Source organism: Scleropages formosus, chromosome 5 (genome assembly GCF_900964775.1).
Source record: "Scleropages formosus chromosome 5, fSclFor1.1, whole genome shotgun sequence".
Taxonomy (NCBI): domain Eukaryota; kingdom Metazoa; phylum Chordata; class Actinopteri; order Osteoglossiformes; family Osteoglossidae; genus Scleropages; species Scleropages formosus.
Window position 1 is genome coordinate 16,386,369 of NC_041810.1, and position 144,179 is coordinate 16,530,547.

A 144,179-nucleotide genomic window follows, 5' to 3' on the forward strand; every position below is an offset into this window, starting at 1 on the left:
GAGCAGAACCGGGCCAAACCCGGTGCGCCGCTATTTCACCGTGCTCACCTGTATGTATATATACACATTCAAAGTTCATTTGAACGTTGAAAAAGTTTTGATCCCAATTTTCCAACAATGTTTTGCATGTCTCATTTCCTCCCAAGCACAGCAATCAATAGTCGATATCAGTTTCAATAATCATTGGTTGTATGATTGGTTATAATCATAGTTTTGGTGCATTCAGAGAAAATCTTTGCTGTCGACTCAGTTTTCTGGAACTAGGAATCTCTCCCTTCTATTGATCCTAAGCTCTATCTGAAATGTCTCGCTCCTTCGGGGTATCAGCAGGTTTCATGTGTCCTCCTCACACTGATAGTGTTTCTCTTAAATCTTTTACGTCCCCCGAAATATCTTCCACCGGAGACAAGTTACAAATCACCACATGCCCACACTGACAGACATGCATATCACTGCACTGGCTTGAAAAATTGCATCTGTCCTGTTTTTCGCAGCTGAAAATGTATGATGTGATCTTGTTGGCACTAAAGCATGAAGTTTTTGTCTTTTTTCTTTGTTCTTTTAAATTTTACATAAAAAATATCTACATTGTATTGTATTCATAGAATATACACAGAGAAGACACTGCCACACTGTTTGTTATTAGTTGGTACCACACTCCAGTCCACCCAAAACAAACCATAAGAAATAAATTGAACAGTAAAGTGTGATGTCTTGCGCCTGGCAGCAAGCCTTGCTGTTGATGACTAATGTTCGTAGTGTAATCAATAATCCCTTTTTTTTCCTTTCAGGACTCAAAAGCTTATCCATGCTAAATAACAGCTCAGAGAAAAGCTTTGGAAAATAACAAACCCAGCAGTTTTAAATCCATTCTCACTACCTTCATTGATGAGCACTAATGCAAGAGCAGCTTGCTGGGCGCTCCGCCGATACACTCGAGTCCGTCCAAGTTGTAAAGAATCAATTTTGTTGTCTACATCATTCCTGTTAGCAGAAAATATATAGGAATATCCACGTAATTACCAGCAGATCATCCAAGAGTGACAGGTTATTATTTTGAAACCTTTAACATTTATATTTTATTTATTTATTTACTTAGCAGACGCTTTTCTCCAAAGCGACTTCCAATGAACTCTTTGTAGTGTTATCAGCCCACATACCTTATTCACCGCGCTGATTTACACTGCTAGATACATTACTTACAATGGGTCACTCATCCATACATCAGGGGAACACACTCTTTCTGTCACTCACACACTACAGGTGAACCTGAAGAACAGGTCTTTGGACTGTGGGAGGAAACCAGAGCACCCACAGGAAACCCACGCAGACACGGGGAGAACATACAACTCCAAACAGACTGAGCAGGGATTGAACCCACATCCTTTCACGCCACCCAGGCGCTGCGAGAGAGCAGCCCTACTATATAAATATTGAAAATGAAAGTTCGGGATTCTCTCAAACAGTTTGGTCTTAGAAATCTGATTGTACATGGAAAACAAACTCTTAATCATTATTTGTTTAAATACCTAATGCGTTCCGTAGCCATTTATTCACCGAGCATGGAGAAGAATGACCTGATTACAGAAAATCTCATTCAAAACCAATTACCTAAGAATGCAGTTCTCTCAATGTAATTACTTATAGCGTTTGTAACCCCTCACTGCTGTGCCATTTGTAAAGTATGCATGATGAAGTATACATAATAAACAATAAATAAAAGTCCTTCCTAATAATAATATTATCTTTGAAGAGAAAAGCACTGGCATCGAGTTTTAAACTGATCAGTTTAAAGCTTTTCTTTTCTCTTCTCTTTCGAGCATATACTTCTTTTTTGTTTTTCTTTATATTCTATATACTTGTTTGCACTTAACGGGGGCATGGTGGTGCAGCAGGTTTGGTTGGGGCCTGCTCCGCGGTGGGTCTTGGGTTTGAGTCCTGCTTGGGGTGCCTTGCGGCGGACTGGCGTCCCGTCCAGGGTGTGTCCCTTCCTTCTCCAGCCTTGTGCCCTGTGCTGCCGGGTTAGGGTCCGGTTTGCCGCAACCCCGCTTGGGACAAGCGGTTTCGGACTGTGTTTGTGTTGTGTGTGTTTTTACTTTATGTGTTTAAGCACAGATGTGCAATCCATGAGGCATGTGCTGTTAAACTGTACTTTTTTCTTCGCAGCAGCAGAATCCAGATACAAATGGAAACCTGCGGAAACGAATGAACTACATGAGCCAGTCAAGCTCAAGCAGCGGTCAGAGAACTGAGGCTGGAGGTGGTGCCACAGCAGCTGCTGTTAGGTCTTCAGGGGTGGGCCAGACGTCTTCCTCATCCGTAGCAGCCGCGGGGTCCTCGACGCCCTCCACCGCCCATTCCCTTTCCAGCCCTAACCCTTTCAGCCAGTCTGGTGCCGGTCAGCCGGCGCCGACCTCCAGGAACACACCTCCGGCCCCTCCTTCCACCCCGACGCTGAGCGGGTGCAACGCATCTAGCATCTACGTGGGCTCCACCTCCCTCCAGCACCTCCTGGGACCCAAGCTGGAGCACATTCAAATGGTGGGAAACAAAGTGGACCAAACACAGGCCATGCCTGCTGCGCAGCCCAGCACCGCTTTGGCATCCAATGGGACAAGTAAAATTGACAAGTATGCACGCATTCTTTTCCCAGTGTCCTTTGGCGCTTTTAACATGGTCTACTGGGTTGTGTACCTATCCAAGGACACTATGGAGTCCAGAAACGGCTAAAACATCGATGGTGCCCTCATCGTTTTTTTTTTCCACTGCAAAAAAAAAAAAAAAAACAACTGAAAGCAAGATGTCAGCTTGTTAAGAACTATTAAACATCGCCTGACGCAGAAAGCAAAGAATGCCTAAAAAAGTGAAAAGGGTCACCTCAGGTGTTCTGAGGTTCTGAAATGTAATCCTAGCATCCATTTATATATTGTCAAAAGGTTCAGTGAAAATCAGCATGTATAAACTAATTGCAGAGATGTTAAATTGTATTTATTACAATAGGCTCTATGTAGTTGGTTGTGAGTGTGAAAACAACTCTGTGTAATCCAGCAATATCCCTTCATGTATAGATTTTTTTCCTTATAGAGGGATGGGAACGGGGGATTTGTTTCAATGCAGAAAATCTGAAGAGATGCATTTTCATTTAGCAGTTTGATTTAATGTTTATTGTTAGAAAATAAATGACATGAAGTGACCTGTGTTTATTTTGTAGGACTGGGGAAAAAGAGGGGAAAAAGTTTAGCACTATTATGAGCACTTTATATTTCAAGTTTCCATTGTAGTTTTAAATTCTGCGGGAGTGCAAAGAATTTTTGCAGCAAATACTGACTGCTGCTCATTCGTTTTACGTGGTTTCTTGTTTTCCCACATTTTATTTTGAGTCAGCGTGTGACTTCCTTATTCCCTTGTTGCTTTCATGGTAAACTGTCACATCACTGTGATATGGGAGATTGAAACAAATATTGTCTTCTATCATTATCATCTCTTTTTAAGTATCTTAGCTGTCACTTTAATTCAAAACATGTCAGAACTGCACCCATATATACTTGCATGTCTGTGTCCTTAACCACTGCGCTACCTGCGGCTCTGATTTGTCAGACCGCGATGCCGCAGACCCCGGGGCCAAACACACATGAGGTAGGAAATGATCGTTTTGTTTGGCCCAGGTGTAGTCTGTGATCCTGTTCACTTAGCCTCAAGGTGAGAAAGGAAATCACAAAACCCAGAAATGGACTTTCTCGCAAAGTACCTCTGACCACACCACCCTGCATTTCTTTTTGCTGAGGTCATGCCCTTGGACAGCATCCCTCTCACGGAAGTGACTGAAATGCTGACTCTTTATGGGTCCCTATGGAGCACTTTAGAGATTCTAGCGCTCCATTCCTTCCCTTCAGCTGTGCGGTTTATCCACTCCTGCAGACCTTCACCATCATTCCTCCAATCGGATCAAGTCTCGCAGCCGGACTTACGCTGCCATTTAGCTGGTAGGATTTGCGATGCTGCCTTTCGCCACCCATGCGGGAAGTGGCGTGGGCCTCTTAATGAGTGCAGTGACTCGGGATGAGTGCTTCGTCCAGCACTCTACTCTCAGACCCTGAGACACTAACCATGTCCGTAGGGAGTAAGCCATGCTAAACTCACTTCTAAAATTTTTGGGGTGTGTTTATGCGTGCGCACGTGTGTGTGTGTGTGTGAAGGGCAAAAAATAAACAAAATGGCTTTAACCATCTTTACATTTACATTTATTCATTTAGCAGACGCTTTTCTCCAAAGTGAGGTACATCTCATGGAAAGTACAACGTGTGCATTACATTAGGAGAAAGAGAGACATAGTTGCAGACGTGTGATTCTTAAGTAAAGTTAGTTTGCTTCTTTCCACCATGTGCACCAATGTTCATCACACGAGTAGCTGCATAAAATCCAGAATAGACGATTCCTGATCACCTTCCGACAATTTTTTTTTTTTAAGATACACAAACATTTACATACAATACAAGAGTAGCGGCTGTGTAGACGCTTATCGGGGTTATTCATAAAATTATGGTGCATTAACATTTACCCCTTACATGTGCTTAAGAGATCAATGACGGAGTGAGTCCAGAAGAGGTGAGTTTTCAGAGCTTTTTTAAATGTGGACAGAGTTTCAGCAGTTCTGAGTGAGAGGGGGAGGTCATTCCACCGCAACAGAACCAAAACCGAGAACGTCCGCGAGCAGAAGCAGTTGAGTGAAGTGGTCTGGTTGGGGTGTAGCGGTTGATCAAGTCTCGTAAATAGCTGGGAGCAGGATTTGTGGGCAATAACCAGGGTCTTAAATTTGATCCGGGCAACTATAGAAAGCTAGGACCCATATCACAGTAAAAGTCCGAGAGAGAATGTGGACATGTTACCTAACAAATGTTTATGGGTCAAGGTGAATAGTTAGGGTTAGGGTTAATGGTCAGGGTTAAAGTTAAGGTTAATGATTAGGGTCTGGGTGAGTAATTAGGGTTAGAGTTAGTGGTTAGGTTCAGGGTTAAGGGTTAAAGTTAAAACCCTTGCCCTTACCCAGTTTTTTTCAACACCACGTCTCCAATTTAAACGCTCCTTAACAGAATCCTGAAAGTTCTACATCCTGTCACAAGTGTTTTTTCTTGGGAACAGTAATTTAAAAAATGTTCTGATCGGCACTGAAGCTGCCCTGCTGCTTTATTGCTGCCTCTGCTTGCAGTCCCTGAGATCTCATGTTGCTTCACTCAGTCCTAGAGGTGCCTTCAACCATCACGGTCCGCTTGACACGAATGCACTGCTTGGCGAAAGGCAATTTGAACTGCGGGCAGCGAGGGGGCTGAGGGCGGTGGGTAGAGGACCTCCCTTACGGTTAATTGACGGCGCCTTGGCTCTTGTGCAGTCAGTCAGTTTAGGGGGAAGCTTTACCACGCAACACTAATCGTAAGAGCAGCATTAAGTTTAGCACTAGTTTACACCAAGGCCGACTGCTCTACTCCGAATGAAAAATCGCGATGGAGCCTCCCAGGCCTGTATGAAGGTGGAAGGGAGCCTAACGGGCCGATCAAGACGTCCGCAGCACCGCAATCTGGAATGTGCCCATGCGCGAAATTGCTTTTACTTTTTTTGTATTTTTGTCTACACTCCCATCCCCTTCGCCCACTGTCCCGTAGTTAAAGGCTCCTGTTTAACACCGTTGTTTTGTCCGTTCACCGCCCAAACACACAAAGGGGTTCTGCGAGACGCTCGGCTGCCTCGCAGGCCTGGTTTGCTGTCCGTTGGGGAGAAGGGCGGAGACGCAGCGGAGAGGACCTGGTTAACGGTGAGCCAGCGAGGTCCCGCAGAAGGCATTTGTTTCATAGGCGCCCTCCAACGCTGAAGTCCCTCAGGCTGTTTATCCACATTGTAGTATTATTAGCCTTCTGCCAAGCATAGCTTCTTTAAAAGAAATATCAGGAGAGTCAGCTAGCCCTGTGTGAACTGGGAGCTTCTGTTTTTCTTCTTTTTAAAGGAAGATCCTTATTAAAATGAGGCAGTCCCACTCAAATGCTTACATAACACAAGTCTCAGAGCACATAACAAATGTTCATGACATAAGGACTGCGATGCAGTTTTGGTCCCCATGCATGCTATGTATTCTAGTACGTCTTTCCTCACAAGGTTTTTCTGTCCCGTTTGTTTACAGTATGTGAAAATAAGTAGCACGAAACATATGGTAGCCTCAAGGCTAGAGTGCTGCCTTTAGACTCAAAGGTCCTAGGTTTGAATCCCACCTCCAGCTGTAGTACCCTAGAGTACCCTACTCAGCTGTATAATGGGTAAACAATTGTAGGTAAATTGCTTTGGAGAAACCTGTCAAAGAAATGTACATATACTTTTATTACCATTTCACATATAAATTACTTGCATCGCTGCCATAACATTTTACCCATGTATAGAGCTGAGTTTTTCTTTCGGAACCACTTGTCCCATACGGGGTCGCGGGGAACCGGAGCCTACCCGGCGACACAGGGCGTAAGGCCAGAGCGGGAGGGGACACATCCAGGACGGGACACCAGTCCGTCGCAAGGCACCCCAAGCAGAACTCGAACTCCAGACCCACGGGAGAGCAGGACCCGGTCCAACCCACTGCGTCACCGCACCACCTTATAGAGCTGAGTACTTTACAGCAATATTTAAGGAGAGGTACTTTTTCCAATGGATGAGTTGAGCTCAAACCAACACACATTTTTCAAATCACAGGCCTACCTATGGAACTGACAAAGACAGTAATGCGTAAGCTTCACTGAAGGCTTTTATTTTTTGCAGTAGCACGGATGAAGATCTGAGAGCCTCTAAGGTTCTCACACAGAGAACATGTTCAGACCGTCTTGTATGGGGCGTTGGCAATTCATTTTAGCAGAGTCAAGACAGAATGACACTTTTATCGGTATCCCTGGATTTTAAATTAGTTTCACACACCACTGAGACACGCTGGTAATAAGCATACAAGTCCCCCAGACCCCCTGTTAACCTCTAATTCACATGTCTCAGGAGACCACAAAGGAAGGCCAGGGCATTTGTGCCTCGTTATTGCCATTTTTTGGTAAGATTGAACTACATTGAGAGTGAAGAGCAGAATAATGTGTTTTTATCTGGTACCTTTATGTCGCATTGGTGAAAACCAGGCAACTGGGTAAGTGGAATCGGGTAGGAAGGATGACCCAACTAGTGGGGCCTTCAAAGACCAGGTGCGAGGGAAAGGGGTTTAGGTGGGGAGAGAGACCCATCACATGACATCTGCAAAGAAATTAGGAGTTTGTGCTACAGATGAGGTTCCTTGGAGAAAATAGACCAACGTGTGGGGTCTTCAGATGTCTTCCTAGAGGCCATTCATTTGTTTTAGGAAACAGCTCTTGTGTGTATGTTGCTATCACAGCCAGTCTCACAGAAAGGTCTAATGTCAATGTTTGGTCTAAATACCTGAAGAAATACTTGGCATAATAGTAGTAATATGCACTTTTTCATCCTCATGTTGAATTTGAACACCTCCCAGTACAACAGACTTCACAGCACTGACCACAGACATCTCACAATATAGTATTCTTTTTGGTTGCGGGTTATTTTCACCCCTGTGGTTCTCCCCTCAGCTTCCAAGGGTCATTTCTGGATCACGGTGACGCAGCTTGGAAGATGGAAATGAGCAGGTGGATTACAATAGATTATATCCTGATCCCAAAGAATAATGTGTTGTCTCTAAAGCCTTTGAGCAATAGAGTTGAGCACAACCATTTCTAAGAAAACGTAATGATAATAATTTCATGTAAGAAATGCAAATAAACACCAACAATACATTTCGCTCACACTTTTCTTCAAAGCAGTTTACAGTGTTAATCTACATACAATTACTGTATTTACCCATTTCTACAGCAAGGTAATTTTACTGGAGAAATACAGGGTAGGTACCTTACTCAAGGGCACTCTGGCTGGAGATGGGATTCAAACCTGTGACCTTTAGGTCTAAAGGCAGTAGGGAAAGTAGATGTGATCTAATAGAATTCCAATCAGCAAAATATCGACAGAGATGTCAAGTTGTTTTAATGAGAATGAACTCTTCATTTGTTAACATTTACTGTGATTTATTGTTTTATTTACTTCTTTATTTGTTGGCTGCTATTGAGGAAATTAGGAGTATTACAAGCTGTGTGCCGTGCACTGGCACAGTGTGAACAACAGTGCCCCTGGTGGTTAAAACTTTAAACTGCATTACCAGCAGAGAGGAAATAAGTTGCCGAAAGTCAAAATAATTAAAATAATACTGAACATCAGAGGTGGAGTTTCGTTCCTTTCTTTCATTGACAGTGTTTGCTGTTTGAAACCATTGTATTCTCTCTTTATGCTTCTGAAGCATAATATTTTGTGCTAGCTGCTCAGATTTTGCTAATCCTTGAATTCATCTGAGAAGTGGTTGCCACTGACACACCCGCAAAAGACAGATCAAAACAGGGCAGTAAGAGTCATGGATGTGTTCGACATTGACCCTGAGCAAGAGACACGGCTGGTCGCCATGGATACATGGACACGGCACGTTGCATTACAAAACAACGCAAAGCTTGACATGTTCCTCTCTAAACTGCACAGGTCAGGATGAAGCTAAAGCATCTTATTGTGATTCCTGGAACAGTTTAGTCATGAAAACAATCTAGTAATGGTGGACACACATCTGGCCTTTTCTCTGATTTTCTATTTGTCTTCTTTTTTGGGTATCGCACGTTTGTCTTAGAAAAGCAAACAATATTTGCAAAAAAAGAAAAGCAAAGCATGTACTATGTTACCATAACAAGAATTTTCATTCTCAAGATGGGAAGATCAAATTTATGCACAACAAAGCACATCTAATGGGGTCATTATTCTCTGAAACATGTTCACAATATACCTCATGCCAGCCAGCATATACCAGGGTTCAGCTTTATATTTATCTTCACCAAGCATTCTGAAAGACATCATTTACTGTGCATTAAAGTTCACATCACAGTTTGAAACAGGACATGTTCCCATGGTAACCCAAGTCTCAGCACCACACCAATAAGTACTAAGCACCATGACAGCGGCCCCCATTCACCGCAGTCCAGACAGGCACATTTTCATGCCAATTTAAAAAAAAAATAAAATAAAATAAAATGTTAAGAAACTGCTTTGTCTACGGATGGTTAATGTATTTAGTAACTTTCTGTTCAAATCGTTTTCGTATTTTTTTACTGTTCAGTCGTATGTACTCTACCCAACCTTGATTCTGTTTAAAATTGATTTTCTGACAACTTGTTGATGTGTACATGTGCCAAACACCGGAGCTTGATAAAGAAAACTGTTTTATTTTTTCTTCTACAGTCAGCTGCTGTTGATCGACTTCCCGAAAATGGATTTATCAAAATTATTTTTAGAGCAGCGTGTACAAGAAATTCTGTCACCACTGCATTTAATTAACAAATGTTAAATAATCTGATCTCTGCTTCTCTCGGCAGTGGGGAGCCACAATAGGAACCGAGCTTCATCAGGATAATCGCTGTTTATTTTCCACTTACATGCAAATAATAAACTGAACTTAATTGCAAAACACTAAGAGCAACTGAACGTTTCCACTTTTAACTTTGGCGAAAACTTGGCTTTTCAGACTGTCTGCATTTCCATTTCTCATATAAATATTTGATGCGGTATAAGATATGTATCGTTTATAAAATATTGAGGAACCCCCTTTCTCTTTTCGGGGGAACATTTTGAATACTGATGACTTTCATCTGAATGCAAGATTGTATGAACACAGTCATCACTTACAACAGGGTTGTTGGTGAGCCTCATAACAGTCGCTTATTTTTATTGCTTATGGCTGCTTGTATGGATATGACTGCCATTACATAAGAATTATTTTACTGCAGTACAGTCAGCAGATTGATGGACTACTGGGGACATCCGCAGATGTGTGTTCATTACATCAGCATTGCCCGAAGATTACCATGTTATGGGTGAATCTGTTGCAACCGTTCATCTAGCGGCCCCTCAACCACTCTCCCTCTGGGCATCATATGGAATCATATTACAGCTGTTATGACTGTATGCTGCTCACAGCTTCAGCCTCAGTTATCAGACACGCCTGCAACAGGCCTTCGAGTGATGCCTTCTGTTGAGGTTTCCCACAATGCTTTGCACATCTGCTTTGATCTCTAAGAGGACTAAACGAAACACTCACCTCCTTCTCCACAGCCCAGACACACCCCAGGACCTCTAATAAGGGGAACATCTCAGCAGAGTAAAGAATAAAGGTGCTTTTATTTCCTCTTGTTCTCTATTTTGTTTCGGGTCCAGTTCAGCCTCATTACTCCGAACGAGCGCGTCTATTTTTACCAGCAGCACGCCGAGCACCAGCGAGAATGAAAGCTGAGGAAAAGGATCTCGCAAGACTGCGGAGGGTCAAGACATTGTGAGGGAAGTATGGTAATCGGGGGTTTGTAGGTGGTCCTCCACTGCCTTGCAGTTTCTAGTCTCATGTTCTTCTTCTTTGTATCATCATTATACTTTTTTTATTGCTTTCAGCTGCTCAGAACACAGACTGAGATATCATATTAACATTTTTCTGCAGTAAGATGGTTCAATTCCATAGAACGCTTGACTGTATATTTGTGTGTCTTTTCTACATATACGTTACATTTTGAATGTCTTGTATTATTAGTACATTGAAGTTTAATAAAGGTTATATTTAACTGACTCTTATTATTCTTGCTGCTCAGGTACTTCTTCATGCTTACACGTTTCCAGCGTGTTCAACGACTCAAAAGTACTGTAAGTGCATTCATGCTGTCTCCAGAAGCACAGGGAGAAAGCTCACCACCTACTGGAGTGGCAAGGCCAGCGCTAGGAAGCGTGTCTCCGTGGGCAGAAACACGGAGCATAAGGAGGCATCTGAGACACTTCAGAGCGATGGAGAGAGGGACATTTTTATAGAGCAGTTGTCGGGAAAGGAATTAAACACGGAAAGTGACTGAAATGTCCAAAAAGGTCGAAAGGGGTAAACAGAAGACGTAGGGAAACGAGAGGGACGGCGAATGTTCGGTTCAGTCCACTTGTCCACGTGTTGTGCTGAAGATCCAGGGAGAAAACCCTCTGGTGAAGGTCGGTGGGCTTCATGACAGCAGGATGCGCTACCTGGATGTGGAGTAATTCTCATATTCTGGAAAGTTCCTCACCAAGGTTATCACCACCACCCGCGAAAGTTCCTGAGAAGATCAAGAGACAAACGCTGACCAACTGGACAGCTGAGGCTGACAGGTGTCCATGGAACTGAACTTCTTGCTATTTGTCCAGGTTTTGAAAAAGTGGCAGTCTTTGCCATTTTCCTTTGGTACCCCCACACAGTACATCCACTACTAATACTATTACTACTGCTACTACTACTACTACTACTACTACTACTACTAATAATAATAATAATAATAATAATAATAATAATAATAATAATAATAATAATATGCTGATGTCCTGTCCAGGATGTACCCTGCCTTATGGCCTATGTTTCCATTATGACTACTGGACATGTGATTACTGATATTTGATGGATGGATGGATGGACGATAACAACAGAAAGAAGCAGATTTTTGGGCACATTGCTTCTGAGCACATCAATGTTCAGCACACAGTTTTTTCGGTTTTTCAAACTGATGTAATCCAGCTAAAAGAAAAAAAAAGACAGTCCATTCAAGCAGGTTTCCTTGGCAACCATCCGAAATGTTCAGTAAGAAAATGAGCAGCTGAGAGCATTCAGACTGAAGGGAGAGCAGTGTTCTCAAGTTTATATGGTGGGTCCTACAGAGTACAGTATATTTACTGTGGGCATCATGGGCAAAGGACCATTTGTTCCATTCATATCAGATTCTCATCCTTATATGTTGTTGTAGCACAGCATGCAATTAAAGGACCAGGGTTTGAGTCCTAACTCCTACTGTCATAACCCCGACCGAGGTACTTACTACAACTTGTTTCAGTAAAAAAGATAGATAGATAGATAGATAGATAGATAGATAGATAGATAGATAGATAGAAGCTTTCATGGGAATACTTTTCTGCATGATGTGTCTAAAGCAGGGGATCTGGAGTCCAGGTCGTCACCCGTGTGCTGAGACATAATCAGCAGCTTTGCCCGGTAGTCAGTTCCCATTCAGTAAAAGTATAAATACTCTTTCCATGTGAAGTAGCTAGGTATGAGGATGCACTGGAATCAGCTCATGAATTATCTCATGGAAGGAAGGATAAATTATAGTAGAGCTGCATGGATGAAACACGCGCAGTACAGTAATTTAAGCATTAATTATTTACAAGACCTTTGTTACCGCTTTGCAATCCTCTTGTGTGGGTAACATGCACGTTCACTCATGTTGAGGAATGGATTCTTACTCAGCATACACCACGCTACTCTCCTGCTCCTGCCTTGGGGCTCCTGCTCAACACTATTTTTTTTCTGTCGTTAAGCATCTCCTACCAAGCCTCACAACAATCTGTGTTTATATTTTCTAGGTTGAGCCATTTAGCAATAATTCACTCTTCCCATAGTCTGAGGGTTCAGTGTGTCGTAGATGAATGTGTTACGGAAGTGACCGACTGCACGTTGAGGCTGGCGCCCCCCGGTGACAAAGGTCAGCAGCACAGTCTATACCGCCAACCCACCTTCGCTTGACTGGACCTTCTTCCGTTCAGCGCAGTGGCCCAGAACCCATCACTGTTTGTCTTGCACGACCAACCTTAACCCAAAGCCCCCCTCCACCTCCCAGGAAAGAGACATTAAAGTTCACACCAAGTTGGCCAAAAGCCTATAAATAAATGCAACGTGAGTCAAGGAAGGTGGAATCACAATTTTAGGCAGCAGCATCACCATTGATTTTACATTCATTCCTTCACACGTTTTGGAAACTTTTGCTCTAAACTGCAAGAGAAGGAATCTATTATTAATGACCAGTGAAACAGATTTTATAAAGCCATTTGATACTGAATCTTTGTTCAAACCAGAAAATGTGAAGGATGGAGCTTCAAGGCAATGTCCCGGTAGGGTGCCAGATCACAGTCCTACAGCTTGGTGCTTCTTCCACTGATCTAAGGTTCTAAACCTGAAAGCCAAATTCTCCTCCATACCTGCAGAGGCGCTTCCCCCCAATGTCGTGAACTTATTCCAGAGACCTGTACTGCTTAGCAGCAGAGAGAAAAAAATATTGTAACAATTAAATAAACAACAAAACAAATAATTTCAACAAATCTACTAAGATATCAGTACGAAATTACATTTCCTAGTTAATTAAAATAATTCAAAGTATCCAGGAACCAAAAAAGACAGAAGGCAGCAGTAGAACATGTGCCTGTTGTTTGAGATGTTCTAAATATAGTTTCGCAACAACACCATTCAGTATCTAAATGGGAGCTGTCGGCGTATGAACGGAAAGTAAATTGGTCTTTGGAAAGATCATTTTTTTGGGGAAATTATGCAAAGAAGGTTATCTGTTGAGACATTTTTTAATATGCGATATGAATATGAGCTGTCCAAGTGTGGCTAATGGAACGGCATACTGCGTTTTCATGTGTCTCTCATCAGAAATTAGCCCCCCAAAAACTTTCACTGGACATTTAAATACAGTCCACCCGTGCGTTCGAAGGACACGATACATGGATGGTGCTGCCGTGTCCGAGCTGGTCGGATGTTTTTCGGATTTATGTATTTCGTTTATTCATTTCCATTTTGTTCAGCTTTCTGGTTAGAAATTGCTCTCAAGCGTCCCGCTGGCATTTCACCGACGCACTCGTGCTGGAGCCACGGCCCCTTTGTTGAGGAGGTGACCTTGCGAAGCGATATTCAAGCTTGTCAAATTCCCGTCTTCACTCCAACACCAAGTGTTATAGATTTACTAGAGGTGCAGCTCCTTCTTCAGTTAAAAAAAAAAAAAAAAAAATCACGCTCAATATTTCATATTTCATAATATTTCATAGATTCCAGGCATTATGCATGGAACTTTTTGTTATTTAAAAGGCTTTTTTCTTTTGCTCCTTTGATGCTTCACACACTTGAAAAACACATATTCTCCCAGCAGCAGGGCAGGGCGACCCTCAGATCTGATGCTCTCTTTTGTATTAAAGACGTCTCTGATCTGTCGCGCTCTCCAGCTGCTGGCTACTTGAGGCCATGAGCTCTCTTGACAGGAGACTTCTTCTGCAGTCCTCCCAGGTGGCCCAGTTCTCGCACACCTCGGCTGCGGGGGAGCTGATCTTCTCCAAGGCGGTCGATGGAGGCTGGCGTCGAGACGGTCTCCCGCAGTGAAGGCGGTCAAATTTTCCAGTCCTAGCCAAACAGATCAGAAATGTGCGACTGCGCTGCCGAACGCAGGGACGGGAGCAGAAAATGTGATGCACTTTCAAAGTTTTCTTTCTTTTTTTTAATTATTTTTTTTCTGAGAAGGACTGACATCCCATCCAGGGTGTACTCCCCTAGTGATTCCAGGATAGGCTACGGATTGTATCTATCTATCTAGATATCATTTAACTGCAGCTTTTGCCCGAAGTTGGATCACTAAGCTACTAATGCATGCATGCACACACACACACACACACACACACACACACACACACACACACACACACACACATTTTCTGAACCGCTTGTCTCATATGGGGTCACGGAGCCTACCCGGCAACACAGGGCGTAAGGCCGGAGGGGGAGGGGACACACCCAGGACGGGACACCAGTCCATCGCAAGGCACCCCAAGCGGGACTCAAACCACAGACCCACCGGAAAGCAGGACCCAGTCCAACCCACTGCACCACTGCGCCACCGCGCCCCCTAATCTACTGACGTTATTTTGTAAACCGTATTATTTTTGAAAAACAGAAGAGCAGTTTTTACTGTACCTAACACTTTTCTCCAGACTTACAATGCCAGGTTTGTACACTGTTAGTTACAGTGGTTGGTGCATGTGTACAACTAGGTAAGTTTTACTCTTTCTATTGAGGGTGAATACCTTGATCAAGGGTAACTCAGTAGGAGCAAGGATTCAAACCCAGGTCTTTCACTTGTGAGGGAACAGCTCTAACCACTATGCCACTTTCACATTTTTCCAAAGCTAACTTTACATTTAACTCCTCGGTACAGACATTTCTCCCACACTGCTATATTTCCCTAGCAGAGGAATGGAGCATCATGTTACCATGGCGATGTATTAAGTAGCCAATGAAAAGACAATGGCGATATTTTATTATTATTATTATTATTATTATTATTATTCACTGATTGCGTGATACATTTTTCACAGGGCTATGCAACAAACACACAGTCAAATGAATTTTCTCTTTTGAGTCTGAGGGACTCGTTAGTATTTGGGGAGTTTAACTCCGGCCAAAGGCACGGGCCACAGAAGCCCCTGCGGAGACATGGCTGACAGAGCCGCCGCTCTCTCGTTAGCGTGAGTCATGACCTGGCGGGCCCGCAGCGATCACTTGAGTGCCTAACGCCTGCCATAATTAAACAGCGGGCTGTGCCTGGCGCCCCGACGACATTCCCGGTGGCATAGAAACCGCTTGCAGCAGGAGCTCCGATATACAGACCGAGAGGAGCTGCTTCTCGGAGATAGGAGTCTCCAGCAATTAGAGAAACCACTGGGAGAGGGACAGTCCGAGGAGCTCCCTTCTCTCCGCATTCATACACCTATTATACTGGGTACCTGTTGTAATGTGCTGCTGCATCCAGCACTCTGGGTCCTGAGGACCTTCTAGATCCAGGAGGTCTAAAGCATCCACCCTGGGGACACCCTCACTCTGGAAGAGGGCTGGAACTCCACCCATGTCCCAGATGATCTACATTTATTCATGTAGCCTCAACTTTTCTCCTTATTTACAAGGTGACCTTTCTACAGTAAGTTACATACCATTATTTACCCATTTATGCAGCTCGGGTCATTTTTACTGTGTCCATTCAGGGTACATACCTTGATCAAGAGCACTACGGCAGGAGCGGGGATTCAAACCGTGGTCCTAGGGATTGCAACGAGGTGGCAAACCAATTCACCACCGGGTGCTATATTTTATGGAAATGTGCTGTTTAAAGATTTAACACAAGTCTTGTTAAAACGTGCAACAGATGGGATATAAGACGGAACTTTGTTTTAAATGAACATGGAATCACCACAGGCCTTTGTGGTTTGTTCTTGTAGATGAGGGATTCTTAACTAGGGATCCATGGATGGTCTTCAGAAATATTACGTCTGCTGCGATGGTCTAGTGTCCCGTCCGGGGTGTACTGTGCTTGTCTGGTGCCCAGACACTGCGGGAGCGAGCGAGTGAGTGAGTGCGTCTTTCTATCTGTGGTATAATTGTATGTGAACGTAAGCAATTTGCAGTGCAATAAATTGTGTGTGACATTTTCTCCAAATAGGAAGGCTCTTTAGTTTTCTTGTAAGTTTTAAAGAAGACTGTGGAACTGAAACGGTTAAGAATCACAGACATGGAAGGATATGGGTGAAAAGTCATCAATCCGCCATTCGCTGTGCTCCTCTTGGCTGGAACGAGGAGCAGGAGATGAAGGAGGAGCCCTGTGAGACAGAGCATACCACCTCACTCTTACCGATGCATTGTGGGATGTGGTCCTTCGTGGATTCTGCACGACGTCAGCTGCTGTGACAGCCGGACCCTCAACGGAGCTCCTATCAATGGGCGAGGGGGCAACTGCTTCCCATGACTCCGGCGGTGGGAATACGGGAGGCCGAACCAAAATCATCATCAGCACCTACTGCTGCCCTGCTTCAGCATCACGCTAGGCTGAGTGGGGGTGACAAGAATGATCTGTGTCATAACTACCCTAATTTTGTCTCAGCACGTCAATCCGTGTCCCCCGAGGACTCATGAAAAGGACGCACCTCCGCACTGTGATTTCACACGGGGCGAAACGTGATGTCGAACACACCGCCTGCCTTCCGATCGACCCATTGTTTCAGATGAGCCGCAATTTGTGAATATTATGTCACGTCGAAAGTCACATGCAGGTCAATAGCGGAGGCGGAACAACAATGAGATTTCAATGATGCCGCATTTTACAGACGTTCTAAGCATCTCAGTTTGAGATGAGGGACAGAGAATTGGGTGCCGGGTACAAGAAAGGAAAAATGAGCACAAGAGGGGTAATATGCTTTTCCACACACTCCTGTGTGGCTCATGGTGCTCCTTGATTTCATGATATTTGCCACCGTCAGTTACCATCATTACCATCGTTGACCACACTGGTTCGTTTGCCCTCTCCTCCACAAAGCACTGAATGGGCTGCGTTTTATCGACGGCCCGTTGACCAAGAGCAGACTCCCCTTCCACACACAGACGCATGAAATCAGAGAAACTGGTCTATCTGTATCAGTATGTTTATATTTCTATATGATAACAAGAAGGATGATCACTTCAGACAATTGATCTGCATTCTCTGGCAGCTCATTAGATTCAGAGATGTTAAGGCGGTTTTTCTGCATTTCAAATTCATCCCACACCGACACGTGGGAGCGGCTTTCAGACCATATAGCATCTTCAGGAGCACAGAACAGATGCAGCGGAAGGCTTATTTGTGCATATTTTTAATGTGAATGTGCTCAACATTGTAGCAGATATATATATATATATTTATATTACATATACGTGTATATATATATCACCCTGAAAGTGACAAAATCCACCAAAAACAAACCTACATCATGATCACCGTTGTAGCCTGCAATCTCCCATAGCCTCTGACCAGCTGCCTCTTATAGATGTCTTGACTAATTCATTAAAGGCATCTGGTCATCATTATCTGCTCCAGTTGGCCAGAGGTAGGTCCTACAAATATATTAACATATTTTCCAGAACTAAAAAAAAAAAAAAAAAAAAATCAGCAAAGCGGAAAAAATATTGTATTTAAACATGATTCAATATGTGCTTCAATATGTCTTATAATAATTTATTATAATTGATTTCAGAGGGGTGCGGTGGCGCAGCGGGTTGGATGGGGCCTGCTGGGTCTGATGTTCGAGTCCTGCTTGGGGTGCCTTGCGATGGACTGGCGTCCCGTCCTGGGTGTGTCCCCCGCCTCCAGCCTTGCGCCCTGTGTTGCCAGGATAGGCTCGGGCTCGGGCTTGCTACGACCCCGCTTGGGATAGGTGGTTTCAGCCAGTGTGTGTGTGTGTGTGTGTGGGATTTCAGATAAGTAATGACATTCTAAGAATGCATGTCTGTTTTTCGCCTTTTATGTTTCTTTGCATAATATGCTGTTTATTGTTTTTTTTTAAATGAGCCACAAGATGTCCAAAATCATAAGCACAAACGTTTTTCCTTCTGGCTCTGATGTGATGAAATGACCTCCCCCTCTCACTCAGAACTGCTGAATCTCTATCTTCGCTTATGAATGGTCTTAAAACTCACCTCTTTCAGACTCACTTCTCCCCTGAACTCGTTAAAGCATGATAAACGTGTAAATGTTTTGTGTTTCATAATTTTTTAATAATTTGTTGATTAATGGATAAACCTCTATATCCTTACTCGTATGATGTATACTGGTTCATGTGGTGGAATGAGACAGATTGAATGTAGTCCAGAATCATGTGTTTGCATTCAAATCTTTCCTCCTGTTGATGTAATGCACTCTTTGTATTGTTCTCTGAGACGTGCGTCGCTTTGGAGAAAAACGCGTGCTGAAGGAATGAACGTGAATGTAATGTATGTGTAATAGATTGCAGGTTCAGGTGCCGGTGCAAATCGATTGTTGCATGACCGTGCATTTTCTTCGCACCTTATTAGCACCCAAGCGTTGTCTTTCAAAACAGGTATCTGAGACCCTGGAATGTCGCACAGCACCGAGGGCCTCGGAAGGGAATTTCAGCTCATTTCTCAATGGATGGGTTTCTTCACGAGAGCTATTACTCTCCAGCACATCTGTTCCGTCGACGCCGATGGAAACAAACGGAGAAGCTGACGAGTTCACCCCTTGAGGCCAACACACTCATCTTCGGTTTCTGCTTTGTGTCTGGCACTTCAAAGGCCGCGGTGTCCTCCTTATTGTCTCCGAATCCGCCTGCCTCCAAGGCCCCGGTATCAGGAACGCAATCTTGACTCATGGAGCGAAGATGTCTTATTTTTTTTTCCATTTTAATAAATTTTATTTTAAACTTTTAAACATCTGTGTTTGAGCCCTTGCTCCCACTGTTGTACCCTTGAGAAAGGTACGTACCCTGTAAAAATCACCTTGCTATTTAAATATCACACCATACATCTGAATTTTTTGTCTCTATCCATTACACAAACAAACAACAATTGGTTGAATTAATTGGCTGAATTGGTTTGAATTCAAATGTATATATATATATATAAATTACACACACACACACACACACATTTTCCGAACCGCTTGTCCCATACGGGGTCGCGGGGAACCGGAGCCTACCCGGCAATATATATATATATATATATATATATATATATACATATATACAATATATTTTCCTGCCTACCTGTGCAGTGGGGGCCAACCAAGAAAATGTAGTGGACATAGAGGACAGCTAGTAGCACAGTGGTTAGAGCTGCTGCTGCCTTTGACCTCAAAGGTCGCAGGTGGAGTTCCCATCTCCGGCTGTACCGTAAGTACCCTTGAGCAAGGTACTTACCCTAAATTGCTCAAGTAAAACCATGCAGCTGTATAAATGGGTGAATAATTGTAAGTTCCTTTGGAAAAAAAGTGCCAACTATTTGAATTAATTATAACAGTAAATGTAATGGGTATGAGCGGGGTTTGCGTGGCCTGCAGCTTCTGGACGACCCTGTTCTTCCAGCTCGGTGCAGCAGAGGGAGCCCTGACCACACATCCTCCTGACAGACAGCAGAATCCATACAAGCGGTGCCCTTCGATGCTCAACTTTTCAGGCCGCATGCAATATTACTGTTTTCCAATCTCCCTAAGTGCTCTGAAGCGTTCTCCACGCAGAATGGAGTTGTTTCGGTGTTGTTTCAGCGGATTTTTGTCTGCGCCGCGTGCAGAAATAGTCCACTTTAGAATCAGCAGAGATGCTGCTGGAGCAGATTGACATCTTATTAGAGGTTCTTCACCGCCGGCTGCCCTTGGAGACCGGATTGTATAATTCTTCATGTTTTGGAGTGTTTACTGTATTAGTCAGATTAATTATGAATGCCGAGTACAGTTTGAAAAATCGATGGATTTTGGGAAATATCAGTTTTTATCCCACAATAAAGATAAAAAGAAATAACTGTTAACTGATATTTACATTTATTCATTTAGCAGACACTTTTATCCAAAGAGACGTACATCTCAACAACAACAAAATTGCTGTTCGCTAAAAGCAGAGAGATATAGATACACACGAGTGATTCTCCAAATGCAGTCAGTTTGTCTGGTGTCGCCACTGAAACCAGCATTTATTGTGCAGGTAGCTTCATATAGGACTGGTATTTGTGACAAGTGATATAAGGTCAATTTCTGGAGTAGAGTAGGGAAAAGACTCGAAAAGAACTTTTTTTTGAAACCCTTCCTGAATGTTGAGAAGGATTCAGCAGTTCTGAGGTATGGGGGTCATTGCACCATATTGGAGCTAGAACTGAGAGCTTTAGGGTTTTGATTTTGGATGCCTTGTGCATGGGACCACCAGGCAGTTGGCGGTGGAGCACCACACTGGTCTAGCTGGTGTGTGATAAGAATAGTTAACAATCAGGTCTTGAAGATACCATTGTTTTTTTTTATTTTGATCCTCACTGTGAAGGTGCACAAAAGGTGAAATCATTCAAAGCCATTTCCCCATCCACCACATTTAGGATTTTCTCTGGATGTCTGGTCTCCTGGGTAATGAACCAGATCATCAGCTGAATTGGGGACAGGGAAGTCTGAGGCTGGCATTTCATACTATAGAAGATCAGCACTGCTCTTGTGGACAATCCTGGACAAGAGAGTGTATGACTCATCCAGCAACATGGTACAGAAGTGATAAGTAACCAGGGACAGAGTGGAAGGGCAGGTACCCATAACGTCCCTCTTGAATCCATCATAAGATGTAGTGAAACGGAGTAGAATGAGCCCCTTCATTTCTTCCTCTATGAAAACATCCATCTTTAGGAAGCCATTCAGGTTCTCAGGATTCCTTCTTAACCCTGGTAGCTGGGGTTCCCTGTAAGGTCACGGAAATGGATTTGAGTAGGACTGACAGAGCCAAGGGCTTTACCAGCCAGACTCAGCAGTTACAGGTCTAGACCTCATCTCCATCTGTAGTACACTTGGCCAAGGTACCTACCATCAACTGGCCTTGACACTGTAAGTTACTTTCCATAAAATCATCAGCTGAATGAATAAGTGTAAATGTAATTGGAACCCGTTGGCTGCCCATATAGCTTTGTCTGCCTCACAAGGAGACAGGACCTGACACATGTTCAGCGATTATCGAGAGAGGAGGAACCTTCACAGATGGAGACTGAATTGAGGGTTTCAATCCCCACCTCACTCATATTTATGTTATTTATAGGAAATATCAGGTTTGGTCGTGTCTGCTGCCCAGCCTGCCACATATCAGTACAGGCAATGTTCACCACATGGCACCGTGGGCCACTTTAGTTTATTACTTAATTCAAGGGTCTGCTTGACTGGAATCTGCTCATCCCACTGGCCCAGTGCTGCTCTACATGACAATGGGATATTTGGCTCATAATCCTGGCTCTGTAGCTCATAACTCATTCATCGGTGAATCTCGCTCCAGGTGAATCTCCTGTCGGCTGCCTGGTTCCATGATCGCGTTCAGCAGACTCCTTTCCCTGGTTTAACCACATGCCGGAGTACTGGTGGAGACTGGAGAGTAACAAGGAATAGCAGCTGGATACAGAGACCTGATGTGTTGATGATTTGCTGCCAACAGTGGTAGTTGTTAGGTCATTACTGTGAAACCAAAGGATCTGTGGTTGAACCCTTGCTCCCACCATTGTACCCTTGAGCAAGGTACTCAACCTGTAAAAACTACCTTACTATATAAATATCATGCCATACACCTTAACTTTTTTGTCTCTATCCATCACACAAAGAAATGGGGATGGGGAGTAAATTAATTGATTGATTAATTAATTAATTTATTTTCCTCCCAAGTTCTGAGCTCTGCTGTTGGGTCTTAAGATTTCAATTATTATTTTAAGCAATAATAAGAAAGTAAATAAACAAGCAACCAAACAAATTAATGAATGAAGTAACAAACAAACCACACACACACTTTCAGAACCGCTTGTCCCATACAGGGTCGCGGGGAACCAGAGCCTACCCGGTAACACAGGGCGTAAGGCCAGAAGACACACCCAGGACGGGACACCAGTCCGCCACAAGGCACCCCAAGCAGGACTCGAACCCCAGACCCACCGGAGAGTAGGACTGTGGCCCAACCCACTGCACCACTGCACCCCCCCACAAACAAACCAAAAAAGGAATAAATAAATAATGTTTTTCAAATAGGGGGTGCGGTGGTGCAGTGGGTTGGACCGCAGTCCTGCTCTCCGGTGGGTCTGGGGTTCGAGTCCCGCTTGGGGTGCCTTGCGGCGGACTGGCGTCCCGTCCTGGGTGTGTCCCCTCCCCCTCTGGCCTTACGCCCTGTGTTACCGGGTAGGCTCCGGTTCCCCGTGACCCCGTATGGGACAAGCGGTTCTGAAGATGTGTGTGTGTGTGTGTGTGTTTTTCAAATAAACATATGCTGTAGTGCCGTATTAATAAACTCCTACGTTAGAAGATAACATCATAATATCCAACACCATCAACAACCGCTTGTCCCAAGCAGCATTGTGGAGAACCGGAGCCTCAGCCAGTAACACAGGGTGCAAGGCCGAAGGGGGAGGGGACACACCCAGGACGGGACACCAGTCCGTTGCAAGGCACCCCAAGCAGGGCTCAAACCCCAGATCCGCCACACAGTGGGCACCAGCCAAACCTGCTGTACCACCACGACCCCCCCGTAACATCACAATATGCAAATGGAAAATGCTGCGTTATAAATAGCTCAGTATCAGCTAAATAATAGATAATGAAATTATTAATAAAAATGCTGCTATTATTCCAAAGGCTGTGAACACATCTCCATACCTGCCTCTTTACACCCGGATTACCCAACATAGACAGACACAAAACTATCAGGCCATTGCCATGTTGGACCAAGGTTCGGCTGAGCTGGTTCCACTGCAGGCGACTCATTGAGTCCGACGTGGAGGATAATCGCTCTTGTGCCATCCCTCCACATCCACCAATGCCATACTTCAGATGCCTTGGTGTCTCTGCCCGCGTGCAGCATGTGCAGTGAAGAGATGTGATTTTTCTCATCCCGCTCCCCAAATCCCATAATGGTTGGTTTTAATAAAGCAGGAGTAGATCTGTGAAGTGTTACGAGGCTGGAGACTCGGGAACGTGATTCCTGGTAGAGATTGTGCTCACAGGCAAGCCGCCTCCAGGGGCCCTGCTGGAACGAGGTACCAGCCGAAGCTGGAGCTTGTTTCCTACGTGTGGCGATGCTTGGATGGAGAAAGATTTTCAGACAATATGGAAATGTTTAGGTGAGGGGGAGGAATGGAATTTAGATAGACAGAGATGTGTCATCAGGATGGCAATGACGATAATGTCTTCTCGTTCGGGCAGCACGATAGCTGTTAACAAGGACTGGAACCTGTTTGGCTTTAAAGCATCATAAACACAAAATGTTAAATCATAATTCTAAATTGAGCATTTTAAATCAGACTTTCCGAGACCAGGGTTGACTCATTCAGACAACGTGATGACACACAATCATTTTTTCATGGTTTTCAGTGACATGAGGATCCATCAATGTTTTAACTTTTTCTCATTCTGCTTTGCCTTTGCTCATTTTTTTGCTTTGCTTCGCTTCTACTCAATATATTGACTGTCATACTGTGCCCTATGCAGGATATTTTATTGTAATAATTACACTGTAAAATTAGTTGGTTGTATAATGGTTAGGCTGTTGCCTTTGGACCAGTTCCAGTTCGAATTCCACCTTTAGCTCCAGTACCTTTCAACAAGGTACTTACCCTAAACTGCTCCAAGAAAATTACCCAGCTGTATGAAGGGATGAACAATTGTAGATTGATTAACATTGTAAGTTACTTTGAAGAAAAGCATCAGCCAAATGAATAAACATAGCTTTTGGTCCCTTTTGGCTCCTCTTGTTCTTACCTGATACAACACATTTTAATGGAAGAAGAGTCAACATTTGTAAATCAGCATGGGCAAAAATCTAAAAAGATGTATGTGGTACAGTAGATAGCACTGGTGTCTCAGTCAAAGTCCACCCTGCATTACACTCTTTGATTCTGGAGTAGACCACCATAACACTTGGTGGTGGGTGGATGGATGGATGGATGGATGGATGGATGGATGGATGGATGGATGGATGGATGGATGGATGGATGGATGAGCTGATACACCTGTGGATCACAGACACCGTGTAGACTCAACACTTTCCTCCTTCCAGCTGTAGACATCAGTGGGAAAGGCACAGGTTGGTATATCACTTAAAATATGATCAAGGCAAGATCATTCCATAGGCCTTTTGCCTACATTTGACATAAATCTCGCATTACTGTGCCAAAAAATCCTTTGTTTACACATCTTGATTCCATGATCTTGTGACTGAAGCGCTCATGCATTCTGATAATGGTTGACAGAGGTTAGGGGGTGTGGGTATAAGTTTGAAACATCAAGAGGCACGGATTGCTGGAATTACACTGCCAATAAAAACAAATCAACAAACAACAAAACTCTAATTATAGATGCTGTATTGTTTTACTGATACACTCAGCTTTAACACACTGGGAGATTTCTACACGAGCCCCTGCAGCTACAGTTAGCTAATACTCCGTCACTGAATAAATGAAAGAGACAGCAAAATACATTCAACTTATTTGTCTGAACACCGCCTCGCAAGATGAATGTCTTCCTCAAAATGGAATAATTGAAGAAATAAAAAGAAATATTTTTTGCAACAATGTATAGAGATTTGCTGAATAATTTTATAAAAAGAACCTCAAAAAATGAAACAGTGAAAATGAAGACAGTACAATAATAATAATAAGAAGAAGAATAATAGAGTGATTTGTTTTTATAGACCTTATAATGACAAGATTATAAAATAATATCTTTTTTCAAGCTGGATGCTGTCAAATTTTGGCACATGACGCTAAGGTAAAAATAGGGGTGTCTACGCTGTGGCCCCTCTATTGAGCATCTGTCATCATACCTTCGTGACCAGGCGGCTTGCATGGAGGCGCCACTTGACAGCTGTGGCAATCCACTTGACACAGGGTGTGCTTGACTCAGAGGTGGGGGTGGGGTAGTGGCCCCACATGCCTTTGTTGTTAAAGAGGCACCGGATTTTAGTGCTATTCAACATGCCAGTAGGCAGCGTGATGGCAATACAGTGGCGAGAACAAAAACCTTACAAACAAAGACTAACTAACTAACTAACTATATAAATATATACAATTAATCTATGTACACAAACACCACTGTGACCTGTTTGCTTATCATTCTGTCACTTATAATCATTAAGTCAAGATGTGTTAGGTACAGTACATTAATTATAAAATGCAGTCATGTTTTGATCTATACAATGGATTTCCCTTGGAAATGCAAGCATAGCAAGAGAAATATAAAGATGAACACGAAGACTAATCTTTGTCCGAAGGCACTTACTGATTTCTGCATTTTTTTGATTGTATTCCTTTTTAATTGTATTACATTCATGAGACTGCCTACAGAAGCATTTGGGAATCAAACACATCTAATTACACAATGCTGTAGAGGGCCACGTTCGGAAAGATTGCGCAGGCCTCTTGGTCTTCAGTGCCTCGAGGTTTTGATCATGTGTCTCTTATTTAATTTACCTGATCAAGTAATGGATGAAGTGAAACAAAAGCCGAAAGGTGGACCATAAAATACCTACGTTAAATGATTTTATGAGACTAAGAGGATGTGGAGCTATGCCCTCAACCTCATCCATTAACTGGTGGAGCAAGCCAAGCCTCCAGCCTTCCACAGTAAATCTAGATGGAGTGAATGTCCACTTTCTGTGGCCTTCCATTATTCTGTCATAGTTTTTATCCCCAGTGAGAAGTATATGGCTGTAACAATTTCTTTATGAAAGCAAGGGGGTGCAGAGGGTTTGGCCTGTGCCTGCTCTCTGGTGGGTCTGGGGTTCAAGTCCTGCTTGGGGTGTCTTGTGATGGACTGGTGTTCCATCCTGGGTGTGTCCTCACCCCCGTCCAATCTTGTGCCCTGTGTTGCTGGGCTAGGCTCCAGATCGCTGCAACCCCACTTGGGACAAGTAGCTTCGGTCAATGTATTTGGGTCTGATTTCTTTATGATCTCTCTTTTAGTGACTACTGGTGGGTAATACCACACTGCTCATGTAAGATGTCACATCTTTCCTCTTCCAAAAGACACGTGGCTTCTTGATGTGTGCAGTGAAGAGCTACCTGCCCATGAACTAACCATGGTTGCTCTGCACTACCATTCAAAGAAGGGTTTCAAATCCACTTCTAGTATAAATTACAAAAGAAATGCTTCAACTAAGCCAGTATTTTTAGTAACGTATATAAAAGATCAGTCAGCTATCTGTACAGCTGTACTACCTTATACAGTACATCTACTTTACATCTGGAGTTTTAAAACTAGCTTGGAAGATAAGACAGTTAACATTGAGTACACAAGACAGGGGTGCGGTGGCGCAGTGGGTTGGACTGGGTCCTGCTCTCTGGTGGGTCTGGGGTTCAAGTCCCACTTGGGGTACCTTGTGGCGGACTGGCGTCCCATCCTGGATGTGTCCCCTCCCCCTCCGGCCTTACGCCCTGTGTTGCTGGGTAGGCTCCGCAACCCCATTTGGGATGAGCGGTTCGGAAAATGCATGTATTGAGTATACACAGTCCTAAAAATCTTAAATTCTGCATATTTTCTTGGGCTTTGCACCAAATTATATGTTATATACATATGTTATATTTTAAGAGTTAAGATCAATAATTATTCAGATTGCTTATGGCCACATGTGAGTGAGGACCTATTTCTGTGATATTAACCCTTACATAGATGATAGCTTTGTCTAAGCCAGCTTACAATGTTAAGTGTGTACACTGAACAACTTACAATTATCCATTGTTTTACACAGCTGGGTAAGTTTTACCGAATCCATTTAGGGTAAGCCCCCTGAACAAGAGTAGCAGGATGTGATTGAGTTTGGAGAAGTTGTATCAAGGACAACCCCTGAAACAGTCAAATCAGGTAAAAAAGAGAGCCCAATATATTTTCAACAAAAAGACCCTGGTGTTTAACGCTTTAATGCTTTTCTCTGATGCAAGTCTGGCAACAGCAGGGAAGCAGTTCATAAAATAAAATGCAATTTCTTAATCTTGTCCAAAACACATGTTGATGGGATTGCGTGTTCAGTGGGTTTTCACTTAAACACTCTGAAATATCGAGCTTCCAAAGACAGGATCAAGAAGGTAAAAGAGATGCCCACTTGCCGGCAATCCGTTTCTATCTGTCCTTTTTCGAGCTCCAGCTCTTGAAAATGCTTCCACTAACAGATAAAAATCAATCACTGCTGAATGTAAATCAATAAGGTTCATAGCACAGGGGGAAAGGGGCAATTGAGTACCCCATCAAATGTTTGAGCATGCTCTCCTGAGGGAAGCAGGAGGCGGCCAGCGACAGCTTGGGTTGAAAAACGAATAAAGGAGCAGATCATTACGCAAGGAAGCTGTGCTTGTGATTTACAAGAGTTGTGATCAGCACTGGGACACCATATTTATCTAGCTGAGAATTTCCATTGTTTTTGGACAGGTGAAAAGTGAAGAACAGGTATTGAACTACAGCACACATAACCGAGGGATCAGGATTGAACTTTCACAATGATTTCAGCTTTTGTCCTCATTATTTTGGTGTTTTGTTATTCTATTTGATGTTATTTGATCATTTTACAGTTTGGGTGCTTTCCTGAAGAATACAATGCGACCTCAACCCTCCTTTTATGTCTCCACTCAAATTCAAAAGGGCACTGAGAGCATCTAATGCAGCAGAATCAGAAGTATTGTTCTTTGCTTTGTAATTTTCTTTTTTGTAATAACACCCTTCGTTGTTTTTGTATTAGGAAAGGAAAAGCAGCTTTGGGCAAACTTTTGGTTTGTCCTCCGATCATCAATGTCTAATTTCCAAAATGTTTATTGCTACAGCATGCTGGGATTAAATAAAATGTACAATAACTCATCAAGTGTGGCAGTAAATGAATAAATAAATAAATAAATAAACTATAATCAATTACACTGTGGGAAATATTCTTGGCTCTGCAAAATAAAATTTGAAAGTGCAGAGGAAGCCAAAGCCCAGGTTCATTTTGAGAGTTTGCCATGATTAAGAACATTAAAAACTGCAACTTCATGAAAAAGACTTAACAATTGTAATTAATTGTTAACGATGGAACTGGATCAATAGGCTCTTAAAGTTTCCTCTCCAATTTGGAATCTTTTTATTCAGCTTCAAGCATTTTGACAGTGAAGCCGCTGCCATTGATTAGTTGTGTCTTTTATTATAGCTTCATTGAGATGGTTTTGGCACACGTGTTAAGTATTCATGACTGCATAAACAATTCAGGGCATACATATCGGCAGAGGCGATTATTGAAGACAGCCGAGAAAATAAATAATAGAATTTAAAAAATCTCTGATGATTACAAAATAGGGTTTTCAAGAGAAGTGGGAGGGAAAGGCTTTGAAGCAAAGCGTCATTGAAAATAAATAAATAAACAAATAAATAAAAACTTAAGCTCAAGCCACGACCTTCATGGCAGGGACTGCACTTCAAATTATTCATAAAATGATGCTAAAAATGGCAGTTTCCAAAGTATTGGTATTGTTGCTGATATTTATTTTAACATAAGTACAGGAGGAAAACAAGTCTGGAGGAAATGGAGGGAAAAAAAAAATCATAACTATGTACAAGTTACCTTCCATACATCAATACTTATCCTTTCCAATACTGAGATCTGAACTCTAAGTTCATCCTGGGTTGATTGACACCTAGGGGATTCAAATAGGGAATAATGAAAAAATAAGATTTAAACATGATAGATAGCAACAAATTTATTTTGGGTATAATAATGAAAAGTTATGGGCCTTAGGTCAAGATCTAAGTGTATTGAAGAGGTATTGCTGAATTGCTGATGTTAGCTGGCAACCTATTGCAAAACTCAGGGACCCATTAACTGAAGGCTTTACAGCCAGCAAAATATGCATTTATTACTATTATTATTAAAAAAAAAAAAAAAAAAAACAGTGACATCAAAGAGTGTATTACAGTTTCTGTAAATTAATAGCGTTATGATCCCCTAGTGCTGGCTAACCCAAATCAAAACTACAAGTTTCATAAACAGGCACTTTCTATATTTATTATTTCTGATAGTGAGGTTTAAACTGCATTTCAAGGACTCACTTGATAAGTACATCATAGTGTACAAAATGACTCAGAGGACAAGATGTCACTGAAGGAAAATTACTGCACAAGTTCGATACAAGTTTCCCTGAAATTTCATCTCTAGAAATGTAAATCAGTGTTCCTTGCAGTTCAGACCATCATCAGTTGTGGTATGTATCTTGTCAAAGTGATATCATAAAAAAAAAAAAATAGTTTCTGTGTTATAAGTATATGGAATGACAATGTAATGGTTCCATTCTTCCGAGTGGGATTGAGTTGGTCTGAACCATAAATGTTAATAAAGTAATTAAATCAAATATGACATTTTGCTGCAAAACAGGAGGGAAAAAAGCTCTTCAGTCCATAAAAACAACAAAATACTGATTGAAATCGCAATGAGGCCTCAACCAAGCAATGGCATATTCGAGATAAAACAGAGCAAACAGAAGAGCTTTTTCCTTTAACTTTTACAAAACCAATGCCAAATTTTCATAATATTAAGCTCATATTATTAACAAGATAAATTTTAAATCTGCACATTATCTACTTTTAAAGATTTGATTACGTTAATTTTGTAATAATAATTTTGACATTAGATTTAACTTTTTAACATTTGAACATGTGACTCGCACTTTAAATGCATCAAAAGCATTTTTTTTTTAAATAAAAGATTCATAATAAACGTGAACTATGTAACATAAACCTCATTGTATTGTCATTTAGCTCTGTCATATGAAAGTTTGCACATGCTCGTCGATTTTTGTGCGAAATACACATTGTGGATTTAAACGTTGTACATGACATATTGTATAAAATCGAAATATTTCCAACTTATTTTAATTCTGATGATGCAATGCATCAGAAGTGTTTCAGAATTTCACTTATTTGAAAACTCTGATTGCCCTGTCAATCAGTCATCAGGAATCTAATTGAACCAATACAATCAGTAACATTCTTGAAATCAGAATGAATCACATAAGAAGGAGCTGCAGAGAAGCGAGCGATGTAAGGACTGCTTGCCGCTGAGATTGTTTATCCTGCTTATATAACCACAGCCTTATCCCATTCATGATTGGTTACATAATGTCTGCTTGCTAAATATGCGCTGTAATAAAAGAACGTGCTTTTGGGCACCTCTCTGAGAGTACCCCGTAATGCCTGCACAGATGAAATCTGTTCTTTGAAACGCAATCGCAGCGCCTTAGTAACGGATCTGCTGGGCCACGGGGCTCTGTCTGCATCCAAGACGGTTCAGGATTCCTTCACAGTGAGTCTGCCTCCCACTGTGTTGTCCCAGAAGTTTGGGGATCTGAGAGCCACGCCAGGCTCCGCGTTCTTCCGGGCGAAGCCTGTTCCAATTCAGGAGCAGGTAGCAATTAATGTTCGTGACGTGAGAAAGATGTTACGGCATTATTTATCTCGTAAAGTAGCTACAACAACAACAGCAAAAAAGCAGCACAAACAGATGTGAGATTTACTGGATTTATTCGTACGTTTTTTATTAAATACTTAACCATATTGGGAGGGACCTGTGGTTTAGGGCGGGACAGTCTTCGATGGACAGCCTGGAGGACCTTCCGCCTTCCAATTTTCTTTTAAACCAGTTGCCTCGAAATGAACCATGATTGTAAATAAAACAGCTGGCATGAAGCTGGAAGACAAGACGTAAACAGAAGGGCTCCCATGTGGATCCCATGTACTGGACTTCGCATAAAGGGTTTTTTGGGATATTTTCTTGCTGTTTTACCTTCTGTCTGGATTACTGATTATATGTCAACATTAGGCGTCACAACTTAATATTATGTTTATTATAAGGCTTTTTTTCTTAAACCCTGCTTTAATGGCGTCTTGGCCCTCCTTCTGTGCATCCCACTTCTACCTAACCTGTCACAATGAGTAACATGAAGACTGACTCAATAATCCACATTATTATTATTATTATTATTATTTTATTTTTTTCATTATTATTATTATTTAAAGCACTGTTCAAGTCACCGTTTCACAACATTATTAATAAATAATTAAGTATAAAATAAACCCATATGCAAAGCTAGGAATGAGTGCCTGCGAGCCAAAAGCCCACACATTATTTAGAGCACATAGAGATTTTTGACTCCCACCTAGAGCACTTCCTTACAGCTTTATGGACGAGTCCAAAGCTCAAGATGTAAAAAAAACAGCCCTCCTTAACACAAGCTTTGAAAAATTCATACAACGCTGACGTACAATACACATAATTCAAGTTGGTTTGATTTTTGGAATTTGCACAACTCTATAAAATATGGAGACAAAAAAATGTTTACAAAAACATTTACTTGCCTTTAAATTTTAAAGATGAAGACAGCACCACAGCTGCTGCTTGCGTTCTAAGCTATAAGCTGAGCTCATTTCATTCCGCACTCAAACTGAAAGTCGAATGTAATATTAGTTTAGAAGTCACATATCTGAAAGTCAGCTAAACAATGTGAAATTCCAGATCACTCCTTGCAGCATTTTTTGTTCATTCTGCATTGACTTACAGGACCAAAAAGCCATCTGGCATTCTGTCTCATTGCTGGCACTGTACCCCATATTTTGAAATATAAATTTTCTAGTCTTTGATGCAGTCATTTTTTTCAGTGGTATCATCTGGTAATTTGCCATTTTCTTTTGGGTTTAGTCTTTGAACTAGAGTTTCGAGGACTTGGGAAAAGCAGCTATTGAGATGCGAGAGCTCCAGAGTTTAATTTTAGCTTGCAGTGACATCATTGTCTGATATCTTCATTCTCTTCATGTTGACACTTTGGCTTTAGATGTGCCTTGCTGTGGTTGCCTTGAGGCCGGACACATGGCCGTGAGAGTGTGCAGCGGACACCATGAGATTGCATGTACTTAAACATCAATGGATGGTGAAGAGGCACATCTTGAACCTGAATCTTGGTTTGAAAAACTATCTTTCATTCCTTTGGGAGCCTATTTTTTGACTTTACTACACAGGAGTTTGTGTTGATGTGACAGGCCGTGGTGTCATCATGGGACCATATGGGTCAAAGACCATGACATGTCTACTCCTTATAACAAATGAACTCAAAATTTAAGGAAAATTTGTTGAAAGCACAGACATTAAATGGTGCTGTAAAAAATACCCACATACAGTGCATATGTGTGTGTGAGCTTGTTTGTGTGTGTTTCAGTGTGTGTTGTTTGTAGTTTTGCCTATTTAATCCAAAGGGAGCCCGTATTTGACCCATTTATAGAGCTGGGTATATTAATACAATAATAAAAAAGTAAAAATAAAATGCCAAATATAAACAGACTAAATCCAGGAGAAGCAAAAATACATGAATTCTGAAAATTAAAAAAGGCTAACTTTTAGAACCAGGTTGCATGGGGCGGCACGTGATTAAACGGATTAGGGAAAAGGGTGCTCTAGAGACTGGATGAGGTGTAATCGGGGAAAACAGAAGGAGGATTGCAGGTGCCCTGGACAGAGGAGATGCCCAGCTGGCGGCATTGCGAGGGCCACACATCCCAGCTCCGGCTGGCTGGCCAACTGGCCAGGGATTGAGGCAGGAGCTGCAGGCGGTCCTGGAGGGGCCAAGGCCCGGGTGGGGAGTGTGGGAGCTGGTGGAGGCTTGCTGATGCTGAGGACTGAAGAGCATCCGATTTTGATTGCCCCGGACACTACCTACTTCTCTTCATTATCTCAGTATAAACACCTGAAATGAAAATGTATTATTGCTATTTAAATGTGTCCTGTTGTGGTAATCCACGCTTTCATAAAGGAGAATTTATTTTCTTTGCCTGTACGACTCACTGACCTTTAATAACACTCTTACATAAAAGGTATACTATATTAACTGTATAAAATGGCTAAATTTATGCTATCATGTATTATTGTTTTCCAGCAGAAGCACCAGTAAATATACTGCAGCGGAAATTTTTTTAAAACACAACATGAAGCAATATTTTAGATGCTGTCTTGTGGTTTAAATCCTGTTCAAGTACAGACTTTTCCATTATTAATACACGGCGAAGGGCTCGACATAATACTTCCGTTGCTCCTTCGTGAATTATGACGTGTATGTGGGTTTGTGCGGTGTGTGTGATTGGGTATGAAAGGTGCCATGAATATGTGTATGATAGCATATCCCATGACGGTATTATGAGTCCTCAAAAGTTTTCGAAAGTCTTCAAAGGGACCTTTATCCAAAATATTGTTTGGTTTAAGTAACGCATAGTATTACAACATGTTTGATGCTTGTCAGTTTGATTTCGGTCTCTTTTATTATTTTTTTATAAAAGGTTTAAGTTATAGAACAGTTAATTACATCACAGTTAAACATAGTTAGTTGCTTGGGTCGTCAACTTAAAATTTGAAGGCTTGAGATTCCAAAAGCAGGAATATTCTGCCTCACACAGTTGGAATACCCTGCCATATGAATGATATATATTTGCATATATTTTACAGTTATATACTATATTGTATATAATACTATATAATGTGATCCTATTAAATTGTACGTTGCTCTGGACAAAGACTCAAAAAAATGAAGAATAATAATAATAAACAGTTTTGACACGTTCTCTGAAATCTAAACCTCTAAAACTAATACATGCATTAACAAATAAGACAAAATTGTGTGTGGGGTCCTTAAATCACAGGTAAGGTTATCCCCAAACCTGTCGTGTCAGCACTATGTATTTAACACCACCCACAAAGACACACACACACACACACACACACACACACACACACACACACTCATCAGTCTGAAGTAAATTAAACAGAAACTAACGTGTGCTGATGAAAGCCATCTTATTTTTAAGCGGGATTTCTGATTAATAATGCATACTGTGTTTGTTCTTTGCCATCACTTACGATGCCAATTTAATTACTTAGGGTAAATAACTGTGTCAAACCCAGGTCTCCTATTGAATGACCTGTCTTCTTTTACCATCCATATGGGAATTAAACAGTGTAAACTCCTATTAAAGGACGCAATCCCATTTTGCACTGCAGTATCACTGTACCGGGCTATTTGTGGTCAGCACTGTGCCCACGCCAAACACGTAACTGGGGTGGCACAATGAGTAGCGCTGCTGTTGCCCAGTGCCTGGGTGGTGTGAGCGAGTGTAGGTTTGATCCCTGCTCAGTCTGTGTGGAGTTTGCATGTTCTCCCTGTGTCTGTGTGGGTTTCCTTGGGGTGCTCTGGTTTCCTCCCATGGTCCAAAGACATGCTGTTCAGATTCCCCATAGTGTGTGAGTGACAGAGAGAGTGTCTTCCACTGATGTATGGATTAGTGACCCAGTGTAAGTAGTGTATCTCACAGTGTAAGTCACCTCGGTGAATAAGGTGTGTGGGCTGATGACACTACATAGAGCTCATTGGAAGCTGCCTTGGAGAAAAGTGTCTGCTAAATAAATGGTGTGGGACAGAAAACAATCAAAATTGAATGCACACAACACATTTGAGATAAAGTTTGCAGGAGTACAATCAAAGATCCAGGGTGTAGCGCACACTGCATTATAAGACAGAGCCACATGACTGTGAGCACATGTGGTGCATAAGTAGGTAGAAAAGAGGCAGAAGGGAACACCGGCTCTTGGTGCGCAAACCATTTTCCATCAGTGATGAAGGAGTGGAATATTTTTTCAGTGCTCTTCTATGGTATAAACGGATGCACACTGCGTGCGGTTATTAATCCACACACTGCCTTTGAGGTGTGTCATAAGCTGCGTGTGAAGGCATGGCAGAGGCACCCATGGCCAGATGGCAGATGCCGGCGTTCTCAGGTGGTCGGGCGGGATGCTGCGGGCTGAACCGGGCTGGCTTTAGGACCCTGCGTCTGCCACGCTTCTTTGTAGTTTTGTTCGCAGCCCGGAGATGCTCAGAACTGGCAGAGGGATGTGAACAAGGGTGTCGAGACAACGGGGGTATTCGGCGCAACAGCGGCGCGGTCCGTGCGGGAGAGCGCGAGATGCGCGCAATTTGCGGGAGACTACACAGATTTTTTTTTTCTTTTTTTTTTCTTTTTTTTTTTTTTTTTTTTTTTTTGAGGCGCAAGTACCATTTTTCTTTTTTTGTTTAATGAATTAATTTTTTTTTCTTTTCTTTTTTCCTTTCTTTTTTTTTTTGTTTTTGTTTTTGATCTTGTTTTGCACCCCGGACCCCGTTTTACGAGGGCATTCTCCCAGCACAAAACGGGTGTTTAGCGCCGGCGGAGGGCTGCCGCGTCCAACTTCAGCATCTTCCCCCGATCAGCGTGAGGAAAAGGCTTCCCTCGCTGGAGGTAAGGAGGCTGCTCTGCGGACCGCATCCACACACAACTGGTTTCCACAGCAGGTTCTCCGGGAATAGGGAATATATTATCTGAGGATTCACCCCCTGGGAAAAAAAGAAAAGAAGAGATGCACATGACGTGAGTGAAGTAGAAATCTGAAGTTACCCCAGGAATTCCCAGGGTTCACTATTATACAGATAAAGAACATTATCTGCAACTACCCACTGGAGGGTTTAAAATGTTTATTGTACGGACACATATATGGTCATATCATTTATTCCTCTTCATATTAGTGCATGGATTCTTCTTGCTTTTTGCGTTCGCTGCACATCTCCTATTGACCCATTGATCTCCTCTGATCAGTACTGTGATCAGTATTGTCATCAATACCCTGGAGCAGCTATGGCAACAGTGTGTGGATACTGATGATTGAGAGGAATGATGGTGTAGAAGCTGGACTCCTCTCTGATGCCAGCCTCCTGTCTTCACTTGTGTAGGTGGAAACACCAGCTATGAGGGAGAGCGGGATCACTGTTCACTCCTTGTTCCTCTGCCTTTCTTTAGCCGTGCACTGGCACATCAGGTAACTGTCAATCTTTACCTTATTACTGTTTATGTATCTGTGTTTTTATTATAATCACCAACATCATGCCAGGGAACGAGAAAGCACGCTGTGTACCAGATCCTGATACTGTAGTCCCATTTAAAATTCACACTTAAATGTTTTAGGACATAAACACATCTCAGGGAAGTGTCTTTATGTGTCACATAAATGTATGATAAGACATGGGGAAAAGAGGGAAACATGAGTCAGGGGGAGTGTGTGTGTGTGTGTGTGTGTGAGAGAGAGAGAGAGAGAGAGAAAGACAGAGAGAGAGAGAGGGAGAGGGAGAGATGCTTGGTGGAGTCATTGGAGCTCTAGAGACGTTTGGATGGAACTCCTCTAGGTGGAGATCTCAGACAGCTCCACTGCTTCTGAGCCGTGGATGGACTGCAACGTGCTCAGAGACATTTTTTTTTTGTTTGTTTTTAATAATGGTTAAGTGCAGCACAAGAAGGTATTTGGAGTCAAGGGTATTTCTTGATATCACGAGTTCAAATGAAGCATTACATTATACTGCATTTTATTATACTCTAGTACATTTATTTATTTATGAAATAATTTATTTCTTTCATTATTTTTCCTTATTATTATTACTACTACTACCACTACTACTATATTGCTTCACTGTTTCTATAATTCATTCTATAATACAGTGGAGAGCCATGTTGGAACATTGAAATTCTGTTTTTATTTTGTGTTATTAGCCCATAATTGGTGTTAAACATCTGAATGAAAGTAATGTGATCATTGTTCTACCATGAGAATATTGCTACAGGAAGGGATAAAGTTTCAAATACCTAGTATTTTGATGAGTATGATGTGTTCATGTGATCTCACTTCAACCACAGACCATTTATTACTATCAGAAAAGGTTAATTCCTCCTATTTTTTAAGACAGTTTTTGTCTTCACGTGTTTAATGTAATCACAATATTCAGAGCTAACTTTTAATGTATTCAAAATATTCATTTAGCAAAATATGATGACAACATCAAAAAGTCTGTTTACTTTAATTCCGTGTTTAAAATTCATCAAGATAAACCACAGCACATCAGAACAATGATGGCAAGAAAAGATTTAATTTCCTGTCTTTGCTCCCTTTTCTTTGCAATGATATGCCCACTACTCTTCGAATTGCCTCTGAGAACCTAAATTAATATTTTGAAGCACTTTCATTCCAAGTGACTAATAGTATTGAACTGAAAGAGTCTGCTTATTTACTATAACATTTTTTAAGGGGGGGTGGTGCACTGGTGTATGTAGATAAACCCTTCTGATAGACACCAGCAAAGGCACGCTTTGTTTTTGGAGCAACATGTTTGTCTGGCAGCGGTTTTGCTGGGAATTGCAGACATATTGCAGGAAGTATGACACACAGGTCTTTAGCACAAGACACATCCAGCCACAGCGGGGCACCTTTAGGGCCTGGACGTGCTCTTTGTTCAGACTGTGTGAGGGAGGGCGCTCCCAGCTGACACAGGTGATGGCCTCCCTCTATATTTCACTGTGACGAAGCTCTGGAGCCTCGTGTGTGTGATGCTTGTCAAAACACGGAATAAATAAGGAAAAGAGTGATAGGTCACATCAACAGGATGGCAGAGCCCTGAAATGAATAAATGCGTTCTTCTTCTCTATACTGGCTATACACAGAAGGGTCTTTAATATGATTTAAAGCATAAATTAAAAAAACTAAAAACGTTAGTGCTACCATCCGTACTTCCAGCTCTAATAATGCTCTTAAACACACTACTGCTATTATTATTATTATTATTATTATTATGCTCAACTTTGGTCAGACGAAATGACGTGACAGGAGAAAAGGTTTGACAGGACGTGGCTGTGCTCTCTGGAGATGAAAGTAAAGGAGAGATATGATTCTGATCAGTGTGGGTGGTGTAACAGAGAAGGGAAAAGGAGAGGGAAAGAAACGGTGCCTTGGAGTTGAGTGCTGTCAGCCTCCGAGCGGCACATAACACGTACCTGGAGACTCAGGCCAGCATGATGTGTGTGAAGGGGGGTCATAAGTACACATTTGAAATGAAATAAAAGGTTGGATTACGCCTGAGTGTGACTTGACTATTGCTGAACAAGTGTTTTGCCAGCTGTGGTGCACATGCTGAAGATGGGGTATCCTGTGCCTTGAAGGGTCAATTCACATAGGTCTGACTTTGTAGGAAAGAACAAGGAAGACCCCCCCCCAACCATTCCACTCCCACCCTCTGGTCTGAGTGTAGCACTGTGGAAACAACAGTACTGAATTCCTTCGTTTTGCTTATTAGCTGGCTGTCCTCGATAGGCTGGCATCGTGGCACAGCAGGTAGTGCTGCTACTTCCCAGCTCCTGGCCTGTAAAGTTCAACCATGGCTTTGAAGCCTGCGTGATCTGTGTGGTGTTTACATGTTCTCTTTATGTAGTCTTTGGGTTCCTCCCGCATCCCAAAGATGCGTGTTTCAGATTAACTGGTGACTCTAAATTGCATGTATGAGTGTGTGTGTGTGTGTGTGTGTGTGTGTGTGTGTGTGTGTGTGTGTGTATGAGTAAATGAGTGTATGATTGCCCTGTGATGGAACTGAATCCCATGGAGGGTCTACCTTGTCTCACACCCCATGCTTCTAGTATAGGCTGCAGACAACCATGATGTTGCACAGGACAAGCAGTAACTGATGATGGATGGATGGATGGATGTTCCTTGATAGTGGAGGAGTGTAACTCCAGCTCTGTAAAAAGCTCTGGATTCACTGTGGTCTTGGCCAGTATTGCATCTGAAATCTTATAGATCAGTCCAAAACAATAAAACAATCCTCCCTCTCTTATCCCGCACAAATCTAACATTTGCTTGGGCCTCAGTGACTAATTATTACTGAACAACTATTTAGTCAAACGGTTGTGTGAAAACAATTAAACACTTAAATGAAATAAGCAAATATATTCATTTGAAATGCAAAAAAGGCAGAGATTAAATGTGTGTATGTCTTGCTTGTGTTTGAGAAAAATTATATTTTAAAAATAAAAAAAAAAAAAAAGACATCAACAATTTCACGTGTCTCTTTTCCTTCCAGGTTGGCGGAGGCTGACGCCACGGCAGATGCTTTCAAAAACAACATCACCCTGTTCACACGGATCCTCGACAGGCTCCTGGACGGTTACGATAACCGCCTGAGACCAGGATTGGGAGGTGAGCAGGTCGTTCCACCACGGCCCTCCCCACCACTGCTCATAGGGAATTGTTCTCATAGCTTTAAACATCCCATTTGCACCAGAACTTTCAGAAAAATCACTTGACTGCCAGTTTTGACTACTCTTAAGTAAAATTCTTAAAGGGTTAGTTATTACAGGGGGCGTGGTGGCGTAGCGGGTTTGGCCTGTGCCTGCTCTCTGGTGGGTCTGGGGTTTGAATCCTGCTTGGGATGCTTTGTGGTGGACTGGCGTCCCATCCTGGGTGTGTCCCCTCTCCCTCCTGCCTTGCTCCCGGTGTTGCTGGGTTCGGCTCTGGCTCGCTGCGACCCCACTCGGGACAAGCGGTTTCTGTCAATGTGTGTGGGTGTATTGTTACATAAAATAGGGCTTTTCCTAGCACTTTGATTTATGATATGTTCTTCTTTAGCACAACCTTTATTCAAAGTTTCTCTCAAATTTTCTCGTTTATACCGCTGGATTTTAAAAAAAAAAATGTTGAGCAATTCAAGTTAAATACATTCATTAAGGCAGTAGCACAGAGTCCTTCTGGGTACTTAAATCGGGAGCTTTCAGGGGTCGGATTTGAGTCTTTAACCACCAGGCTGACTTCACACTTCAATCTCTGTATACATATAATGTATATGGTGCATACGTGTATCTATTTCTGAACGTGCGCGAGCTGTGATGGAGAAAAGTGACGAGCGTAAGAAAATCAGTGCGCTGTGTGCCATAAATGAAAGCTTCTTTTCACACCCGGTGTCATCTGCATCCAGCTGTGCAGTGAATGTGAGTTGCATAGTCGATTTGCTGCCACTCACGTCCAGATGTACCATAAATACTAATGTCTCGACAGACTTGGTGTCACACCTGCTCAGGTGCGCTGCAGACAGGAGTTTCAGTCGGAGGCCTGGTGTCAAATGCACTTTGTATATGATATCACATGGTGTTTTAGATGTCGACCAGACACTAATTAAAATGTACTATGTAAAACCTGCAGGACTAGAATAATAAATGGGGCCAGATTGATAATTTGACTGAATGACTTTTCACTGCTTATTCAGTTGTTAGAATAGCTTAGGGAGATCGGTAAGATCACCAGGCCTGCACAGTATATGTACTATTTATTACACTTATTGTTCAATATACTCTAGAGCCTGTTTATGCCCCACGCTCGTTGGATCTTTTCTTCGGCCTATGTCAGCTTTAGAGTTTCCGTTCACCTGTCAGCAGAGCCACAGGGCACCCCAGGTCCTAGACTTCAAACATGTGCACTGATGCCAGGATACCCTGGAGTGCCAGTTTGGGACACAAAAGCAGCTCCAGAGGCAACGTCAACATTCAGTGCCTACCGTTGTACCATTTAACTTGCTGCAGTGCAGTTTCATGCTTGAGGAATAAGGATAGAGAGTGTATTTGAAGAGTTACTCTGAAAGCCAGTGACGTCTGATTCTGTCACCATGACTGTGATTTGCTGTTTACCGCAGTTTTTTTTTTTTTCTTCTTTTTTCCTTTTTTTTTGTGTATGTGAAGCTGCCTGATTTTGCCTCCTTGGACTAACATTATGTGTGGGACTGTTTTTGTCAGAAGAAAGAACACCGCTTTGGCACTGTCCTCGTTTTCGCAAGTCTTTACAGCTAACTTTAGTTCAAACTTGCTTTTCTTATGTGTCATGAAGACCTGGTGTTCTTGACCCTATCTGGGTTTTACTCCTGCTTGAAAAGGAGTCTTTAAGACGAATTCAGCTGGAGTCATGGCCACTGACTGCTTTGCTGATAACACACAGCGTCGGCCTCAATGGTCTGTGCCTGCAGGCCTAGGTGAGATGGCCTCACTGTCTACGGCAAAGCGAAAGGGCAGCAGTTGTTCAGCTGCCAAGGTCTATAGGGAAGAACAGGACTGAAGAGGAGGGTGGAGCTAAGACCAGGATAGCAGGAGGAACAGACTGTAAGAACAGCAAAGAAAGAGGAGAAGGAGAAGGAAGAGACTTATGAGGTGGAAGGATGCTAAAGCATGGAGGGGAGGAGCCAAGAATAGTAGAGGAAAAGGAGGAGGAGTCAAGAACAGGAAAGACTGAAGGGGAGGAGCCAGGAACAGGAAAGCATATCCAAAAAGAGGAGGAGAACAGGAGGAGGAAGGACACAACAAGTGTCTTTCAGTCCACTCAGGAGTGGCTGAGACGCCATTCTTACTGATGCTGTCCAGCCACAACAACGTACAGTGTGATGCATGTGAAGGGACAGCAACACCAGTAATGACTGCTAAAGCACTTTGTTATACATCAATGACAGTGCTCTTGCTGGCAGTCTATGTTTTATGTGGCCAATATTGATCATTACGATCAATTCAATCGCTGCATATTTTCAAAGCAGAAACAAGCACTTGGATGCCTTGGGAATGTGGAATAACAGTCAAATCAGCAATGCCATTATTATTATTATTTTTCTTCTTCTTCTTCTTCTTTTTCTTCTTATTATTATTATTATTGTTATTATTATACTGTTTGATAAGCAGCTTCACAGTGATTTACTTATTGACATAGCAGGGTAATTTTACTGGAGTAATTCAGGGTAAGTGCTTTGATTAAGGGTACTACAGCAGAAGTGGGTTCGAATGGGGAGCTTCAGATTGCCGTGTTCTTGCTCTGTGAAGACTGGCTGTGACGCAGACAGAGTGCTTGAGGCTTTTTATTTAATTTCAAAATAGTCTAGCTGCATTTAGTGTCTGAATCCAGCGCTGTCGTCCGCCTCAGCTCCTCTTAGTGTGGACCACGGAAACGTCAGTGTCCTGCTTCCCAGGAGAGGGACGAGGAAGCGGGTTTGCGCTCGCCTTCTGCATGACCTATGCTCTAGACCACACCTAGAAAAAATCATAAGAATTGTGACGCTTTTCTGTGGTTTAAGTTGAAGGCAGTGTGCTTTGATGATGAATGGGTACGACAACAGCGGGTCCTTGGATTTTGGCAGCGGTGGTATAGTGAAAGGAAGAAAATATGAAACGTACAGCTTTCAAACAAGGGCCATTGTTCAATTCATCACCCCAACCAGCGTGCAAGCGGCTGAGGTTTTCATAACGCCGGCTGATTTCCCAGTCTGGATACGAGGAGCTCCCCTCCGAACTGGGTCGCCAACCCGTCCCTTTGTTTTGACTTGCGCTTTTCTGGGACTGAGATGATGACTCACCCGGTAGCCTCTTGCTCCACATTGCAATGCACAGAAACACTTTCTCCTCACATCCCTGTGCCGGGGAATTACTTCCACTCGGCGACCGTCTCGGTTCACTGCGAAGTCCCTCATCATGACTCCTTCGATGGCTTGAGCGCTTCATTGTTTTGCTTTTTAAGGGGGTCACTGACAAGATAAGGTCCTATTCATGTTTCCACTTTCTTTCACAGGAAGCCCTATAAAACAGTTTATCCTGTATATGCATATTGTCACCTTTACAATTATTAATTTAACGGATGCTTTTCTCCAAAGTGACTGACAATGTTAAGCTATTTACAGCAAGTTGCAGTTAATGCACATAGGTAGTTTTTACTGGAGTTGCTTGGGGGTCAAGTACCTCGATGGAGGGATTTTATATCTAAGTCAATATAGGATGCATTTTTGGTTATTATTATGTTCCTAAGGTCAAATTGACCAATTTGTTCCATGCATATCGTGAGACATTGTGACGGTCAAAACACAAATTCACCATAAACAGTTGCACATGCAAACCCATAACACCAAGCCATGAGGGCAGCTCAGACTACTGTTTAATTTTCCTTCTACTAATTTGACCTTTTACATTTATGCATGTTCTGAGCACTTCATTTATATTTACTTCACACAAATACACCATATATATCAATCTTTACTATAATAACAAAACAGGCAATTGCCACTTTCTCACTACTATATGCATCGCACTTCCATACTTTTTTTTCTTAAATATAGACGGATATGGTAGAATGATGAATGATGAATGGCTATAATAACACCCTGCATTGTATTTATAGGGTACCCTAATAGTTCACCAGCAGGGGTCCCATAAATAGACCTATCAGCTTGGAATGGCTATGAACCGATACCCCTGTGGTGTGGAGGAGTCACCTCCTTTACCTACCTGCCTTCCATTTGTCTCAGTGAAATGGACTGGGAACCCCCTCCCTCACTGCGTTGCCCCTGCGGACACCCTTCCCCAACGCAAAGAGACGTTTTTCACTCGCCATGCTTCCTCTGCTACCTCCTTCAGCTGCTTTCCCGCGTCTCAACCGCATCCACCAGGAAACACCTGGCACCTGCTAAACAATGCAGCTCAGCGTAGAGCTGGAAAATTCCACATTTAATTGACCACTTTGTCCTCCGGAGAGAATGCGTTTTGAAGGCAAAGGTGGAATTTTGTGTTCCCAGCAGTTCAGAATGCCGTGGTGATGATGGCAAAAATGAGCAAACCATTTTGTTCTTATTTTTTTTTCCCTCTTGGGTGGAATAGTTTTCAAAATGTTAAAAAAAAAAAGAAAAAAAAATTTAATGTGCGTGAAAATATGAAACAAAGAAATTTTTGTAAGCACCACTCAGAAGTATGAGTGTGGATTTAAATATCCACCGGGACGTTGTGTTGACATCTTCAAAGGCAGCGATGATTCACTGAGAGGTTCACAGAGGCACCTGTCATAAAGCTGACATTGGTAAACAAGGTCCAAGCACAAGTCTGAAATCAGCATGAATAAAAAGAAAAAAATGCTTTAAAAAATGCTGAATTCATACACACGATGGACCATGACATCTACGGTGCTAAATATTTGTTGAAATGACCAGGGTCCCAGTGGCACAGCTGAAAGATATGGTCCTTCGCAGCTCCTGGGCTCCAGGTTTGCACATGGTTTTCAATACAGCTCAGTTTGTGTGCAGTTTTCATGTTCTCGCTCTGTCTGAGCAGGTTTTGTTCTAGTGCTCTGGTTTCCTCTCACAGTCCAGAGACATGCATTTCAGATGGACTAGAATCTCTAGGTTGTCCATAGTGTGTACGAGTGAACGAGTGTGAATGATTGCCCTATGATGGACTGGTGTCCAGTCCAGGGTGTACCCTGTCTGACACCTTGCTTCTAAGATGGGCTGGGCTGAGAAGGGAAGGGAAGGGAAGGGAAGGGACACCAGAAGGACAGCAGGTATTTGTTGTACTGTTAAAGTAAGCCATTCATCAGTGCTCCAGCTTGGCTCTGGGAAACGGTGGCACTGTCTGTCCCCCTAAACACAGTGACCCTTTCAGCCGGTCTGCTCTCACAGTACTAATTACCTCGACAGGAGTGTGTACGCATCCCTCAGGTGAGCAGCAGACAGTAGCTTTGCCGTGTTACAGTGCCCCCGGACCCAATGAGAAGACATGGGCCTCGTGATAAACAGCCTCATTGAAATCTCTTTACTTCTCCACGGTTGGTTATCACCCATTAGCCGCCTTCCATTAGCGGCCGCGGAGGGACCTGAGACTGGAGCGTCGTGTTCACAGCGATTTCAGCCTGTAACACACTAATAGGACTGAGTATGGTTGCATAAGTGAGAAAGTGTGTGGGGGTAGGAAGAATGTGTCTTTGGTACGAATCCATGCTTTTAGAGATTGTTTTTGTGCCTTAGCTCTGTGTGTGTGTGTGTGTGTGTGTGTTTGGCAATGTGGGATGCTTGGTTTCATCAGAAATCCCACCAGCACCAACTCTCCAAGCACCACAGAACATCTGTGAATGTGTGTGTGTGTGAGCATTCAGACGTGAGCGATGGGTGTGTGGATGGTGCTGATGAGGAGGTGCGCTGATGGGTGGAGGCCAGGCAGGTCCGGGAGGGCGAGTCCTCTGGCCCAGAGAAGCCTCACGTGCACGCTGAGGAACCCCCGTGTTACACGTGCTTCCCCGAGCCTTGCCGTGTCCTCTGGCGCCATGACAACAGCCTCCTTTGTCCCACTTGCGAGGCAGATTTATGGCTTGCTGCCATACAGGCGGCATGCAGAACCGTGACTGCACGATTTAAACGGGGAAGCGCAGCACGCAGGGCGTCCTGCGAGGGTGTTTGCAAAGCAAACGAGAAGCAGTCGCTCACAGCGTGTGCCCTTTGTGGAGCCCCATGGGTCGACGCACGGGAGCATCCTAATTTTAAGTGAGACTGCGACGATGATGTGAAAAAGACCCGTTGCGAGCTTAAATGTTTGTGTTTTGGAAATGCGGGCTTTATCATACTGATACGTCGGAGTGTTGATGAGGACAACACTTTATTACCGCTGTTTAATAATTTTTCGGTAATCAGTTAGTCATTTGTACAGAAAAACTCTTAGAGTTATTTACCCATTTATTCAGCGGGGTAATTTTCACTGGATCGATGCAGGGTGAGCACTTTACTCAGGGGCGCTGAAATTAGATTCAAACCCAGAACCGTCTGATTGCAAGGTGATGCTGATTTTCACGCTATTCATGCCTTTTTACGTGAAGGGTGGTAGGATTTTACCAGGTTTGGCCCAGAATAAGTTTACGGTGTTGCTTGAAACTATGTGAACCTTATAGGGTCGGTCATTATTCCTGTGTAAAATGGGGGGGGGGGGGGCGGCGGCGGCGCAGCGGCGCAGCGGGTTTGGCCGGTGCTCGCTGTGTGGCAAGCCTGGGGCTCAAGCCCTGCTGGAGATGCCCTGCGGCGGACTGGTGTTCCACTCTGGGTGTGTCCCCTCCCCATCCAGCCTTGCGCCCTTAGGCTCTGGTTTGCCGCGACCCTGCTCGGGATAAGCGCTTGTAGTCTTTGTATGTGTTTGACTTATAAAATTAATAAAGGATGATGATTTACACACCTGATTCTATTAACCTACTTCGTGTAACCAGTACAACTTGGGCTTCACTTATTTTTGCACCTGCACTACTTGTGTGTTTCTACTACACACATGATTTCCCCTAAAGCAACATATGGAATTGGTCATTTTACACCTATTATGTCACATGAGAAAGACTGATTCTCACTAAATAATGATCTCACAGTAAAACTAAGGCACACAAGGGGTTCACATACTTTCAAGCACCACTGTATAGTACAAAACTAAAGGGTCCCATGTATTGGTAAGCTCCTTTCAGATAAGTGATTGACAGGTAGTGAAGAGATGGCTCATGTTTAGCAGTCATTGTTTCTGCAGAGTAATGATTGCACCCAGGAACACCCAGAAATGCTTAATTTTGCCGAGACCAGAACCCTAGAACCTGCTGATCACCCCAAAAACAATGCTGGCTCACCCATTCATGAACAATAGCGGTCAGAGCATTATGGGATACCGAGGACTACTGCTATATCACCTCCTTGGGATCTGGTGTTCATGATAAATACGTTTCGAATGAGGTCTTTGCACCAAAGAGGTCATGTGTAATTTTTTCTCACAGTGGGTGTTTTTCAGGGGCGCTCGAGTAACCGCCGCTGTTTTCATCGAGAGAAGAGAGGTAGATGCTGAGTATAAAGACACTGACCCTTCTAGAAGTACTGCTCCATAAGATAACAGTGGCCAGTTCATCTGCTGCTGAATATGGATAAGCAACAAAGATAAGCATTCATAATGTGTTTCCTCGACTCAGTGGTTGCTTTGTTTCTCTTCATATTAGCGTAGAAGGGGTTTTATTTCACAAGACTGAACTGAACAATTCGCTCATAGTCGTGATATTGATTTACAACGTGAACAAATGTGAGAACCCAGGGGTGGTGTAATCCCCGGAAAGCTGCGGCACCGACTTTCAGCAGCTCCGTGACTCGAGCCAAGTCAGTCCGTAAGCATTCGCCACCATTGTCATTTGGCAGCGGGAGCAAGCTGGTTACTCCTCAATCGGTTAACCCTTGAGCATCATTCCAGGGACTGCCACCCACCCCCACGCCCAGCAGTTCCATGAGTGCATTTTGTTTGGTCTGCACGGTTAAGTTGAGGTCTTGTGTTTCCGATGGGGTCTTGGCCGGACGCGGATTCCAGCCAGAACAGGGAAGGCACCGGGGACGGATTTCGCACGTCCCGTGGGGCCGGCTAATTGAGCGCTCAGCCGCAGCGCTAATTTTCTGCAGGGCCCCCAGGGCTTCTTCCATCAGTTCCGCGGCACCATTTACTTGAGCAACACTGAAAGGACGTGTCGGGAAAAACCTTCACAGCGCAGGGCAGCCGCGTGGTGATGCTCGCTGAGCCTGTCGTCGTGCTCTGTCCCTGCCGGGGAGAACGCTACCTCTGCAGATGTTTATTTTAGAGCAGCAGCCAAACGGGACAGCTGTGCTGATGTGCTGTGGAAGGACACGAGTCTGATCAGATGTTCTCGATGACATAAACATGTACCTGCGTAAGCAGCGCTTTTGAAATCCAAGAAGCGCTCTGTTCCTTTACAGAAGGCGTCAAAACCCAAGACGGGGGCTTTTCTCAAGTCTCTAATAAGCAGCCCTGTCTCAGCAGGTAGACTGATAGCGCCTCAAGAATAACCAAGCTGGAGCGCCTGTTTAGATGCCGAGCAGCACAATAATACTGACGTAGAGAGAACAAGAATGCAAGAATGTGTTTATTTAGCTGATTCCACTGTCCAAGGCAACATACTATGGTACTTTTGTTCACTGCTTGCAGTGATTTACCTATTTGCAAAGCCATGCAATTTTTACTTAATGGGTTTAGGGTAAGTACCTTTATCAAGGGCTCAGAACAAAGAAATTGTCCATTGTTTGGAGATTTGAATTTGCTGTGAGTGTTTTTTTTAATTATTATTTTTATTATTTATTTGGGGGGCGTGGTGGCAGAGCGGGTTGGACCGGGTCCTGCTCTCCGGTGGGTCTGGGGTTCGAGTCCCGCTTGGGGTGCCTTGCTATGGACTGGTGCCCTGTCCTGGGTGTGTCCCCTCACCTTACGCCCTGTGTTGCCAGGTAGGCTCTGGTTCCCCCTGACCCTGTATGGGAGAAGCGGTTCAGAAAGTGTGTGTTATTTATTTTTTTGAGTACTCAGTTGTTTTTCCATTTTTGGCTTTATATACAGTTATACTCTTTTTGCTGGTTTGACTTAGACTTAAAGAAGGGTGCTGCACCCCAGATATAACAACAGCATACACAGTGCAGCAAACCTTTTTTTGTTTATGACACATAGCTCCCGAAAAATGCTTAAGTGTCGAGACACGTCTGTTCATTTCGATGCAATAAAATTTTGAAGACTTAAAATTTTTATGTGCACTGTCAATGAGGTAGAGTGTCTCTAAAACAGCATAACACAAAATTGATTTTTTTTTCTTTTTATTTATTAAAGGGAAAACACTAAATGAGAACCCTTACCAAGCTGGCATTTGTATCAAGTTCAAAGCTGGAAATGGGGCTGTGACTCTGCAGGACACATATTAATAAGCAATTGCACAATAAACCTCCTGTCAACTAATCAGTGGCCAGTTTTCACTGTGTTACTTACATGCATTTGGCTCATAGGGTCTCTCTGTGAGTATAGGTCAGTTTATACCCAGCGACTGCATGTTGGAGGTAGTAAAACAGAGAAAAGACAGGAGACCGGAGTTGCCAGGTTCATGGCGGCGCACAGCCTTGTTCAAGGAAAAAAAATAAAAAAATAATAATGTATAAAAGCAGGGGGTGCGGTGGCGCAGTGGGTTGAACCACAGTCCTGCTTTCCGGTGGGTCTGGGGTTCGAGTCCCGCTTGGGGTGCCTTGCGACGGACTGGCGTCCCGTCCTGGGTGTGTCCCCTCCCTCTCCGGCCTTACGCCCTGTGTTGCCGGGTTAGGCTCCGGTTACCCGTGACCCCGTATGGGACGAGCGGTTCTGAAAATGTGTGTGTGTGTGTGTGTGTAATGTATAAAAGCAGATCAGACTGTTGTTGTGTACACAGGGGTGTTCCCAACTGACAGGCCACACGCTGATAGGGACGGCCCCACCGCTCACACACGATTTCACAGGCAGATAGGTTAACAAACTTGGAGAGACCTGTGGCATTAAAACTCACACAGGTTTAGATCCGAACAGGATATTGCAACGGCAGCCGTGACATCCGAGCACGGGTATTGAGACAAAAATTATTCAGAACCTTAGGAGGGAATGTTAGGGATTCATTTTCCAGGCAGTTGCTCAAGCAAAAACATGACTGATTTCTTAGTGTTTGACCAAAAAAAGTGCGCGACAGCTCTGCTTACGATTCCTGGAACACACACACACACACACACACACACACACACACGACACGGTGACTGAAGATGCTGCTGTTATTGTTCAGTCGACCAAATGCAAACTTATTGACGTGAAAATTGCTGTGTTTCTGCAGACCGAGTCACGGAAGTGAAGACCAATATTTACGTCACCAGTTTCGGTCCAGTGTCGGACACAGACATGGTGAGTTGCGTTTCGACTGACATCCAAGATGATGCTAAGCTCATGAGATGTTGTCTATAAGCGGTTACGATCCTTCCCAGTTGTGTTGGCCCAGTCAGATTTTCTCCTTTTCCATGTCCGGCGCAAAAGGTTTCTCGCTTAAAAGGTGTGTGACACCAGCAGGATAATCAGTCACAAATGAGCCTTGTGTCAAATGAAATCCACGTGTCGTGTGCCGGAACGACGCACAGATTAGTCTGACATGGTTTAAAAAGCGGGGTTTGATCTTTAATTGAATGTGAGTTTAATTTCACCGCACATTACCTCAGCCTGCGTCGTGCTCATCTCGCTTGAGGTTTAATGCGTTTGGAAACCTCCCTCACTGTGGCGCATATAAAACATGCTTTGTTTACTTCATTTATGGTGTCGTTGCTTTTTTTTTTATTTATTTATTTTTTTTTTTTTAAGGTGAGGGTTTCTTGCCATTCAGTTGCGCGCGCTTGGGAAATTATGATTGTCACACAAATGGACACGCGCGCACACGCACACACACCGATGCGCAGGAATTATTTTAGTGGAAAACGAAATCACACTGTTAGATTTGAGAGCTCTGACAGAATATTCAAATCCCCACGAATGAGTGGACACTTTATTTATTTTCATTCATTTATTTAGCAGACACTTTACTCCGAAGCGACTTCCAGTGGAAACTATGTAGTGTTATCAGCCCGCACACCTTATTCACCAGTTTTTGCCGGTACACATTGTATAAGTAGCCTATCAATAACACAATTAACAGGGAATTAGACAGTTTTGGGAATTAGTTTGCTGAAATGTAAAAATGACATTTTTGTTATTATTATTAGTATTATTATTATTATTATTATTAGTATTATTATATAGGGGGTGCGGTGGGTTGGACCGGGGTCCTGTTCTCCAGTGGGTCTGGGGTTCGAGTCCCGCTTGGGGTGCCTTGCGACGGACTGGCGGCCCATCCTGGGTGTGTCCCCTCCCCCCCTCCGGCCTTACGCCCTGTGTTGCCGGGTAGGCTCCGGTTCCTCGCGACCCGGTATGGGACAAGCAGTTCTGAAAGTGTGTGTGTGTGTGTGTGTGTGTGTGTGTGTGTGCGCGCGCGCTGCACTGTCTTGCAAGATCAGAGGTACTTTCACTAAAGGGACTCAGAGTAGGTCCTTGGCGGAGCTTAGATTGATGTAATATTATGTGGAAATTTGCATGTTTGGTCACTGAACTGTAATCAAATCACAGCATAATCGAAATGCAAGTACATCTCAAAGTAGTTCATTGGAGAAGGTAAACATATTAGAGGAACAGAAAAGCAACGAAAGTAATGAGGTGTAAACAAAGCGCACTTCATTAAAGGTGAAAGGTTGTGTGTACTTTTTGCATCCGCGTTATTAAATTACTTACTGAAGGGGTGTTAATGTTTTAGCATTTACCTTTATTTATTTAGTAGATGCTTTTCTCCAAAGCGACTTCCAATGAACTATATGTAGTGTTATCAGCCCACACACCTTATTCACCAAGGTGACTTACACTGCTACATACACTACTTACACTGGGTCACTCATCCATACACCAGTGGAACACACTCTCTGTCACTCACACACTATTCGGGAACCTGAACAGCATGTCTTTGGACTGTGGGAGGAAACCAGAGCACCCAGAGGAAACCCACACAGATGTGGGGAGAACATGCAAACTCCATACAGACTGAGTGGGGATCAAACTCATATCCTCTCACATCACCCAGTCCCTGTGAGGCAGCAGCGCTACTCGCTGTGCCACCGTTCTGCCCGTTTATTTTTTTATTTATTTAATATCTGAAGTAATGTTTATTCTGGGAGTTTCTCAATTGGGCCTTAATTGTCCACAGGCGAGAAAGTGTTGGAACTACTGACAAAAGGATCTGATGTTTAACCACAAGTATTCTGTCACCTAGCAACTTGAGAACAGTTTTTAAATAATTAATAACACAACATTATATATTTAGGTGATGCTTTTGTTCAAGGCAAATTATAGTCTCGCAAAGGTACTCTCAATGACGTACTTATTCATACAGCTGAGTAATTTCCTCTGTATCAATTCAGGGTACGTACCTTGATCAAAAGTACTACAGCAGGAATACAGTTTAAGCCTGGGTTCTTAGATTGCATGGCAACAACTCTAACCACCATGCTACCAGCCAGCCCCCCACCCCCACCTATGTTGCATCTGCCATCACAAAATTGTGCCCAAATGCGAAAAGCAAGTTCATTATTCGTTTCGCTCTCGTCATTTGAAGGATTTTTAACAGAGTGGTGGGAAACTCTGAGACACTAACCCAGAAAAGCAGGGTTAATATCCATCTTGCTGAAAATACATATCATCCTTAGGGGACAATTTGAAGGCCTAGATTCCATTCTTTTTCTTTTTTTTTTTTAACTTCCCCAGCATTAAAGAGGCAGGGTAATTCTCTTGCCTCATGTAACATTAAGAATGTATCGTCTGGCTAGGGCCTGCCGCACTATTCCAGGAGGATTCAACAGTTGCCCATGCTTAAATGCAACACCCCGGCTGCGAAAACGATTCGGACGCAATGTCTGTAGATGTTTACTCAATGCTGTCTCTACAAGCTAGTGAACACTAGGCTCCTCGTATAACTCACTACATCTCTCCGACATGCACCTCAAATGTCTCATTACCCTTTGTGTGTCACAGTTTCTGCACTGATTTATAATAGCCTTCTTTAAATCAGTCTGCGCTAATGACGGGCAGTAAGCACAGATTTTTTCTTAAATTTTACCACCCTTAGCTTGGGGATGAAAAGTGAAATGGTGCTGACATTGTATTAGAATTATATAGATGTGCTATCGTCAATCTGAATTTAATATATTTTAATAGACTTAGAATATTAAAATATTCAAATATACTTTGTATATTAGTGCATTGTAATTACAACTCAACCATTCACTCTAACCATCTGTACACCATCTGCTATCTACATTTTTTTTTTTTTAAGATGGACAGAAAGCAATAATTCTTCAAACCGATGCTGCATTTTCAAACAATGTGAGCAAGTGTGGGTGGCATTCTCTCCATGTCACACTACTTGAGGACTTACTCCCTTCTGTAGTCTTGTTTCTGGAAGCTTTTAGAGGACAGTGGAGAGTTCCCTGACCTTTGTAGAGGTAAAATGTCTTCACCCCCGACTCTGGGGTTAATAGCTGGCTGCCTGGGTCTCTCTGCTAACTGGAAAGTGGGCAGGAGACGATTGTGCTCTACCAGCGTGTATAGTCTGGACTTCAGGGCTCCTTTCTCGATGAAACACTGACAACACCTGGTAGCATGGTGGCACAAGGCACCCAATCTGCAGCCTTCTATGTTTCATAATAAAGTAAAAAAGAAAAAGAAAGAAAGAAAAAAACAGTAATAGTGCTACTTATTTGTAAAGATCATTTTCCCAATTTGTGCTCTTTTGAAGTTCACGAAAAAGAATATTACATTAGGAGAGCAAAATAGCTGTCACGAGGGCCATGAATTACATGTGAATACCCAGCAAATAACCTTCTTAACATTATAACACAGATAGCCTTTCAGATTGAGAGAGTACAAGTTAAAATGTAAAAGTATTACAAAATATGGTTTTATTGTTGCAGATTTCAGTGTTTTCAGAAATGAAAAACAAAATCCTTATATGTGATTTGCTTTCAGAATTATGTAGAAAGCCGTTTGCTCTTTTTGAGTCGGGTGATTGCTGTTCATATTGTCCTGTTGTTGCATTTTCCATTCAAGTGCAGATGAGTCACGACTGAGGTTGTGAGAGGAATGGGGAAAGTGTACGGCATGGTAAAAAAATGACCCTGTCAACCTCATTTACATAAAGGTCAGGTAATTCAGAAAGCAATAGCACCCAAAGAAGCCCACAGAAATATCAGGCACCAATCATTGGTAACAAGTTTATGGAAATAATGCTGTCAGGACATAACATCTTTTATATTAATGTGTTCATCTATAAACATAGCAGCAAATTTATGACAAGGCAGGGTGATTATCATTTTCCCATGAGGCATCAGTCATTCACTCGTCCTCTTCAAAGCTTCATCAAGGAAGCAGGGATTTGTGGTGGGGGGCAATTACACGTTCTTACACGCTCTGCTGGTCACAACGGAAATTGACTTATTGCTTATATAGGTCTCAGTGAGAAAAAAAAAAAATTGTATGATTTCATCACATGACAAGATATCATTAGCTTTTTCCACGTAGTCATCATGTTGGCAGATTTTTCAAGTGGAAAATAATGACTTCTCTCCCTTTCAATTAGTTAACTGCCACTTTGTACATAATTTGTCATCATGGGTGGCTGCTGTAATGCACCTATAAGGGATAATGTGCTCACAGGGTTCCCCAGGTAACCAGGTGTAGACTACTTATAATGTGGTTTTCTGGTCAGGATGCCCCAGTTACTTAGCCTCGACTCAGCAGGACGGGGCCTTGATTGCTACTCTGATTTGCATCTTCCCACTAGTGTTTCATTGCCACAAGACATTTACATGTACATTTACATTTATTCATTTAGCTGGTACTTTTCTCCAAAGCGACTTACAGTGTTAAGGTTACAATTATTTACCCATTTATACAACTCAGTAATTTTACTGACAAAGAGCAATGGTTCAGATAGATTTTGTAAAGTGCAGGAAATTCATAAGTAAATTAAAGAAATGTATTTTTTTTTAATTCCCCTTTTTAAAATCTAATGCTAAACGTTAACTTAAGTATGAAAACTATTCTGAAAAAACACAGAACTACACATTTCTGAAGTACTACATTAATGTGAAATGTATTTTTGACTTCCACATTAAAATACATTGGATGGGAAGGTGCAGTATCAGGGTTTGGGTTTTGCTCTCTGTGAATGTGGAAATACCTATGTGTGATACAACAACGGTAACAATCCTTGTACACTCCAGCATCTACACTTTTGCTTGATTTTATTTTTATTATCCCAAATATTGGGCTTTGAGTCTTTTAATAGCCGGTCGGCGGTGCTCTGTGTAACACTAAATCTGGAAGCAATGTCTTTCTTAGATAATTTTCCCTCAAAGACTTGAACTTCCCTCCACAGTCATCTCCTCTATTCTCAGACTCCATACCTGCGTGCTGTTTAAACCTCTCCTCCATTGCCCCATGCCCACTTCATGCTTCATGTAACGGATGTCTCGGAATCTCTCATTCGTTTTGTGCTCAAGTGCTGGGAATAAAAGGTGGGGGGACATCTATAAACCAGAGGCATCTAAAAAGAGATACAGTGAATCTATAATTTATCCAATTTTGGGGTTTCTGCTATGTTCATTGGGGGAAAATATAAAGAGAGAGAGAGAAGGGATCCAGTGTTATGTTTTTCCCTTTTGTGATAATGTATTTCTCAGCAGCGCCCGCTATACCTCCTTCTTTGATATATTTTTCACTGCTTTTCAAAGTAACGCTTGTTCCTTTTCCGCCCCATCCTGAGTTCCCAGGAGCTGCTCTGCACATCTCTTCTGCGTGACATTTTTTTCCCCTCTCTCCCTTAAATATCGTCCGTTTTTTTTTTTTTTTTTTTTTTTTTACAGTTGTGAAATGGACTCGCTCTCGGCTTTCCCGCCGCATGCGGGGGTTACATTCCGCCACCAGTTTTGTCTTGTGAATTATTAAAAATGTTGCTTGTCAGAGACTGAAACCCTTGCCTGAATTACAATTTAAGTGTTTTTTATAGAACGTAGGCAGATCAAAATGAAAAACTGTTCAAGAAACAGGATTTTGGTCAGAGAGAGCAACGTAGCTGTCATGGCCAAACTCGGGAATCCAGCCGACGGACTCAGATGCGGTAGCAGGAATAACCAGAGGGGCAAGCAGGAGAATCGTCAGGGAGAGGCACGGGGTCCAGGAGCCGAGCAGGAGGAAAACACACGGGTAAAGAACTCGGGCAAGGCGCTGCGGTTGCTCTCATGGAGGTTCTGCACTCAGGAATGTGTGAACCGCCCTTTTATACCGTGCCTCCTTGATCAGATGCAGGTGCAGGAGCAGGGCACGCGGTCATGGGCGTGGCAGTAGCACTCCTAAATGCATATAAGCAGACATGATATTGAATCTGTCAGGAAGGAATACAGATATGCAAACATTTTGCTGTCTCCTTGATCAATAAAATAGGGGAGTAAATTAGGCATGGCACTTGACAATTTATAAACGCAAATGTCCCGAGATGTATAGGATTTTTCCTCTGTGCTGACGCATGGTGCATTGTCATAATATAAGCCCATAGGCTACTGCTCAGCCACGTGGACTGGATGGGGAATGAGACATGCTTTTCAAACAGCCATAACTGTCCTGCTCACTCTCCACAGAGGCGTGAAGAAAATCCAATTGAACATTGCATGCAGACCAGTTCAAAGTAACCACGTTTCGCTGCCAAAGCCACCCACAGCGAGCCCATGTTAAAGCGACGCGTTATTGCCGGCATGTTTGTACCTGTGGGATGTACCTGAGAATTCATGCAAGCCTCTACTTCCACCAGAAAAGCCCTCAAGCGTCGCCCGTTGGATGGACATGTGAGTGTGTCTCCTCCTGGCAAAGATGCGTACGTGCTCAGGAGGAGCCTCGGATGGTCCAGGCTCTGTGGAATCTGATTATTCATAGTTGCAACTCAAAAGCGAAATTTGGCAAAGGAGGAGAGTGTTCTCGAAATTCAAATTAGTCACAAGCCCTCAGACAAAACATGCATCTGATGCAATGGAAGATTTTCATGAAATGTGCAGGAGTGTGAACTGGTGGTCTGGTTCTTGGCTGAATTCTTGGACCAACTGGATTTTTGAAGCCTGTTTCCTGAACGTTAACCCACTTATAGCTGAGATCGCTCAGTGTTATGGGACGATCTTCTGAAAGTATCTAGGATATCATATCCAAATCGAATGACATCAAAAAATCCAGATTTTTTTTTTTGGTATTTCTCCTGTTTTTGAGGTCAAGAAGGAGGGTAGCAAGAAGCCCCTTGGGCCTGCAGGGCAGGTCATGATAAAGATCTCCTCTGACATATGCCGGAGGATGAAAACCTGCATGAGAAATGGCACAAAATCATGTCTGCACAGGTGGCTCAAAATGCCTGAAAAAATACCTAGGCTGATGTGCTTTTTTGAATGTCTGTGTATGTGTGTGGCTATGTGTTAGTGTGTGTGTGTGTGTGTGTGTGTGTGTGTGTTCACATTTGTGTTCCATGTGCTTATTGGGTGGCTTTATTTCAGTGAAAATCCTTAGGAAAAGAGTGCATAATAAATATAAATATAAAAGAAATATTCTGAATGTAACTCACTTGTACAGGTGGATTATAATGTGTCATCACTGTGATATAAGGCCATGCTTGATGCAAGAATGATGCGATGATATGTGCTTTCAATAAACCATGAAATGTATGAACAATCGGTGTTTATTACACTACATGATTACTTGTACAGTTTTCAGTTATTAGAGCACGTATGTGAAAATAGAGAACTTTATTTGGACACTGAATAGTAAATAAATACTGAATAAATTATTGTCAGAAAAAGTCTTAGATTATAGAAGGGATTTTAACGTGAAGTCCAATATTTCTTCTCTCTTTCCGTATAAAATGGGGGATTTTTCTATATGTTGTTATTCATGCAAGTGCTTATATTCTAAGGGACTTAAGTAGCTTACATTTTTTATGATCTTTTTTTTTTTTACCCGTTATTGAATGTTGAATGTGTACCGAAGCAATTGAGGTTAAGTATCATGCTCAGTAACACAAAGTCAGGTACCCTTCTGTGTTTTGAACCTGTCAGCATTTGATAGAGTCATGTTCCATGGTGCTGTGAAGTGGTGCGTTCAGCGTCTGCACTGCAGAGTGCAATATCCTCATGGAAACCACCTTAGTTTGCTGACACCTGTCATCTTTCATTTGGAATCACAGAAGCACATTGTATCCGTTTGGTGTGTGGTGCCGCTGTGATTTTCCGTTACAACCTATGTAATAAATGTGTAATAACACGTTACAATTATATTTAATGAAATTTATGGAGGAAACAACAGTGGAACAGTCTCAGGACGCCCTGGTTTCCTCTCACATTCCAAAGACATGTATCATGGTGAACTGGTGATTTTAAATTTTGTGTTTTGTGTGCGTGAATGAGTGTGTGCATGTGATTGCCCTGTCATGGACTGGCTCCTTGTCCAGAGTTCACCTTATATCACACCCTCACACATAGGTGCACGTCCTTGATAGGCTCTGGACCTCTGCAACCCTCCACTGGATAAGTGGTTATTGATAATGGATAGATGGATACATATGCAAATTAGCTATACATTTCTGGCACTTTTTAACCTTTTTTGTGATGTAGTGTTTTAGATGTTTTAGAAAGCTTTTGCAGAGAGCAGTTTTTGAGTAATGCCCATATTTAACACCCATTACTGCAGCCCATATGTGCAAATGAAACTGCCAAGTGGAGAGGGAGCCGGCAGTTTATATTCTTTATGACTCAGCAGGGATTTAACTCAGAACCTTCTGTCGTCTAGGTGCATGGATTATCCACAAGCACACTCCCCCGGTGTCACACATTCTCATTGTTCCGTTTGCCCCAACAGGAGTACACAATAGATGTGTTCTTCCGCCAGAGTTGGAAGGACGAAAGGTTAAAGTTCAATGGGCCCATGAACATCCTGCGGCTGAACAACCTGATGGCCAGCAAGATCTGGACACCCGACACGTTCTTTCACAACGGGAAGAAGTCGGTGGCTCACAACATGACCATGCCCAACAAGCTGTTAAGGATTCAGGAGGATGGGACTCTGCTCTACACCATGAGGTACCCACTGGACTGAGTCATTTCCCTAAATTTGGAAGGGATGCCGCTAAGCCTTCTGCTTCACTTGAGAAGGGGAAATTTTAGTTAACAGTTGTCACATCTGTCAGAAAGATTATTTTAGCCTTCCACCTCAGATCACAAATTTAGACTATTAATGGACAGAGCAAACACAAATATGGCCAGAGCTCATCCGAAAATCAAGGATGACTCTCGGTTAAATGGGCAATTTCACAAAGAAAGGGCTATCTTAAGGTTTGTGCTTAGTTTTAACTGTGATGTTGTTTCAGTGGTATGTAAATGGCCCACGGCATTGACTGTTGGGTAAAGAGCCACACCAATGTGTGCATAAAACACTTAAATTCTGGAGGTGTGATAATCAGAGTGAGGTTTGATGGGCGACACAATCAATGTCTCAGCCTGGATCAGCTGGACATATCGCATATTTATTCCGTTTCCTAATGAGCTCTGCACATCAATAGCAGTGTAATTTAATGCGGCCAGTTGTCCTGACCCCATCAGCGACTTGATGATGGGATCATTACAGTGAAAAGTGAGGCACAAGGAAAGGATATAAAGTATTTCTACAACAGCATAACAAACCATCGGATTCATCGGATATGACATGTAAACATTTTATTTAGCTATGGCACATGGAATTTGAAATAGTGACAAACAGCCTAAATTTAAGAATCTGCATTATCAGTAGTTCATGATGGGAACTTTGCTATTTGGTGAATATTACACAAAATTCATTATTGGTACCTGTACACTGCTGATTAAGTTATTGAATACTGTACATATATTTGGGAGAAAAAGTGTCATAAAGTGAGACACCGTGTGCGGTATCAGGTCACCTTCATTATGGTCACAGTCATTATGGAGTGAAATCTCACTAAGAAGATTGGGGGCTTGAGTTCCAGTAGTGGCACTGCGATACTATCTTACAGATAGATACTGACTTACTTCTGTAGGTTACCCTGGTGCATTAAAAAATTTATATTCAAATAAAATAATGCAAAAATAAAGGAACGCTGCTCTGCGGTAAAACTGACACCTCAATATATCAAATAATGATATTTGAACATCAGCACTTAATTTATTTGCTGGAAATGCAGGACTGGGAATTTTGACATGAACAACAACAATGAACATCACTCATGTCTAATATTTGTTGACATATTCTGTTTCTGGTCCATGATTTGTTCTCATTGATGTCTAAGATCTTGTAATTGATACAAACGACATCTAAGTGATCATGCGGATGAGAGTTTATTCACCATGGTAAAAGAAAACACAGCTTGTTGGATTTTCAAAATATTATTAGCCACTTAGTTATGGAACATCACCTAGTTTAGTAAGAAGCTGACAGTTTTATCCGTTTTTAATTTTTTTATTTTTACTCATTTAGTTTATGCTTTTCTTCAAAGCATCTCACAGTTTTGCATGCTAACCTACTTATATTTATTGAGTCATTTATAGCACTGGGTCATTTTACTGAAATGTTTCAGAGTACGAGATTTATGTCGCTTTGGAGAAAAGCGTCTGCTAAATGAATGAATGTAAATGTAATGTAAATGAGTAAGGACCTCGATCAAGGGTATCACAAAGGGAGTGAGGATCCAAACCCAGATTGTCAATATGCATTTGGATGGCTTTAACCACAATGCCACCTGTTGGTGTTTGCTGGAGTAATTCAGACACTGTACATTTCTCAATGGTTCAAAAAGGCCCAGCACTACAATTAAATCTGCACCCCCAAGTTTAAAAGCCTGTATCTTTAAGAAAAGAGTGATTTGGTGCCTTTGGCAGATTGACTTTTATGCCTGTGATCAAGCGGGGTTATTAGCTCAGAATCCATTCGTAGGTAACAGGTGTGTGTGTGAAGGACTCGACTGAGCTTCTCTTGTTCTGTTCGTCTCTCCCAAGGCTCACAGTCCAGGCTGAGTGCCCCATGCACCTCGAGGACTTCCCCATGGACTCACACTCATGCCCCCTGAAGTTTGGCAGCTGTAAGTAACCAGAGCAAGGGCCCCTCTTGCCACTTTGACAATGGCCATACGCCAGACAATGTCTCTGGTATCTCAGCTTCAAGTAATGTTGCTTCAGTTTAGATTGAATTCAGACAAACTGTTAGAAGCACAATTTTCCTGATTTGGAATTGGTAATGTTTCTTCTTGGGCCCTGTGATGGAACAGCATCCTATCCAGACTGTACCCTGCCTCACACCCTATATTTCGGGATAGACTCTGGACCACCATAACCTGGCACTAGACTGCAAATGATTGGCAAGGAATGGATGAATGCCAAGGCTTTTAGACGTTTGATGGTTTTATTAAGTGTGCCATCGGTGAAAAATTTGAAAAAATGTAAAGAAAAAAATACTGCATTGTTTTCTCCTGGGGGGCGGTGCGTTCGCACAGCAGGTTTGGCCGGGGCCTGCTCTGTGGTGGGTCTGGGGTTTGAGTCCCACTTGGGGTGCCTTGCAGTGAATTGGTGTCCCATCCTGGGAGTGTCCCCCTCCCCCTCCAGCCTTCCGCCCTGTGTTGCCAGGTTAGGCTCCAGCTCGCTGCGACCCCCGCTTGGGAGAAGCGATTGTAGATATTGTGTGTGTGTGTGCGTGTGTGTGTGTGTGTTTTCTCCTAACTTAAAATGTTCAAGAAATTCCCAAGCTAATCTAAGTTTATTAGTCCTGAAAGTTTCAAGCTAAATGACTTTCTCATGTATTGGCTTCACACTTTTCTGAGGAAATGCACAACCGGCAAAAAGGTTTTAAAAAAGACCTGAATGTGCCTGAATGTGTCACATTATTAATTAATTGGTGATGCCTTTAGAACCTGTCAGCCTGGCTGCGTTCACACTAACACAACATCTCATTTTCAGGTTGAATTCAGCTGCAGCTCTTCCTTAGGAGGAAGAGAAGTTGCCCATTTTCTCCTTTAGCCTGTGAGATTTGAAAAGCATTAAACAGAGTTGTATTTGCAAACTGCCTAACAACTCTTCTATTTCTTTTTTCCTGCTAACATTTTTTGTCAAGTGAAGATTTGATTGACACACGGGTGAAATGGCAATAAATGAATGCATGCGTTACATAAGCAAGTTGCCATGGCAACGAACCTTTTTCTTTCAACAGTTGTAAGATGCTAAGTGACTTGAGATGTTTTCTTTTAATTCCATGACCTTATTATGCACCACAGCGGAAGAACAGCGACAGGATTTGGCAGGAGAAAAGTTGGACTTTTCTAAATCCCTGCTATTATAAATGATTCTGTATTAGTGTGGGGCAACAATGAATTCCTAGAGGAAAACACCCTGTAAGTTTGGAGCCTGGACTCGCTACCTCACCGAAATCAATGCTGACCAAGTGACCATGGTAAAGCACGTTCCAGTTTACAGGTGTACATAAATCATCAAGAGGTGTTGTACAACTGCAAGCCTGGACCAAAGCAAAAACATGCAAATGTCCTTATGTTGTGACATTGTTTGATTAACTTTCTGTCTCTCTTTTCTAATAACCACTAAGGAAGTGTCTATGTGGGCTGGAGTTCTGCACGGAGTGTTACTGGCCCCCAGGTGACCCCGGATACTGTCCTGTTATATGTCACTTTACTTTGTCTTTAAAGCTGTTATTCTTGCTGCCAAAAAGCACACAATAAATTCAAATAGGATATAAATGAATGCATAATTAGATATGATACATTTTAGTAATGCACATGTCAGACCATCAAGATACGTGGTCCTTAAGGTTTTGTTCTCATATACACACAAACATACACAAGGTCTACAACCGCTTGTCCCAGGCAGGGTTGTGGTGAGCCGGAGCCTAACCCGCCAACACAGGGCACAGGGCTGAGGGGGGAGAGGACATACCCCGGGCAGGATGCCAGTCCACCACAAGGCACCCCGAGCAGGACTCGAATGCCAAACTCACCACAGAGCAGGCCCTGGCCAAACCCGCTGTGCCAACGGACCCCCCCCCCCCCCCCCAAGTTCTCAAATTGTTATCATAAAGTTAGCATGTTGCCCAGTGACTTTGACTGGCATCATTACATCATTAAAATCTGTTTTACATTGAGAAATTAACTTAATGCATTACTGATACATTGTGTTCATATTTATACTTCTAGTCATAAGTGATAATCAACTGTAAGCATTGTTGTTGGAACCATTTTATCATGTCATTGACATATATAACCTCTGAAATATAGTGGGCATTGGAAATACTGCCATCTGGCATTAGGGCTGACCTGAGGCCATGACCCCTTAACTGGATGTCTTTTTTGTTTTCCTTTTTTCCCTTCAGAATTCTACTTGGTTTATTCATGCATCATGATGAACATAGCAGAGCATACAATATCAATATTTCAGAATGTGGGAAAACCAATAAAATCTATAATATCCCAGAGAGAAGAAATATCTAAGCACAGACAAGGGCTATAAATGGAATTAAATGCATTTTATATAGCAATTGCATGTGTGACCATGTCTTTTAATTTAAATTTTGTGGTGTTTCTTTCCTGTAAGAGTAGTCCTGACAGTCTGGTTATGGACGTGGGCACGAAATTAAGAACCGAGTCGAACACAGTTTTGATTTATGTGCTTTTTTCCTGTATTCCTGGGGAAGACAACTTTACTTTACACCTTCTGCCCTCTTTCAGGATGTTCAGGTGTGATTACACACAGGGATGTGACCTGGATTCACCTTTATTTCTTTTAGCCAAATGGTGCAGAGACCACTAAGAATGCCACTTCCCCAGGTCCACTTCTAATCTGGACACAGTCAGTTTCCTGGTTTCAGACCATGTGGGCACCCCGTGGGGCCGGACAGCTGCGTCCAGCACGGTCGGCCATATCACCGTCCTCTCCGGAGGGAAATAGATAGACACTGACAGACCGCCTGATGCCCACATGACCACGTGAATTGTGTTAATAAATAAGAGCAGCTGCAGTCAGGCTGCAGGAGGTCTGTCCTTTAGGAAAAGGCCTTAAGACTAAAATGGTTCAAACTCCAGTTATCGTTTTAAAATTATACACTACGGTATCAATTTTTATGGTGAGTCACTTTGGTGTGTAAACACTACTTTATCCATTGTTAAAGGGGTGAAATAAGAGGACTGACCTAGAAGGAACCTCTGGGAAGGAGCAGCTGAACAGTAGTTAAAAAATTATTTATGCATATTTTTATATGTATGTATCTCCATGAAAGTTTAGTGTGAGATGTAAATCTGAGGAATATAAATGTACAATGTATTTTAATTAGAAATATATATATTCCTAGGGAATATATGGGGAATGTATATTATATTCATATTACATATATGTGTGTGTGTGTGTAAATATATATTTCAGTGTGAAATGTAAGTAGTGAAAGACAGCAGGTGAAAAGGGGTGTTGTGCTAAAGATGAAGAGGTGTAAATGTACAGTGATTTCTGGTTTTCTCTTGGGCTGATACAACCAGCATCTCTCCAGATGTCCAGGTGTCATCATGTTGTCAATGTACTAACCAATGTCAATATACTGTACACACATTTTTGGAACCCAGAAGTAAACCACATCTCATTACACCCCATTTCACATATGTAATTTGAATCTATTATTTATTGCGAGATCTCTCCACTCAAACAGCGTCACTTTTAAGTAGGTTATGTTTCAGCTTTCTGGATATCAAGAACTGTTGACCTGTACTGCAGTACTGGGGATATTTTGAGATATTGCTTGTGTGGCTGTGGGAAGGGTTTGTGTTTACAGCCCAATAGGCATTAAAAGCAGTAAAGAATGAATACATGTTTTAATTCTCAATATCAGATTAAACCCATCCTCAAATTGAATTATGAATATATTCCAGATTATTGCATTATGAAAACATCATGGAGTGATTTTGTGCCTGGGCTTTAAATAAAACTACTGAAAAGTACTTATTACTATTATTTAAAAAAAAAAATAGTTAGTCTTAGTTTTCTGTTTGTCGTGGACATTTTTGACTGCAGACCCCGACACTCAATACTAATTGTTGATTTTATTTTGAATTTAAACAAAACCTGCATAATATTCGTATAAATGTACATTATATTCCTACAGAGTCAAAACCTAACATTAAAAATTGTTATTTTACTCTAAGCATTGATAGTGAAGAAGGAAGAAGGAAAATGTTCAATTGTGAAGTCTTGGATTTCATCTGATCCTCATTGTCCTGCTCTCCACAGACGCCTACACAATGTCAGAGGTGACGTACACATGGACTCGCAATGCCTCCGAGTCCGTCGTCGTGGCAGAGGATGGCTCTCGACTCAACCAATATGATTTGCTGGGGCAAACAGTTGGGAAGGAGACCATCAAGTCGAGCACAGGTAAGTTCTCACCAGCAGAGGTCTACTGGAGCAAGCAAAGCATGATGGGATTTTTAAAATTCTTCTTTAAATCTGAATATTTTTCTGCCAACAAAAGTTTAGAAAAAGTAGTTTTTCTTTTTGGTGGGCTTTGCTCTGACAACATAACAGGTTTCACAACAAACTGCCGTCCATGTAAATACAGAAGATTCCCCAGTGTGACCTGTCCACTGATGTGGAAATCATTGCTTGAATTGCTTGGATCTCTGACTGGTAATTTATTGTCATGCCTCTGGCAAACTTGGCACAATGGATCGCAAAGGGCTGGGAGACAAAATGTGCCACATTACCATTGAACTGGAAAAAAAAAGTTGGGAAACTTTGAACGAACACCTTCTCTGCATGACAACATTTTATGAGCAACGATTAAAAAAAAAGAGAGGGGAAAAAAAAAAATTGCTGCTTGAAATAGTCCTGGCTTTTCCTTGACAAGACTTTCCACTTTGGTTAAGTACAACGTTGCTCAAACGAACCCAGAAGGCAGGGGAATACAAAGACAGTGGACCTGCCATCTGTCCACCAAGCTGTAGGGGGAGCACTGTTTAACGACCATGTTCATGCTCATGGTTGGATGTGGGTCCCACTACTGAAATCGGATGGGCAGGAAAAGTCACACTCATTCTCTTGATGGAGATCGTTCGTGGAACAATTTTTGGAGAGAAGTCATTTCATTTGCTTCAACTGAAATTAAGGCTTTTTAAAATTTCTTTATTTTTTTCAATTTTTTCTGAAGTTGCTTATTGTTGCTCATTATTCAGCTTGGATGCAAATGGTTGATGACATAATGTATGTGTGTGAACCTATAGCTTTTCCATTACTGTTTGCTACCTGTATAGGAGGTGCTGGCTTGCTCTGCATGTATGAACCATACAATAAGCAATTTTGCTTTTCCATGCAGCTCTCCCTGCGAAACTCTGCATGACAACAGAACGATTGGGGAAACCGCATCTTCTGAAAAAGCATAAACCTAATCTGACAGCCCGGACTCCACTGGTTGTTAACGGTTTAATATTTAATTAGGAGCAATTCCCTTGGCTGCTGAGAGAAAACAGACACACATGCACGCCCACACACATATATGTATATACAGGATGTCCTTTTTTTAAATATTTACTGAGAATAAATTCACAGGGAACTCTACTTTAGCATAAATGCTGTCAGTAAATTGCAGGAAATTATGTTTATCTCTAAAAATGTGTGATGAAAATGTGTGATGATTAACACTGTAAATATATGTCCTCTTGGAGTTTAGCTTTCTGCATAGCTGGTGTTCAGGAATAATGGCGCCGTGCATAAAGGCAATAATTGCACCTAAAAATTAAGTATAAAGGGGTGGAATCTTAGATTTACAAAATAATTTTCAGCAAAAACAAAAAGAAATGAATTTAGGCATAAAATCATGGTAAAGCATTTGTGGTGTGCTTTCAGTTGCATCACAAACCAAATCAAAACACTCAAATCATGTTTAAAATATTTGCTGGTACTTGAATAGGAATATTTCAAACTCTGCTTCTTCATTAAATTGAAACTAATCCAACAAATGAATCATAAATATGTTTTGAGCGGAGCCTCAGCAGATTGCTTTTAATCGAGTTCCATCCGTTGAGGGATATCAGTGTGTTGTTAGTCTCGCATCTCTTTGTCCGAGTCAAAGTTCATACAGTTTAAAGAAATTGGATTTAAAGCATCCTTGGGCTCTTTAAAGCTTGGAAGCAAACCACGTTATGCATCTAATGAAATGAGATGGATCATAAGAACATCCTACGCTGATCAGTTTTGATTTGACTTTTTGAGGCATACAGTGGAGCGTGTAAATGTGTGACACATTACCTTATTGCTGCTAAAGGGTTGAACTCACATATGTTTACTGTGGTCGTTGCTGCAAAATGCTAGATCAGTGGGCACTGATGTGGGTTTTCATGACAGGTAGCAGGAACAACCGGGCTCGTGCCACACGCTAAGATTTAGGATAAAGCTTGGACTGGGGTTCGACAGGGCTCAAAATATTGGCCCCAGTCAATCTCCAACCCCTGCCCTCTTTGTTAAACTTCCACAGATTGTAGTCTCTTGACCATGAAGGCAAAACAGGTTGTTTCCCTAATTATTCCTCCAAGAAGGAGGTGAGATGGGTGTTTGAGGGCCATGGGCTGAAAATCTTTTAAAAGAACAGTGCGGGATAAGAATTAGGGTTAAGATTGTCTAGTCTTAGGGTTATGGTTATGTCTAGAATTAGGGTTATGGTTGTGGTTAGATCTGAGATTACAGTTGAGGTTGGGATTAGGAATATGTCTAGGATTAGGTTAGGGTCAAGGTTAGGGTTAGTGTTAAGGTCTAGATTAAGATTACATCTAGGATTATGGTTATGGTTAGGTCTAGGATTATAGTTGGGGTTGGGATTTGTAGAAGAATAATCTATGCTAGTAAGGGATGCGGTGGTGCAGCGGGTTGGACCGGGTCCTGCTCTCTGGTGGGTGTGGGGTTCAAGTCCCACTTGGGGTGCCTTGTGACAGACTGGTGTCCTGTCCTGGGTGTGTCCCCTCCCCCCTCCAGCCTTATGCCCTGAGTTGCTGGGTTAGGCTCCAGTTCCCTATGACCCTCTATGGGACAAGCAATTCAGGGGGGGGGGGAAAAGATCTGTGCTGTTAAAGCCATAGCCTTGGGTTTTAAAGAGCTGGCTAATTTAAGGAAGAGCATCAGCAAAATTTATTATTATTGTTCTTATTATTACTATTATTATTTTAGTAGTAGTAATTTACTCAGACAAGATCTTTCTCAAAGACTATTTCTCTCAGTAAAGACATCCAGATGTCTACCCGGCAACACAGGGCGTAAGGCCGGAGAGGGAGGGGACACACCCAGGACAGGACACCACTCCGTCACAAGGCACCCCAAGCGGGACTCGAACCCCCCACCCACTAGAGAGCAGGACCTGGTCCAGCCCACTGCGCCACCACACCCCCAAAACGACTTGCCATCAATGACAAGAAATCCTGTTTTTTTTTTTTTCTGTTTAGTCCCATGACTGTGTTTTGGGCATATTTTCTGCTGTGAAATGTAATGCTGAACAGTGACTGAATCAACAGTTTGAAGAGTGACTGCTTCAGTGCCCTGCAGATTGCTGGAGGTCTCAGAGCGGATGGAGAGTGTATTACGCATATTTTCTGTCAGATGGAGTTACCCAGCAGAGTAAATGTAACGCAGTCAGCCTGGAGAGAAGGTTCCCATCCTGCAGGATAGTCTCCATGAAGGAATGCTTGAGAAGTTGTGGCAATGCCTTCCTGTTGGATCTTTTACACGCTAATGGGCTCGGAGCACAGTTACTGTTCAGTGTTTAATATTTGACACATTTGTACATATAATAAAGAAGTGGCCTTCATTTGTTGCTCTGTATTCTGGGGGAATGACAAAAAAAGAATGTTGGACATTTCCACATTTTGTCAAATACTGTGTTTGCATAATAAGATTTTCGATTTTACTTAAAAAAAAAAAAAAAAAAAAAACACAACAACAACCTTATTTAAGCATTTCAGCTCACCTGGTGACTCTAAATTACCTGCAGTGTGTGTATATGTAAGAAAAAGAGTGTGTGCAGTTGCCCAGTGATGGACTGTTGTCCTATCCAGTGTGTAGCTTTCCTCATAGCCTCTGTTTCCAGGATGTACTCTGGACCACTGCGATCCTGCTTTGGACCAGCAGTTATCGATGATGAACTGATGATACAGAACAATTAAAAAAAATATATATATATATATATATATATATATATATATATATATATATATATTTGTAATTACTTAAATGTAAAATTTATGCGCTGCTATTGTGGAGAAGAATGCGATGTTGCATTAGCATTCGGAAGCGTCACACTTGTGTCACAGTACATCCATCAGGCAGTACTGAGTCAGACTGTTTTGCAAGTTGAGAGTTCTTCTTCCTGCTTTGCCATTGTCTCAGAATGCAATATAAACTCCAATTAGAGCATCTTCTGTTCCCCGCTGTCCATGTTTTCTTTTGCCACCCTCGTCTCTCGGAGGTATTCTTTGCAAAGCGAGAGAACAAGTCTGCTCTAATTGGCAACTATATGCTTCGTGCTGCACTTAATCAGAGAAACACTTTGAAAAAAAAAGGGAAAAAAACAAAAGAAAAACTAGAGCCCTGAGTCAGAGTCCTTTGCAGATATTAGGTGCTATTTTACGGTGTTTTTGCTCTTCACACAAGTAGGCCCCAGGGTCACCTACACGGGTCTTCAGTAGCGGTATTATATACAGCTGGTGGAGTGGGGTGGCTCAGGTTTGTTGGGGAGGCATCCCTCCATTTACAGTACCACAACACACAGCATCTTTGGGGTCCTCTGCCATCACTTATTGACTTCATGTGCCACCACAGTACCTTTATGTGACAACATAAGATTGTATTCATTAGGTTAATGGAAAGGAATCTTATAAGAATTGGTTTCATAATCACAATAAAGAATCTAAAGTTAATAAAATGTTTGCATGAAGATTAAAAGATTGTATGAAAAATAAATCTATATGTTAACTAAAAAAGTTTCATCAAGTTAACGTTGACTTCTTGACCACATTTCCACTCACGTCCTTAGCATTGAAACGACCGTGTACGTCGTCAGTGTGATTGAGTCCATCCGACTGGGTTCTACTCATCGTCCATCTTTTCTAAGCATTGCTGTGTTTTCAAGAGAATTCCATCTTTGCATAATATGTCCAAAATATGATAAGCTCACTCACATTATTTTTGCTTCCAATGACATTTCCAGGGTCATTTGATCCAGTATCCATGAGTTTGTCTACATGGCTGTCCATGGTGTCCTTCAACGTCTCCTCAAACATCACGGCCCTTCTTTATGCTTATGTCAGTCTCTTCAAGGACCTTTTCCAGATATTTCACCATATAAACAGACAAACAAAGATGAATTTTCACATTACAGTTCAATATTTCCTCCAAGTCAAGTCTAATAAAAGGCTGTTCATACTGTATTTTGTATTTATGCATTTTTAAACACTTGTTTTGAACACCTCCCCACACTTAACTTGCAGTGCCGAATGGCTGAAATTGTGCACTTCAGCTCCTAATTTGCAGTTCTCTTCTGTGATGCCATTCCATTTCCACGCTTCCAAATATGTATTCTTTCAGAGCAAAGATGTCATTTCCCCTTGGCCTGCTCTACTGTTGCAAATAGGCCATTACTGAGCTGACATCCACTCCCGGCTCCGTCATACGATCTCGAAAGTGAGCTAATCAAGTTCAAGTCGGTGATTTTCCACATTGAGGAGGTGTGTTGACTAATTTCTTTAGGGTGAGATGCTGAGGAGGAATACCTTTGCAAAGGATATTACAAGATGCTCCAAAGCAGTCATTACAACACATTAGTTCCAAGTGTTCCCCTCTAGCCTGTTTCCTGCCACCATCTCCTTTTACTCCAGTTAAATGAGCCAGTGGTGTTATTGTGTCCATTTGCACTTCTTGTATATGGGGATTCTCTGCCAGAAAGCATCTTTGTGCAATTCAAACACTTAAAAATTAATTCTTGGGTCAGCTGCAACAACAGCGCCCCTCTTAGAATTTAGATTGGACGTTCTCTGTTTTCATGCCATCATTTTTAAGGCATACTGTAAGTTACCTGCAACTTTTGTCTTTTGTCCGCCTTTGCGAAAAAGACATCTTCTGTCCAGTTTGTCCCATGGAAGTACTTCCCAGGTTACCCAGGCGAACTCGCATTTTTCACTGGATCTGCATTCCACAGAGAGTTAGAAGCAGCTACCGAATTCTCATTCTTCTCCCCAAAGGACACAGCAAGTTTTTATCCGAGTCTTTCCAGAGGAGAGTGCTGATTTCACATTGTGTAGACTGGGTGAAATTTATTATACCTTATTTCTGGCTGTAATTCCAGCTGTACAGTTAATGGGTCAGGAGCAGGACAGCAGATTTTTGCATGTGTTGGTTTGAAGTTTTAATGTAGTAGATTTCACCCTAGTGGCTATCAGTTCAACCTCAATGTCAAGTAGCTTTCTCTGTTAAGGCGTTCCTCCTTCGTAATCCACTCTCCAACCTCCCCAAGATGCCCCTTGGGTTATTTATAATGTTAGAGCAACTTCAGGGCATCCGTTTTTTAATAGGTTGCAGATATCATGTTGATGCAGTAGCTGCCTTCCTGGTGCCTGTTGGGTAATGTCCGTAGCCTGGTCAGAGAGAATCCCAGCCCTGCACGACAGCCTCCCCACCGCGGCCCAGCAGTGAAGAGCTGGGACAGCGATGGAAGTTCTATTACATGGAGATAAAAGCCCCGCAGGGCGTGCGGAGTACAGCAGTGCAATTCCCCTAAATGCCCTTGCTGGGAAGACGGGTCTGCATCACATTCCTCTGAAGCAGAAATAAGGAGACAAGTGGAAAGTCAACACTGGAAGAAAGACTGAGAATGTGATATATCTTCAATTACTTGAAAAAGAATCTATCTATCTATCTATCTATCTATCGTCTGTTTGCTTATTTGTTTCTTTCTTTCACTAGGTGACTAATACAGTGTTATGGCATTATTTTATTGCTGAAGGCAATAGAGTTTTTGCAATGATCAGTTGAAAAAAATATCTCAAATATCATACTAGTACTGCATTCTTCACAGTATCCTCCTGACCTTTGACCTTTTCTTCGCAGGTGAATATACAGTCATGACAGCACAGTTCCACCTGAAACGGAAGATTGGCTACTTTGTGATCCAGACGTACCTGCCCTGCATTATGACAGTCATCCTGTCCCAGGTGTCTTTCTGGCTCAACCGAGAGTCCGTCCCAGCCAGGACTGTCTTCGGTGAGTGGTGAGCTGAAGCTCAGGTTCGACCCGCAGTGATTCTCCTACGTTGGAGCGTGAGAGGGTTTTTATTGGTCCTAGTCCTAGTGGGTTTTTAATAGGTCCTAATTCATCAATGTTTTTATACTGAAACCTGAAGTCCCATGTGGGAATTCAAACTCTAAGCCTTTTTCCAGACTCATTACTGCTTTATGAACACCTGTGAGTGGGTCATGTTCTCTTTCTCATCAGGCACAGTGTTAGAGGCAGATAAAGTGTCGTCTGTGTGTTTTAGGGAGGGATTAGCGCTAAGTGGCTGTATTGGTGATTCATATTGAAGGAGGTCATAGGAGCAATTTTTAATTCAACTTGCGTCAAAAATGCTCCTCTGAAGGTTTACTGTTTATCAAAGATTCTTGCCTGTTTTTGTGAAGCAGCTCATTTTAGCAGTGCAATCTATAATTCTTAATTCTGAATGCAGTCAGAGTTAAATATACACCTGAGACATATACATTCAGCCCCCCAATGACTCAACTTGGTTAACACTGGCAATGGGGGAGGTATTATTTCAGGTGCTCTGCATGCTGCTCTACTACTACTTGTTTTTCGGAGAGATTGGAGATGGCATCCGCCTCCATGAGCTTCCCACTTTCCTGGCGCCTCTAAACCTCTTCTTGACCATATTTCGAGTGAATGTGAGAAGTGTTGTTGTCAATAAAATTTCCTAATGAAACAGGAATGCTATACATGTGTTGCACAGAGTGGACCGGAGACCCTGGTGAGGACCCAGTTGCGGGATTGCTTATTACAAAGGGGCAAAAGCAATACTCGCGTCAGGGACAGGCGTGATTCAATCCGAGGCACAAACGTTGTTCAAGAGGCGAATACGAAAACACGGTCGAGGAAGCGAAGTGAGGGTTTGATGCTATGGGAGACAGGAACAGGGAGAAGGAGACGGGCAAGGGAACAAGGAGGGAAATGCACGGAGAAGGGCAGGTAAGGCGAGGTCGTGTATCGCGAGCGCAGGAGAGACGGTTGTCTCAAAGAGATTCCGCATCTGGGGAGCGGTGGGCCGGTGCTTTTTATACCTGGCTGCCTCGATTGTGCCAGGTGCCTGCGGTTGTGCTGAGGGCATGACAATATGCCACCTCCTACTGTTACAACTGTGATCATGGCTTTGACCCTGAATTCATACAATAAATATTACCATGCTGCAAAGGTGTATGTATAGCTTAGCAAATAAACTCAGTTGTTTTGGTGAAAAGTGTCTGCCAGACAAACAGAGAAACTGCTACTACTACTACTACTACTACTACTACTACTACTACTACTACTAATAATAATAATAATAATAATAATAATAATAATAGGGAGGTGCAGTGGCATGGCAGGGTTGACCTGTGCCTGCTGTGTTGTGGGTCTGAGGTTTGAGTCCTGCTTGGGGTGCCTTGCATTGGACTGGTGTCCCGTCCTGGGTATGTTCCCTCCCCCTCCAGCCTTGTGCCCTGTGTTGCCGGGTGAGGCTCTGGCTCGCTGCATCCCTGCTTGGGACAAGCGGATTCAAGACAGTGTGTGTGTGTGTGTGTGTGTGTGTGTGTGTGTGTGTGTGAGACTTCATTAGGAGGGTAATCTGTTAAAACAGGTGAATATGGACCCAGGGATTAACTTCTTGCCATGCTATATTATTTGACGCATTATGTGGAGTAAGGCTTCACCTGACTGATTGCACTTGTTCATGATTAATTTCACACCAATGCCTTTATCTGTGCGGTTCTATATGTACAACACAGTTATTTGTGATGTAGTGTTTATTACTCACCCATACATTTAACCAGCTCATTTATTATTTACTCTTTCACAACACTGAATGTCTTACTGAAAGACTCACTGACTTACTATTTACCCGGTATCCAGAATCGGGTGATTTATTAGTTGCCTTTTCTCAGAACCACCTGAATTATTACTCACCCTTTCATAGAACCAGCTGAATTGTTACTTTTCCTTTTATGGAACCATCTGATGTATTACTCACCTTTTCATAGAACCGACTGAATTATTACTCATTCTTTTTTCCAACCAGCAGATTCATCACTTGTCCTGTTGCAGAACCAGCTGATTTATTATTTGCCCTTTTGCAGACCCCGATGATTTACTACTTTCCCTGTCATGAGAATCTACTGACGTATTACTTGCCTTTGTGTTGAACCTCTAAGGTCATTATTTACCCCATAGAGAACCTGAACCAGAATGACAACAGTTACTAAATCCTGGTAGACACCCAATGATCCTAAAGGATATAGAATACTTTTCTAAGTATAATGATAGCTGCGATAATTAATTTCGTATAGAGAATCTAGATGGGTATCATTTTTCCAGAAATAATGATGGTGTAAAGCGCAGTTAGAAGTGTTGTGTTGGGACTTTTGCTTTATAATGTAAAGGTCCTGGGTTCAGATTCCTAGTGTTTTTTCTAGCACTTTCCTTGTACAATTGTAATTATTTGTATTTTATTTTTGTGGACTGTTAATAATTTTCATTCAGTACTGAAGCTCTTGGAATGATGTAGGGGGCCGAGTGCTTCACTGAGTCAATAGGCATGTCACTTGATGTTAATGTATTGGCTGTTGACATACTCAGTATCCTTCCTTACACATCAGCTGATCCATTCTATTCATCTTCTCTTGTCAAATGAACATTAGATATTAACATGCATTTGTGTACAGAAGCGGTATTTGGGTTTAAAACACAGGTTGCATGGTGGTACACCAAGTACCACTGCTGTCTTACAGCACCTGGGTGGTGCAAGAGAATGTGGGTTCAATCCCTGCTCAGTCTCTGTGGAGTTTGCATGTTCTCTCTGTGTCTGTGTGGGTTTCCTCTGGGTGCTCTGGTTTCCTCCCACAGTCCAAAGACATGCTGTTCAGGTTCCCGAATAGTGTGTGAGTGACAGAGAGAGTGTGTTCCACTGATGTATGAATGAGTGACCCATTCTAAGTAGTGTATCTAGCAATGTAAGTCACCTTGGTGAATAAGGTGTGTGGGCTTATAACACTACATAGAGTTTGTTGGAAGTTGCTTTAGAGGAAAGAATCTTCTAAATAAATGTAAAATATTCCCATTATGGGGCTCATGTTGAACAGTGCAAATTATTCTGCTGTATACCATAACTGAAGAACAGAGGAATCTCTAAAATGGCCTCAATGAACAAAAGTCTGTCCTTTAGGTGGAAATGACTGAAGCTGCATTGCTACTGAAGTGTCGTGATGGACAATGTTCTCACACCCATCTCAGAAGAGGTCACTTATTTCACATTCAGCTGTTTACTCATGTGATTCTCAGTTGTGCACCTGTTTTTCAACTTGAATATTTTTTTTTTTTTTGGATGTTTTTCAAACACCAAGTAGCTCTTCCACAGTTTTAAGCGATTTAGCTGGAACAGCCCCAGACAAAAGGTCAATGTGATGGGGGGGTGGGCGAGGGTGATTGAATGTTGGATTTTATGTAATTACCCACCTTATTTATTTCGATTCTTTCCTTAGGGTTTCTTGGTGCTTTTTGCTAATAGACCACTGCTCCAAAATGAATGGAATAATTAGGAATGCATTTAATCTGGCAAAAAGAACCGTGTGCACCCTGGACATCAATCGTGTGCACCCTGGGCAATCAATTTGCACCGATTGCCCCCTCCTTCCATCCTCAGTCATTATCCTTTTCATTGTAATGCCTTCAGTCGGGCTCTGTTATGCAAGAGATTGAACAGATTACGTTTTTGTAGAGAATATTACCATCAAGTAAATCGCTCATACTGGAAATAGTCTCAATGGCAAGTTAACTGGAGAGCTACGTTGGCAATAAGGGTTTTCATTATTTTCATAATGAATCAAACTGAGGAGAGCTGTAGATGAACACTTTCTGCCATATTTCCAACAATTACTGAGTGTGACAAGTGCGGACGTGTGTCTGTCTTGTACTCTGGTCAATCGACTCTCCAGGAACTGATGGAGGCAGAGTTTTGTACTGGATTACATTTACATTTGCATTTATTCATTTAATAGACTCTTTTAATATAAACAGTTCACAACAAAAGTGCATTTCACAGCAGACAAAGAACGATAGGAACAGACCCATGATTACTGAAGCATCGGTACTTTGAAACCGCAAGGTTTTCTTGAATGTTGGAAGGGATTTGGTAGTTCTGAGGGATGGAGGGTGCTCATTGTAGTGCATCACAGCCAAAACTGAGGACCTCTGCTTTGATTTTGGACCTTTTGTAAATGAGACCACCCAGTGACTAGAGGTGGAAGCTCATGGACGTTGAGATGACGTTTCGTCTGCATTACACAACTCTGGAGCCATTTAAAGCAAAACTTTTCCTTTTGTTTTGCAAACTCAACTCTCTGGAATATATCCATAGCTATTTCTTTAACAATGAATGGAAAAAGGAAAAAAAAAAAAAAAAAACACTTGAGTTCGACACAGTTGCACACAGTTCTTTTCACAAAGTGATGCTAATAATATTGTTCTTTTCCTCAGTAGCTGCAATTGATTAAGTTCCATTAAAATTAACGGCAAGAGAAATATTAATGCATAATTGTTCACATTTAATATGATAATGATTCTCGTAATTGTATTGTACTTGGCTTGCCTCAGATTTATTGCATAGGACTGCATAAAGTCATTGTAGTTTTATCACAGTCTTACCCAGAAATCATTTGAAATGTTGACAGTTTATTAATGAAATGTTTTCATGTCTTACTTTTTTTTTTGGTTTGCTGGGTTATCAATATATGTTGTATTAATCCATCTTATAATAAAAAGGAGGAATAACCTTCATTAACCTAACTAGCTATAATCTGCTGTGCGTAATTATATTTTCATGATACCAATATCTATTTTTTGATGATACCAATATCTATTTGGCCTTTTGTTAACAAGTATAGGAACGGTAGCAATGCAATTACAGAACACAGTTTGTGATTTTATTGCTGTCCTGCTTACATATCATTAGTCTGAATGAGAACATGGCAGCTTGTGTTATGAACGCTTTGAATAGCATGCATAATAAGCCTTTTTGCTTGCCGAAATCCAAGGTTATATTTGTTTATGTGTTCTACCTATGCAACCATTCTCCATCCATGTGAAGGAAAAGAAATGTTCATACACAGCTATGACAGAATTCTAATTATGCAAATCCCACGTGGGCCCCATCCCCTTCATGCTTACTCAGAATGATGTAACGTGCTGTACTGTACTCTTAGGATAACAGAATTAATGCAACAGCCATTTGTGTGCCTCATTAAATATGAATAAAATGTTTTGATCTCACAATCTTAGATTCATATTTACTGACAGTACCTTAGTGAGTGAAAATAACAAAAAAAATAAATAAAACATGTTTATTTTCTGACATTCTCTACATCTAAAAATTTACCAGGCCGTGTGTATTCTGTGCAGTACAATGTTGGTTTTCTTTCATTGTTCACGTCTCAATTTTTGACTTGCACATCAGACCTAAAATTATTTTTGGATGTGCTCACAAGTCTATTTCCAGGGCTTCAATGTCCACACCTCCCTCATGTAATTTCACAGGCGAGAAGTGGATCTCACTGCTTTTCAAGCTTCATGTCAGAAGAGGCTCGCAGGTAGTAAAAACCGTGCAGAACCGACCTTAGAGGGCAGCTTCTGATAACAGCTCTTTTAAAATAAAGACGAGCAATGTAGGATAACTTTTTTCTAAAAATTCCTTCTGTACATACAATATCATGAAACAAAGTCAAAGAAGTAGGAATTTTGACAATAACAAATATGTACTTACATTTACATTAATCTGTTTCATTATTATTATTATTATTATTATTATTATTATTACTATTGCTTGTTTGTTTATCTAGCAGACACCTTTGTCCCAAGTGGAGTACAATTCAGATAGAAGTCAAAATTTCAAAATTTTTCAAACTTGTGGTAATGTATTATCCATTTTTTCATTCAGTACATTATTTCCATGAATACATATGCATATAGGTGATTAAAATAACTGTGAACATGAACTTATATGAATAGCTAAATATGTCATTGCCATCAAACCTCTGCAGCTTCTACAGAATGCTGCTGCACGAATTGTGTTTGATTTGCCAAAGCGCTCCCATGTATCTCCTCTACTCATCTCTCTGCACTGGCTTCCTACAGCTGCCCGAATCAAATTCAAAACCCTGGTTACTGTGTACAAATGCATCAATAGAACTGCTCCCGGCTATTTACAGGACTTGATCAACCGTTACACCCCAGCCAGGCCCCTTCGCTCATCTACTTGTGCTCTCTTGGTGGTCCCGCATGCAAAAGGTAGAGCTCGGAGGTTCTCGGTTCTGGGTCCGTTGTGGTGGAATGACCTTCCCCTGTCACTCAGAACTGCGGAAACTCTGTCCGTTTTCAAGAAGGGTCTGAAAACCCACCTTTTCCAGATCCACTTCGCCCAAGATCTCTTCAGATCGTCTATGGTGTAACTGTTCATGCATCGTAACTCCAGAAGCATCCCCAGATACAATCTTTATTCAGCCAGTACTCTGGTATTGTACTGCTAATTTGTGTATCTTATAATATTTAATAAAAAAGTTTATTAATTAATTTAAAAAAAAAATTGGTGTGGGTATTGGGATTTGTCTACACTGTGTCTTATGCACCTACTTGAACGATGAACCTCGGTGCAACAAGTGGTAGGGAACAAATTAGGTTTGCTTGAGACTTTCATGTCTGCGGCTATGTCTCCTTCTCCCAATGTAATGCATAAATTGTACTTTTGCTGACATGTATGTCGCTTTGGACAAAAGCGTCCGCTAAATGAATTAACGTAAATGTAAATATAATGTCAAACTCCCCTAAACATAATATACAGTGGAGTCCTTTTCGGATTGATTGAGAAAATCACATGTATTCCCCCTACAGGTGTATTTTTTTTGGAATAGACACACACACACATTGACTGAAACTGCTCATCCCAAACGGGGTCGCGGTGAGCCGGAACCTAACCCGGCAACACAGGGCGCAAGGCTGGAAGGGGAGGGGACATACCCAGTCCGTTGTAAGGCACCCCAAGCAGGACTCAAATCCCAGACCAACCAGAGAGCAAGCACAGGACAAACCTGCTGCACCACTGCACCCCCTTCAAAAACAATGCAATATATTGAATAGAATATATTTCAGTTATGGAGGTCTTGGCTTTTCCACATGTCCACATGTGTTCAATTATGGAGGTCTTGGTCTTAAAGGGGATGATCATAAATGGTCCATGGGATAGTGTGGTGGTGGTGCTGTGTGTGTGTGTCTGTGGTGACAGTATGTGACACAGGTTTGTTATTCACTGTAGCATGAAGGACACAACATTTTCATATAGTGGTGTGGTGAAGAGCCAATGCAACAGTGGGCAAACATCTCCCCAGAGCAAACGGAGTCATTCCAGCTGATCATCAGTAAACCCTAGGGGGGTCATGGAATAGATGGGGATAAGGAGAGGGTGGGACTTCTACCTGCCCCTAAAAGAACACACCGCCATGGAGGGAAAACTTTGTGCTGGGGGCTGGGCTGTGTTGTACAGGCTATTGGGCTCAATTCATAATTTTACTGAGACATTTGTTCTGTGCTCCTTTCCTGTGCGTACCAATGCCTTACTAAAATATGTCTTTTAATAATTTATACAGCTTTTTGGGTAATGATCTTCTACACAGGTCTCTAGAGAAAAGCAAACGACCAGTATCAAATTTCTACTGTCACGGTGTTTCCCCGGGGCGGGTGCGTCAAACCCAAGCGCGGAGCAGGGTAAGCTGGTTCAGGGAGCGATCCGAAAGACACGGTCGAGGAGGCCGGCAAGGGTAACCGATGTGCGCACGTAGTCTGAAGGGAGAATCCGAGAGGCGTAATTCAAAGACAGGCAAGGAGTCGAGGCAGACCAGGGAGTCAATCACGAGGAGCAGGACAAGGAGCAATTACTAGGAGCGCGAGTGAGTCACGAGGCTGAAGCAAGGTTCCGCAGCTTCCTAAGGTCCAAGCTGTCCTTTTATGAGCTCGGATCCTGATTAGCCGCGGGTGTTGCTTGTCGCCGAGTTCGTGGGCGTGACATCCACATTGTATCTATGAAACTTTTTTTTTTTCAGTTTTCACTGTGTTATTATTATTATTATTATTAGTAGTAGTAGTAGTAGTAGTAGTAAACTGTCTGGTCTGATATGTGTACAGACTTTCTATGACCACTCTGAATTTGACATTTTTTTCTTTCTGTATTTTAAAATATTTCTTGTTTCTTTCACCTATCAGGCGTGATGATTCATGCATGAGGGATCATTTCCAGAATGCTTAATGTCTTAGACAATTATGTTGTGATGATGGAATAACACATATTGACAGATGGGGGTTTTGTGTTACAGCACATTGTTTTTATGCCTTCATCAACACACAGGTGTGACCACCGTGCTGACCATGACCACGCTGAGCATCAGCGCCCGTAACTCTCTGCCCAAGGTGGCCTATGCAACGGCCATGGACTGGTTCATTGCCGTCTGCTACGCCTTTGTCTTCTCCGCACTCATCGAGTTTGCCACCGTCAACTACTTCACGAAGCGCGGCTGGGCATGGGATGGGAAGAGCGTCGTCAATGACAAGGTGAGACCTTTGAGATCACATAAAGGAGACAATTTACCAATGGTGCACCGCACATGAATGGGATAAGAGCTGAGTTTTGCAATGAGTGTGTCTACATGTGGTCATGTGTGCGTGAAAAGAGTGAGTCCACTTACTGGAGAGAAGTTTTTCCTCCTCCTCGGAGCATTTGGTTAACACATTTGACCAGATGACCAGCCATCTTCTCATCTCTTCTGCAGAGAGAGAAGATTGCATTTACATTTGTGCATTGCTCAGCTTTCGGTCTTCAGTCCACTTTGTCTCATAAAAGCATTGTCCAGGGTGCAGGTGTGTACTCAAACTTTTGACTGACAATGTACACCCCAAATCTTGACAAAAATTTTCAGAGATCCACGTCTTCAACTTCGACGGAGACGTGCTGCGTGAGTCAGAGCGCACAAATATACCTGTTGAAATGGCGATATCTCAACACTGCTGGGCTCTCTTAGAATGTGAGCAGAATCTTAAAGAATAAGGGGCCACTCTACTGAGAAGTGGTGGGTCAATATAACAGCTGCTTCCTTTGGACTTGAAAGACACAGGTTCAAATCCAACCCCGCTGTAGTATCCCTGAGAAAGATCATCAAGCTCATCACCCTCCAGTAAAGATGACCAGCTGCATATATGGGTAAATCACTGCAAGTAACTTAACCCTGTCATCTGCTTTGGATAGAAGTGTCTGCTAAATGGGGAAAAAAGGATTATTTCATTATTATTGTTGGTGATGAGCTGACATTTAGGCTGAACCTTTCCGTTAGCGCGGATAGAATCGTAAAAGAACATGTCCCTGAAATGCCAGCTTTGGGGTACGTTTGGGAAGCCGGAGTCCACAGCCATGGAAACATGTCAACAAAGCTGTCTGCACGAGGCCCGTCTTCGTCCTTTCTGCGGAAAATATCGGGGTGTTCATTCGAGATCCAGAACATTGGTTTCCCATTGTGGAACTGAAGCTAAATTGGTGTCACATGAAGCATGGCAGAGATAAAAGGGAAAGAAGATAAAAGAAAATGACAAGATGAGAGAGGAGCGGTGACTCCTGAATAAATCACTGAAAGCTACAAGAAATAGCATTACCTCTGTGCACGCTAGGGGTGGGGGCCGGATAAGTTTGAAGTCATTCGAACACGGGCAAAAAAAACCGTATTACATGATACTCAACCTCTTTACGCTTTTGCTATCCATGTAGTTGCTCCAGCTACCAAACATCATCGAATCTTGTTCAGTGTAATCTGAGGAACAGTGCACTGGGTGGATGAGGTGACAGCATTATGCAAATGAGAGGCGCGGTGAAGAGACAACTGTGAATGGATTATTGTAGTGCAATGGAATCCAAAATATTGAATTATAGGAAATATTATTATGCCAATGCAATGCATCTATTTTCTTAACAGTTCAGTTAATTATGTAGTTGAAACCTTATTCAAAGCACCTATTGAAATATCAGTTTAAACACTTTGATTTTAAATGAATTTAATAACTTTGTCACATTCACCCAATTCATGGAAAATCCGCTTTTTTTAAAGCTTTTTTGTTTCTTTTATTTATATAACTGCCCTTTAAAAGTGTTTTTAATAAAAGTAATAAATACTCTCAGAGCTGTCATATCAGATCTTGACATATACACTGAACCACCATTGCCGTCCCGTGGTAACACCCTTGAGAAAGATTGGAAATGGTGCAAACACAGCAGTGTTGCAGTGTTTTTACTTTCTACTGATAATTTCACTGGACCTCTTTTCTGTAAGATTCTCCAACTCCTACAAGCAATGTGAACGTCAACAGGACTGTGATTATTGGACCTGACATTAGACAGACTGGTATTCAATGCGTAAACAGACTGAAATTACATCTGGGGAAAGGAGATCTTCCTGCAGCTCCTAAAAATATAACTTTAGTGGACTGAAAAAGTCTTTAAAAAAAAAAAAAAAAAAAATATATATATATATATATATAGGAGGTGCGATGGCGCAGTGGGTTGGACCACAGTCCTGCTGTCCGGTGGGTCTGGGGTTCGAGTCCCGCTTGGGGTGCCTTGTGACGGACTGGCGTCCCGTCCTGGGTGTGTCCCCTCCCCCTCCGGCCTTACGCCCTGTGTTGCCGGGTAGGCTCCGGTTCCCCCGTGACCCCGTATGGGACAAGCGGCTCTGAAAATGTGTGTGTGTGTGTGTGTGTATATATATATATTTTTTTTTAAATGCGTGCGTGTAAATATTTTTATCTTGTGCTTAAGTAATTTGGAGGGTGTGGTGGTGCAGTGTGTTTGGCTCGTGCCTGTTCTCTGGTGGGTCTGGGGTTTGAGTCCTGGTTGGGGTACCTTGCAGCAGACTGGCGTCCTGTCCTGGGTGTGTTCCTTCCCCTTCTGGCCTTACACCCTCAGTTGCCGGGTAGGCTCTGGTTCCCTGTGACCCTGTATGGGACAAGCGGTTCTGGAAAATGTGTGTGTATATATATATTTTTATCTTGTGCTTGAGTAATTTGGAGGGTGTGGTGGCGCAGTGGGTTTGGCTTGTGCCTGTTCTCTGGTGGGTCTGGGGTTTGAGTCCTGGTTGGGGAGCCTTGTGATGGACTGGTGTTCTGTCCTGGGTGTGACCCTTCTCCCTCCAGCCTTGCACACTGTGTTACTGGGTAAGGCTCCAGCTTGCCGCAACCCCACCTGGGACAAGTGGTTTCAGTCAATGTGCGTGTGGGTGGCATTCCGGCGCAGCAGGTTTGCCTAGGGCCTGCCCTGTGGTGGCTCTACAGTTCGAGTCCTTGGGGTGTCTTGCGGCAGACTGGCGTCCTGTCCTGGGTGTGTCTCCCCCGCACCCTGTGTTGCTGGGTTAGGCTCTGACTCACTGCAAGCCTGCTCAGGACAAGCAATGGTAAACATTGTGTGTGCATGCTTCAGTACTTTCTTGTACATTTGTAGTCTGTTGACTACAGATAAAACCCTTGCTTCAGTTGTTAAACTCCATTTAACATCTTTTAACATTTTCTAAAACCTGTTCAGTACATGGCTGATAGCAGTTAGCCGAGGAAATGCGAGACAGTGCGAGAGCTCCGATCGTCACATCAATGGATTACCAATTAACAGAGAGGCTGTCACTCTTGCTACCGCTAATTGTTATAGGATTGCCTGACGGATGGTTTAATTTCCCTCTAATGACATTTTGTAGAGACAAAAATGCCAAGCCCGCAGCTTATACCTCATGCTGGAAAATCAATTTAGTACAAAAGCCCCTATGTAGTTCATTGTGGAATGCAGGCAATGAAAGAATTTATTTGTTTTTAGTGGGTTTTACTATAAATGTATGATCTTACAATTCTTCTTCTTCTTCTTATTATTATTATTATTATTATTATTATTATTATTGTCCTTGTTGTTGTTGTAACAAGAACAAATTTCAGTTTCTCAAACCGGCTAAGATTTGAGCAATAAGTTGGGTTTGAAAAAATTAAAAATATCTTAAGTTGCCACATGTTCACTGTGGTTGCCTTGGCTAAGTAAAAAGACTTAACACAATCTGCGTCAGTGTTTGGACTGTGGGAGGAAACATGAGCACCTAGACAAAACCCTCACAAACACAGGTAGAATGTGCAAACTCCAGAGAATGAATCAGTTATTTGTTAGATGTTTGCATGGTTCTCACCACATTTGTACTCTGTTACTAATATAGTAATTCCATTCCAAGTACCGTTGGTGTATTTACTGTATATTGAATCCTGAACGACACAGTGGAAACAATGAGTGATCCCAGAGCTCAGTGAGGCACTAGCACTACCCACTGTGCCACCCAGCTCTCCCAACTGTTCCATCAGAAAATTATACTTGATTAATCATACCTGACTAGGTTAAATCTTCTAATATTTGAACTGTATGTCTAAGAAAGCCAATCTGAATTGATTGTGTATAAAATTATATTTTATTCTAGTGAAAGAAAATCTCGTTGAATAAATACATATGTTCTTTACTGCCCACATTAGAACTAAAAACCTTTTTGCTTGGCGACATAGCAGCACAGCGAGTAGTGCTGTCTCACAGTGCCTGGGTGGTGTGGGAGAACATGGGTTCGATCCCTGCTCAGTCTGTGTGGAGTTTGCATGTTCTCCCTGTGTTTGTGTGTTCCTCCAGGTGCTCTGGTTTCCTCCCACAGTCCAAAGACATGCTGTTCAGGTTCCTGAATAGTGTGTGAGTGACAGAGAGTGTGTTCCACTGGTGTATGGATGAGTGACCCAGTGTAAGTAGTGTATGTAGCAGTGTAAGTCACCTTGGTGAATAAGGTGTGTGGGCTGATGACACTACATATAGTTCATTGGATGTTGCTTTGTAGAAAAGCATCTACTAAATAAATAAAGGTAAATGCTAAAACATTAACACCCCTTCAGTAAGTAATTTAATAACGCGGATGCAAAAAGTACACACAACCTTTCACCTTTAATGAAGTGCGCTTTGTTTACACCTCATTACTTTCGTTGCTCTTCTGTTCCTCTAATATGTTTACCTTCTCCAATGAACTACTTTGAGATGTACTTGCATTTCGATTATGCTGTGATTTGATTACAGTTCAGTGACCAAACATGCAAATTTCCACGTATTACATCAATCTGAGCTCCGCCAAGGAGCTACTCAGAGTCCCTTTAGTGAAAGTACCTCTGATCTTGCAAGACAGTGCAGCAAATGAAAGTAAAAGAGCAGCAGGCGCCATAGTGGTTAGAGTTCTCACCTTGTGGCCTGGAGACTATTGTTTGAATCCAGTCTCTTGCTGTTGCACCTTTAACGAAATTACCACCTTGAAATGATACAGTAAAATTACTCAACTGTATAAATGAGTAAATCGTTGTGAGTAGCTTGTTTGGAAGAATATTTTTGTAAGTCACAATTTTCAATAATAATAATAATAATAAGAAAAATTTCATTTTTACATTTCAGCAAACTAATTCCCAAAACTGTCTACTTCCCTGTTAATTGTGTTATTGATAGGCTACTTATACAATGTGTACCGGCAAAAACTGGACACATTGAACGTGTTTTCACAATCCCACGTCTGTCTCTAAAACTCTGTCTGTTGTAAAATGCACTTTTTTTTTTTTTACTGTGGGCGGTAAAAGGTAGGTCACTTTGCAGAGAAGCATCTGCTAAGTGAATAAATGTAAATGTAAGTCTCCCTCAGGTGCTGAAACGTTTGCGGCCGGAGTGAGTGGACAGGTTCGGTTGTGCGGTTACTTCAACTTCTCCTTCAGGAATCATCTTAGAGAATCATGGGATCCAAGACCCACCTCTCCACCCACTACTGCTGTTGACAGCCTTTCGACAAAGGGTGTGATGGGCCATCATTAGTGGACAACACACAGTTCAGGACCCAAGGACCCACCCCTTGGCCCATGGTGCTGTTGACGCCCTTTTTTGACAAAGGGTGCGGTGGCCAGTCATTAGCATAGAGCATGCAGGTTGACCTCGGGGATCAGGACAGACGGAGATGGAGCGAAGCGCAGGTCCATGAATGATGCGAGGAATTCGACCAGCATGGTAATGAGAAGCCGGTCAGCCTGTTCTCACAACCATCTCCCTGCACACATGTGACAGTCCCCACCAGCCAGGAGTAAAAACAAGGTCATTTGAGCTCCAACTATGCTTTCTGTGGTAAGTCCCCGTTAGCTGTTTTATTACACTGCACTCCTGCTGCTGTCCATACTTCTTCATGTCATGTCCGAGACCGCTGATGAACTGCAGGGAACTGCGATCCCTCCTGCTCAAACTGCATGAGTAGACAGCGTTGCCGCAGAGGGAACATCACTTTGTATGATCGTGGTTCGGTATGAACGATAAATTTTGCTTTCTGTTATTGATGCTGTCAGTGCTGTGCAGTTATCGCTGTGCTGCTATGTTTTATTACATTTTATAGTGTGTGTTATTCTACTCTAATGTGTTTTCTTTTTCAATTTCATCCTGCTTTCAATTTCTGAACTGATCAACAAGAAGCGGTACCATAAATATAATATAATATAATAAAATATAATATAGTAAAGTCCATTTTGTCTACATCATCCATGCATTGATGACTGCTCCAAAACATGATTTTTTTTTTTTTATTTAAAATTTTAATGCCATTCATTCATTCATTCATTCATTCGTTCATTCATTCATTCATTCATTCAGTTATTTGTTTTTCTCTTTAGGATAGATGCTAAGCTCACTGCTGTCTGATGTTAGCGGTGTTATTCTTTGTGGTCAGTCAACTAGTACATTTACATTCTTTGTCCTCCTGCCAGTAATGCAAAGCAAAATTTGTGCTTTAATGGTCACAAAGACGAGGAGGGAAAAGTCGGTGTAAATGTGGACAAATATGGTTTACTGTGAGCCAATTTAGAATTGAGTTAGATTTCTCTCATGTGTCCAAGTTTCCTTTGAGGCTCGGTGATGCAGAGCAAGGAATGTGCTTCTCTTGCAAGTGCAATATTAGATTTAAAGTCCATCTATTATTACCGCAATAACAATAAGTGACTTGAACACCGGGCTGAGCTTGTGCAGAGGCCTTTAAAACTGCATATGAAGATTTTCACTTGAAGCTCCGAGAGTTTTAGATGTTCGTCGGTTGTCAGCATGTGTCACCCCATCTTTTGTTGGTAATGCTCTCGAGACGGCTGACAGATTCATGGGTTTGGACACCTTTCTGAGCTTTACTTTTTTTGTAGGTGAGCATGTAATTGCTGTCATCTGTACTGTGGTTAAAGAGCTCGAGCTGCAGGTCTGTGCAGGACCGATGGACTACGGCTATCAAATATTGCACCCTGCACATCAGTCAAAGGTATTGGTTGCACGGTACTGTGCATTCGGCCTAGAAATCAGCAAGTAGAAAGAAGATTGTGTTTTCTCAGCAAGATGGGCTTTAGGTGTGTTTTGCCTGCAGGAGACCGCTCAGCTCAGTACATGTGAGCAATTTTGAGCAGAGATTCGTGTGAACCTCACGCATGGTGTGTCGCAGCGTTGTGGAGAAGTTTGCCCGTACTCCAGCCGGCTTTGAAGCTCGGCGCTCCTGGCACTGACATGCGTGGTAGGAACCGCAGCCCTGCATCTGCTGTTGGCTGCAAACTGCAGCTTTTGCCGAAAGCCCCGTCTTTGTGGCAAATCTGAACAGATCCATTATTCTGTTCTTGCAGACAGTCTTGTTGCCTCCTAACAAGCTGTTCAAAGGACTTGGGGGGTTAGCTTGTAGCATGGCAGCATTGTGGTTACAGCTGGTTCGAGCTGCTGCCTTTGCGTTCAGGCTTGAATCCCACCTCCAGCTGTAGTACCCTCGAGCGAGGTACTTGCCCTAAATCATTCCAGTAAAATTACCCGGCTTTATAAATGAATAAATGAATGAATGAGTAAATAATTGTAAGTCGCTTTGGAAAAAAGGTGTCAGCTAAATGAATAACTGTAAAGCAATAATGAGACCAAGTTTTCATATAGTTAAGGAACACATCAAAAGATGCAGACTATATGGGGACAGGAACGTTTCATCTGAGGTTCTAAGCAGCTCTGAGAAACATCCTGAAGCAGGAGTTGTCCAATGAGTGCTATCATTTCCCAACCTGGCAATAATCCGCCAGCAGCTTGACGCTCTCTCAGCGTACAGGTAGGGGTAGCAGGACTGACCTTTTGCTTCCAGCTTGTTTTCCACCCAATGATTGATGCTTTCGCCGCCCTGTAATCCCACCGCTGATTATTAAAAGCAAGACCTGGAGGCATTTATCAAAGTGTGACCTCATGCTTGAAAGGTGCTCTCGCTTTGTCTCCTGGCAGAAGAAGGAGAAGGCCTCCGTTGTGAAGAAGAACAATGCGTACGCCGTCGCCGTGGCCAACTACGCACCCAACATCACTAAGGACTCGGTGCTGCCCACCATCTCCAAGGGCGGCGCTGCCGTCGGCGAACCCGGAAAGGCGAAGCCGGACGCCAAACCGGCCGAGAGCAAGAAGACGTTCAACAGCGTCAGCAAGATCGACCGCATGTCCCGGATCATCTTCCCTGTCCTTTTCGGAAGCTTCAACCTCGTGTACTGGGCAACGTACCTAAACAGAGAACCCGTCATAAAGGATATGGTCCCCTCAAAATAGGGGGGGTTTGATGTGCTGTAACATATGCTAAACACAGGACTAAAGACATGCCAAATACAACCAGTAACTGCTAATTTATGTACTTTGTTGAATTGGCATCAGGCAGCCAATGCGCTGGATAATTTCCCTCTTTTTTGTACACCTTTTATCTCTGCAGTGCTTTTCAGATGACATATGCGGCTGTAAATATGTATTTATTTACTCACGTGAATTGTATAATTTTGGGTGATTTGGCTATTTATTTATTTATGGATTTTATTAGTTGTGTTTATATTTTGTCATGAGAATATTCCCTGCATCAAAGTTATATATAAAAAAGGAAAAAGTCTATTTTTTTTCCCTCCCAATGTATTTTCAGCTACAGTATTCTTAAGTAGATCTAGGACAAAATCACTGTACTGTATGAAATTATACTTACGTATTTAACTATTTATTTTGTGCTTTTGAACAAAAGCCTTTGTCGGCCATAGTTTTAAAGCCTCCTTTTATGTTCTGTTAAGGAACTTCTGAAGGACCAAACCACCAAGTGCTTCAATTCAAAGTATTTCATATTAGTATCTAAAGGATATTTTAAGTAATATATAATTTGTACTCGTATTTACTTCTCAATAATAATGCTATATGGGTGACTTAGATAACATGAATTTATATTTTTATTTATGCATTTACTGTCTATGTTTTTTCCCAAAACATGTTTTTAAATGTTTAATTTTTTTTTTTTTTTTTTTGGAGGTCATATTAGGCATGAAAAGCTTTATTGTTTTAGCAAGTTTTATGCAGTGCTTTCCCTGATTATTTATTCTATTATCATACAGTTAGGAGAAACAACAAAGATTTCATTTGTGTATATAATACATTAAACAATATTATAAGTACTTATTACTCTGTTCTGGTATTTCCACTGACCACCAAACCATGCAATTATATATAAGTTACAGGGTTTTTTGCATAGCCAAAAAAGACATTGCAGGGAAAATTTTTGTGAATTTTTTTCATTTTACAGTTTGACAGTTTGGCCAGGTGACTAACTCACAAGAATGATACTTTATGGAAAAGGGTAACACTTTGGTTTACTATGCTGTGCATCTTTACAGTAAGCTACAATGAAAAGAAAAAAAAAAAAACAATAAATGTTTTCTTTTTAATTCAATGAATGATAGAAAAAACTTTTCTTGTTTTATTTTTACATACTTTAGCAGTTGTTGATCTTAATATGGAACACAATATTTGTTATAAACATTTCTATTGTAAGTAAAAATGTAGTTTAGTGGGAATTGTCACAGTAGTGTACAGTAATTTAATACATAGTTGGTGCACAACATACATCGGTACACAGTTTCCATACATAAAATATTAAAATAAAAAATAATAATAAAAAAACAAAAAATAATACTGCAGAAATGGGGGGAAAAAAATCAGATGTGAAACAGGAAGGTTGTTTTTAGTTGTTTTTGCTTTCAGAAATCTATTATTTTATTGTCATTATTTCTAGTGCTTTGCATGATGGTGATATTGCTGTCAACTCACGATTCTTGCAGATTTGCAGGTGAAATTATGAATCCCACAGATTAAGCTCCCAGCTGAAAATACTGCTTAAACTGAAAGCATTACATATATGTACGTGTTGTACTGAAGGAGTTTCGGAAGTCAAGGTGTGGAGCACTTTTTGTGGGACACCACTAAACTTTGGGGGAAGCTAATTTCTCTGTACACTGTACACTTTCTTTTTCTTCCAGTTCTTTAAAGAAGTGTGCAGTGTTGAGGATTTTGCATTGTATGCTTAAGCAATAAAAAGCTTGGATTTTATCTGTTGCTTGTAGGAATTGTAAATACAAACACACACACACACACACACACACACACACACACACACACACACACACACTGTCTGAAGCCGCTTGTCCCGAGCGGGGGTCGTGGCGAGCCGTAGCCTAAGTCGGCAACACAGGGCGCAAGGCTGGAAAGGGAGGGGACACACCCAAGACAGGATGCCAGTCCATCATAAGGCACCCCAAGCGGGACTTGAATCCCAGGCCCGCCAGAGAGCAGGCCCTGGCCAAACCCGCCGCACCAACGCACCCTCCTTAAATGCAAACAACACACAGTAATTATGCTTTGGAAGAAAAAATCCAGTCAACTTAATTAAAAATTGCTCTATGTCTTGTAAAGTTCTCTGGAGTGCAGCACTGTTATTATTATTATTATTATTATTATTATTATTATTGCAATAATAAAACATATACACTAAAACAAAACAAATAACAGTTCTTCAACCTTAACCTTCATGGTTAATCAGAAAGTAAAGTAGGTTTTGATTATCTGAATACTGCCAATACTAGTTTGTGTTTTACCACTACAGAAGTCACGTGATCCTTTTTAATTGCAAAATCACGGCAAATTTCAAAAAGGCCTACCTGCTCAGTGGAACACATATTCACTTCTTTATTATTTTATTTTGTTGAACTGAAAAAGTGCTTTAAAGTATGTGGTTGTTTGAAATGATTCCACCTGATGTTTTACCCACTGTAGTAAGGTTATGTTTTATATACATTGTTATTTGCACCTCTGTTTATTTTACTTATTTATTTACTTTATTCTGAAAAATTTGGGCCCGGTGGCTGAATAACTGAACTAAATAAACAATTAAAATGATTTATGCATGATACTTCATTCAAAGTTTTGACTTACGACCGGCCTCTTCCCCACCGTATCTGAAACAAACACAGAAGTTAACCAAAAATGGTAATTTCCTACCAGATTGATATTTTAAAACATTCAGATAATGCATAACCAAAGGTGGAACATCAAATCCTTTGGCTTTGGATCAACTTGTATAGATATAAAGTCTTTTCTTTCCGAAAACATTCTTACCCATCGTTGCCTGCCGGGGTTGCAAAAACGTGACGAGATTTGGAAGGAACTCGAATTCCGACTCAGAGGTTTCCGACAGAAAGCTGATCTTGTTTCAAGACTAATGATTCAAATTGCATTGGTTCATAAACAAATATATATAAGTAAGTGTTTACAGTAGCTGTTTAAAATTATAACACAATATGTGATACTTGTAATAATACAAGTGTAGACTGTGCTGAACAAACTGTATCTTGTATTGTAACTAAATTATAATGGGAACTTTAATGGGAAGTATGGCAAGATTTATTATTTACTCATATTAAAAGCAGTATTACTCTCTGCTGCATGAGACCAGCAGCTCAGAGAACGGCCACTTGGCTTCATGGAATGAAGAAAAAAATCACCTAAAAAAGAAAAAGTTGGGAATACAAAGATTCAAGGAACTCACCACTGTTTACCATTTTCTTTTACTGATCACACACACAGACACACTGTCTGAAACAACTTGTCCACAGCGGGGTCGCAGCGAACTGGAGCCTAAACCGGCAGCACAGAGCTCAAGGCTGGACGGGGAGGGGACACACCCAGGATGGCACGCCAGTCCATCACAAGGCACCCCAACCAAGGTTTTAACCCCAGACCCACCAGAGAGCAGGACCCAGACAAGTAGTGATCTACTTTTCTTTAAATAAGTAAAGTACACACACACACACACACACACACACACACACACACATTTTCAGAACCACTTGTCCCTTACGGGGTCACGGGGAACCGGAGCCTACCCGGCAACACAGGGCGTAAGGCCGGAGGGGGAAGGGGACACACCCAGGACAGGACGCCAGTCCGCCGCAAGGCACCCCAAGCGGGACTCGAACCCCAGACCCACCGGAGAGCAGGACTGCAGTCCAACCCACTGCGCCACCGCACCCCCAGTATAAGTAAAGTAGTAAATTTAAATAACTTTTCAGTGAAAATGGTATAAATGTCTATTTGTACATTTCCTAAAGTGCAGTGAAACCCTGTTATGTGCAGTAGCACTAGTTCTGATGTGGACATCAAATGAGGTTCATAAGAATATCAGTTCATTAGATATATTCTAAAAAAGGCAGTGAAGCTTTGTGCTTCACCACAGCTTGTGATGTCAGAAGACCACAGGGTCTTTTCCACATGCTTCTAGAACGATGTTTCCACTGACGTTGGCTTTTTTCATGGTTCCAGCCTGCGCTCCTTTACCGAATCACCAAAACACGTTCAGTTTCCACCTTCAGTTTATTCACCACTGAAAACTAGCTTGCACTAATTTTTCAGTTATTCGTTTATTTCAAAGTGATGCTGGCAGAAGGATACCTAAAACTGCAATGACTGCTGCATATAAAGCATTTTTCCAAATAACTACAGTAAATAGTGAGATTTCTATGAAGATTCATGAACTGCACTAAAACCTGGAGGATAAAAACATCTTTTTATCATATTTATCACACTTAAATTCTGCTCATCCAACTGAATTCATTAATTTATTTAAAGTACAGTTTTTATCCTCTTTGGTTTATCCTGTGAATATTTCTTTAAGACTTTTTTTGCGGTAAAGTTCTCAGAATTTGTCTGAACCTCTGATTGTACATCTTAAGACTATTATCTTTCCATCTCATTATTCATTGAAATACTTTTGTACTACTTATCAGTGATTTCTTCTTTCAGTCTTTCATTCTTCAGCTAAGTTGTATTCTACATGTATGGTGGTGGATCAAGCCTAACCTACAATTTGTCATGTGTTTTACCAGTCTGTACAATGAGAGAGAACTATGGTAGACTGAACAGCATACATCGGATTACACTGTTTTACTGTCCGAACAAGTACCTTCCATGACATGTGTCATCCTCTCCCTCCAATTCCATTATGCATTCCTATCCATACTTTGTCTACCATCTTAGCTGTTAACTGGATTTCTTGAGGGAAATCCAGCAAGTAGGATAATGCACATAGCTTCTCCCTGCAATATAAGGATGTAAAGTGCCAGTCAGGTGTATAAAGCAATAAAGCATAATTTCCAGAAATTTGAACATCTTTGAAAATCCCCATAGTCTCATATTGTAAGAATGCATAATGCTTCAAAACTGCATGTCCGCACCAATATGAAGTATGGAGGGGAGTTTGCCATGCTGATGCATCTTTAATTAGGATCTGAATGCTGGAGCTTGTGGGGGAGCTTAATTAGAGAGGTATCTCACCAGCAGAGAACTGATGTTTTCTAGTCATGGATCAGCAGATGCGACAAGCTATAGGAAGAAGAGGCCATTCAGCCTCCCGAGGTTATCCCAAAAAGCAGCCACCACTCCTGTCCACCGCTGTAGGAGTGAGGGTGCAGGGAGTTGATATCTTCTCACGAATGGCTTGCAGTGATTTACCTGTTTAATTTTTACTCTAGTTATTGATGGTAAGTCCCTTGATTAAGGACAGTACATCTTGAGGTGGGATTTGTACATATGACCTGTACCTGCTGCCCACACCCCACCCCATCCCACTCCTCCCCCATACAGGCCACCCTGCCAACATATTGCCCAGACTACTCAGTAGCTCCCCCTTGTGACCACTGCAGGGTTTGCATGTTGCATAAGGCACTGCAGGGCTTCTCAAATTATAACTTACATTGTTCTTCATTAAATATACAGCCAGTTGGATGTCCTCATTAACCTCACCCCTCAAGGCTTCACTAGAGCAACCCTGAGCAACCTCCTCCCTATACTCCAAATCCCTTTGGCTGACAAAAAAGCATTGGCATGATACAGAAAAAAAAAAAAAAAAGTTGTCATTCTCATTGTTATCAGCCCTGAGTATGTTTTTTTCCAGTCAAATAAACACAGAAGAGCATATCCTTGGACAGCTAAATTGCTTTGTGTTATCAACTGTGGTAATCATCTTTAAGAGTTTAGTATGTGACTTGCTTCTGGCATTAGAGAACCAACAACACAAAGTGCAGGGCATTATTAAGAGCCGCGTATGTGAGGACTGCTGTAGCTCCCAGCCTTAGGGCATCTGAAATTGAAATTAAATGTGCAACAAGCTGTATAGAGTTGATCTCAACATCTAACGTGACCGGGGAACCTGCCAAAGATAATTAGGCTGCAGTCTTTTAGCGTGTGAAAATATGATGCTGGGCCGTTTTTTTAATGTTCCATCTTGCCCTCTCAGCAATCATTTTCATAAATCTGGTAATCTCCGGTGTTATTATCTGTGGTTGTACATCACCCATGAATGCGACGTATTGTCTAAAACTAATAAAGCAGCATCCTATTTCAACGTGCCGGCTAAACATGCGTTGCCATGGTTGCCATTTTTCAGAGCACTTGAGATTTTTGCTCCGCTCTGTCTCGTGGTAACCTAACAATATATAAACAGATGGTTTTCAATAAACCAGTTGGTAGTATTCCAAGCAGACTCATTGTGGCTGTGGAATACGGTTGAGTTCAGCTTTTCATTATGTCGTGTTTTTCGTCTGCGTCAATGGCTGATGTAAGCCTTTTAGCTCCAGTACAACTCCAAAGTGGAGACTGCAGTCCTTTCCAGCCACAAGATAGGACCGTTTCTCTTCATTCTCCAGAATATTCTTCTCCTTAGGGCGCACTTCTAATTTAAGTCCATCTTTTTAGCTGAGTGTTTGAGACCGCTCCTGGTTTACTGTGTCACTGTGATAGGAGTGTATTGTGGGATCTGTGGGCCCCACCGCGAAGTAATTGATTTCACGTCAGAAATAAGGAGGGAGTGGAGTTAATGCGCTCAAGTGGATAGACTGCCTTGGGTACCATGCTGCCCCCACGGAAGCTTTCTTTGTCTTCAACGTCTTTATTGCACGTGTGAGGGGTACGATAGCCCAACTCCTCAGTTTAACACAATTACTGAAGCAAAGGGTGAGGGGAAACCTACCACGACGAGAAGGAAAGAAGGAGAAGATGCAGGCCGCACCATAGTACTGCTCCACGTTGAGGGTTTCTTACCACACTTTTTAAATGGGTCATGGAAACTCTATGGCACTCAATGGCCTTGTGAGCAGATGGAGCTGGAGCCTTGCCGGTGGAACTCAGCTTGAACCAATCTATGGTGTCCTGGGAGCTACATGTGGATCTTCGAGTTAGAACATGCAGCTGTCAAACCAGGCTCTGGAACTACACAAGATGACTGGAAGATGAAAGTGAAATGAAACTGACTTGCTTGGTCAACCAAATCAACAACAATGTCAACAATGATAAACAATAAAGTATCTCATCTCAAAAAAAAAAAAAAAAAACTTGCTTTAGCTCCATTTGGTCATTCACAGAATGTACAGAATTTCAAACAAAGTGCATTGTGTGTAACACCTATGGTGTAAAAACACTCCAACGAAGTAGGATCATGGGAAAATTGCAAAAACAACAACTGTATGCTTCTATGAAAATGAAGTCCTGGAGTCTGGAATGGGCCTAAGAAGGCTACTGGATGGATGGCATCCTTGGGGTGGGGGGTGGAGGGGGGTTAATGAAACTGACCCCAGTCACTCCAAGGGTTAAATGAATACTTTTGCAAATACAGGATGTTTTTCAAAGGCAGGGATGGAGGTGGGGCTTCGCTGCATTGGCAGATGATGTCGAGGCTGCACTATACGAGTGCACTTGGAAAGAAAGAGCCTGAATGTAGCTGGAGAGGACAGGGTCGAGTCAGCAGAGGATTTAAAGCCCAAGTGATGCACACCACAGGCAGAATGCTCACAATAGAGAAAAGTCAAGAGTGTTGAAAGAAACAGATCCTGACCACTGCTACATATGAGGCATATTTGCACAATGTGTCGCACCAAAATGCGAGCTGAGGAAACATACCGAAAAAGGCCATCAATGTCGCACTGATATTCTCGGACAAGACGATGGATTTTTAAAGAAATGCTTGATTGAAATTTGAATAGCAATTGAAGTACAGTATGTATATAAAGATGATTTTCCAACACATAATCCACATATAACTGTGTTTGTATGGATTAGTTCATCCATCTGTTATTAATATCCACTTGTTCAATGCAGGGCTGCAGTGGTCCAAAGCCTTTCTTGGATGCAGGGGAGGGCAATCATAGTTTAGTCACTAGTTTATCCAAACCATGTTTTTGGACTATGGAAGAAAACCCAAACAAACACGAGGAGAACATGTATACTCTGGTTCGAACCCACACCCAAATACACAGGCCAGGGACAATGAACCACTAGGTGTTCCATACCGCCTATTATCACTACTATCAAAATGTATTTGCTGTAAATATTACATTTGCTTATATCACCATAAGGCCATTTCACTGATGATCCAAACAGGCCCCATTACAGAATCATCACAGAGTTATGCAGACATTACTTCGGCTCAGTTTTCATACGCTCGATGTTGGAAAGTGATGCTATTAAGGCCACAGAGAGAAGGTCTTTATTCTAACCGTTTGTGAGCAACCTTTCCTTCACACCCGAGATACAGCTCACCCGTGAAATCGGTGTGACACTGTACCTTCTGAGCACAAAGGGGCAGGCAGGGTTTTTCTGTGCGCCAAAACAAGCTCTTTAAGTAATGAGATATGCATAAAATAATGCTCCCTGTTTGGCTTGCAAATCACGCCTGTCGTAAACAGCACATTTATGCCAGCTGCATTTCTGAACTCATGATGAGGCTAATGACTGGGACGGAGGAGACAGCAAGACCGATGGTGTCGAGCTGGGTTACGCGTGGCAGTAGCATTGCCGTTATTCAACATACAAACTGCCACTATCACGTGGGTCCTGACAGCATAGATGAGTGGACCCCGGCAGGATTCGCGTGGCTGATTCATCGGAGTGATTCAACACATGCGGGGGATGTTTGAGCTCTGGGAATTTCGCTGAAAGATTAAAAAAGGAAAAAAACACAGCCAATTCAATGCCATTGTACTCAAACCACAGCGTTTGCTACCATGCAACACGGAATGTCTGGTGTAAGTGGAAATGATCACATATGAAAAAGAAAACAGGTCCTGATGCGGGTGCAAAATTCTATTTTTCAGAACGTTAACAGTAAGTAACATCAAGCAAACTTATGGCAAACCATGCAAATTCCACTCACACACAGAACCAGACTCAAACCTAAATGTAAATCATAGGCGGTGCCATTTAAGTTTCAGGAGAGCTCCCAAAGTGAGCAATGATGGGTTCCTGAGAATAAGAGCCATAGATCTGAAGGTGGAATAAGGGGACCGCAAACAATCTGCAGAAAGGAAAGAACCAGTTCAACAGTACACAAAAGGGTGGAACCTTCAAGGCAGAGGAAATATTTTCTGCCCTTACTTTGGCGAGGAGAACTTGTATGAGTCAGTCGAGGTCAAAGGGGTTGCCTACAGCAATTACGCCCCTTTACATGTTCCGAAGAAGGCTGCGTCCTCCTGAATCCCGGCTCTCCTTCCCACTTAGTTATTCTTAGCGCATCATCCACAGCGATTTACCAATCTCATCTTTCCCTTGGCTTTCCAGAAAACATGGTCAGAGTCCTAGGTCTGAACGCCAGCTACTACATGGCATCAGAGTGCAGTGGGCATGGGTTCGTTCATTAATGGACTCTCAAGTGGTTTAATCGCCCCTGCACGAGTTCTATTTGTAAACCAGCGTAAGACTATGATTTCAGTCTTTTTAACACCTCTCCAGTAAGAGACGCTCCTTGGATGAATGACAGCATGGTGTTGATTCCTCTCCATCCTGCAGCAGGCAGCTGTGCATGAGCAGGAGATGCACAAAGAAAGGCACCCTAAACAGGAGGAGGAAGAGGACCATATAAAATATGATGGAAAGGTATAGGCTCTGCCTTGTCCAGGAAATGGGTCACATTCCATTTTTGGGCCATCTTTTTTATTATCTCTTCTCTTCTCTTCTCTTCTCTTCTCTTCTCTGCTTTGAGACAACACAGCTGTTACATAAAGCAAAAAATACAGTATATTGGATATAAATAATTATAAAACATCTTTCAGTCTAAACAAGGATTTATTTTATTTTTTCTGTTTTTTTTTTTTTTCAAATTAAATTAAACCCATTAATCATATGGGGGGGGGGGGGGGGGGGGGGGGGGGGGGGGTTTGGCTCGGTCCTGCTCTCTGCTGGCTCTGGGGTTCAAGCCCTGCTTCAGGTGGCTTTAGAATTCTGCTGTTTAGAACTTTGTAAAATTCAGAAAATACACTTTTACACATTTTTTTTCAACTGTGGAAAAAAAATTAGTAGCAGAAACTCAAGAGGACACATCATCCTTAAACAGTCTTCATGTAAGGTTGAAATTTCCTATCGAAGAAAGGAATTAATTGTACCGTGCTGTATGTCAGTTAATATACCGTAATTTGTAAAAGTAAATGATTAATTTGACCAATGAAATGTGCGTCCATTTTTTTGTGGCTGTAAAAAAGACATGATAGGGAGTCAAATGTGCAAGAGCCGGTTAGAGCTACTTTTCTTACAGCCACCGCTGAAACATTGAAACAGCACAAAAGCTCTGTAAATGCATTATCCCAAAGAGGTATTGATACAGCGGCTGACTGGCACAGCAAGTGAACGGGCATTGCCCGCGCCCACTGCTACCGCCACCACTGAGTGCATTTTATCTGGGCTCTAAAGCCCTCCATCGGTTTCTGAGGATTAGAAGGGATCCATGAACACAGCTTTGGCGGGGGAAGGAAAGGGGAAGGGAGAGAAATCAATAGAGAAGCCATGACACGCAAAGATTTCGCCCGTCAGTCGTGCATGAAGCGGGCGTTGAAACCGTTGCTTAGCAACTGGAGATGCGCTAATACTGCTTTGTTAAAAGTCAGTGGGAAGAGAATCAAGGAGCTGTGCTGTAACTGAAACATACACCATTTATACAGTTGCTTTTGTGATGATTATTTCATCAAAATATCATCAGCATCATTCAATAAGTCATTTCGCCGGATAGGCGACAGCCGTGCGCCCACATCTTGCTTGAATTCAGGGTGTTGTTCTCTTTTTAAGCCTGAGATATGACCCTATGAGTTTCCTTGTGGGCGTGAGGGGATTTTACCCAGCTTTAAACTCAGATTTCACACCTAGATATATTGAAAATAACCCATCATAATTGTCCACGGGCCATCTCATAAAAGACCACAGTGTGAGGTTTGTTATGAATTGAAAAGGAATTCTCAGTACAGCGCATTGCAACATGTCCTCAAGTCTACACAGTGCCCAGGTAATAAAGCCGAGATGAGCTCCGACTCTGTGATCTGTTTCAAAATATGTTTATAAACCCATCATTTGACACACTCATGCAGAACTTCCATCGCTCCTGGGCAGTCATTAAAGGGACTGGCTTTGCGTTCACCTGCGTGGGGACAGGTGTGAAGTAGCAGAACACTGTGCATCGGGGAAGCTGAGCAGCAACAAATTCAAACACGCCGCATGTGGCCAGGGTTCGAGTCTTATTCAGCAACAAAATCTGCAAAGCCGTACTGGAGATCAAGCCCCCCACCTCCCGCCCACCCTGATGTTAATGTTGAAAGAACACCAGATGGAGCTCGCTCAGTCAATTTCGAGCACATTAACCAGGGTGCTAAAATTAGAGAATAACCAACAAACACTGTGTCATGTGCTCTTTTGTTACGGTGTTATGTTATATGCTTACAAAAGGCCAGCTGCTATGATAAGGACGTGTACATGTATCGAGCTGAAGGAGCGCTTAATTAGAAAATGGCACATGGATGAAAGTCTATATGTAGGAAGACAGCCTGAGAGAACTGCTAGTAGACTCTACCAGTTTGGAATGCAAATGGAGATCACCATGGTAACACCTCATTGGTAGTACTCATTTTATTTCTTACAGAAATCATTTCTGAATACAGAGTGGCCCGTGTTATTATTCTACTTATCTCTTATTATTAGTAGAGGGGAAAGCAGCTGCAGTGATGGTCGGTTTGCCCTTAACATGTAGAAACAAACACGTCCCGACGTCAGCTTTGGTCACTTCATTCGCCCCAGTCAGTGCAACATGATGATTAGTTTCAAGCTCAAAGTCATCGGTTTTTTTGTTTTGTTTATTTCATTTTTATTTTACTCAGGGAACTGCTGTGGACATTTCTGGTTCCTTGTGTTAAGAAAGCACACATAAAACTTTTAATGTCAATTTAATATGAATTTCATCATTAAAAATGAGAGGGTGCTTCACAGGCTTCTCTGCATCTTAATATCACTTTTTTTGTTTTTCTCTTGATGATGTTCTGCTGAACATAATGTTATGTGGGGGATGCTATACTGCTTGACAGTCATGTAGCGCAGAACACCGAAAGCATGTCGTTATTAACAGTTATACATTCATTTACAGGCATAAATATTTGTTAGACTAAATGCATTTTCAACATCTATTTGAGAATGCTAGTTGTATCGTTGTAAAAAAAGAAGTCAATCGACGGAAAGGGGTTGGTGAGCTGTGAAAACACGGAGCTGCAGTGGGTCAATATCCCTGGCGGCCTGATTTCACCTGTAGAATTGCGAATTCTGAATTGGTTTCCATGGCAATGTCCAGCTGCTACCCACAGCCCCCTCCCACAAAAACACACACGCACGTACCCACACACAAACGAAAATACACTCTGACACACCCACATAGATGCATAAAACTAAGGCCAACACTGATATAACAGCACAAAGTAGTGTATAAAATTTTAATGATTCTTCGTTTTTACTCAAAAAACTGTAGGTACTACATAAATTTATGGGGCATGCCTTTTTTTTTGTTGCTGCGGCCCTAAAGGCATACATGAGAAGTGAAAGACAGCCAGATATTATTTCCGAGAGACAGGTGGCATCCACAATGTACAGATTCGCCAACGTTCAGATTTTGTGGCACGATCTGCAGAATGTCTCTAATTTCTGCGGGTAACCTGTGGAAATGTAGACAGAATGTTAATTACCCACACATATTGCATACAGTATGGTGGAATCAAATCTGCAGGAAGCTGATCGCTGTGATTTATTTATTTATGTTTTTATCTGTTTACCATTCCCCCCTTCTCTGCCATTAATACTCTCGGGGATGGTGTCTCAATGATCGCCTGCGAACATGTCCCTTGTCGCTCTGTGTGTGTTGGCAGATGGAGGTGGAGCTGGTGGGGGAGGTGGGGGTGTGGTTCATCAGGTGCCGTCTCCCGGCCCCCACAGAAAATCTGTCTGTGCAGGAACCCACGTCAGTAGGAGAAGACGAAGATAAGACTGGGCTGAGCGGCTCCCTGTAAACCCAGTGATTATAAGTATAGCATCAGTGATGAGCCTGGACACAGGATGATGCCGGTGACATGCACCTATCCCACAATTCCACAGATTTGACAAGCCAGTGGTTCGCAACACATTGCGCTGTTGGTTTGCATTAAGAAGTGCTTGCATTTCTCTGTAATTTTGTAAATGTATTTAAATGTTTGCCAGTCTCACATGTTAACTGGGGATTAGGGATGGCACATGACAGCACATGTTTCTTTTAAAGGCACAGTGCAGATCACGTGGACTAAACAGTACTGTCATTTCAACCCAGCCTTTTTTTTGGTAAACTTTTTTTTTTCTTCAGCTTTACAGCTGTGTTGGGACCACCCTGTGCTTCAGCGGGAAACGAGGAAGATCTGGGGATGGAGATTTGGGCGGATTTGCATTAACTGAAGTCCTACCTGGGAATCGGTGTCCTGCGGTTTCTGGTGGACTGACAACTCCTCCTTCACTGAGCACTGAGCATTATAGGTGATGACACAGGAGGTGTTACTCCCTCCCTCCCAACTTTCTGGCAGGGAAAGGCCCAGTGTGGCAGCATTTATTCTGCATACAACATGCAGGTACCATTTCTTCAGAAATTAAACAACAGCAGACAGAGGCTTTGATTAGTTTTCTGTTTTTTTATTATTATTTATTTATTTATTTATTTATTTATTCTGAATCATATGTAATTCCATTTAACTTCTTGAGTATGATATTTGGTTTGAATAAGCTAAAAAAAAACCCCTGAGGATTATGACAACCTAGGCTGTATTGCTCAAGAGCTCCAAGAGCGATGTCACCCAGATACCAATCATAAATTATAAATTTCTCCGGGGGTACGACAATTCTCAAATCCGACATCGGAGGGAAGTGATCAAAGGCACTCATTGGTGTTTCCCCACTTTTTACACTTGTGCTTGTCAAACAGGTCATTAGTGTGGAAATCCAAGAATAGACGTATATCCTATTTTTAAAGGCTTGAATGCAGAAACGTGTGTAGACACAATACTAAGTTTGCAGCTGTACATACAATAGGGAACTGCTGTCTATCGGTGTTTTCTCTGAAGTAGAGTGGCTTTAAATAACTAGTTGAAAGACTGATTATTGACTGTGGTGCAGAGCTGCCACTGAAAGGGCTCAACTTTTTGTAAACAGTAAACACCAGTACACACACACCTTGTCCCGAGCGGGGTCGCGACGAGCCGGAGCCTGACTCAGCAACACAGGGCGCGAGGCTGGAGAGGGAGGGGACACGCCCAGGATGGGACGCCAGTCCGTCGCAAGGCACCCCAAGCAGGACTCAATCACCAGAACCACCAGAGAGCAGGACCCAGCCAAACCCTCTGCACCACCACACTCCCCTAAACACCACTACTTCAAATTAAATTTAATTTTCCCAAGGCAAGCAGATCTCACATAGCACACAGTACGGAATGAAACATTTCAAATTATTTCCAGTGGAAAAAAAAAGAGCTAATATTTTTAAACGTTAGGTTTTTTTTTTTTGTTTTTGGTTGAAATTTCCTTCTCATACTGCATGTCAGGTAATAAAGAGGCAATCAGGCTTGGAAGTAGTCCTTGTGTCAAACTGCTTCTTTTCCCTAATGTCAGATCTCTTCCAGTGAAACCAGTGAACTATTAGGATGGCAGCTCAGATGAATAGCACTAGCTAGTCAAACTCTACCAGTTTAGTGAAGAGAGGGTTTATAGCCTTGTTGTGGCCTGGAAGCAGATAGTCAGCTGCTTTTAAGGTCCTTCGATAATAATTGACAAACATGTCTTGTCCATTTGCAGGTGCTAAAAAACATGCCTATCATTATATGTACTAAAGCACTGAAGCAGATGGCCATTCAATATGGAATAATAAAAAGACTCACTTCAAGAGTAAGCCAGTGACTTAAAAGAAGTCCATGCTTTTCAATAGCAGATCAATGTCGACTAAAGACAACTGTCCAAACAATATCCCTCCCACCCTTGGGACCTGTCCTTCTTTTTAAACTGCTTTCCAACTTGACTGCCTGACACGCATTTACTAAAACCATGAATGTAAATCATCACATCCTATATCATAAAATAACCCAATTTAAACAACCACGTAAAGGCAATTAATGAATTTGGAAACTGCTGGGATTCAGATGCAGACAAATTGTATCACAATCCCTTTTAAAACATAACTTTTAAGTAATTGATTATATGGCATGCCGTTTAGTTGAAGGAAACCTCTTTTAGGACCCTGTTTTCATCATGCGTTAAATATGGAATACTTATACTATAAGCCGCCATAATGGTGTTCCTGCAGAAGAGCGTCCATATGTGTCTGAGTTTACAAGCTCTGTGTTTGCTGTCATGTGTAGCTGACTAAGCCCTCCTTCACAACCCCATCCCACCAAAACCCGGCCCTTCTCGTGTTTAGTAACAACCGAGAGCGGTGTAACATAGCAGGATAGGAATGCACACCCCCTCCATTCCAGCTTGCGAATCTGGGCCACGCGTAGACGCGCATGCCAGAGCTGCGAGAGTCACATTTGCCACAAAAAGATTAAGTTCATGCCAGAAAACCATGAATTATTCATGTGTGTGCGATTCACACTCTGTCTCTGTCACGTTCCGCTGGGCCGTGCTCTGAAAGGTGCGCTTCCTTGTGTTTTTCCTCGTACTCCTTCCTGCAGAGTTAAAGCCAGCAATGAGCCAGCAATGATGGCCTTTCCTGACAACACAGGGCTTGTTTGAAATGCGTACCACGCTACTTTTGATGCTGAAGGACTTTAGTCTCCATGAAGAAGCTGCTAATGTTGAACTGGTGGACCACAAACAACATTCTTTACATGAGGATGCATGGTGGATTAAGCTGTATATACATTTCATTGCATTTCATGCGGGGGGGGGGGGCGCAGTGGGTTGGACCTGGGTCCTGCTCTCCGGTGGGTCTGGGCTTCAAGTCCCGCTTGGGGTGCCTTGCAATGGACTGGTGTCCCGTCCTGGGTGTGTCCCCTCCCCTTACGCCCTGTGTTTCCGGGTTAGGCTCCGGCTCCCCGTGACCCCATATGAGACAAGTGGTTCTTATAGTGTGTGTGTGTGTGTGTGTGTGTGTGTGTGTGTGTGTGTGTGTGTGTGAGTGCATGCATGCATTTCATGCAGTCAGTTTCCTTCCACAATGTCTACCGGATCATTGTTATATATGTACTTCCTTTAGATTCATATGACCACCTGTTATTGGCCACGTTTTATATTAATTGTAAATTTAAAATCACACCAAACAAAACAAGTATCCTACTGAATTAGAATTAGACTGAATTTTCTTTTACTGTTTTAAATGAAACATTAAATGAATTCTTAAATCACTAAACTGAAGACCCTGAGAACTCTGCACATCCTTGACTCATGTCATGGTGAATTTTGTGTGATTTTTAGTTAGAAGTACACCCAAAGTAATAATGTTAAATCTTTAAGCATTCTAAATTGCCTTAGAGTGAAGCACAAAGGGTAAAATAATTTTACTATATGTTACATGTATAAGTCTACCTTCTATCATCATACAACGATCAAGGCAAGCACCAAGACAGAAGGATTGGAAACAAAAAAGTATTCTTCTGAACAGGCAGAGGTTCTGTTTGCCTAAATGGGCTGATTAAGGAAGATTTGCATATAAATAGGCAGATTCCTGTGGTGCATAATCTTATTTGCACAAGTGCTAGTGAAGTTAAATTCCTTTAATTTCAGAAAGCATGCTTAGTATTACTAATAAATTATACATACAGTCCTCCTTACAGGAAATTGCCATTATAAAATGTATCCATTTGTCTCCGATTTTACAAATTTCCATGAGATACATATATCAGTTGTGGACAATTTCTTGCACAGTAAGTAAAGTTTATTGGCTTAACACTAATTCAAATATATGTCCCTTTTTCCAACATTACCAGTGTGTAAGCAGTGAAAACGGAAGTACAATTGAAACACAACTTGCTGTCTTCACCTTTGTTTCCTTCTGTTTGTCTAACGAATTGTTGGTTAGATTACTTTTTTCCTCAATATTTTATTGGAAGCATTTGATTGCCAGTATCGGGCACAGCGAGTAGCACAGGAAACGACTCTAGATGACCCCAGTCCTGGAAATTAATGGATATGACATCAGACTGTTAAAATAGCAGAGACTGTATACTATCCTACCTCCCAAATACTTGGCAGCAAAATGAAAAGTGGCAGAGATTTGTCTTCCACCATATCTTTCCAAAGCTCAATTTTTTTATTTATTTATCTTTTAACTGGTCCCTTTTTTTAAAGGCTGATCAAAAATGACCTGTGGTACATTCGATCTGTAGAACTGTCAGCTTTGAAATTAGTATTTTGATGACTGCCTTTAGATTTGCAAGTTCAACATTGTTTTCAGAAGTACAGCACTATCAAGTCAGATATGCAGAGAGGTAGACTGGAACATCACAAAACCATCCCTTATTTTTGGACTCTTAGGTGTAATGTCGAGCAAGGATACACAGTTGCCACACAAACCTTGAATGCATGGCCATATAACTGAAGGAAGAGGTCAGCAAAAAGTAAGGGAAAAGGCAAAGAGAGCTAGGCTGCATTAAGAGGTTTCAAAACAATGATTTTCTGGAGAGAATAAGACACAAGCTGTGAATTAGCAGAAGGAGACTCTTGCCTCAGGCCATCAGCATAAGAACAGGTTATTGCCAAGTTAAACCATGACACTTCTGCATGCAGGAGGACGAGGAAATCATAATTGATGTTGAGTGAAATTATCACAGGAGTAGAACACTGTGGGTAAAGTGGTTCTCAGGAAACTGACAGCAGGATATAGGAGTTTGATTCATACTCCTATCATGTAAGGACCACTCACCTGGGATTGCTATAATAGTACATGACAAGCCACTTATATTTAATGAGCAGCTTACCTCCCTGGTTGCAATTTCCTTCTGATGTTTACATTTTCATTTATTTGTCTGACACTTTTAGTCAAAGCAATTTACAGGTCAACACAGTTGACAATGGGTCTACCAGAACAGTCTCTATAAATTGCCAATGTGCTACTGGAGCACGTTATAGGCCAAACAGAATTGCCTGAATATGAAATAGCCCAAATGTTGTGCAACATGGCTACAAGTGTCATGAAAAAAGGTTTCATTAACTAAGAACGCTAAGAACACTAAGAACACTATATGCAAATTACACAGCATCACTTTTACTAACTATTTAAGATTTTCATATTTCAATACTGGTGTAGCATCTACAAGTTATAAACAAGCATATATTTGGTTAAGCTATTGCACATTTTTTAAAGAAATTATACAATGATAGTAAAGATATGCATGATCCTCATTTCCACTGGAGAATCCTTCATCTGAATGGAACAAAGGATTGGATACAGCAGTGATAGTCTAAGGGTTTAAACCAGTGATGTGAAGAGTATAATGAAAATGTGAGTTCTTGAACATTGACAGTATTACTCCCACCCCCCCCCCCCCCCCCCCCCCACAAAAAAAGTAAATTAAAAGAATTTAGCTTATGAACATGTTTTTAATTGTTGCAATGTAACTAGGATAATGCTGAAGGATAGAGGGAAACAAGAATCTATACTGATATGTTGTCCAGTTCTCTTTGACAGTTCAGGTGTTTCAATCATAGGGCATGATGTAAATGTCATTTTAAAAGTAACTGTTCATACACGAAATTTATATGCACCACACAGAACACTAATCTAAAACAGAGATATCAAACACCTCACATGGATACTAGTTCAAATCAGGTCTTGGGTGAAACTCAGAGTTAAGGTAATAAATAAATTATGAACATTTTATCATTTAACAGTTTTCTCTGAACATCTTTGTATAAAGACTTGTTATACTTTCTTCTACTGTATATGACTAAGCTTTAAAACGCAGATTCTTTACTAACCTGGCAGACTAAACGGCTCAGTCTGTCTTTAATTGGGTTTTATGCCTGACATCTGTGACACCTGACATGGACTCAAATCAAGCGTTAGGCTTCACAGCCCCACCACCTGGTATGATAACACGCAATCATGAGCAGTAAAAATTTATCTAATTTTAAGTCTCATTTGTGGCTTGCTGTTGGTCTATGTTTCTGTCAAATTTTAATATGTTACCTAATAGAATCTATTTTTTTAAGCTACTAAAAAGGATGTAGTATAGGCTGAAATGCACTGCTACACAATATTTTATATTGTGCACCATATACATGCTAACATGTGGTTTTTTTATACCAGTAGCTAGAAACAGAAAAGCAAAGCATTAACTAATAAAAACATTCGAAATCTGACAGTGGCATGATTACATTTGTTCATTTAGCCAACGCTTCTCCAAAACGACTTGCAGTGATAAACTACATACAATTTTTTACCCATTTATAAAGCCAGGTCATTTTCACTCAAGCACATTTAGGGTGAGCATCTTGTTCAAGGGTATGACAACTGAAAGCAGAATTCCTCCTGCAACAGCAGCTCTAAACACTAAACACCAACTGCCCCTATAGAATTATTTAACAATTTATAGAACTGCATCATTTTTGCTGTATCAGTTGAGGGTAAATACTTTGATCAGGGGTACAGCAACACTATTTGAACCCAAGTTCTTTGAATAATAGCCAACGACTGAAACTACTACAGTATTTCCTGGACCATTAATAGAAACAGGAATTATAAATTTAAGTTTTTCTTTTCAAAAGTTGCCATCCAAAAAGATCTATTTAAACATTTAGCAAAATCCTTTAATTGAACTAAAATGCCTTAAACTGTTATCTTTGGTCAGTCATTGAATACAGACAACACAATTGATATTGCATATTAAGGGGAATAAAAACGGTCCTTCTCAATTTTTTCCTCACAACAGCAGCTACATATAAATGCTATAAAAAGCCTCAAAACAGAAATAGAACTGGATGGTTATAAACTCACCCTCTCATGTCACGCAGTGGCTACATTAATATTTTATGATTCCATGACATTGGAGTCGCATTGCTTTATTTAAAAACATAAATTTCAATGACAATAGTAGGGTGAAAATAGTACCCACCTGACTGCTTTACAGTATCTATTATTTAAATATTGAATGCATTTTTTTGCTTTTATTGCACTGTCTTTGCAAGATGCATGTATGGAAAGTCATGTTTTTTGGCCTCTTCCTGGATTCTCAGCCCATTCCCCCTGCATAGCTCAGGACGAGGATGTTGTGCAGAAAGTGCAGAAGGTCTACATAGTGATGGATCTTACCCACCCTGGACAAATGTGCATCATACATGGAGTTTGGTCCATCCAAATATGCAACGGAGGTGCAGCACTCTGCTGAAAAGAATGTGGATGCTTCAACTTTGTGCCTGCATGTATGTGAGGGTGTACCTTCTTTCTGTAGCTTCATTAAAGGCAGGAAAAAGGTCACAGTTGAGTTTATGAAGTGTATGGCTTTCTAGCAATCTGTTATTTCACTAACCATTTTGCTGACATGAATTGAGAACCATCAATTATTATTCTGCTAGTTTTGAACAATCGGTGCATATCACTGTGACAGCAGGTATTACAATACGTGAGGCAGGCTAGGTTACATGGTCTGTCATAACTGATAAATCTGCACATGTCAAAATCAAGATTCTGTTCACTGTGTTATTTTGATTTTTCACCGGTCATATCAATCTCACTCAATTTCAAAGAGCTGAGGTAACTATTGTAGCTGCCTTGTGTGTAATACATACTGTAGCAATAGATGACATTTTGGAGGAATTACAGAATCAGCCCTGCAAAAAAGCTTTGGAATAAATAAGTCGGGAACACTGATTTTTTAAAATGTCTTGCTTTTGACGTCAAGGGAAATATGGAATTTCCAATTTTTGTGCTCTTTATATTTGACTTTTTTGGGAATAAAGAGTACTCAAGGAACCAAAACTGATCATTTGTCCACTTGCTTGCCATTGCGAAGTATCGTATCTTCAGAGTCCTGTGTCAGTTGCAACTCTATGTGTTAACAATGTAAGACTCATATGCTAACAACCTACATTGGCAAGAAGGACCTTAATTAACATTTCCTGGTCTAATACTGTGTTGGTGTTTTTCCCAAATGCCAAGCACTTTACTGACCTATACAGTATATTTTTAGGTACACAGATGATAATGTAAAATTATATATAGATATATAACTACATATAAAATAAAAGCAGTATATTCCAATATGTCTGTAATAGTAAAATTGCCTTGTATATAAAAGTGTATTCTTCTTCTTCTTCTTCTTCTTCTTCTTCTTCTTCTTCTTCTTCTTCTTATTTTTATTATTATTATTATTATTATTATTATTATAAGAATAATAAGTATTATTATTTAAAATTGTAGTTCAGATATCACCCACCATATTGTCATTCTAATTCACGTGGTAGTGTGCTCCAGTATGAAGCATAGATATTCTAAAGGTTTAGTCAGATAAATAAGTGGTCTGTGTTGTCATTCACTCTGCTACAATATAGTGTTAATATCAGTAATCATACAGTTTTGCACTCCCACACGTAGACTGATATTTTCTTTTACTTGCATGAATATATAGAAGGGAATTATTTCAGTAGGTGGTTGCTTGATGTGTCTGCTGCACCACAAAGAAGCTGATTAATATTGCATGAGGGCGGGTTTTTAAATATGCATCGGAGCCAGGCAGTGACAAAATATTTCAGCTCCAGCTTTCAGGTTCATTTGTTGAGTCCAATGTTTTTATTAATAATAAGTCACAGTGTGTTAGACAAGAAGGGCAGTAGCAGTGATGGATTATTTCCATGCAAATTGTACAAGTCACGACTTCATGCTTGTATCATGAGTGTGAAGAGTTGAGTTAGTGGTCCTTTTGTTGTGAGGAAGTAACAGAACGAAAATTCACCCATGTCAACAAAAACTTTTATATGCTTATTGTTCATTAATTTATTGATGACAACATTAATAATAGTAATAATATTAATCCATCACTGAAGTGTGTATGGGTACCCTGTGATGGACTGGCATCCTGTCCAGAGTGTACCCTCCCTCAGCCATGTGCGCAGTAATTGTGGGATAGGCTCCAGTCCTTCGTGACTCTGACAAGGACAGGTGATTAATAAAAATGGATGAATGGATAAAGTAATCTCTCACTGTAGGGAGGTCTACAAATGTAAGTGTAAATGTCAGACATTCTGCAGCTCTCAGACTTATTGCAGAATGACATATTTTTGCATAGGCATAATATAAATCATAATTTCACTGATGAAGTTTATCATCATATCTTTTAGTGATACCCTCAAATAAGATTGATGCAGTAACAAGTTGGTGAAGCATGTAATTAATAAAAGAATACTTTTGCTGTAATATGACTTGATAACCAATTACAGGTAATCACCTCATCTACACAGTATATCAGTTTTCTTAATAGAATTACACCGTGTTATTATGAAAAAAGCACTGCTGGTAATTAATTATAACAGACATTTAATTCAAAGATGCTGCTTCTGTAATTGTTTTTAAAAAAAGAAAATTGCATTCAGTGTATAGAATATGAATAGAATATGAATAGGAATTTTGTTGGACCAAAACGGTTTTCATATCATGAAAAATATTTATGAATCCTCTTCTTCATGATCATATTCATCAACCAGCCTGCATGTGAATGATGTTTTGCCAGCATGAACTAATAAAAAAGTTACATACACTTTTGAAGTGGGTTCAGCTTAGCATTTTTAGAATAATTAGTTATACCACTGCTCTATTTCAGTATGATTTTGCATTTGTCCTTTAATGAGTTCTTTGTCTGTCTTTGTCTTCATTTTTCATCTCTACATACTTTACTCCTGATTTGCACTTAAATATCATGAAATCATGCTAATACTAGATACACTTCATAGAAATTGCCTTATTTTCCTTAGTGTCTTTAGATATCATTAAATCTACAGCCTGATTTGAAACTTATAAAAGAAAGTCATCTAACATATATTAAATTTATAATAGCAATGACACACACAATGTCTACAATTGTTTTGTCCCGAGCAGGGTTGCAGCGAACCGGAGCCTAACCCAGCCACACAGGGAACAAGGCTGGAGGGGGAAGGGACACACCCCAGATGGGACGCCAGTCTGTCGCAAGGCACCCCAAGCAGAACTCGAACCCCAGACCCACCAGAGAGCAGGACCTGGCCAAGCCCACTGTGCCACCCCTCCTCCAACCCATAGCAATGACTGAAAACATAAAATTCAGCACTAAATTTAGCTTTTTTGAAAGCTATGATATATTTTCTATGTTATGGTCTTTTGCTTGTTGTTGGCTATTAAACGATGGTGTTCAATAAAAGTCATGCAAGTCATCTCAGAGGACCTGAAATGCATGTTCAATAGCTGTAATACAATATACGCTACTTCATCTGTGTTTTCAGAATAGTTTTTCCCTATCATTGATCCATCTTCTGGTGCACAGGAAAATGCAAAAATCACATTCATCGTAATCAGGTGTACTCGATGCTGAGGGCGAAGGCTACAGATAGAGTGTTGTCTTAGTGACCTTCATCTTGGGTCAGATTTTCTTTATGGACACAGCACTGCATAGAGACATAATGGAGGATTGTCTTATTGGTGGTTAAACACTCATGGGGTTCTCCCAGTCATTGTTGGAGCTGCTACTTCATAGTAAAATCATTTTGTTCCACATCAGTCGAGCTAGGCCCTTCAACACTTTGATTTAAATTGCCACAGACTTAGAAGCTATCTTAGCTTTCAGTCATCTCTGATTTTCTTATGTCTAAAGCTGCGGTGAACGCTGGGGATCTTCTGCTGACTCACAAAACAATGGTATGAAGATAAAGAGCATCACCTTTTTCAAATTAGCAGGTTCACCTAACATTTTCATACATGCTTATATGAGCAACTACTCTGTTTAGCCTATGACCAATGCCTGACCGCATCCATGGCACATAAAGAAAGTGGGAGGTCAAATTTCTGAACAATGCACTGTATAATATAACACTGCTACCATGGCAATTCTATGATGACTCTGACAGTAAATTCAGTGCTATTATTAGCAAGTCTGCATTATACATGCAATTTTACTACATAAATCAGTTCTTTCCCTGGATAAAGGGCAAAACTTTACTTTTGTGTTTCACATCAACATCAGAGAAAGGATAAATCTGGCTTCTGCTTTGTTTCCTTGGCAACATGAAACTATGTGCTTGCGGAGATGGGAAAACAAACTGACGAATCTAATATTCATCCAAATATCAATTCGAACTGATATAAATGAGATACATGTGACAAAAATAATGTGTAATTCTGACATATATTCTAGATGTCTTTTTTATTTGAAGAGCAGATTTGTATTGCTTTCCACAAAAGGAAGTCAGAGCCTTAGAGTCTTTGGATGTAGGCTACAAGCAATGTGGTATTTATAGCTGATATTTAATAAATGACCCCTGAGCACAGAGAGGAAGCTGCTCCAGACAACATGTGAGGATACTTACAGACAGGTACTCTGAAATAAAATGCAACAATCTGTCAACTTTATAAAGGAAACAAACAGAGAATTAATTATAGATAAGAATGAGGACATAACTGGTTAATGGGAAGGTGGAGAAAGATAAAGAGCTTGACAAGTTTGGTAGCCCAAGGAAATCCTGGGACATAAAGCTGTAAAAAATATCAAAACACAGGTAGCAGCAGCACCATTTAATTAAATATTGATGAGCTGAACATTGAAATTCGCGTGAGGGAACTGAAAGCACGACCCGCTATGTTGTTCCCTCTGGGAATGTTAATCTGCAGCTTCTGGCTGTGTTTGGAACAGCAAATAGCAAAGACAGGGGATGTGAATACTGAAGACCACTCCATGCTTCTGACCCATTGCTACCATTTCTTGCAGGAATCTTCAGTTTCAATAACATCCAGAAGGAAGAAATGGTCACAGAAAGAGAAAAGTAAATAGCATTTGACATCTGCAATATGAAAGTTCCAGTTTATTATTAGCTTATCGCAATAGACAGTGTTCCAAAGTCATCATCTGCTTTCTTAGCTTACTATTTACTCAAAAAAGTTTTGTGATTGTAAAAATCAAATTATATAAAGTTACTAAATAATTAAGAAAGAAATTTACCAGTAGCATAGAAACAAAATTTTTTAGATACAGGTGAGTCATGTTAAGTTATTGAAGACACCTTGCCAAATGGGCAATTAATTACCCTTGGGTGTACGTAAATGTATGGCAAGTGAAGTGCACCATGGGTTTATTCTTGGTTTCTGTTTTACTCTAAACATTTCTGCTATCCAACTGGTGTGGTTTTGAGCTCAGATGTGGCACCTGCTGGCAAGCAGGGAACAGACACATACATACATACACGCAGATCTGATGGGCCCATATCTACGATTCCACGGGGATGTGACATGTCATGAGACCTCGCAGGGTACAGCCAACCCGTGAAGAAGGTGGAAGCGGATTGTCTGATTACCCTAGATCAGCTGTTTGTCCTTTGCTTACTTTAGAATGGAGTAAAAGTATATAGAATAGTTAATGTTCTGTCTCCTTAAATAATATTAATGTGAAATGCTATATGTGACACAAAGTAAGAGCAGTGCATACTCATCCCCCTACAGTGTTTCTAAATAAATTATGACAGCATTTATGAAAAGATTTATGACCTCCACACTTACACAGCTTTATGTGTATTCTGCATTTTTCTTAAAAACTATTCAAAGAAGAACTATATGAACCATAGAGTCCCCTCTTTGCGGTCATGATGTCATGGTGGGGAATGAAAAGCCCCTGGGCATTACTCTTTGACAACATTATTCTTCATTATCTGATGAGGTAAAGGAGGTAGTGAAGTGGAAAGGATGGCATGCCATCTGAAGATCCCAGGTTCAGATCCCCACTCCCACTGTAATACCCTTGAGAAAGGTACAAGCCTTGAACTGATACAGTAAAAACAACTTGCTGTGTAAATAGGTAAATCACAGTAAGTAGCTTGTTAATAAATAAATATTTTATTCAAAGTCACCTTAGACCATGATGTCAGCTAAATAAAGATTTAGAATAATAACTTTCATAAATTGCTTTTGATTTTATGTAATGGGGAAAGGAAGTACTTTTTCATCGTCCTTGAACAACTGTGAAATGTAACTAGATAACGTAATGTAAATGTTAAGAAGTACACTAGGAAATACAAACTCAGGGCCAACAACACTCTGTACATGGATTTGTTTCTAATATTTCAGATTTACTGTAGAATCACTGACATTTTCTTTGTGTTTGCTGCCAATGAAGTCACTGGACCAAAGATCATATTCTGTATATGTCTGGTCTGGCCTGCAAAGGTGGACAGTGTTATGCTCTTAGCGGGCAGCTGGGTGTTTGATAGCAGTGCACTGTTTGGCTGACACAGGGTCTGTGAGGACATGCCTATAAAAATCCCATTTCAGTTAACACATCTGAATCTGTATCTGACAGACAATCACTGCAATTTCATCACAATTATAGGTCTTTCCAGAGATGTCATAGTTGGTGGGCAGATGTCTTCATTTTTAGAGCTATCCAATTTTACGATTATAACCAACTTTAACGAGATCATTTTTTTGCAGGTTGTAAATCATGTGTTGAAGGAGTCACATTGGTTTGGTTACATCTTTACAAGTTAAATACAATCACTACAGCTCCATGCTTCCATTCCCTGGAGACTGTCTATGGAAATCTGTCTGTCAGTTTACCTCCTTTTTGCGGTCAACTTGTGAGAGGGCACCTTTCACATGTTAAAGGAACTCCACATACACATGTGCAATCAACTCTGATATGGCAGCCCAGCAAGTGACCCTCGGTGTCACTTCAAGGAGCAAAAACATCCCTGCAAATCTATAAGCACATGAGAATATGTCTGTCGTGCATCCTCTGATGTTGATGGAGGTCTCGACCAGCACCATTTGCCATCCATCTTCGTGCCACGTAGGTGGGTCAGTGATGGATGTTCAGGTACTTGTTTACTAATTTGTGCATCATAAAAGCCAAGACCCATCTGACCATTCCCACTCAGGAGCTTTTTGACCCAAGCTATTATTGCCTCTCTTTCAAGATGGTAGTGGGACAAATGACTTTGTTCCTCACACAATGGAGGCAACACCGCTGTTACAGGTATCTATTCAAGAGTGCATTATGCTGATGCCTTGTTGCTCCTTGGAAGGTGATTGCTGGAGCTTGGTGGCAGCCCTGGATATTTCTCCTCCAGTGGTCCAGAAAATTAGTCAACTTATTTATTGCGATTAACAAAAGAATTCTTTTTGCAATGTTGTTTAATGTATTTACATTTTGTGATTATTGAGAAGAGAAATATTTCAGTGCATGTAAGGCATTGCTAGCTTCAGACAATACATAAAGTTTATTCTAAAGGGTTTAATGAGTCACATTTACATTAGAGCAAATGCCAAAATATTCACTGGCACAAAGTTAAAGATATGACTAAATAAATTATGATGCAACTAAAAATCTGTATAAACCAAAAAGAAAAAAAAAAAAAAAATTACCAAATATTCTGGAAAATGTTGTTTTGCACTGGCTGATAATGATTTCATGGAAACAGTTGCTCTGAGCAAACCAAATGTTATTCTCTGCCAAATAAGCACTTAAAATGTATGTTATAAAATACATTCATAGTGAAATGTAAAATAAATAACATTTTGTTTTTCTGAATACTTTTAATATTCAATTTAAAAATAGCTAAATTAAATTTTTGCTGCATATGCATATGGAAGAACTAAATCACAAAAGTCCGTAAAATAATTACCTTTTTGATTAGAAATCCATCCCTCTATGGTGTGTTTCATAAAATTTTGATCTCACCTGCTGAGTTTTATTTATTTGTTTGTTTGTTTATAAAGTATGCTTAGCTTGTGTGACAGTAACCATTATATTTCAATACATGTCACAGTTAATAGTTTCATGCAGAATTTTGTTTTATTTTAAAAGAAACACAAAAACATAGCTGAATGACAAGTATTTTGTGTAGTTTTTCTTCTTCCTTCTTGTTACATTTCAGATCTGAGATGAAGGTGCCCTTTAAGACTGCTGCTGTGGAGAAAACTGTTGGAGTTCTCATCGACAGGACAGCAACACCAAATCAATGGGTTAGCAGCAGTTAAGTGAGCCACATTATGACACTGTTATAGATAACTGGACTATCCATCGATTCAAAATATTGTTGTCAACTGTGTGAAAACCCAGATTCACCCATCAAGAGTGATTATTGCTCAAACCAGAAACTGTAATATGCTTTACAATTATACATAACTGTTGGAGTGGGTCAAAAACCAATTTATTATTTCAATTTGTATAGTAAGATATAAGTTAAATAGAGTAAGATCTTTTTTTTGTTTTCAATATATGTATTTTGAGGGGGGCGCGGTGGTGCAGTGGGTTGGCCCGGGTCCTCCTCTCTGGTGGGTCTGGGGTTCGAGTCCCGCTTGGGGTGCCTTGCGACGGACTGGCGTCCCGTCCTGGGTGTGTCCCCTTCCCCCTCCAGCCTTACACCCTGAGTTGCTGGGTAGGCTCCGGTTCCCCGTGACCCCGTATGGGACAAGCGGTTCTGAAAATGTGTGTGTGTGTGTGTGTGTGTGTGTGTGTGTGTATGTACTTTCTTACAAGATTTGTATATTTCTTGATATAGGCTAAAAAGTTCTTACAACACATCATACACATGGTCTGAAACCACTTGCCCCAAGTGGGGATCAAGGCGAACCAGAGCCAAACCCAGCAACACAGGGCACAAGGCTGGAGGGGGAGGGGACACACCCAGGAGGGGACGCTAGTTTGTCACAAGGTACCCCAAGCAGGACTCAAGTCCCAGACCTACCAGAGAGCAGGCCCTGGTCAAATCCGCTGCACCGCCATGTCCCCCTTGCAACACATCACTGCCTCTACTATTTTCACTAAGGAGCACATAACACCACCTTTATGAATTTATCCAAGGATAGGAAACAAAGACCCAGGAATCTGTGTGTGAATTGTGTGAATTTAGCTAATGGAAAAGTGTCCAACTTCCCTACTAAATATGAGTTTTAAGTTAGGACTTTGTAATGCAAATGATTACTCCAATATCCTTAACAAATATCCATTAATATGTCTTCAGTTGAGTATTTGTAATATTTCCTGGAAGAAAATGCGGAAGCTCTCATGAGTCATTGAAGGCATTATTCTTTTGCCAGAATCTTCACAGTGTTATAGCTGGCACAATTTCTTCTCCCTGTGACTTGTCTTTGCAATGTTGTCAAAGCTGAAGTTCTTTTACCCACTTATTGTTTCACTGTCACACACTCAGACACCTTTGTAAAAAGGTGAGGGAAAAGTTTGTGTCTCAATATTCCCTTCTTGGCAGGGACACATAACATTATTATTTTTATTTACCTGATGCTTTTGTCCAAGAGACCTTGTAGTGTTAGGTTTGCATAGCGAGGTAACATAGACTTCTTTACCCATAAGGCTGAAGGGGGAGGGGACACACCCAGGAGGGGACACACCCAGGAGGGGACACCAGCCCATCGCAAGGCACCCCAAGCAGGACTTGAACCCCAAACCCACTTGAGAGCAAGATGCAGGCAAACCTGCTGCACCACCAAACCCCCTCCTAAGTACAACCTAGACAAGTTTCACTGTTGACAGGCAAAGATGTTGGCTATTGACATATCAACCTGCTTGTGTGCGCTGAGATCGTTGTCATGAAACACAGCTCTTGTGCACATCGATCAGAAGTATCAGATTGTACCCTTCGATACTGCAGTAGAGCATTGGCAAGCTCTGTCAAGGAATTTAACCATATGACCTTTATTGGGCTTTTAGGAAAGATATATTGTAAAGAAGGAGCAATCATTGCATGATTTAGATTTTTTGTTGCAATGTCAGTGGTTTACCTGAAATATAGAAATGTGGAATATGGAAACACTCTGAAGGATTTGTTGACCAGTGCAGTTAATAAGCAACGTGTGGGCCATTGCGTCTTAAGACATACTTGGAGCCCCCACCCCCGTAAAGGGGTCCGACAAAAGTGCCCTTCGCGTTTACTTTCTACATCACCCACCCGCCCGCCCCCCCACCATTTCCTCTTCCATTGGTGCTCTTTTTATTTAGTCTTTTTTGATTTCACTGCTCCTTCATCATCCTTTCTGCCACCAGGCCGATGTGTGGCGTTATCCGCAAGATGCAGCCGGGAGTCACAGATAATGCCCCCCACTTATCTCCACAATTTCAGCAAATGGTTTCATCATTTCTTCCCCCGCTGTCGGCGCCTCTGTTCTGACCCTGTCGCTGTGACGGAGGAATAGCCAAGTTACATAAAATCATCCCTGTGAGTATACACTGATATATTGGTTGTGTGCGCCCGCTGTATTTTGTCAAGAACTGATCTTGTCAGTGTATGTACCGCGCTCAAGAGTACTACTGCTGTTTTTGTGGTGCATTTCAGAAGGTAGGAAGGCTGTTATTGTAATACAGCAAATGTGAAATATTGTAATAATATACAAGAACTTACGTGTTCTTTGCCATTTGCTGTATCAGGGAATCTGTTTCCATGACAAAGTTTTATATTAGATGTTAACTATGCAATGCAAGGAAGAGTTTTGGTTATGCCTGGAGACTGGAAATGGTTGAGAGTTATTGTTGCTTCACTATTTCAGTATTGTTCATCTTTGCAGCTGCTTCTACCATTACAAAATCCATCCATCCATCCATCCATCCATCCATCCATCCATCCACTCTCAATAACTGCTTGTCTTTATCAGGTTCAAGATGAAGCGGAGCCTGTCTCAGAAGAACTGGGTAAAGGGTAGAAGGCTGAAAGGGGGTACACCCTGGATGAGATGCCAGTTCATCACAGGGTGTTAATTTTTAAAATATCTTTAATTTTCCCAGTGCATGTGCATTTCATGTTAATTTTTTGGTCCTGAACCAAGAACCTGAGGGAAACACAAGTGAATAAAAAATTTGAACGGGGCATTATCAAAAAAGAAACAAAATGTGCATTATTCCCCTAAGTTTAACCCTTTAGAGAGTCTACAGTCCACAGTTTCTAGAATAATGAAACACACACACACACACACATTTTCAGAACCGCTTGTCCCATACAGGGTCGCGGGGAACCGGAGCCTAACCCGGCAACTCAGGGCGTAAGGCTGGAGGGGACACACCCAGGACGGGACACCAGTCCATCGTAAGGCACCCCAAACGGGACTCGAACCCCAGACCCACCGGAGAGCAGGACTGTGGTCCAACCCACTGCGCCACCGCACCCCCTCCAATAATGAAACAATAAATGTAAAACTTCAACAATGTGAACACTATTTTGGTATAAAATGTTTTAATTACAAATGACAGCTTTGACCAGAAATAGAGGTGACAGAATCACTAAGTATGTTATGATTCTACCCACAATTCCTATCACCACTGGTAACAAAGGCGAAATGCTATGCCGCATTTATATTTCTAATATAGCTATATGTGCTTCATCAGCATAAAATATTAGATACATCATCAAGTTCAATACCATATGTGAGAGAATCTGCTGACATAGCAGTCACTAATCATCGTAGCAGAATGCAACTTTAAAGAATGTAATAAATTAAAATAAATAATAACGTTACATATTATTGTAATACGACGTTATGTAAGTTGTTACCAAGGACAACAGGTCAACGTTGACTACAAAAGTGAACACATGAATTACCTAAACAGCATCTTCTCAAACGTTAAAAATAAGTGCCTTTCGGGTAAACATATGTCTTTTTTTGTTTTTAAAAGTATGAGCCTCTGTGGAGCACAGGAGATGACGGTGCAGTATGAGCAGAATGTCCCATGTGTCTGAAGTAGTAATGTCAGATCCTTGCATTTGTTTGCTCAAGCAGAGTGAAAGCTGTCAGATGTGTCTCCTCGCAGGCCATCGTCGAGTCTCATTTCGTACATCATTAGCAATGTTCCCTGCCATGCACAGGGCCTCTCATTCCTGAATTGACCTTCTGATTCTCACTGTATATGTCTAACGGTGTGTGACACTTGGAGCCTCTGATGCTTTTTTGATGGTCACCACGTGGCTTCAAGTGACTCGAGTGGGGTGGGGTAACTACGTATCAGCAGGTGTGCATTGACCAAGCAGCTGTGTGAACTTGTGTTGAAGCGGATGAATGTGGGGACCGTAGAGGTCCAGGCAACTTTGTCGGAGACCTTGCAATGCACCGGACTTGGCATCGCAGTCATCACCATCATATTATATCTGTGGCACTGCACATGCCTAATCAAATTAAAACTATTTTCTGAGTGATTTAAATCGATTCAAGTTCCACGTCAGTCTCAGGGGTCCTTCACAGGACATTCAGCTAATGCTAAATACTAATCCTCACCAGTCAAATGCCTCAGAGTAACTTCAACAACTGATATGAGGATGGCACACTTATTGTAAGGGAATTTTCTACACTTATTCAGTTCTTTTAATCAGGCCCATTCATGAAGCCAGCATGCAGTCACAGAATAAGACAAAAGTCTATTTCAAAAATGAGAAAGGCGGTAGCTAAGTAAGCTATTGGGTGGCCTATTTTTAACATGCCAAATTGAACCCTGCCACAGAGGAGCCTTAAAAGCAGAGGTGTAAGACTGTAGACAGGGAGGTATTATGCTGGGTGTGCAGTTGATTTACACCAAGTTTAATTGCAGCTGAGAGCAGCTTACGTCCTCATGAATGTGTTTCATGTCACCCCAGTTTGGGTGGAAGGAAGCTGTGGGGATGAGCCAGGAGGGGTGTACTGTATCTAAGGTGGGTGTGTATGGAGGGATGCAGGGGAAGACTGGCAGTGGCAGATCACCAATCTCAGAGTTGGCTACCAACCCTTCCATATCTCCTCATAGTACTCCTTTGGGTTCCATGCCCTTTCTTCTTCTTTATGGCCTCACAGTACTAATTTCCTCCATGGGGGCTAAACAAATCCTGTTATGGTTTCACTGGAGATCCTCTTTGAAACACATATTAAGGATCCCCTTAAGAATTAGTGATATGTAAGAGGTAGCAAATCCATAACACACACCCACACTCATAGAGCTTTTTCATGAGGAAAAAAAAAAAAAAACAACATCCTAATATATGAGTTCTATATAAGTATATATGGAATATTGCAGAAATCAGAGGACCGAGTCAGAGAGAACAGTTTCAAAAATCAACCCAGGCTCCCACTGACCACACAGGTTTGTAGAGGTGTTCAGTTATTATCATCTGTTATTCTAAGTCAGGACTGCTTCTCGTGTGGGTAGTGAGCATCCGGTGAGTTGAACAGGTCAGCGTTGGACCACCTTGTCATGTTAACACATTGACGTATTATAAAAGGACAATGCAGGTTGCATGACCACTGGATATTTTCTTGCCTTTTTGACAAGGTTCCTCATCTGACCACGGTTTTTCACATTGCACTGCACAAGCAATTTCCTGAAAAATTATTTATGTCCCATAGGAAGGTCAAGCCTTTATTGCCTTGGCTGGTTAATGAAATGTAAATAATGCTGAGTCCAGGGGAATGAGTGAAATGTGCAATCCCATCTGAAATATCGAGATGTTGCTTCGATATTAGGAGCAGTGAGAAAATCGGAACATAAGGTGCAACATGTGGAGATATGATTGAGCCCACAGAGCCGTCGGCAGACAAAGCTGCTCCTCTGGGGAGTATCAATCTTTGTATTTTCCTGTTTCTGAATGATAAACGAACAGCATAAACTGCTTTTTGTTCCCTAAATATTGCATTCCGATGAACATGGAAAATTATTTCCTACCTTTGCTCTCTGCACTGGTTGTGCTAAAGGCAATAAACATATATCACATTTATTTGTTATTGTTTATAAAATAAATGGAGCAGATCTCCAAGCAGTCGGTTTGGTACAGTGGAGAAGGACATAAACTTGCAATCTGAAAATTTTGGTTTGGAGCTGCAGAGGGTAAAATGTAGCCTACTGGTTAGAGTTTCCACTTTCAATGTAACAAACCTAGGCTCAGATCCTACTTTGAATATATTACCCTTGTTCAAGGTACTTACCCTGACTAGATGCAGTCAAAAAATCATCCAAATGGGTAAATTGTAATTGCCTTAGTATACAAACCAAACATTATACATCACTCTTGAGGAGAGTAACAACTAAATAAATTAATAATAAGAATGTGCCCTTCAGTACTATGCTTGAAGAGCGTGAGTGGCAAATCCATCAGCATTAGTTGACGAAATCCAATAGAAATGTTAATTGAACAGAAGACAGGATGCTGAGGATGATTTCATTCAAACTTGACTGAGGAGGTGTTAAACATGTCTGTGTCTGATGAATCTTATTCTTTTTCTCAGGAAATGCGTCGCAGTAAAAGCGCAGTACCGAAGCTCATGGGGCTTGACGACTTTGCTTAAAGGTATAACACCAGGCAGCAACGAATGGTACAGATGAAGTGAACTCCTGCTTGTGCTCTAGGTCATCCGTCACCTGTTCTGTTTACTTGAGTTGAGCCTTTGGAGAGTCGGTCCATTCGTTTTATTTAGGGCTGCACAGGCTGTTGTTGGGTGCTTTGTTTCTTCAGCCTCATTGTTCCTGCATATCTGCCACCACATTACATCCATATGGGTTCTGATTATGATTATGATCAGAAATGGCGTTGTGCAGGTGCAATAAAAAGAATGTATACAGAACACGACAGAAATATTCTGAGGTTTTGTTGCTGTTCTTCTAAGTCAAGCAAATGTAGGCATTTTGTTATGGATTTGAATAGCTATGGGTTCTCCAGTCTCCATACTAATGCTGGCCCAAATATGAACTTCCATTTGTGTTGGTTTGTTAGCTCTAACAGTCTGTGACATCCTCATAGATTTAATTGGAATATACTTCAGTAACCATCACTGACCATCCACAAGTTACAGGGATTCCCTTCATCTGTTATAGCACAATAGCACATCTATCCATAATATACCATAAAATAAAAAAAACAATGAAACATATGAACACATACTTCTGACACTCAGAGGAGTTTTATACAGCATTATACGCTACATAATTTATGGTCTAGACTAGATTGCAGAGGGCCTAGTGGTATCAGAACTATTCAAAAAACAACTTGATCGCCTGGATTCATACTTGTTTTCTAACCTTTGTTGGCCTTGCTAAATAAAGACCAGCAAAATTCATATTAGAAAACAGGCCAGTCATGGTTACTATAAGGACTTAATAAAACCCACATTACAATAAGTGTCATTGTTTCTTTTAGCTAAAAAGCATGTAATGTTGAATTCAGTCTCTATCACAATTGTGATTTATAACATACATACATACACACACACACACACACACTTTCTGAACCGCTTGTCCCATACGGGGTCGTGGGGAACTGGAGCCTAACCCGGCAACACAGAGCATAGGGCCAGAGGGGGAGGGGGGACACACCCAGGACGGGACCCCAGTCCGTCACAAGGCACCCAAGTGGGACTCGAACCCCAGACCCACCGGAGAGCAGGACCCAGTCCAACCCACTGCACCACCGCGCCCCCATTATAACATACATTGTTTTGGATATTCAATGATATCAATTTATATCATAATACATATATGTTTTGGCAACTGAGTTATGGTAATATATTTGAAATTGTTACCATTCTGCTATATATGTATATGAGTACCAGTGGTTAATACAGATCATGTGGTTTGTATTAACCATTGGTACTGTAGCGTCCGGACGGGAGTCCGACACGGACGCGCGTTGCTATTACGTCCAAACACAGACGAAATATATAATGACTTCACGTGCAGTGTGAGGTTAGACGTGTACGGTGAGTATTGTAAGACACTCGGTGGGAGTGAAACAAGAAACACGAGACCAGGAAACACACACGGTGTTGGAACTACGGTGAACAGTGAAACGCTAATCTGTGAGTCTGACCGCAACCCTGGGACGTGACGAAATACCGGACAGGAACGATGGACCAGGACTGAAGAACAAGAGGCAGGAACTGACGGGACGGGCACTCGGGACTGGAACATGCACACCTAGGAAACAAACTGAGGGAACAAGAGACTACCAATCGCCAACGAAGCACAAGAGAACTGCTGATTAAGAATCCGCGACTAGTTCTGCTCCGCTGGCTCCTTTTATACCTCCATGTCCTACGAGACTGTGAGGTGATAGGTAAGCGTTAGCTAGCGGCACTGAGTGGCGCCGCCTCTGACCAGGAGGGGCAGTGACCCCGTGGGATGTGACAGTACCCCCCCCTCCAGGGGCGGCTCCAGCCGCAGAACGCCGGCGGGTAGGCGGTCGCCCCCGCCGTCGCGGAGCAGGCCGATCTGGATGACACTCATGGAAGTCCTCAATAAGAGCTGGGTCCAAGATGTCCCGTGCTGGTACCCAAGACTGCTCCTCCGGCCCATAGCCCTCCCAGTCGACCAGATAGTACAGCGTACCCCGTCTCCGTTTGGAGTCCAGGAGGGCCCTGACGGAGTAGGCAGGAGAACCATCCACATCCAACGGTGGAGGTGGAGAGACTGCTGGGCTCTGCAGGGCGGAAACACAATGGGGCTTGAGGCGCGAAACATGAAACGTGGGACAGATACGATAATGCGAGGGCAACTGAAGACGGTAAGAAACCGGGTTGATCCTCTTCAGGATCTTGAAGGGGCCGATGAAACGGGGGGCAAGCTTCCTTGAGGGCAAATGCAGTTTGAGATCCTGGGTGGACAACCATACTCTCTGCCCTGGCTGGTACAATACAGTCCTACGCCTTTTGTCGGCCTTCTCCTTTTGGTTGGATACCACCTCCTGGAGACGGACATGTGCGGATTCCCACACCGACTCACTCCTCTTGTACCAGTCGTCCACAGCTGGCAACCCACTGGTCTCCATCGTCCACGGGAACAGCGGAGGCTGGTAACCGAGCACACACTGGAAAGGAGTTAAGTTTGTGGACGAATGGACCAGGGAGTTCTGGGCGTACTCTGCCCAGGGGAGGTATCTGCTCCAATCCGCTTGATTCTGAGCACAGTAACTCCGCAGGTAACGTCCAACCTCCTGGTTGAGGCGTTCCACTTGCCCATTAGACTGTGGATGATAACCAGAGGAGAGGCTGACTGAGACTCCTAAGCGGGCAAAGAAGGCCTTCCAGACCCTTGAGGTGAACTGGGGTCCCCTGTCCGAGACGACATCCTCTGGCAGGCCATACAGCCGGAAGACATGTTGGAACAGCAGTTCCGCGGTCTCCAGGGCTGTAGGTAGACCTTTCAGAGGAATCAGTCGACAGGCCTTGGAAAAGCGATCTATGACGACCAATATGGTGGTGTTTCCATCAGAACACGGAAGATCAGTAAGGAAGTCCACCGCTATATGGGACCATGGACGGTTGGGAATCGGGAGTGGCTCTAAAAGCCCTGCTGGCAGCTGCCGTGGGACCTTGGCCTGGGCACATGTGGTGCAGGCAAGGACGAAGTCTCGTACGTCCTGTCTCATGGATGGCCACCAGAAGCGTTCAGCGAGAAGCTTCAAGGTTCGGTTGACCCCTGGGTGTCCTGTACTTGGACCATCATGGGCCCAGTGTAGGAGCTCGGACCGAACAGTGGACGGGACGTATTCTTTGTCTTGGGGCTGCTCGTTGGGACCGGGTTCTTGACGTTGGGCTGCTTGGATATCGTCCAATAAAGCCCAACGGATAGGAGCCACAAACTGCGTCGGGGACAAGATGGTGTCTGGTGGGGAGAGCTGAGGCGATACCTCGAACAAACGGGACAGGGCATCGGCCTTGCCGTTCTTGGAGCCAGGACGATAGGTCACCGTGAAACGGAACCTGGTGAAGAACATGGCCCACCGCGCCTGTCTGGAATTGAGCCTCTTTGCCTTCTGCAGATACTCCAGGTTCCGGTGATCAGTTAACACTAAGAATGGGTGCGTAGCCCCCTCTAACCAATGTCTCCACTCTTCTAAGGCCATCTTTATGGCTAAGAGCTCCCTGTTTCCTACATCATAATTCTGTTCAGTAGGCGACATCTTGTGTGAGAAATACGCACATGGATAGAGCTTCAGGGGACTTCCCTGGCGCTGTGAGAGCACTGCCCCTACCCCGGCCTCAGAAGCATCAACTTCCACAATAAAGGGCAGTTTGGGATCAGGGTGCTTCAGGATTGGGGCAGAAGTAAAACGCTTCTTTAGGTCTTCAAAGGCCTGACTCGCCTCAGGAGTCCAGGTCAGGCGCCTAGGGGCTCCTTTTAACAGAGCAGTCAACGGGGCTGCAACGGAACTGAAGTTCCTTATGAAGCGCCTATAGAAATTCGCAAAACCTAGGAACCGTTGCAGGTCCTTTACTGTCTTTGGCTGGGGCCATGACAGAACTGCCGAGACCTTCTGTGGATCCATCGTGACCCCGTTGGGTGTTAGGATGTACCCCAGGAAATCCACAGAGTGCACATGGAACTGGCACTTCTCCCCTTTCACGTACAGCTTATGTGCTGCCAGCTTTTGCAACACCTCCCTGACATGTCCAATATGCTCCTCACGGGACCGAGAAAAGATCAGGATATCATCCAGATACACTAATACTGAGCGATTAATTAGCTCTCTGAGTACTTCATTAACAAAAGCCTGGAATACGGAAGGTGCATTCGCCAGGCCAAAAGGCATGACCAGGTACTCATAATGGCCGAGGGCGGTGCTAAAAGCGGTCTTCCACTCATCCCCTTCCCTAACGCGAATCAGGTTATATGCGCTCCTAAGGTCCAGTTTCGTAAAGATGGTAGCACCGGAAACCTGTTCGAGGGCCGACGTGATAAGAGGCAAGGGGTGCGGGTACTTCACAGTAATGGCATTTAGCCCCCGATAATCAATACAGGGGCGCAAACCCCCGTCCTTTTTCTCAACAAAGAAAAAGCCAGCGGAAGCTGGAGAGGTAGACGGCCGGATGAATCCGGCTTCTAGTGCCTCCGTTATATAAGCCTCCATTGCCTGATGTTCAGGTTGAGAAAGAGGGTATACCCGCCCCCTAGGGGGTGTAGTGCCCGAAAAAAGATCTATAGCACAATCCCAAGGTCTATGAGGAGGCAGTTCTGCAGCCTTGTGTTTGCTAAACACCGCCACTAGATCTGCATACTCCCTTGGAAGCTGCAGGGGCAGATCTGCATTAGGGCTCTCTATGGATGTGGAGTTACAAGACGTCTCCAGGTGTTTGGGACACTGCTGTCCCCAAGACAGCAGTTTCCCCTCACTCCAAGAGATAATAGGGTCATGGGTGCATAACCATGGGTATCCCAAAATAATGGGGTTATCAGGGGACTTAATCAGATAGAACCATATCTGTTCCTTATGGAGTGGCCCTACCTGCATAGTAACGGGCTCTGTGCGCTGCTCTACACGCCCCGACCCGATTGGAGCGCCATCAATAGCTTTAACAGCCAGGGGTTTTGGGCATCGGGCACAGGGCAAGCCCCAGGACGCGGCCATATCATGATCCATGAAATTCCCTGCAGCGCCACTGTCTACCATAGCTTTCGTCTGCTGCTGCTGGAAACCCCAGGATACTGTAACTGGTAATGTCAACAGGGAGGTATGGAGAGATACATCACTCACCAGTAAGTCGGTCCGTTGGGATCCACGGGGTGGCCGCACTGGGCAGGAAACCTGAACGTGATCCGCAGCTCCACAGTAAAAGCACAAGCGTTGCAGAAAACGGCGCCTCCTTTCCTCCTCTATCACACGCCCGTTACTGAGTCGTATTATTCCCTGTCTGACGCACTGTTCTTCGAGCCCTGCACAGCTGACAAGGTTGCGTGCTTGAGCCGGCTCACTGTCCACAGGGCTGTAGGGCACCTGCTGCCCTGGCGGCGTCGGGGTCCGGCTGGAACCGGAGTTGCTCCGGTAATCCGGCGAGAACTCCTGAGAGAGTGGTCTTGACAATCGGGGGCTGGATGTCTTCTCCACTGGAGACCAGGAACGCACCTGAAAACTCTTGGTGCTGGGGAAGAACTGTCTCTCTGTCTTTCTGTCTGGGCTAGGGGGTGACTCAGGAGAGTAGGGCCCTGGGAACAGAGAGGCTGGACTGGAGATTGAGTATTCTGTGTAATTCTGGTTCTCACCTCTGCTACCTTGCAAAGCCTCCTGGAAGGGAACGGACAGCTGCTCAGTAGCGCTGATCCCATTGGTCTGCACAGGGCTCGTGGGCTCCGTGCGAGGACCCGAGGAAGCATAAAGACGATCAAAAAGACATGTCCGCCAATCATCATGCGTTTGCGAACTGGTCGGATCGGCGCCCCGCCCACCGTGACTGAGGAGTCGTGTCAACCGCTCCAACTGATCTGTGAGGCGGCTAGCGGCGTTTGTGCAAACCAGGAGTTGTTCTTGGTTCGCCTCTGTCAGATCCGCCAGCTCACGCCATTCCGCTGAAGTCATACTAGCAGGCGGATTCTTCTGTAGCGTCCGGACGGGAGTCCGACACGGACGCGCGTTGCTATTACGTCCAAACACAGACGAAATATATAATGACTTCACGTGCAGTGTGAGGTTAGACGTGTACGGTGAGTATTGTAAGACACTCGGTGGAAGTGAAACAAGAAACACGAGACCAGGAAACACACACGGTGTTGGAACTACGGTGAACAGTGAAACGCTAATCTGTGAGTCTGACCGCAACCCTGGGACGTGACGAAATACCGGACAGGAACGATGGACCAGGACTGAAGAACAAGAGGCAGGAACTGACGGGACGGGCACTCGGGACTGGAACATGCACACCTAGGAAACAAACTGAGGGAACAAGAGACTACCAATCGCCAACGAAGCACAAGAGAACTGCTGATTAAGAATCCGCGACTAGTTCTGCTCCGCTGGCTCCTTTTATACCTCCATGTCCTACGAGACTGTGAGGTGATAGGTAAGCGTTAGCTAGCGGCACTGAGTGGCGCCGCCTCTGACCAGGAGGGGCAGTGACCCCGTGGGATGTGACAGGTACTCATACACTAGCACATACAGCTGTAAACCAGTACCTTTAAAAGCATGAAGCAACTCTGCACTTTGATAATTTCACATTATCAAAACATATTTCCAGTAATGAAAAAATAAAAACATGTAGAACAAAAACAAAATTGACAGCTTAAAAATGTATGGAGATGAATTGAAGATAATGCATTTTAAAAGAATTTCTACATCATTTTGATGCATCTCTCTTCCAAAATCTAAAGGATTAGGTATATTGTTTTTAAGGGAAACTCCAGCTCAAGATTCATAAACGAACTAACTGTGGGGTAAAAGAAATAATTAGTCTGCTAAGGAATTAGCTGGTGTTAGGCTAATATTAGTATAAAACAATTTCACGTACATGTCAGAATTTGTCTGAATAATGACATTACCAGTAGAAATTTTGGCTTAAATGTCTTTGTGATGGTGAAGTTTCTTCAACAACAATATAAGCTGAGTTTTTCTTTTTCCTGATGGCAAGTGAATTGAAAGGGAAAAAGCAGAAATAGTCTCTACTAACAGTTTCCTTGGAAACAGTCAGGGAGAGAGGATTTTCTCGTTTGAACACTTAAGCCTCCCAGAAAATAGCGGAGCTGAGGATGTAGAAGATTCGAGGCTGTGCTCCGGCCACGCAATCAGCATGACGTGTCCGGAACACGATACGGTCAGGGTGGGTGGCCACTGCGATCATGCAAGGGGTAGTGGACCACCTCACCACCTCTCCGAGAATATCAGCAAGCATTGCACTAAATCTGAATTTGTATTTATATGATAGCAGCGAGGATCATGTACTACAATACATCAGGGGCAGCTGATAGGGTAATGGTTAGAGCTGCTCCCTTTGCATGAAAATATTGCAGATCTGAATCCCAGCTATAATATCCCTGCACAAAGTACTTACCCTAAAAACTGCTGTAGTCAAATTACCCAGCTTTATCAATGGGTAAATTCGAAGCTGCTTTGGAGGAAAGTGTCAGATACACACACACACACACACACACAATAATAAATTTATACCAAGTACTGTTCCCATGATCTACATTGCTATAGAAGGAAGGAATTCAGGAGATGATAGTTTGAAATATAAAATAAAAATGACTTGTGAAATGTATTGAATAGCAATGTATTAACCATCTAGGGCAACTCTCATTTTATGAGTTTATCAACATTTCATATGTCCATCAGCTCAACTGACCTTGCTGAGCAGAGTCTGCAAGCGCTTTAAATTTTACAAGCACTTGCGTTTTCTTTAACATACAATACTTTCAAACTGCATGATCACAGTGCCCAGTGGAATGGATTACAGTCTGTAGGAAAGACTCTTCTCTAGGAAACCCTTTCCTACTGAGAGGAATGGTCACGTCATTGCTGCTCCTGCTATGTGGCTGAAAATCTTTTATTTCAGTGGTCCAGGTTTCGCATTCCACAACTGAAAATTCTTTGCAAAAGAATAAAGTTTATATGAGTGAAACCTACTAGCAGGAAACACAACACGGGAAATCTGGAGATGTGTTTATTAAGATGTGTCTCTTTTCATACAGCGAATCCTAGAGTTAGTAAAGTAAGAATAGATTAAAATAGATGGAGAAAACATGTGCATTAGTGTCTGGAGGAGTACAGGTTAGCACAGATTAAAGCTTCCCACTTTCATTGTGTTGTATGACATGCTTAACCTTGCATGGAAGTTCAGCACTCAGTGTAAACATTGTAGGGCCTGCAATGTTTCATAGAAGAAGATCAGGAATTCCTGAGGATTCAAGCCCATCCACCCATCTGTTTTCACTAATCACTTGTCCTGGTCAGGGTCACAGAGGTCTGGAGCCTATTCCAGAATAACTGGGCACAAGACTGAAGGGGGGTACACCCTGGGCAGAATACTAGTTCATTGCAGCATAGCTGTGCACACATACACTACAAGATATTTAGGATTGTGAATCTACCTGAACTCCATGTCTTTGGACTGTGGGAGGAAACCTGAGCACCTAGAAGAACCACCTGCAGACACGGGGAGAGGGTGCAAACTCCACACAGACTGTGTCAAATTTGAACTTATACCCATAAAATTCAGTTGAGGAGAGCACTCACCTTGAAATGCATCAAGCACATACGAGTTATAAATACAGCAAATTGTATGCTGAAGAGGCTTCTTTGCATAGATGTGTCTGAAATTGTTAAAAACAATAGAAATACACAATTGAAAGCTGTAGCACTGACATTTTTAATACTTCCAATGATGTTATTCCACTGCCTGTAACTAAATGCACTTTCAAAAACCAGGGAAGCCTTCAGTGTTTATTTTTAAATGTTAAATAGCTGTTAAAATCAAAACACGCAAAACTCTTGAAATCTGAATGCTTTTGACATCATTGTTTTTTCCAGGCTTAAAGGTGTATTGAGTTTTCTTTTCAAGTCTGGGTATCAGAGTGATCATCAGTAGCAGGTTTGCTGCCATGATCTCTGTCAAGCTGGAAAACAAGGTCCATTGCTGATCATGCATACATACCAAGACAATCAATCCATTACTGAAGTAGTAAAGCTTTTTATCACAGTCATTATATACATCTAGCAGACAGGTTTCCATAAAGCAACTTTCAGTCTTAAGATACTTGCAATTATTTAACCATTTACACAACTGTAATTTCACATTGTTTTAGAGTATTATTGCTGGGGAGGAGACTCAAACTTGCAACCTTCAGGCCCAAAGGAAGTAGTTCTAACCACTATGCTATCAGCTGTCCCTTAATTGCTATCAGATCAATGGCAAGGGCAAGTGATCTCTCTGGAATATATTTTGCTAGGGAAATAAGTTTATATTTTCTAGCATAAGGGCTTTTTTCTCATATTTTAACCCCAGTTCCTGATCTCAGTGACATAAAAGTTGGCCAAACAGTTTCACATGGATGAATCTGCATTGTATTTTTAAAAATGTAAACAAAAAAAAATTAAAAAAAACAACTGCATATTTATTGTTTTTTTAGCATGATAATTCAGGGTTTTCTGTAAATGAATATTCAGCAAGGTATCAGTAATAATTATAAAAGTAATTATAAAAATGCTGGATATTTTTGTTCCACCTTAATATACATAACAGAAAAAAACAGTCCTTTTTATACATTCATTATATTATAATTATGCTTTTTGATGTTGCAATTACTTTGTGGTTACTATGGTAACCACGTATCTGCCTAATCTAAACCCTATACTGCACACATTTGTTAAAAAGTTCCTATAAAATCAAAAGGCTGTCTTTCTCTCCTCAGTGGATGTAATCCTGTCTCCACAGTAGAACTATGGTACCTTCGATGGCCATTTGATGCATATACTAATAAATAAGTGCAAAAATGCAATTATAAGGTCAGAGTCCCTCATTAATATTTTGCATTGTGCATTACCAGATGATTACTTAAAATTTCACTGCTAATGAGATGTCTGCTCCTGCTGTGTTGATGGAAGCTTTTCAATTAATGTGATTTTTTTCCCCCCAGATCACCGGCTTGTTATACAGTCTATAGCGTAACCGGTCACGACACAGGTTTTACCCACAGGTTGGGTCACACCTGTCACACAAAAGGCAAACAGCTGTTCCAAGCTGAGATTTACTGGTTGTAAAAGGCGAACGGTGTCATTTCAGCTTTCATCTTGCACAGATGACCTTTAGCTGACTTTGTGAAGTTCACGCTCCATGTTGCTCCAGCACCAGAATCCAGTTGGAATCGCCCTCCTCTACAGCTCAAATGTAGGGACTCCTCCAAACTCTGAATATGACTAATAGCTCAATCCATGACATATGATTCTTGAAGGAACTGGATGTGACTTCATAGTCTGTTGAAGAGCCTTGACCTCATTCCTGTAGGCATTTGCATTAATATATGTCATAGTAACCGTTGTGAACCATCTAACAATAAAAGTCCTTATTGATTCAGTGGAGTGAATCATATACAGTCAAGACATAATGTACGTATTTACCAAAAAATCCATAAGTATAAAGTCAGAAAACCACCTTAGCAAGGAAGACAACAAACTATTTTTTCAGCTGATAACCTTTAACAATGATGTTGAGTTTCCAGCATGGATCTGCTGAGCAGAGTCATGCAAGATCACAGTAAAGGAAACGACAAAGTATGGGCCTTTTCGGAAGAGCGTTAGACTCATTTTCATTCAACAAGTCTTGTAACTAGTTTAAAAATACATCCTGTATAATCATGGTGACAATGATGCCTTATTTTACACAAAAGCAGAATGATTTTCCTTTCATTTCATTCACCTTCTCTTCTCTTGCAATGGCTTCGCGAACAAAGATTGGGAAAGATAGGATCCACGTCTGCTGCAGACATACTGGTGACTGATGAGGCCAATGTGAGACAGGCAGAGTCTGTCACAGTGGCTGCATGGAGAAGTTGTGGATGTATCCTAAAGCCTGCGCAACGGAACTTTTAGGCTGAATGCAGTGTGCGCAGAACTGATCCCATCCTTTAAGCCCGAAGTTCATCTGCCTTGGCCTAGCAAGATGGGACAGTGACAAGGAGGTCCTCAGGCCGTACGTTTTATGTCGGAGTTTCCCCTTCTTAAACAGACTGCTGACTAAAGCTGAAGTGGTCTACCTCCCCCGCTATTTCAACCATAGTTGGTAGACCACAGTTACTGTCTCCGTTCACCTACACCTCTTTTTTAAAGATACTGAAAGGTTGTATCGATGGCAGCAGCACAGACTGGGGATGTCACACACATCCGTAAGCGTGCTTCTCACGGCTGAACGAGGTGCAGATATGCTAGGTCTCAGATGCAGATCAGAAGCAGGGATGAGGGAAAACTGTTGGCAGGACCAGTCTCTTTCTTTACATTTTCTAACCCTGCGAAGGTACCTGGAAATAGAAAAAGTAATTTCAATGATTGTTTTTTATTAAATATTATATTATTCATACTACTGATTTAACACTTTTGAATTTCAATATTTGTAGTGAGAGAGGTGTGGTGGTGTGCTGGCATGGTGGGTTTGACTGGGTCTGGGGTTCGAGTGTTGCTTGGGGTGCCTTGTGATGAACTGCCGTTAGGGTCCATGACCCTACATGTGACAAGTGGTTTCAGACTGTGTGTGTGTGTATTTGCATTGAATATACAATATGTATTCAATTTGACTACAAATAATACAGTTTGTGTGTATACAATATTTCAATAAATTCTGTTTGACATGTTGGTTGTTTTAATGCTTTCTTTATTATTATCCAAGTTTTATTTTCAGTCCTGAGTTTTTTGGAGAGAATGTTTGTTGTTGCTAGGCAACAGCTGGCTATGCTCAATATTAAAAGTGCAGCGGTGACACGTTTTCATGCTGTTGGGTTGGATCCATCAACAATGGACCTTACATTTCTTTTTACAGGGGAAGAAATGCACAGAATGTGAGATGAGAAAAATGTGAAAACTATCTTAATATATCGTTTTGGATGATCAATGTAAGAAAACAAGACGTGGTTAAAAATGCACTGTATACAAAATGCAATTTTTATGTTTCAAGCTTTGTGTGCATTTAGTGTCGGTCTTCCCTACAGAAAACATAGTTCCAACAGCAGCTAAGAGATAACAATTTTTTTATGATCTTTGAAACTCATGATCAGCATCTCCATGTACCACAGTTTCTCTTTTGGGAATACGTGTTGGATTTTTAATAATGCTCCTAGGCGTTTTGCCCATTAGTTTTCCCCATTATGTCAATTGAACTGTTGCAATATGGTGAAATCTATTAAATACCAATTAAGGCTTGAAAAAATAATTTATTTCAATTAAGTTTTGCTCTGCATTCCAGGACCTCAGAGCGTTTTTATGGTAGTGGATGTGTGGTGAGACATGCTGCTGTAGCTCAACTCCAGCCATCAATGATCTGGGCTGCTCTGTCACAATCACCTGTGCTGCTCTGTCACGATATCCTCAGCTACTTTTATCTGTTCTCATTAATACCATATTTTCATCATAGTAGAATGATGCATATTGTGAAGATTAAGCTTATGATAGCAACATGCAGTATGGATTACTGCCTGAAGAGGGAAGCCATTTGTGAAAGTGATTTGGAAGAAGCCTCATGTGTCATCAGTGATGACTCGGGCCAATTATATCATGCATGATGTCCAGTGAAATTCTAGCCAATACAGACCATATTTCTGCCAATTTCCTTTATAGACTCTATGGTCCCATAATCATTGTTAGGAGTCCCAGCAGAACATGGTTCATCTACTCTACTTTCTGTGAGTTATGTCATTGGATTTCTTCCTTTTCTTGCATTGAGTTTTACCGGTACCAGAGGATGTGTATTCATTCATTCATTCATTCATTCATTCATTCAAGTGATAACATAACATAAGGGGTGTATTGAGTGCATATAACAGAAACGGAGACCTAACTCTGACCCGGAACTTATCTCAACCATAACCTGTGGATGATTGATTGGCAGCCTATAGCCACAATGGGTCCTGTTGAGACATATCGGCTCATTTGTAATATTCACTTGTCCTGCTATATCCACGGTAAGGATCAATTATGCTTGTAAAATGGGGATTAAAAAGTCAAACATTCTTCTGATTCCTTCAAAGCTTGCTCTCTTCACACAATGTGAGGACAGGCAGGAGGGACACAGATGACGTTGCTGCCACCTTGTCTTTTGCTTGTGATACTTGGCAGCGCAGCTCATGCAGGCCATATTTGGCCACTCAGAGGTGCGTATCGACCCATATGGCAGAGCTCAGCTGTCAGTTGCTGCCAAAATGGAACTGTGCTCCCCTACCCATGTGGTGATTTCCCTTGGGTTCACGCAGAGTCCAAGGGTCTTTACGAGAAGAATAGCGTGTCACATCAAACAAGGATGTTGACCGGAGTCTAAGCAATGGGGAGAAAAGAAAGTGGATTTTTAATGTCACCTAAGCTTTGATATTTATACTTCACCACTTTCATGACGAGCACTCCCGTAAACACACACTCACTTTCTGCAATGTGATTTGACTCCACTATTTGTTTTCTTACATCTATAGCTGCTGATTATGAATGCATAATTTGAATTAGGAATGTGTAAATTGCTATGTGCTTTTAAAGGACTGAATAACAACTAGATTTTCCCCAGGGTCCATTTACAGTAGCCTCTGTTGTTTTTAATCTTCAGACAGCACCACATTAACAGAATCGAAGCACAATTTCCAGTGGTACAAAAGTCTGCCAGAAGTGCCTATTATGCTTATATTGTCAGCAGAATAATGCAGCACAATAAAAATGAATGACCCAACACAATACTGAATCTTCATAGAACATATGAAGGGCTGTCAGTCCACTGGCATCATGTCGAGTTCACCCATTAACCTGGACAGAAAGACAGCAAAGAACTGGCTCTGGGTTGACATGAAAAGGTGATGACATGACCTGGTTTACAGTCACCAATTGTATGTGACCATTTCTGACTATATTAAATTACAGTCACCACTTTTCTGTGACGATTATGCTTTGATAGAATTTTAGTCTAAAAATGTATCGATATTGATTACTTTCCATCCTTTTAAGGGCTCATGGTATCAAAGCTTGTGAGAATGGGGGTTCCTCCCTCTGTCAAATTCTAAAACTATTCATTTCCATTTGGCTATCTTTGCAGGTAATGATATACGTATACGTTATACGATATACGTATATATAAATACGTATTTATTTATATGTATATATAAATAAATGAATCAGTAGATTTTTCTTGTAGCTCTTTGTAATACTGGATTGAGTAGTTCATTTCTGTACAACTTAAAAAGTATAAAAATTAAAGCTTCAACTAAGCATTCCATTTTAATTGCTGCATCGAATTTCCGTTATATAAATCTCTGGCGGCAAAACAATTTGTGTTTTATTTTTCCTTAACCTGTGGTGAATAATTCAGTAGTTATTGTTGTGTCTTTACTGCAGTTAGGCTTAGGGTTAAATTAGGATCGCTGTTGCTGAAAAGCTAAGAATATTGCCGTAAGAGATTAGTCCAGCCGAGCTTTTATTAGAATTTATTGAATTTTGCTCAAGTTTTAGGAATGGACAAATAAAAAGGATTTTTATTGCAGTAAATCTCTATTTTGTTCCTTTGAAGCAACACAAATTTAAGAATACTGTTCCTGATTATTTAAACATTTCATTACGAGAAAGTAGCTTACAACAATGTGACGTTTATGATTTCCCAATTTATACAGTGGTATCATCTTTACTGTATCATTTCAGAGTAAACACTTTGATCAAGGGTACTACAGCAGGAGGTGGGATTCAAACATACACCTTTTGAGTGCAAGACCACCAGTTCAACCACTATACCACCAGCTGCTTTTATTTCTTTTATTGATTTCTAAATGCCATAAATATACAGTATAATGTGAACCACCAAGGAGCACCAGGCACCATCAGGTTTGTACACTGTGCAGTCAGTCATATGCAATCCCTGCGGGGGGTTTCAGTGGACTGCAGCAAAACACTTATGTAAGCACTCCTCACCACTTAATTTAACACCTTCGGTCTCCTGTTTACACTAACTGCCATTTTAAAAATGAAAAAGCTTAATTTTAAGACAAAAAGGAATTATGTGGAAGGTATATGTAAACAGTAATCTGCTCAAGAAAGAAAAAAAAACAGTGTTCTGCTGAAAAAGTAATTTGCATCCCTCATTGTCTCCTGGGCCCTCGTCTTTCACCCTGCCAAAGCGGAGTGAATGAGAGTGCCGCAGGGACTTCACTTTGCCATCACTCATTTAACAGATCTTACTCTGATCGACCTCAAATGCCCAGGGGTTGAATGGAGGACCATATGAATAACTGCAGTCAGGTGGCAGGTGAAGGGTTGGTCTAAAGGGTTTAAAAGGGTCTAGTGGCTGTTGTGGTCATGTTGTCAGAGCTGCAAGAAGACTTGAAGTGCTTACTGAATGAACATCCAGGAGAGAAGAGCCAGTGTCAATAATACAGTTATTTGGAATTAGGAAAATAAGCTTTTAATTAGCAATTGGATTTGTTTCCTTAATTTATAATAAATAGGACATAATAACATAAGGCCTTGATTATATGGATAATGAGAAAGTGAAGCAGTACCTGATCATGTGATTTACCTTTATTCATTAGATGACACTCCAAAGCAGCATACACTATAAAGCCATTTAAAGTAATTCACCCATTTACACAGTAGTGCAATTTTACTGGAGAAATTTAGGGTAAGTACCTTACTCAAGAGCACTACAGCTAAAGGTGGGACTTGAAGCTGCTGCAACTTTTGGGTCCAAGCATAGCAGCTTTAACCACTACATTACCGTCTCACAGAGTAAAGGTGAGTTCAATATTTTTTTTAGCTGCTCTGCATTATCTAGCCATTGTGTCAGTATTTATGTCTTAAAGATGACAGATCTTCGCAGCATGGATACTCAGATAGGCAGATTATACTGCCTTCAATATTGCCATAAAAGTACCGTAGCTTTAGCTGAGAGTAAGTAGAAGTATTTGCTTTATATTCACTATTTGGAGAAAAAAGTCAACTTTTACATTGTTATAACATACAACGTGGTAGGTATTGATCACTCAATGTTTACACTTAACTTAAAGCTTCCATTCCATTGCACAAATTATAGACAAGGGAGATTACTCTGAAATATCATGGCCTTTATCTGAGACGTATGTTTGGCCATTGCAGTACACAGATCCACAGATGATCTGAGGCTGGGTCACTAAGCAGCTGAGATGATCAAATGTGTGACAGCAACCCAGAAGGGAAGGGGAGGAACCATCCAGTCAATACACTGCTTTACATCACTTGGCCTGGAGCAAATCCATACTGTGTGCCAGGAGACCTATCTGAGGTCATGCATTGCAACTGTCCGGTCTTGTCACTTTGAATAGACTTTCTATGCACTACAAAACAGTAAAACATCCACAACATAAAGATCTTTATAATGTATTGGAAAAAGGTATTGTTGATAAGCTTAAAAATTCCTATGTGTAACAGCAATCATAAATTAGCATACTATTAGTGCCATGGTTTAAAATTCCAGTCTTCGATTACCACGAAGTGTACACTTCTTGCTATTAATGCCAAGAATTAATTGTATCTGAAGTACAGTTTTAGGCAAAAGGACTCTCTTATCTGGTATTTGAGTTGTAACTAGGGTTAAAAAGGGAACCATGTGTGCCAAATGACCCTAAACATGATCTGTGCAGGACAAGCAAGCAGTACTTCTCATGGCCACAGTTAAGATTCTCCAGAAGAAATGGAAAAATACCAACAAGAAAAATACAGAGATGCATTTGAACACTGTGCCTTCAAAGGGTCAAGAGCACACTTGGGGTGGCCTGAGTCTTGGAGCAGATGGCAGCTGCCATGGTATGTGAGTGCCAACCCAAGAGACCCAATGGCACAGTCATCTCAAGGACAGACAGTCAATGCTAATATATTTTTTGGGGGAAAAAGAAATCGAGGTATATTAACTTTTCACATGCTGGCGACAGAAATAACGAAATAACGCATGCTACATATAGTGTATGCATAAGGAGGAAAAGCCTGATGTATATATGGGTAAGAGCTAGCTAGACCTTTCCAAAATGAGTTATTTCTGGCAGTGTCTTTTCCATGATCCAGAACTGCTTTACTGAAATCGTACAATGTTTGAATATAATATTAAAGTTCCTGCATATGACTGGCTGAATGTATTTAACCTGTTTGATTACATTATTGACTTAAGGGAAACTAATACAACAATGCAAAACTGAAACAAAAATTGCATATATCCAACTAAGCCTCTTTCATGCAGAACTGGTGTTACATAGAAAGCGCTACCCATGGAAGTGCTGCATATTGAAGTAAACCTCTCCGGCATCATAGAGAATATGTACCATCAGTTTCCCTAACACCCTCCATTTTTACAATAGATATAGCAGAAGGCCCATATGCATGTCATCGCGCTCCTCACTATCAGTCATCGGTAATGGCTGCTTTTGAAGGGAAATGTCTACTGAGCAGCTGGCCAACCTCATGAATCATTTACGGGCTGCTGATGAAATTATAGCTCAAATGTAGGCCCTCCGTAATTCACTTTTATCGAATTAGGTTTTATTGCTGGGGATTTGGGGGGCCAGGGTCAGCACTTGCAGGTGCCATTCGGCAATATTGTAATATGAGCTTGTCTGCTTGTCTGCCTGTCTGCTTGTCTTCAGAAGGAAAAAGCTTATGGTGAAATCACATATTAACGCGAATACTTTAAAAGTTTGTTTGGGAGCAGCTGAAATAAAAAGGAATAGGAAATAAAAATAAACATTTTAAAAAGTTTATTGGTTTACACTGATTAATTTTGCAGTTTTATAGTGTAATGCATAAAATTATCACTGCTGTTATTATGATTTTGTTTCTTAACCATTACTTTCATCCCAAATGTCTACACTACTTTCGTTCTAATTTTTGCAGCTGGATATTTTGTAGGAGTAGGGGGCGTGGTGGTGCAGTGGGTTGGACCGGGTCCTGCTCTCCGGTAAGTCTGGGGTTCGAGTCCCGCTTGGGGTGCCTTGCGGCGGGCTGGCGTCCCGTCCTGGGTGTGACCCCTCCCCTTCTGGCCATACGCCCTGTGTTACCAGGTAGGCTCCGGTTCTCCGCGACCCTGTATAGGATAAGCGGCTCTGAAAGTGTGTGTGTATTTTGTAGGAATACAATATGAAACATAGTAAGTAACAGCACTGCTTTCAGATTTAGACCTCATTTATACATGTTTTCACTTTCTTCTAAGTCCCTCTGCCTATCTCTTTATTTTCACTTGCGTGTTGTAATCAAAATGATGCTTTGTAAAGTTCCTTACTACTCAGTTAGTTAAATGGTGCATTATTGAGGACATTACATTTATGCATCATATTAGTTAGTAAATAGGTCAAGAAAAAAGTTATATTTCACTCTGGCCTGTTTGCCACATTCAGTAGTTTCGCGTGGTTTTCCGAAATACATCATAGCCAACTAATACAAAAGTTTTCCAAAATTAATGCATCTCTGTTACTTTGGGAACTGATGCATAAAGTGTACTTGATGTATAATTTCAGGAAGTTTCTTATCAAGGCGCAATTATGCATCCGTGTATTTGCAATAGGTTGTTGTAGATTACATTGTCTGAGATAACAGATGGCGAGTAATGAATTGGTGAGCTTTAAATGATATGTTTAAAATTCAGGCATCTCATCATTGACTGAATTAATTGTCAGTGTTGCTGTTTGTTTTGAGGACAATGGCAAATCTCACATTGACTATTGCATGTTATTTACCAAAATGTCACGCGCTAGGTCTTTCTGTCGAAAGGTTAGGGCTGAAAGTCAGAAGTACGTGACAGGAAGCGCACGGGACGAAGTAATAACCAATCTCATGTCCCATCCTCTGGAAATGTCAGTGGGTTCCCTTCATCTGAAAGCTCACAAACTCCATTTTTAGATATAGAAGTCAAAAGAGAATAATTATCCTTTGGCATTTACGCGAAGACTTGGTGGAACTCACTTGGGGAATAACTCGTGGGGTGTTGCAGCGGTGGGATTGTTTGCCGCACATTGTTGCTGTGTGGCTGATGAGAAATCCAGCACAGATTAACTCTGAAAAAGATTATTGTAGATACCAGATACTGGGAATGTGTCTAATTGTCCCAAGAGGGTAAAACACAATCTGTGAAGTGGTTGATGAGCTCTACAGAGCTGTGTGTTGTGAACCTTCTTTTTTTTTGCTTCATTGACATCTCAGCTTATGAAAACAAAAGGGACCAGAAGACTGTTCAGAACCTGTTTTGTCCTTAACTCCAACATAACTTCTACCACTAAATCAAAATCAATAGAAACATAACAGTGCAGACTTAACCGTACAGACACCCTTTCCTTTATTCACAAATTAAAATTTAGGATATAGCTCTAATAAACCTTTAAAAAAGCTATGTTGAAAGACTTAGCAGTAAGATTTCTAAATTTTTTGGAGTTTCTATTAAATTAAAACTAGTTTCAAATAGGACACTGGCAGCGTAGTGGTTACAGTTGTTGCCGTTGGACCCAAAGCCCATTCCCACCTGCAGCTGTAGTACCCTTGAGCAAAGTACTTATCCTAAAATTTCTCCAGTAAAATTACCCAGCTGTATAAATGAGTAAATAATTGTAGGCAAACTAACATTGTAAGTTGCTTTGGAAAAAAGCATCAGCTAAATAAATAAATATAAAATGACTGAAAATAAAAATATGTTGTTTCTGCAAGTTACTGTTCAGTCATGATTGATTTATCCCATAAACATCTGAAATGTTTGTCCTTTTGGTCTCAGATGTTTTTGACCATCAGCGAAAACCCTGGAACTCAACAGAATAAAGGCAGCCGCAATGCCCAATTCTGCTTTGGTCTGTTTTACTGACACCTATAGGGTGGCAGCTTAAAAACATGTCAGATGCTTGTTGAAACTGAAACTGAAGAAAATTAAAAAAAAAAAAAAAAACAAAATTTAAAAAAATTAAAAAAAAAAAAAAAAAACCAAATGAGAAAATATTTTATTCTTCAAAGAATTTTCAGTTTCACCATTTGTAAGACAAGGAGCCATTGTATTTATTTGTCTATGTTAAAGTGTTTTTTTTTTTTTTTTGTTACGACATTTAGTTGTCTTTGAGTTCCTTGTGATGCGGACCAGTAAAACCCAGTAAAGGGTGTACAGGTGTTTCAGGAATACTGAGGGGGAGAAATTAGATGGAGGAACACTGCCAAAGCAAACGGCTTTTTGTGAAAACAGAAGTATTTGCATATCAGAAGGGCTTTCTTGGTGCACTCATGAGGGGGGCACTGGCATCTGTTGCAGCCAGCCAGGCCTTGAATGAAGACCAATGAGGAGATGCCAGGAAATGAACTGTGGAGTAATCAGTCACATCACATTTTCGGAAGCTGGTAATTAAGTAAGCATACAGCAGAAGGATGCAGTCCACTTATTCACATTTGGACAGAGTTAACGTCCCTCAAAAGCTTCAACTTGTTGTTCTTTCTTGACAAAGGACCTTTTCCATTACATATTCAAGGCTGTGATTTTTGCGTTTCATTATGGAAAGGGGCTCTGACATCTTTTGTGTTGCAAAATACAAAATGTATTTTAAAGGTTTTAACTTGCAGAAACACACTCCAAACACAGCAGAGGTTAATTCCAGGAAAAAAAACTGTAAATTACATTTACAGTGTAATAGTTCACTCATCCTAACTTCATGAACATGCCCACATACAGCCTTTATTCAGCCACTATTCCAGCATTGTATTTGCTTGTTTGTGTATCTAATAACATTAAAAAAAAAAAAAAAAAAAAAAAATTGCCATTTACCTTGAAACATACACACACACACATTTTCAGAACCGCTCGTCCCTTACGGGGTCACGGGGAACCGGAGCCTACCCGGCAACACAGGGCGTAAGGCCAGAGGGGGAAGGGGACACACCCAGGAT

At 41.8% G+C, this 144,179-nt stretch overlaps 2 protein-coding genes and 1 long non-coding RNA gene across 7 annotated transcripts in view; all 3 read left to right on the top strand.

The window, feature by feature from the left end:
• Positions 1-2,789, top strand: part of gabra4 (gamma-aminobutyric acid type A receptor subunit alpha4) — a 21,692-nt gene extending 18,903 nt beyond the window's left edge. For 2 of the 3 annotated variants that reach the window (XM_018759503.2, XM_029252476.1), the window contains exon 11: positions 2,167-2,789. In XM_018759503.2, the coding sequence (XP_018615019.2) occupies positions 2,167-2,730 (564 nt within the window). In that variant the 3' untranslated portion in view covers positions 2,731-2,789. The remainder of the gene's footprint in view (positions 1-2,166) is intronic. The other variant, XM_018759505.2, reaches the window with a different exon arrangement.
• Positions 2,790-35,228: 32,439 nt separating this feature from the next.
• gabra2b (gamma-aminobutyric acid type A receptor subunit alpha2b) lies at positions 35,229-88,809 on the top strand. Its single transcript, XM_018759562.1, has 10 exons — positions 35,229-35,438; positions 36,260-36,345; positions 39,425-39,540; positions 49,807-49,874; positions 58,485-58,705; positions 60,632-60,714; positions 64,907-65,050; positions 71,759-71,911; positions 80,337-80,539; positions 88,323-88,809. Exons 1-10 carry the CDS (start codon positions 35,229-35,231, stop codon positions 88,632-88,634), a joined length of 1,596 nt encoding a protein of 531 aa, XP_018615078.1. The 3' UTR covers positions 88,635-88,809.
• Positions 88,810-113,191: 24,382 nt separating this feature from the next.
• LOC108938745 (uncharacterized) lies at positions 113,192-119,807 on the top strand. Of its 3 annotated transcripts, none has more exons than XR_001966454.2 (5): positions 113,192-113,240; positions 113,633-113,687; positions 116,790-116,892; positions 118,919-119,090; positions 119,524-119,807. It is a non-coding gene; the product is annotated as an uncharacterized LOC108938745 (long non-coding RNA). The 3 variants fall into 3 exon arrangements; XR_001966452.2 differs by having other exon boundaries at positions 116,790-116,887; XR_001966453.2 differs by having other exon boundaries at positions 116,790-116,877.
• Positions 119,808-144,179: the final 24,372 nt, after the last annotated feature.

Coding starts and splice junctions, on each gene's coding strand:
- gabra2b (XM_018759562.1), top strand. CDS start 35,229: ATGGCAGAGGCACCCATGGCCAGATGGCAGATGCCGGCGTTCTCAGGT. Junction 36,346..39,424: donor GCCGTGCACTGGCACATCAG/GTAACTGTCAAT, acceptor TTTTCCTTCCAG/GTTGGCGGAGGCTGACGCCA. Junction 71,912..80,336: donor CCCAGCCAGGACTGTCTTCG/GTGAGTGGTGAG, acceptor ATCAACACACAG/GTGTGACCACCGTGCTGACC.